Source organism: Hevea brasiliensis, chromosome 3 (assembly GCF_030052815.1).
Source record: "Hevea brasiliensis isolate MT/VB/25A 57/8 chromosome 3, ASM3005281v1, whole genome shotgun sequence".
NCBI lineage: Eukaryota > Viridiplantae > Streptophyta > Magnoliopsida > Malpighiales > Euphorbiaceae > Hevea > Hevea brasiliensis.
This window is the reverse complement of record NC_079495.1, coordinates 99,215,277-99,359,455: the sequence shown is the minus strand read 5'-3', so window position 1 is coordinate 99,359,455 and position 144,179 is coordinate 99,215,277. Positions and strand designations below refer to the sequence as shown.

The window sequence follows — 144,179 nt, the reverse complement described above, 5'->3', positions numbered from 1 at the left end:
GAGGATAATTTATATGAGCACAATTCATCTATATAGGAACCTAATAATAAATGACTAAGATGTCACCTATTGAATTAAATAACGAAGTAACAATTGGAACAGACCTAGAAAATAATAATTACGGCTTAAGGAAATAAAAACATGGAAGTTGGACAGGAATCCAGGCACTTCATGATCAAGCCAACTAGCTTAAGTTGGAACATTTCCGAGAGAAAGGAGTCGAAGGAGTCTCCACACAAAGAAAACCAGTCGAACGCACCACTCGTAAGTCTTGCTTGAATAACTAACCCCTTTTGTCGCAGCAAGAGTCTGTTGGAGTAATCATAATTTATAAAGCCACTTGATCTGACTATGATGTAGTCATAAGTGACTGAGACAACCTACTTGTATACCCTTCACATGTGTTGGGCGCACATTGGATCCTCAATTCAATATAAAAAGGTTGACTTACATAGGGGTAGGGCTGAGCAGAATTCAGTTCAAACCGAAAAATCGAACTGAACCGAGTCAATTCGGTTCAATCGGTTCGGTTTTAAAATTTAATCAGTTCGGTTCGGTTTTAATTTATAAAAATTTGTGTTATTTCGATTTGGTTCGGTTTTGAAGAGGAAAAAAATCAGTTAAACCGAATCGAACTGAATAGTGATTTATATAGTCAAATCGAACCGAATTGATTTTTGAATTAATTTATTTTTATGGAAAATTTATGAATTATATTTAATTTTATATATATTAATTGTTTAATTTCATTGATTAATGGTTATTACGTTCAAATCAAAGTTAAAATTAGATCAAATAACTTGAAAATCAAGTATAAATTAAAAAATCAATCAAAAATCAAACCGATCGGTTTAAACTGAATCGAAATAAAGCGGTTCGGTTCGATTCGATTTTTCATCAATTTCGATTCGATTCGATTTCTAAAATTGACGGTTCGATTTTTATAATTTAATTCGATTCGATTCGATTCGATTTGAACCGATTGCTCCTAATAAGGGGGACCTCTTCAGGCAAGTCCACAAAATACCTCAACAAAAACTACTCACAGCGAAACCCCTCCTAAGTCAGACACCAGCGAGATTGTTAAGTTAGGTCTAAGCTCACCCATCATCCCCATTGACACAAGCACGTGTTATCATCCTGTTTGTCTACCTAACCAGTCATTATCAATTACATATATTTTTTCAAAATTCTATGTGAATTGTTTTTAAAAAAAATGAATTTTTATTTTAATTAACTATTTCTTATAAAATTTTATTTTAAATTAAGTATAAGTTAATAAAGCAGGTTAAAAATTTTAAATTTATAGTAATATTAAAAATAATTTAAATAATAAAAATTATATAATTGTAATTTATAAATAATATAAATAACAAATAGTATTTTAGGCAAACCCAATGTTCTCTTTCCCTCTTTCAACATTTATGAACTTTTGTTTTTTGACAAAAAAAATAATATGTAAAAGTTAAAACTAAAATATTTTCTAAATTTATATAAAGAAATAAATAATAACAAATATCTTTTAGTTATAAGAGAAAATATATTAATTTATTCATATATAATTGTAAGTTTATTATTTACAGTAAATGACATAACTTTTTAATTATATTTATACTTATATTAAATCAATAAATATTAATCTTAAATACCTGTCATGTTTTACTATATTTTGTTTGAATTATATATATATATATTTGATGATAATTCTTTATAATTTTTTAATATATATTTGAATTATAATAATATATAATAATAATAATAATAATAATAATAATAATAATTGAAAATATATTAATATAATTCAAATATATATTAAAAAATTATAAAGAATTATCATCAAATATATATATATATATATAATAATTGAAAATATATTATTATAATTCAAATATATATTAAAAAATTATAAAGAATTATCATCAAATATTTCAACTTTATGTATCATATAAAAATAACTTAATTTTCATATACAATTAATTTTTAATTATAAATAATTATATTTTATATAAAATTTTTAAATGATATTTTATCTAACTTAATCATATAAAAATTTACAATAATTTTAAATAATAAGTGTCAATAATTATTTTATAATAATCATAAACAAAATTAATATATTTATAAAATTATAAAAATATAATAATTAATATAAATAAATTTATAAATAAATCATCTTACAAACCTATTTAATGAGTTTACTAATGAATTTAAAACCTTTAAACGAGAAAACTCACTAATCAATTTAAAGAATATATTCATGAGGGCTAAACTCATTTATTAAATGAATTTAATAATAATAATACTTGAATTTGTTTCATTTAGAGAAAATAATTCAAATAAAATGAAATTTTATCAAGCTAAACCTCAATCATTTTTTCTGATTTATAATTCAGCTAATTATTAAATATATTAAAAAATTAAAAAATTAAAAAATAATATTCTCTTACAAAAGATAAAACAATTTAAAAAGATACGATCGTCGCCACAATAATCTATCTTACAATCCTACGATAGAAGCGGTTTTCTCATAGGTTCCTAAAGAATTGAAAGTTGCAATAACAAGGCTCGTCTCGCCTGGACAGGTTGTTCGATCATACTCACGGGGCATGATATGTAATTACTCTTAACCCCAACTCCAGCTCAACCCTCAGTGCACAATTACACTGTTTTGTAAGAACATAATAGTAATTTAAAGTCCACACCACACGTCATTCAACCCCCAACAAACGACCTCACCGGAACCAAACCTGCCCTTTCCCTATTCTCCTCAAGAAACCAGATCTGCAAAATTCAAACAGTGGATCCCAAGAAAAATAAAAACCCTAATTTTACAATCTCTCTATCGATTCGTCTTCGAATCGAAAATTTAAGCGATGGGCGATTTCAATCTCGCTCTAATTATTGTTGCTATAGTGGTGTGCATTATCGTTTTTATCTTCAATGTGTATCTTCTCGTCAATTACCAACATCCAGATGACAAGAACCAGGCTTATTTCCCCAAATTTGTTGTCGTTTTGGGCCTCTCCGTCGCCCTCATTTCAATATTGATGTTACCGGCCGACGTAGCTAACCGGCAGGCTTGTCGCAACGCGATATACAATGGCGCTTGTAATCTTACTTTGCCAATGAAAGATCTATGGATCGCTGTCTATATTATCGATGCTGTGCTCGTGTTCTTCGTTATACCCTTCGCGATGTTCTACTATGAAGGCGACCAGGACAAGTGGGTATTTTTTTTTGTCCTTCTAATTATAATAATCATAGGTGCCCAACAACACATAAGTGCTATAAGGGAGAGCTCTGTTAATCTCTCTGCGAATTTTTTTGGTCGCAGGAGTATTGGCCAAAGGATAAAAAGTGCATTGTTGTGGGTGATAACGACGGCAATTGTTTGTGGTCTTGTACTTGGCATTCTATATGGTTTGTACTTTATATTTTCGCTCGTTTCATTTTCTATAGCACCTTGTTTTTGCTTTTGTAATTACAGCTGATTAGAGGTTGGATATTTAGCTGAAAATGCCATACAAAAAATTATGCTCATAGTTTTGCTTTTCCAGTTGTTCTTTTGTTCGAATATGCTCTTTATCTTGATTGTCCCATGTGTTTTGTAAGAGAAATTGTCATGTCTGTTGAGCTGTTGCTTAGGATACGCAATTTTATTTGCAAAACGAATTGTTTCAAACTTTTGATGGTAGACTCCACATTAAATGTCACTAATTGATTTTAAAAACTTGCATGTATTTTGTCTATCTTTTTTAAATGATGCTGTGGAGACATCTTTAATTATTTTTTGTCATTTGTCTTGTTGCATTAAACATAATTGCATTGATGTTATGGTATTTGATGGTTATCAGGGCTAGTTGGAAAGGTGGACTTCACTGTTATGCACCTCTCCTCAACCACAACCAACTTTCCTAGTAGTTGGGACTTCTCTAGTAGTCAGCCCTGTATTGGAAGTGGCGCACACCAGGTTATGTTTCCTTTATCATTTTTCTGCATATTAGATTAATGATATCGTAAGGGCATACCGTTTGTTCTGTATTTGCTTTCTATATAGTGGTTTTACAGTACAATGAAGAATTATTGTACTCATTCTTTTTCTTATGTTTTTTCGTCTCTCTCCTTTTTCTTTCCTAACATTTTAACTTAATACAGTGCTCTGCATATCTTGCAAGTCCTTCCTCAGAGAAAACATGGACTATGCGCACCACGTTTCCAGAATATGTTGTTGCTCTGGCTACAATTGTTGGATCTGTACTTTTTGCGGTATAATCAGCTAATCACTTATGCAAAAGTTGAGATTTTTATTTATTTATTTTGAAAAATTTTGGACTTTGAGCTAAAAGCAGAAGTGAACTTTAACAATGACGTATTGTGCTTTTATGATTTCACCATCAAAAGCCACTGGTAGAAAACTGCCAATGAAATATGCTGAAATACTAAAGATTGTATTAGAAAAATATGTAGATGCTGTATATATGCATCTATTCTTATATATTTGAACTATTCAAGTACTTAGGATAAAGATGATTTTAGTGTGGATTCTATCCAGCCTTTTTTTTTTCAAGAGTATATTTCTCACCATTCTTTTCTCAATATTTGTCAGATATTTGGAGGTGTTGGTATTGCTTGTTTGCCATTGGGACTTATATTTTCTTTCATCCGGCGTCCAAAGGCTGTCATCACTCGCTCACAGTATATTAAGGTGATTCTTTGTTTCTCGTTAAGTGGCTGTACAGAAATAGAAAACTAACTACTTGAGGGATTCTACTTGTAATCTCTGATGCTTATTAATATTGTTAATATTCTGTAGGAAGCTACTGAACTTGGTAAAAAAGCAAAAGAATTGAAGAAAGCAGCTGATGCACTCCATCAGGAAGAAAGAAGTGGTTCTAAGGGTAGAAAATGGCGTAAAAATGTGAAGGCAGTAGAGAAGGTATATGAAGCCATACGTATGCATTTTGTTTTCAGTGGGTAGAGTGCACGCATAGCATGATATATAAAAGTATATTTCCTTGGGAATTCAAAACTTCTGTTATGTGGCTTTCTTTTTTTTTTTTTTTTTAAAAAAAAAACGCATGTGCTAGATTTAATATTTTTAGATATTGATGCGGAATTGGTTTCAAAGAGAGCTGAATGGCTAAAGACCCCAGCTAGCTTAGAATTAAGGTTTTGTTGTTGCTATTGTTGTTGCATACTGTCAAGCTTTGAGACTATTTGCTCATAAACTTATGCTTTTTAAATATTTAATAGTTTTCATTTCCTGTTAATCAAAAGATGAGATTGCTTAAGTGATTGTTTTTGTGCTCTAATGTAATAAATTTATTCAACTCAAAAATAATGTTTTTTTCCCAATGAACTTTTTGAAATTCACTTGCCTAGAAGCAAGTTGAAGATACCGACTTGGTTAGTACTTGGTAACTATTTGATCATTCATTTCATCAGCTTCAATTCCTTGTTGTGGTCATTGAAATTTACATTTTTGGATGCTTAAACTTACAGGAGTTGCTTCAGTTAGAAGAAGATGTCAAGCTGTTAGAGGAGATGTATCCTCAAGGAGAAAAGGTGATGATTTTAACTTGTTGAATAAATATGTGGCAGGAGTGTATGTTTTGCTCTTTCTCTTTGCCATTGATGTTTTTGGTCATCCTCTTCAGGCTGAGACTGCTTGGGCTTTGACTGTTCTTGGGTACCTGGCAAAACTTGTGTTGGGGATCTTAGGGTAAGTGCAGACAGTCCAGTATCTAATGAACTTTCTTAAAATTATGTTTTAAAATGCAACTTGATGGTTTTTATCTGGATATTCAGGGTATCTTCCCTCATCTAGTGTTATCACCTATCAAGTATATGTTTTGAATTTATTTATTTCCATGCACCATATAGGAGACAGTAATTCATAAATATGAGTTTGTTACCTAGATCCTGGAGAAGTTTTGATCAGAGAACTTTCATTCTGAAAGCACAGAGTGGTAAATTTTTTAAAATAAATAAAGGAAAATATTATCAATTGAAAGTCAAAGAATAATGGAAGAATAAAAACAATGGTAAAATTTGAAAGAAAGCTATTTCACATGGAGAAAGGCCTACATTGTAGGACATAGGGATGTGTGGTTCTGGTTTCAGTTCGATTCAATGAAAGAACCGGAAATAGAACTAAATTTAGGTTCTTTCATTTTTTGAAATCAAAAGAGGAATCAAATTTCGGCTCCAGTTCCGGTTCGGTTTTAATTGCTTTTGCTTCTGGTTCAGTTCTAGTTTTGGTTATGATTTCGGATTTAGTTCCGGTTTCAATTTGGTTCCTATACTCAAAATTGCAGTGTTATTATATTCTTTCTAAAAGAACAAAAACAATTATATATTTCTATCATCAAAATATCAGTAAAAATAATAGTACTAATATGAAAATAACAATAAAAATATCAAGATAAAATATCAAAAAAATAATATAAATATATTGACTTAAGAAAAATATTAAAATCAAACTAGCAATTCTCACAAAAAAAAAAAAAGGATAACACGAAGTATCTGTAATAAAACACATAATATTTCCATCTAAATTATATAAATAACAGCAAATGAACGGGCATAATATGGGTTAGGATTAATGTAACCTAAGTCAAAAGTACGAAATTACGTAGTTTTGGGCTTTAGAGAAATTTTTATTATATTTTCATTTAACTCTTTAAAGTTAAAATTTTGTTAGACGATATACAATTTTTACTAGTTTAAATTTTGATTCATAATAATAAGTATTAAAAATAAATTTAATGTTAATATAGTAGATGTTTATAAAAATTTTGTAGATTATAATTAAATTTTTTGCAAATTAAAAATAAGATAGTTAATATAATATTAAACTTAGTGAATTCAATTATTAATATTCACTCTTAAATATTGTTTCGGCTCATGCTCTCCATTATTACCATAAACCTTCCAAAATATTTTATTCGGATCCTACTACTAGCATTTTGAATGGACCATATTTCATTCCCATGAAACATTCATAAACTAAGTCACTTTATAATATATATCTTAATAAATATACTCTACTATCTTATACATATTTTTCAATTATATAATTTTTAACTAGAAAGTGTACTACATGCTTCAGAATGGTACTTGTAGTCAAAACAAAGACATGGCTCTTGATTGTTTTTATGGGCTACAATTCTAGTTAAAAAGTACAGCCATTTGCGTGCATGTTTCTGCCTATAATCTTAGAAATGAAAAAGTTGTGTTTTGATTCTTTTGAAATCCATGATTTATGAATATTGTTTTTGCTTTATTTTGATATGCTCATTTATTATTATTATTATTATTATTATTATTATTATTATTATTATTATTATTATTATCTTTTTTCTGGCTGGAAAATACTTTAGAAAAATTTTTTATTTCCTGTCAAAATTATCAAATCAATAAAAATTTATTGTGACAATTTTTTTTTTTTTTTTGCTATTTAAAGTCTTGGTGGATTGGGTCTTACAAGGAAACTTATTTCTTGCACATTTGATACTGACTGCTGCTCTCTGTGGTTATCTTCTCTTATCATGAATTGTTCTGTTGTCCATCCTGTGCATATGGAGATTTTGAAGGTCCAACCAAATTTTGTTGACAACATTTTGTTTGCTTGTTTATTAGGTTGATTGTTTCGGTGGCTTGGGTGGCTCATATTGTTATATATCTATTGATTGATCCTCCTCTTTCTCCTTTTCTGAATGAGGTTTTCATTAAGTTGGATGATATATGGGGTAATTTTGATATTTTTATTTTTGCTTCTTTTTTTTTTTTCACCTATCTTTTCCAAATTTCTTGATGAATTTTATCCCTGGATGTCTTTTCTGCAACCATGCTAGGTCTTCTGGGTACTGTGGCATTTGCATTCTTCTGCTTCTACCTTCTGCTTGCAGTGATAGCTGGGGCAATGATGCTGGGCCTGAGATTAGTTTTCATCACAATTCATCCCATGAAGTAATAAATTTTGTGAAGGCAACTTTTTTTTTATTATTAATTTTACCATGCGTTTGTTTATGTAATCATTTGTTGGCAGATTTTATTTTATTTTATATTTTTGATGGCTCATTTATTGAATGTACTTGTCTTACAGGTGGGGAGCTACATTAATGAACTCCTTTCTTTTCAATGTTGCACTCATTCTTCTTTGCTCCATTAGGTTTGCATCTTTTTCCCTTAAGTTTCATCCATGCCACAATTGGTGTGATAATGTATGATTATGATAATTGCTAAAAGTAGGGCTATGCTTTGATTTATTACCTAATTTGACATTTAAAAGCTTGGACACTCTGATCAAATGATGATTGAACCCCTCTACCCTTTTCTTTTAACCATTCAAATGGTGAACTTAGCAACCGGTACCTTTCTCTTTCCTTGTTCCCCATCTCAACCACTGATTGAACTCAACTCTTGCCTCTTGATTGAGGACTGAATGCTTGAACTCCCCATGAACACTAATGAAGGATGAGGGCAGAGGTAGCACTTGGCCAATATGACCAGTTCCGAACTAATGATCTTTTGAATCCATGTTGAAAACTTCTCCACCTATTATTCAAGCATTTGGACCAATAACATTTTAAATGCATTGCTTTGACACCAGCTATTCATGTTGCAGGTTACTTTTTTTTTTTAAATTCTTTTTGGAATGTTTATTTTTTTGCACATGGCTTCTTTTGTTTGGAATATAAAGTGTGGGAGGAATGGTTGTAATTATAGCAGACTAAGAACTTAATGATGCAAATATTGACTTGGTTTTGCAATTTCAGTGTGATTCAGTTCTGTGCTACAGCATTTGGCTACTATGCTCAAGCAACTGCTGCACAGGAGATTTTTGGCCACACATTGCAGTCTCTCCGGGGAATTAAATATTTGTACAAGTAAGTTGGAACATAAATATTTTCCATACATTGTCTATTCTGATTAGGCATATATACTTTACTGAGTTTGTTGAATAATGTTTATTGGATTACAGGTATAATGTTTTCCAAATCGCATTTATTGTTCTTGCGGCTTTGACTTTTGTGTATTATGCTGCCTTCGTAAGTGTTGATATGTGATTTTACTGTTATAAACATTATTAGCATTGTTTTTTTCCCCCCTATTATCTGTTAGTGTCTAAATGGTGGACTTCACTTTGGTAATTTTTAGGGATGGAGAAGAAAAAGGCCAAGTGGCAGGTTCCAGCTTTCTTCCTAAGGCATGTTTTTGAGCAGAAGTGCATGCACCCACTTGAAGTCCTCAAGAGTTTTCTGTTGTATCAGGGAAGTGTTGTTCATATCTGGATGCATGTCTATGGCCTAGTTTTGTTTATGTTGAAAGTTTTAGAGAGGCAGGCCGAGATCATCTGAGTAAAATTGGGCAGCTATGGAGGCAGTGGCATGGTGAGTGCTGCTGTTGTTTCTGCTTGTTTTCCACCTTTTGTATGTATAATTCTTTGTATGGGTAATGTTTATACAATGGCTTGGGCATGTACGAATTACTCTAGCACAAGTGAGAGATGGGTTTTCATAACTTCTTGATGTAATATAACTTTTGAGAACAAAAAGATCTTACAGTTTACATGATCATGTTTACGTGGTGGTTTGATACATTGATGTACTGGAAGATTTTGAGCTTCATCTGCAAAGAAGATTTATGGAACGATACATTAAAATTGCTTAACGAACCTGATTATGCCTGTCCTTGTTTTCGCACTCTAGTTGGGTGATTCCATTTGTACTTGATCTTTGTTCGAACTGAATTGAATTTATTACTGGTTTCAGAAACAATGCATATCATTGGTTTGGAACTGATGGATTCTAGGATACTATAAATGAACTCAATGGTGATGGAGAAAAAAAAAGCCGAAACACCTCAGGGTTTTGCCAAATTGTTCCTCGTTCATGCATATAAAAAGAGATGTACTATGTGGGTATATGCTCGAAGGCTTGATGCATACATGCCACGCGTTGGGATAAGCATGCAAAGATGACTAAAATCAAATCAATCTTCCTCGTGTTATCGATATGTTTAGGAAGTGTACGTGGGGGCCTGGGTCTGTTGGATGAAGGTGGTTCGAGTCAGTGCCTACAAAATAGACTTATCACCAGAGATGGTTGTACAGCAGCATCCTTAATTAAACATGGCAGAAGCTTAACATTCAATTACATCCAAGGAATCACTACTTGGAGAAATATGCACGCCTATATGTGCCCAAAACAATGAACCAAGTACAGAAATTCACTACCAGGAGGGCACAAGTGAACTTGCGGGTCTTGATTTACTAGGGCACATGAAGCCAAGGTTCAGATTAGAAGTCAGTGTCACAACGCTAGAGTCATCAATTACACGAGAAATTCTTACAAGTTCATTTTGCCACCACTGTCTCTGATTCAAGATCCACCGGAGATCAAATTGATTAGTTTGTAAACTTTTATTTTTTTGGCATATTTAGTTCTAATTGGGGTTTGAGACTTTATAATCCTAAAGCAATTCCATTTCCATTAAGTTAAAACTCATTGTAGCTTTTTAGGTGAGAGTTTTTGAACAAAAACTCTTTATTTATGTAATGTTGATGCTAAATTCAGATATATCCTTTTTTGATGCCAATACACTAAAAAACAAAAAATATTAGCAATGGAATTAATCCGTTGGAAATTATTTCCATTACCAGTGGAATTTATGATAGATTAGCAACAGTTATCAATTTAAGTGACTAGTGATCGGTTGAGTCCGATTAGCGACAGAGCTATTAACTGCATTTCCGTCGAACTAAATTTTATCAAAAATTATTATAATTATTGATGAAATTTATGACGAATTAGCGACGATAGCCATTGTAAGTGAATAGCCACAAGTTCGCCCTAAATCCTCATCTCTCTCCCTCTTGGCAATCTCTCATCTTTATCCACCCCGATGCCTTCTATCATTCGCCACACAGGAACTATAACTGTTGCAGTCACCATCATTTTCAACTATCACCAAACTCAACCCCTCGTTCTCCCTTCCCATTGCCCATTTGCCCAACACAGATACAAATTGAAACTTTATCTTTTATGTTATTGGTTCTTTGGTATGTGGAAATAATTGTGTTGCATATAGAAGTAATTGTGTTGGGCTCTTTATCGAACAAGATTTCTACATAAGATTGCCTTCTCCTTATTTCTTTTTTAACTAGAAGTATAAGAATATTGCATTGATGAACAAAGTATTACAAGGTCATGAGCCCAATACACATAAAATGCTACTATAACTCCAACCTAATCCCATCAAACAAAGAGCACAATGCCCTAAACATGAAACGCTAGGACTAATCGGGTTAACTCGAAAATTGCTCCATCGGCAACCAACCTAGACAACAACACCAGGATGACGCCTCCTGCCAGTAGAACTAACCAACAATCAATTGAAACAACCAAAGGAGATCTGCAGCTTGAGGACAAGAAAACACAAGAGGGGAATCCCAGCTTGTTTAGACTGAAATTATGGGTCGGACCGGCACTAGTACTTGGGTCAGTATAAGATCCCAAAACCCATAGTAAGCCTAACTGATTTTACAACCATAAAGCCCATATTTAGAGCTCATTTTCAAGAAATCAACCGAACAAAGTCCGACTATAAACTAGACTACCCAACGAGGTGTTTTAGCTCACCCGACCTTAAATCACAAAATATATAAATTTAGGGAGCTTTGCTTACTCTCACAATCCTCAACATAACAATTATATCAAATGGGAACTCAGCTCTCTCATCCAAGGTATATATTCATCCCATTCAACCACACATGAATAAATATAGGTTTACAATTTCAAAACAAATAATCTTTTACAGTTTCACGCTAAATATAATATTCCTAGTACATGCGAGTCTAGATTTTTAATCAATACTGTGAAATACTGATATTTACTGATAGTAGACCTGCGAAGAATGAAGCAGGTTAATCACAAAGAAAAAGAACCTCCTTTAACCTGGAAAAAAATAGGGTGAACAGAAGTGAGCATTCGACTCATAAAGTAAGATATTGATTTTAAATATAATTTCTATAACTATCTAGGGCTAATGCATCCCTAAGGATGGAGTGCAACATATATCAACGAATTCAACCAAGTTCAAACAATATTCGCATAAAGAATAATTTGAATCACTTATACACCCGTGTGTCACATCAATCAAACATATATATGAGAGTTGATCCCATACACAACTCTCTTAGTTTCAATCTCTGCCAGTGAGATTAACCCGAGCTGGACTTTTTCTTAATAATCCAAATGCAGGGGTCAGCGAGATCAACTCAAAGTCGTACTCACCTCGACTTATCACAAAAAAGACAGGGCCCCAAGCAAGACTAGCTGAAGCTGATCTACCTATCCTACCTATATCCAGTACCATGCCTCACGCACGCCGACACACGCACATAGCTCCAAATTACCCTAAGGCTACACCCACATCAATTTCATCAAATAATAATGCAATACAAAGCGTGCCTATAATAGCTATATACATATAATTATAAGTGAATGCATGATCATACTTTGTATGTATAATAATATTAAAATTGTAAATAAAATTAATATCTACTCACAAATCTACTAGATATCATTGCGGTGGCTTGGAGGAAGAAGAAGGTTGATTCTGATCACCTGAACAATTATATTAATTAATTCATTAGTATCAACACAATAATTATTTAAAAATTTGGAGTGTTACATTTTTCTCCCCTTATAGACAATTCGTCCTTGAATTTTACATAAGTCAGAATAAAAACACAGAATTACTTATTAAACAAGTACAGATACTTACTACGCATATCCCGCTTTAACTCCCTAGTACATTCCTCTATAGATTGGCTCCTCCATAAGACTTTAGCCATAGGAATCTGTTTTGACTAAAGTTGTCTCATCTGATAGTCCACTATAGCTATTGGCTGCTACTCGAAGGTTAAATCCTCATTTAACTCTACTGTATTTAGTTGCAGCATATGAGAAGGATCAAGAACATACTTCCTGAGCATGGAAACATGGAATATTAGGTGGACATGAGAAAGATTTGATGGCAACTCTAACTGATAGGCAACTGCTCCCACTCTGTCCATGATCTCGAAAGGTTCTATGTAATAGGGTGCCAACTTGCCTTTCTTTCTAAATCTCATAACCCCTTTCATAGGAAAGACCTTTAAGAACACATAGTCACCCACTGCAAATTCTATACCTTTCCTCCTCGGATTAGCATAACTCTTCTGCATGCTGAAAGCTGTATTTAAACGTTCTTTGACTAAAGGAACCATCTCTGAAGTGTACTACACCAAATCTAAATCATGTACTTTCGCCTCTCCTACTTCTGTCCAACATAGAGGGACCTATACTTCCTGCCATATAATGCCTCATTCGGTGTCATTCAATATTGGAATGATAGCTATTATTATAAGCAAACTCCACTAATGATAGTTGATCATCCCATTGACCTCCAAAATCCAAGACACACATGCAAAGTATATCCTCCAATGTCTGAATTGTCCTTTCAGACTGTCCATCTATCTGTGGGTGAAAAGCCATACTAAAATTCAGCTGTGTGCCAAGTACTTCCTAAAGTTTTTTTTAGAATCGAGAAGTAAACTGGGGCCCTCTATCATATATTATGGAAACAGAAATCTCATATAATCTATCTCACGGATGCACAACTTTGCATACTGAGCAACATAATAGGTGGTTCATATAGGCAAAAAGTGAGCTGACTTGGTCAGACAGTCCACAATCACCCATATAGAAACATACCTTCGGGTAGTACAATGCAACCCAATCATGAAGTCTATGTTGATCATTTCACACTTTCACTCTGGGATGGGGATCTCTTGCAACTTCCCTGATGGCCTCTAATGCTCAAACTTTGCTTTCCGACATGTTAAGCACTTGGACATAAAGTTTGTTATATCTCTCTTCATGCCATTCAACCAGTACCTTTCTTTCACATCATGGTACATCTTTGTGGAGCCTGGGTGTACATTATAGGGTGTATAGTGTGCCTCTTGCATGATTTTAGTCCTGAGATTGTCCACATCTGGCACACATATCCTGAAGCCTTGTATAAGGGTACCATCTGCACTAAACCCAAACTCACAGTCTTCTCCCTACTGTACCCTTTCCATAATTCTCAGTAATTGCGGGTCTCTGTGCTAGAAAACCCTGATCTTGTCTTATAGGTCTAGCCTTATCCTAAAATGTGCCAAAAGTGAACCTGCATCTGTTACATCTAAGATCAGTCTCTGATCCATTAATTCATACAACTCTTGGATCAATGGTCTCCTTTCTGTTGATGTATGCGCCAAGCTGCCAGAAGATTTTTTGCTCAAGGCATCTGCTACCACATTATCCTTACCTGGGTTGTATTGAATGGTGCAGTCATAATCTTTTAGAAGCTCCATCCATCTCTTCTGCCTTAGGTTTAATTCTCTCTACTGAAAAATATACTTTAGGCTTTTGTGGTCAGTGTATATCTCACATATTTCACCATACAGATAATGCCTCTAAATCTTTAATGTAAAAACTACAACCGTCACTTCTAGGTCATGAGTGGGGTAGTTCTACTTGTGCCTCCTTAACTGCCTTGAAGCATAAGCCAGTACTTTAATGTGCTGCATTAAAACACACCTCAACCTAACTTTGGAGGCATCGCAGTACACTGTGTATTCTTCTCGACTCACTGGCAATGTCAACACAGGGGCTGTAGTTAGACATTCCTTAAGTTTTTGAAAGCTTTCCTCACACTCGTCTGACCAAAAGAATGAGACATTCTTTCAAGTCAACTTAGTCAGAGGAACCGCTATTTTGGAGAATTTTTGCACAAAGTGCCTGTAGTAACCTTCTAGGCCTAGAAAACTTCACACTTCAGTGACTGTTGTAGGCCTAAGCTAATCAATTACTGCTTTAATTTTCTTAGGATCCACCTAAATACCTTCACTAGAGACCACATGTCCTAAAAATGAGATACTCTCCAGCCAGAACTCACATTTTGAAAATTTTGCATATGACTGATGCTCCCTTAAGGTTTGCAGTACCATCCTTAGGTGCCAAACATGCTCTTCCTCAATGCAGGAATATACCAAAATGTCATCCATGAATACAATGATAAAGCGATCCAGGAACGGCTTAAATACCATATTCATCAAATCCATAAAGACTGCTGGTACATTAGTGAGTCCAAACGACATCACTAGGAACTCATAATGACCGTACCTTATCCTGAATTCTGTTTTTGATACATCCTCATTTCGGATCCTCAGTTAGTGATAACCTGACCGCAGGTCTATTTTGGAAAAGTAACTTGCTCCTTGTAGTTGATCAAACAGGTCATCAATCCGAGGAAGTGGATATTTATTTTTAATTGTCATTTTATTAAGCTATCTATAGTCAATACACAATCTCAAAGATCCATCATTCTTCCTCATGAACAGAACAAGAGTACCCCAAGGTGAAGTGCTTGGTTGAATGAACATTCACAAATTCCCTAACAACAGGAACATCTTCTATATTGACACCTTCAACAGATGTGTCCCTTATTAGTGCCAAATAACCCTGACATCCATGCCTCAATATTTTTCTGGTGCTAATGGCTGACACTAGATTGTACGGAGCCACGCTTCTGTCACCATCAAAATTAAACTCTTCAACTCCAGGAATATGGAAATACACATTTTTATTATTTCTTAATTTTAACTTGATTGCTAACTTCATTACTTTCAAAATTCTAACTCTGCGATTGGTTTCCACTAGCACATGCACCATATAGTATCATACTATAGTACTAACCTACTACACATTTTACAGAACACAGGCCATCCATCATGAATGATTCTTCCTGTATCTCCTTTTTAACATGGCCATCAAAATATTATTATTCCCTACTATCCTTTGTAGAGAATTACTCTTCATAGTTAGATAGATATCTTTGAATCTATAATTTCTACCTGAACTATCATGGTAGTGAGAAATGGGTGTTGTACCACAATTTCAGACAAGATACTTTATGCATTCATTCTTCTTGATATAGCCACATCTATTGCCTATAGCTTTCTAGACTTTAGTCTCAAATTTACCCATATTTCTTGATCCTCCTCTTTAATTTTTATTATCTCTTCGCAATTATTGTGCTTTACCTATAGGATTTTAGTGCACTAACTCCTTATTATACTACTGTTTTGCCTGGCATATAATCTCATAATTTATTAAATTTGTTTATACTCTAGTTAGATAGGTATCCTTGAATCTATAATTTCCACCTGAACTATCATGGTAGTGAGAAATGGGTGTTGTACCACAATCTCAGACAAGATACTTTATGTATTCATTCTTCTTGATATAGCCACATCTATTGTCTACAGCTTTCCAGACTTTAGTCTCAAATTTACCCATATCTCTTGATCCTCCTCTTTAATTTTTATTATCTCTTCACAATTATTGTGCTCTACCTGTAGGATTTTAGTGCACTAACTCCTTATTGTACTATTGCTCTACCTGGCATATAATCTAATACTTTACTAAATCTATTTATACTCTATTTGTACCTCATACTTAGCATCATTATCCTGTGTCCCTATCTTCTACGATATTCTTAAATATACCTCTCACTATCAAATCCTTCAGAACTATCTCTAGTCCTACATTTATTACTTTGATCTTTGTACTTCTTAGTAACTTGTGAGTAACATTTATACTTGTCCTGCCCTCTACTATTGTTCCGTTACCTATTATCAAACTATTACTCATGTTTCCTCACAAAGTTATCCAGTTGGTCACACTAAAAATACTTGCCTAACTCCCAATTACAGACTCTAAGTCTCATCATTATGAATTTTAACATCAAATCTTTGTGCCATTATCCCTCATTCTTTTCTCTCATCAGGCATATTTGAATCTATTAAGTTGAGTTTTATTCAACTTACTATCTACTGACTTTGCTTTTTTGTCTGATAAAACACTTTAAGTTACTATTGTACACCCTCTAGTTACAACCTACTTTGGTTGCATACCTCACCTAACTTTCCTTATACTATTAACAATCTAAAAAGTCCTTATTCCATTGTCCCTTATTCTACCTTAGGAACAGAAATCAGATAAAGTCTATTCCAAATCCCACAACTTTGAGCTCCATGTTCTGGCTCCTAACACTGCACCAACTACGACCTGCTTTGAGTTTTATATTTTTGGATTTTATACCATGGCAAATGTTCTCCTCTTTATCCTGACTCTACTTTTCCTAATCTTATCCTAATTTGGGCCTTTTAATTTGTTCTTTAGCCAACTCCTTTTATCTTACTCAAATCCGAACTTTGACTACTTTATTCTTTAGCTCTGTTTTCTTTCTTGACCTAACTATCATGTCAAAAACTTGTACCTTTTCACTGTCTCTACCAAGTCATTTACACCTCGATGTTACTCAAAATTGGTCATTTGACCACTCTAACTAGTACTTTCACTGGCACTCATGTTATGCTACTTTTATAATCAACTGACAAAATTTTTATTTCTACACTTCCTATGTTTACTTGCATTATATAATTTACCTTTGCTAACTTACTGCCCTTAACATTATTCTGTTTAGAGTATACTTTTTTCTTGAGTAATAAGAAGTTGAAAAGGAACTCAGAGAATTGCAACCATTCTTTACTGTGTGATCTTTGTTTCTATCCTTTAGACTACATACTATCCCCTACTATCTTAAGGAGGGGATCTGTAGGAATTCTATTTTTTCATATCCACTCAATTAGCCAAAACTTAAGATATTAGGCACTGAAACCCATTATTCAATTCAAAGGCTTTACATTCATCATGATCTGGTCACTTATGATTCCTATAATAGAACTTGTACCCTCTTCAGGATACCTGAGCTAATAACTCTCTATCTCACTTTACAGTCCCATTTGGGACACTATTTTATAGGTCACCATCATTAGTAGTTACCTTCTGTCCCTCCTGAAAGGGTAATACCATATCTTACATCACTACTAACTGCAAAGGAGGTATTGCATCTGTCACCTTGCCACAATTATGCCAGGTTATCTACTCTTTTACCATATTACAAACTCCTTAAAACGTCATTTCACAGGCTATGAACACCATTCATAGCATCCGTCTCCTTTTTAGGAGAGCAAAGTCGTTCTCTGTGCCTTGCTGCCACACAAAGAAGATATTATTTTTACTAAACTTTAGGCAAAACATCCATTGCAATGCCAAAATTGTCCAAGACCCCATATTGGAGACCAGATGGTCTCACTCTATATGTACTACCTTTACTTGCGACTATACTGAAACCCCTAATCTTATGGCAACTTCTGATGTAACTCTAGATCATGTTAGGGTAACTGAGTTACTGACTCTAGTTACCGCTCAACTGGGACCTTTGATATTTTAGCTCAAGGGTTTTAACCCTTAACTACAATTCCCAAACTCCTTTACAAAAATAGAACTCTATTCTGGCATAACTGTATCAAAATAGAGGCTATCTGCAACTACCCTCATCATGGTGCACCACGGAGAAGCACGCAGCTATACACAATAATCCCATATTGGTACTATAATCTGTAGCTTATAGCATAAACATTGAGAATATTGCATTACTATAATATGTCCCAACAGACTAGGTTTCCCGATCTCTTATCTCTCTTAAACCCACTAATATCATAAACTTACTCTGAGTGGGCTATCCACTGATGATTGCCAGCAGCGTTACCCTCACCCCTATCTAGGGCAACTATACTGCCATACCTCACCTTTGTGTGCTCATGCCTTGTGCTAGATAGGCACGCCACCTAGCCCCATACTGATAAAAACATAAAACTTCTTAGAGTACGTATTCCCATGGCAGACCTTAACACGTCTGCTAGCCCTAGTTTACATCACTATGTACTTCACGAAAATCGAGACACTAAACTAAAGTACTCTTATACTACCCAAGGAATAACACAGAGTCTAGAAATAAGGAATTACAGAAGAAGACAAAATAGGATCTTACACTTCGCATGTGACAACTCTAGGTATACACTTTCCCATAAATCTAAAGCTTAAGCTTTGATACCAACTTTGTCATTACCCAAATTATGGGCTGGACCGGTTCTAGGACTTAGATCAACATAAGGCCCCCAAAGTCTGTAGTAAGTCTAACTGATTTTAGCCTAACCATAAAGCTCATATCTAGAGCTCATTTTCAAAAAATCAACCGGACAGAATCCGACCATAAATTAAACTACCCAACAGGGAGTTTTAGCTAACCCAACCTGTGATTACAAAATACATAAATTTAGAGAGCTCTGTTTACCCTCACAACTCTCAACATAACAATTATATCAAATGGGAGCTCAGCTCCCTCATCTAAGGTATATATTCATCCCATTCAACCACACATACATAAATATAGGTTTACAATTTCAAAATAAATAATCTTTTATAGTTTCACACCAAATACAATATTCCTAGCACATGCGGAGTCTAGATTTTTAATCAATACTATGAAATACTGATATTTACTGCTAGTAGACCTGCGAGGAAGGAAGCAGGTTAATCACAAAGAAAGAGAACCTCCTATAACCTAGAAAAAAATAAAGTGAAAAGGAGTGAGCATTTGACTCATATAGTAAGATATTGATTTTAAATACAATTTCTATAACTATCTAGGGCTAATGCATCCCTGATGATGAAATGTAGCATATATCAACACATTCAACCAAGTTCAAACAATATTCGCATAAATAATAATTTAGAGCATTCACACACTAGTGTGTCACATTAATCGAGCCAGATCAACTCGAGCGAGATCAATTCGCTAACCTCTGCCAGCGAGATCAACTCGAGCCAGAATTTCTTTTAATAATCCGAATGCAGGAGGTCAACAAGATTAACTCAAAGCCGTACTCACTCCGACTTATCACAAAAAGGACCAGGCCCCAAGCGAGACTAGCTCAAGCCGATCTACCCGTCCTACCCATATCCAGTACCACACCTCACACACGCCGACACACGCACACAGCTCCAAATTACCCTAAGGCAACACGCACATCAATTTTATCAAATAATAATTCAACACAAAGCATGCCTATAATAGCTATGTACATATAATTATAAGTGAATGTATAAGCATGCTTTGTATATATAATAATATTGAAATTATAAATAAAATCAATATCTACTCATAAATTTACCAGATATCACTGTGGCGGCTGGGTGGAAGAAGAAGGCTGATTCTAATCACTAAATAATTATATTAATGAATTCATCAGTATATATGTCACACCTTACCCCTCTGTAAGGCATAACATGATCCCGTAGAATACTTAATGAACTACCGAACTTCACCTACCGATAACTCATTAAGTACCCTACAAGAGATTTTAAAACAATTTTCTTACATTTTGGAAGTGGTGAGCATTTTGGTAGGAATTAAAACCATTTATTCAAAGTTTAAATACTAGTATAAATTTTTGTCCATTTTAATTTTTTCGCAAATTTTATAAAAATTTCGGCAGAATGCCGTCTGTATTTTGAGAAAACAGTTCTTCAAAAACCTGTAAAAAGCACTTCTAATAAATTTTTTATAACTCCCAACCTCCAAATATTCTCAAGTCAATACATCTCAAAATTCTCAAAACAAATTATTTCATATCATTCCATCAATATTGTATGCACAAATTAACTTTACAGATATAAAATCCAAAAATAATATTATTACAATTTATTATACAACTGCTCAACTTTATATTGATACATAAAATATTACAATATTTACATCAAAATTAACTACAAGGGTATAAAATAATATCCGTACAAAAATATCAGTGTAGTCCTCAATATCAGTAACAGCTCACTCTGCTGCTTTCTCCTTGCTCTTATCTACGATAGCAAAATAAGCTATCGCTAAGTATAAAAATACTCAGTGGTGCATAATAACAATTTAAAATACAATACATAAATCATTCATTGCCAAAACACAATTTAAATATTTCTCAATCACATTTCACAAATTATCAAAACTCATAATAACACAATTTAGTCAAATAATTTAATAAACACAGTGTCGCCAAAATCATACACAACTTAAGCCATGACACAAAATTTCCGATCAATACCGTGTTGTACACCACGACAAAGCAATCTACAACCCCACTAATCGAAATCAATGAGGGAGGTGGCTAGATAGCTAATGAGTACTCATCCGATCTACAACCTCAACTGGTAAACCAGAGAGGGAGGAAAATAATTGATCTCACCCCATAAATGGAAGAGGAATAATAAGGCACTGTCATGCTAAGTATGAACACAAAATCAATTCAAAATAATTTAATCAAATAATTTGTGAGAAATCTGATCAATTTCCAAAGTCATATTTGCGATCATAAAATGGCAACACAATACATAATTAACACAGAAGTCAAATTTTCAAGAATAAAATATTTAAACAAGAATTATTGTGCACAGACCTGACGTGAGTCGCTTCTAAGCCTTGACTCAGTCTCTCAGACCTTCTAAGTCTTTTTCAGCTGAAACACACAGTTTCACAGTATTTCAGTACCATAACTTAGCATAAATCCAAAATAAATTTAACTTCACTTTTACCTAGCTCTAATGTGCTAAACTCGACGTTTTATAATTTTTGTATTTCGAGTTACTATTCACTATACTATTCAAGTCAAATTGCTGACTTTCTAAGGCTTAATAGGTATGGGAATTCCGACTTCACCCACATACCACATTTTGGTCACTAAATTTGTTGGTTTTGGTTGTTTTCTCAAAACTTAGGTCTTTTAGGCCAAATTGCCAATTTTCAGTTTTGGTGTTCTAAGTTGCACTGTTCCATTGGTCATTTTACTGTTGAAATTTGGAAAACCTTTCTTCATAGAAAATGTTCCCTATTGTCTTAAGTTTATTGTCATTTTTGAATCACTCCAATTGGAGTTTTGTAGCTCAAGTTATGGCCATTTGAACCATGGCTACCGGATTAGACACAACCCAGAATTCTGGGCAATTTTTGGTGCTGGCAGTTTTGGGTCACCAAATTGGGGTGGCCAAATGACTTGGTTAATGGCATAATTTGGGTTTATGTTCTTCATGAAAGTTTTAGGTCTATGTCTCATCTAACCACTGGTAAAATTTCAAGTCATTTAGACCTGCTTAGCTCAAGTTATGACCAAATGAACAAACACTGTTCATTTGGTCAGTTTGTACAGGGTAGCCTGCAATTTTTCAACTTTGGTCAATTTGTTCACTAGGTTTTAGTCACTTTTTGGGCATGCTTCATAAATAAAAATTGTTTCATTTAGTGCCTATTTTCATCCCCAATTTGTCCCATATCAATTGGACTTGTAAAATTTCATTTTTGGTCCTTCGAAGTTGACTTGGTCATGCTGCAGCAACATGACCACACTCCCTCCGAATTTGACTTTAATTCCAACACTTCTAACACACTTAATTAGATTACAAATGACCATTTCTCACTTCACATTAGGTCAAAGACACCATTTACAAGTTTTTCACATTTTTGGTCTCTAAACCCTAATGTCCAAAACCCTAAGTTTGTCCAATCTTCACAATTCATGTAATCTAAATATACAATTCACATATATAACATCAATTCACCAAGATTTCATGTTTAATCTGACTAAATACCATCAAAACCTTAAGGTTCCATGGCTGCCACATTCTCTCTTCCCTTATTTAGGCATGATTTCCTTTATTTCTAATGCAATTTCATCACACAAACTTAATTTCATGAATTCAATAAGAATCTAACTTGCAATTGCACTTACCTCAATTTGTAGATTTCAATCTTCAATTTTTCTCCTCTTCTCTTCTTTCTTTCTTGCTAAATTTCTTTCTCAAGGGAAAGAAATAAGGTTTTATGGAATAATTATGGGAGAAGTTTGGATTTGGTAAGGGTTTCAAAGCTTGAAGACAAGCTTTAATGGAGTTTGCAATAGTGAGGGAGAGAGAGAGGATGATGCGGCAAGTTTGGGGTAAGAAAGACAATAATTTTTGCTTTTCTTTTCTTTTCTTTTATTTACTTATGGAAGACCCAAAAATTTCAATTAATTAAATTCACAAATTCTTATTTTTATGGCATCATGCATGAGGTCATGCATGATGTCATCACCTTTTGACTTTTCCATTTTCTCTTTTTTTTTCTATTTATTTTTCTATTAGTTCTTTAATTTAATTCTCGATTTCGAAATTTTCTATTCTCCAATTTATTTGACAGTTAGGTCAAGAGTCAGGTCTCGGGGTCAATTGACCAAATTGCCCCTCGCCGATTCATCCTGATTTGCAAATAATTCAGTATTTTTTTCGGCTCCCTGACCTAATTATTTGACTGAATTAACAATTTTTTTTTTTGATTTTCTCTTTTCCACTGTGTTTGTAATGGTCCTAAGGACCGCACAGTCACATTTTACGGTTTGAAATTTGAGTTTAAAATGACTTCGCAATCCTTCCCGAGAAGGTCACCCATTGCTGTGACTCTCGGCTCGTTTAACTTCTTATGTTATGTTTTTCTTATTCATACTTAACTAATTGGCAATTACTAATTATTTGTGTTCATAGCTTATCTAGTTATCTTATGTATGGTTCTAATCTCCTTAATTGTCTGGATCGACTCCGGTCACCGGAATAGTGAAATATACCAGGCTATACAAATAGGGGTGTTACAATTCTCTCCCCCTTAAAATAAATTTTGTCTCAAAATTTTATCTGGTATTAATCTTTGAACAACTGTGGGTATTGTCTCCTTATGTCCTCCTCTCGTTCCCAAGTAGCCTCCTGGCCAGAATGATGGTTCCACAGCACTTTTACCAACGGCATCTGCTTGTTCCGTAGCTGCTTCACCTCATAAGTCAAAATCTCTATGGGTTCTTCCTCATATGTGAGGTCTAGATTCAGTTCAATTTCCTCTACTGGTAGTATATGAGATGGGTCTGATCGATACCTCCTCAACATAGACACATAGAAGACATTATGTATCTTCTCTAACTCTGGAGGTAGTGCCAAACGATATGCCAAAGGACCCACTCTTTCCAGAACCTCATATGGCCCAATGAAGCGAGGACTCAGTTTCCCCTTTCTGCCGAATCTCATAATTCTCTTCCAAGGAGAAACCTTAAGGAATACTTTCTCTCCCACTGCATACTCAATATCCCTTCTCTTTAGATCAATGTAGGACTTCTGACGGTCTGATGCAGTCTTAAGTCGATTTCTGATCACCTTGATATTCTCTTCAGTTTACTGAATAATTTTAGGTCCAATCATCTTTCTTTCACCCACGTCATCCCAACACAATGGGGTTCTACATTTTCTGCCATACAAAGCTTCATATGGAGGCATCCCAATGCTTGATTGGTAGCTATTGTTGTAAGCAAACTCAATTAAAGGCAAGTGTGTATCCCAACTGCCCTCAAACTCAATCACACAAGCCCGTAGCATGTCCTCTAAGATCTAAATTGCCCTCTCTGACTGGCCATCTGTCTGTGGGTAGAATACAATACTGAAGTTCAATCTAGTTCCTAGGGCTCTCTGAAGACTACCCCAGAATCTAGAAGTGAACCTAGGATCTCTATCTGACACAATGGATACTAGCACTCCATCCAGTCTCACAATTTCATTAATGTACAACTTGGCCAATCTTTCTAAATTGTAGTCCACTCGGACTGGCAGGAATGAGCAGACTTAGTCAGTCTGTCAACAATGACCCAAACTGCATCGTGACTCTTCTGTGTCCTTGGAAGTCCCATCACAAAATCCATTGTTATTCTTTCCCATTTCCATTCTGGCACTGGTAGTGGATGTAACAACCCAGTGGATACTTGGTGTTCTGCCTTTACTTGCTGACAAGTTAGGCATTTGGAAACAAACTCTGCCACATCTCTTTTCATACCCATCCACCAGTAATGCTTTTTCAGCCCTCTATACATTTTTGTACCACTAGGGTGCATGGCAAAAGGAGACTCATGTGCTTCCTTTAAAATGATCTGTCTGAAATCAACATTATTAGGAACACATATTCTACCCTGGTGTAGTAGTAGACCATCATCTCTAATTGAAAACTCTGGTTTCTTGCCCTGCTAGACTCCTTCCAACAGTCTCTGATACTTCTGATCATTCTGAGCGGCTATTCTAATCTGATCAATCAACACTGGCTGTACATGCCATGCAACTGCTGTCTGCCCATCATCATTAACCTCTAAGTTGGCATGCAATGATCTTAACTCATGCACCAAAGACAAAGGAGTAACCCGTAGACTTGCCATAGTCTTGCGACTTAAGGCATCAGTCACAACATTAGCTTTCCCTGGCTGATAGTCTATCAGACAATCATAGTCTTTTATCAACTCTAACCATCTCCTCTGTCTCAAATTCAACTCTTTCTGGGTGCCCAAATACTTCAAACTTTTATGATCTGTGTAGATGTAACATTTCTCCCCATACAAATAGTGCCTCCAGATCTTAAGAGCAAACACAATGGCTGCAAGCTCCAAGTCATGTGTCGAATAATTCCTCTCATGCGATTTTAGCTGGCGTGATGCATAGGCAATGATATTCCGATCTTGCATCAACATACAACCTAACCCATTGTGAGAAGCATCGCTGTAAACTGTATATTCTTTACCCGGTGTAGGTAAAGTCAGGACTGGAGCCTCAGTCAAACATCTCTTCAATTCATCAAAACTCTATTGGCATTTGTCCGTCCACTGAAATTTCACATCTTTTCTAAGAAGCTTGGTCAATGGAGATGCTAACATGGAGAATCCCTTTACAAATCGATGGTAGTATCTAGCTAAACCCAGAAAACTGCGAATCTCCGTAATATTTCTGGGTGGCCTCTAATTAAGGACAGCTTCTATCTTACTTGGATCTACCTTAATGCCCTCTTCTGATACTACATGCCCCAAGAAAGATATTTCCTTCAGCCAAAATTCACACTTCGACAATTTGGCATATAGCTGTTTCTCCCTCAAAGTCTGTAGTACAATCCGCAGATGTTTATCATGCTCTTTTGCATTCCTCGAATAGACCAATATATCATCAATAAATACCACAACAAACTGGTCGAGATATGGTCTGAAGATAGTGTTCATCAGATCCATAAAAGCAGTCGGAGCATTAGTCAACCCGAATGGAATGACCAAGAACTCATAATGGCCATAGCGGGTTCTGAAGGCACTTTTAGAAATACTCTGCTCTTGTACTTTCAGCTAATAATAACCTGATCTCAGGTCAATTTTGGAGAACACAGCTGCACCCCTCAATTGATCAAACAAGTCATCAATGCGAGGCAATGGGTATCTGTTCTTTATTGTCACTTTATTCAACTGTCAATAGTCAATGCATAACCGGAGAGTGCCATCCTTCTTTTTTACAAACAATACTGGCACTCCCCAAGGTGACACACTAGGGCGGATGAAGCCCTCGTAAAGCAACTCTTGCAACTGTACTTTCAATTCTTTTAGTTCTGCTGGTGCCATTCTGTATGGCCTTATGGAGATTGGGTCCACACCAGGCATAACATCAATTTCAAAATGCACTTCTCTTTTTGGAGGTAATCCTGGAAATTCATCAGGAAATACATCCGGAAAATCACATACTGTAGGGATGTCCCTCAATGCTGGACTATCCACTTGGGTGTCTATCACATGTGCCAAGTACGCTTCACACCCTTTCCTAATCATTTTTCTGGCCAATGCAGCTGAAATGTTGTTTGAAGGCAATAACTGCCTCTCCCTATGTATTACTACATCACCATACTGAGGAAGACCAAAAGTGACTGTCTTCAGTTTACAGTCAATCATGGCGTGATGCCTGGCTAACCAATCCATGCCCAAGATATGTCATAATCTCTAAAGGGTATTTCAATCAAATTAGACAGAAAAGTGTGTCCTTGGATCACCAAAGGACAGTCCCTATATAGTCTATTTACCCTGACCTCCTGGCCTAATGGACTAGTTACTAGCACATCATAATCCATTGGTACACACTGGATAACAGTAAAACACATCACACTAGCACTAACATACGAATGTGTGGAGCCAGGATCAAATAACACATGTACATCTTGGTCAAGGATGGAGAAAATACCGGCTACTACGTCTGATGTTTCAGCCTCCTCCCTCTGATGCATGGTATACACTCTAACTGGTGCGCCATTGGATACTGGCTGGTTAACAATGTTTTGACTTTTAGGAGAATTACCAGGACCTCTACCTCTGCCTCTACCTCTAGCAGCTGGCTGTGATCCTCTAGGTGCAGAGACTTGGGTTGATCCTTCAGATGTAGCAGAAGGTCCAGACCGGCATGGACTAGTACAATCCTTAGCGAAATGTTTGCTCCCTCCACAGTTAAAACATGCACCAGTAGCCTTAAAACACACCCCACCATGTGTTCTACCACAAGTTTCACACTGTCGTACTGATAGAGCTCCTCGGGGTGCCTGCTGAGTCTGCTGACCAGACCGGGGTAGTCTTTGGCCAGAGAATCTGCCTCTGCCAGATCTACAAGAGCTGGATCCCCCAAACTGTTTCCTCTTCCTAAAACCACTCTCAGGTGCTTGTCCAGTAGTCTTTTCAGTCTTCTCTTTCTCTTGTGTACCCTTCTTCACTGCCCCTTCTGATTCTATCCTATCCAGTTCCAGGGCCTGTGAGATCAACTTAGCGAAATTCTGATGTCGAAAACCCACAACTTGCATTCTCATATTCGGCCTTAACCCGGACTCAAACCTCTTACATCTATCTCTGGGAGTGAAGACTAAGCTTCCAGCGTAGTGGCTCAGTCGAGAGAAGTCTCTCTCATATTCTGCTATGGTTCTGTCCCCTTGTTTCAAACTCAAGAATTCTTGCAATTTCATATCTACATACGCATCAGGAACCCATTTCTGCCTGAATTCCCTCAGGAAGTATGTCCATGTCAGCACAGGTGGCTCAACCAGGCTGTGGGGGATGGTCTTCCACCATTCATATGCATCCCCTTGGAGAAGAGATATTGAATATTCAAATTTTAATTCTTCAGTACATTGCAGCTTCCTGAAAACCCGTTCCATTCTTTCCAACCACTGTTCTGCCTCCAGTGGATCCACAGTGCCCTTAAACTCGTTGGTCCCAAATTTCATTAATTTTTCATATTGTCGAGCTGAGGGCTGTGGTTGTGCTACAGGTGCTTGCATCTGAGCTTGGGGTGGCACAGTTCCCGCCATTTGCTGGAAAAACGCAGCCATCTGCTGTGCAAACTGAGTAGGGAACTGCGGTGCTGGAGTAGGAGCTGGAGTAGCTGACCCACTCATGTTCTGGAGTGTTGGGGCTTCCCTTTCAGCCTCAGTCTCAACAGATTGTTCCACGAAATGATCTCCTTCTTTCATTCCATTTTCCCAAAATTTCTACTTCCTGAGATCAAACACAAGGAGGTTGACCTCCGTTAGTGCATATTCATGATATAAATATGTTATATGTATCAATTAAAGACACTTGAGCAGTTGTACTTGTCAAAGAAATATTCACATGCATAGTCAAAATTTATTGCAAAACCAGGCTCTGATACCACTAAAACATATCACACCTTACCCCTCTGTAAGACATAACATGATCCCATAGAATACTTAATGAACTACCGAACTTCACCTACCGATAACTCATTAAGTACATTTTGGAAGTGGTGAGCATTTTGGTAGGAATTAAAACCATTTATTCAAAGTTTAAATATTAGTATAAATTTTTGTCCATTTTAATTTTTCCGCAAATTTTATAAAAATTTCGGCAGAATGCCGTCTGTATTTTGACAAAACAGTTCTTCAAAAACCTTTAAAAAGCACTTCTAATAAATTTTTCATAACTCCCAACCTCTAAATATTCTCAAGTCAATACATCTCAAAATTTTCAAAAAAAATTATTTCATATCATTCCATCAATATTGTATGCATAAATTAACTTTACAGATATAAAATCCAAAAATAATATTATTAAAATTTATTATACAACTGCTCAACTTTACATTGATACATAAAACATTATAATATTTACATCAAAATTAACTACAAGGGTATAAAACAATATCCGTACAAAAATATCAGTGTAGTCCTCAATATCAGTAACAGCTCACTCTGCTGCTTTCTCTTTGCTCTTATCTGCGACAGCAAAATAAGCTGTCGCTGAGTATAAAAATACTCAGTGGTGCACAATAAAAATTTAAAATATAATACATAAATCATTCATTGCCAAAACACAATTTAAATATTTCTCAATCATATTTCACAAATTATCAAAACTCATAATAACACAATTTAGTCAAATAATTTAATAAACACAGTGTTGCCAAAATCATACACAACTTAAGCCATGACACAAAATTTCCGATCAATGCCGTGTTGTACACCACGACAAAGCAATCTACAACCCCACTAATCAAAATCAATGAGAGAGGTGGCTAGCTAGCTAATGAGTACTCATCCGATCTACAACCTCAACTGGTAAACCAGAGAGGGAGGAAAATAATCGATCTCACCCCATAAATGGAGGAGGAATAATAAGGCACTGTCATGCTAAGTGTGAACATAAAATCAATTCAAAACAATTTAATCAAATAATTTGTGAGAAATCTGATCAATTCCCAAAGTCATATTTGCGATCATAAAATGACACAATTAATTGAATATTTCTGATTAATTTAAATATTTCTCAATCATATTTCACAAATTATCAAAACTCATAATAACACAATTTAGTCAAATAATTTAATAAACACAGTGTTGCCAAAATCATACACAATTAATTAAATATTTAAATCTGATTAATTTAAATATTTCTCAATCATATTTCACAAATTATCAAAACTCATAATAACACAATTTAGTCAAATAATTTAATAAACACAGTGTTGCCAAAATCATACACAACTTAAGCCATGACACAAAATTTCCGATCAATGCCGTGTTGTACACCACGACAAAGCAATCTACAACCCCACTAATCAAAATCAATGAGAGAGGTGGCTAGCTAGCTAATGAGTACTCATCCGATCTACAACCTCAACTGGTAAACCAGAGAGGGAGGAAAATAATCGATCTCACCCCATAAATGGAGGAGGAATAATAAGGCACTGTCATGCTAAGTGTGAACATAAAATCAATTCAAAACAATTTAATCAAATAATTTGTGAGAAATCTGATCAATTCCCAAAGTCATATTTGCGATCATAAAATGACAACACAATACATAATTAACACAGAAGTCAAATTTTCAAGAATAAAATATTTAAACAAGAATTATTGTGTACAGACCTAACGTGAGTCGCCTCTACGCCTTGACTCAGTCTCTCAGACCTTCTAAGTCTTTTTCAGCTGAAACACACAGTTTCACAGTGTTTCAGTACTATAACTTAGCATAAATCCAAAATAAATTTAACTTCACTTTTACCTAGCTCTAATGTGCTAAACTCGACGTTTTATAATTTTTGTATTTCGAGTTACTATTTACTATACTATTCAAGTCAAATTGTTGACTTTCTAAGGCTTAATAGGTATGGGAATTCTGACTTCACCCACATACCACATTTTGGTCACTAAATTTGTTGGTTTTGATTGTTTTCTCAAAACGTAGGTCTTTTAGGCAAAATTGCCAATTTTCAATTTTTGTATCCTAAGTTGCACTGTTCCATTGGTCATTTAACTGTTGAAATTTGGAAAACCTTTCTTCATAGAAAATATTCCCTATTGTCTTAAGTTTATTCTTCTTTTTGAATCACTCCAATTGGAGTTTTGTAGTTCAAGTTATGGCCATTTGAACCATGGCTGCCGAATTGGACACAACCCAGAATTCTGGGCAATTTTTGGTGCTGGCAGTTTTGGGTCACCAACTTGGGGTGGCCAAATGACTTGGTTAATGGCATAATTTGGGTTTGTGTTATTCATGAAAGTTTTAGGTCTATGTCTCATCTAATCACTGGTAAAATTTCAGGTCATTTAAACCTGCCTAGCTGAAGTTACGACCAAATGGTCAGTTTGCATAGGGCAGCCTGCAATTTTTCAACTTTGGTCAATTTGTTCACTAGGCTTTAGTCACTTTTTGGGCATGCTTCCTAAATGAAAATTGTGTCATTTAGTGCCTATTTTCATCCTCAATTGGTCCCATATCAATTGGACTTGTAAAATTTTATTTTTAGTCCTTCGAAGTTGACTTGGTCATGCTGCAGCAGCATGACCACACTCCCTCTGAATTGGACTTTAATTCCAACACTTCTAACACACTTAATTAGGTCACAAATGACCATTTCTCACTTCACATTAGGTCAAAGACACCATTTACAAGTTTTTCACATTTTTGGTCTCTAAACCCTAATGTTCAAAACCCTAAGTTTGTCCAATCTTCACAATTCATGTAATCTAAATATACAATTCACATATATAACATCCAAGATTTCATATTTAACCTAACTAAATACCATCAAAACCTTAAGGTTCCATGGCTGCCACATTCTCTCTTCCCTTATTTAGGCATGATTTCCTTTATTTCTAATGCAATTTCATCACACATAAACTTAATTTCATGAATTCAATAAGAATCTAACTTGCAATTGCACTTACCTCAATTTGTAGATTTTAATCTTCAATTTTTCTCCTCTTCTCTTCTTTCTTTCTTGCTAAATTTCTTTCTCAAGGGAAGAAAATAAGGTTTTATGGAATAATTATGGGAGAAGTTGGGATTTGGTAAGGGTTTCAAAGCTTGAAGACAAGCTTTAATGGAGTTTGCAATGGTGAGGGAGAGAGAGAGGATGAGGCGGCAAGTTTGGGGTAAGAAAGACAATAATTTTTGTTTTTCTTTTCTTTTCTTTTATTTACTTATGGAAGACCCAAAATTTTCAATTAATTAAATTCACAAATTCTTATTTTTATGGCATCATGCATGAGGTCATGCATGATGTCATCACCTTTTGACTTTTCCATTTTCTCTTTTTTTTTTCTATTTATTTTTCTATTAGTTCTTTAATTTAATTCTCGATTTAAAAATTTTTTTTTCTCTGATTTTATTTGACAGTTAGGTCAGGAGTCAGCTCTCGGGGTCAATTGACCAAATTAACCATCACCGGTTCATCCTAGTTTGCAAATAATTTAGTATTTCTTTCGGCTCCCTGACCTAATTATTTGACTGACTTAACAATTTTTTTTCATGATTTTCTCTGTTCCACTGTGTTCGTAATGGTCCTAAGGACCGCAGCGTCACATTTTACGGTTCGAAATTTGAGTTTAAAATGACTTCGCAGTCCTTCCCGAGAAGGTTGCCCAGCGCTGTGACTCTCGGCTCGTTTAACTTCTTATGTTCTGTTTTTCTTATTCATACTTAACTAATTGGCAATTACTAATTATTTGTGTTTATAGCTTATCTAGTTATCTTAAGTGTGGTTCTAATCTCCTTAATCCGACTCCGGTCACTGGAATAGTGAAATATACCAGGCTATACAAATAGGGGTGTTACAATATATATAATTTTTATATCTATTACATATTAATTTTTTTCCCAATTATTTTTCTAATAAAAGAACTTTCTCAAAAAAAATACATTATCATTAAATTCACTCTTACTTGAAAATTTAAATTGTTAATTACATAGATAATCAACGACTTATTAGGTAAGATATATGTGTATGATAGAACGAAAAAAATTAGAAATTCAATCATTTATAAAATATATAAAAATTCTAATTAATAAGCTTTAATATTTTTCTTTTTTATATTTGTTATATTTATTTTTGTTTAATATATGTGTATGGTATCTCGACTTACATATTCTTGTGTGTACTTGACACATTGCCTCCGTTGGCTAAATAATTTGGGTCATTTATATATGTTTAACAAAAAATTGATACTTGGATTCATCATTATTTAACACTTGTCATAATTAAAAAATAAAAATTTCACTTGAATTTATCTTTTTCTAATTATAAATTTAATTATTAGTATTAGATAATGTTTAACTAAATAATTTTATCTTATAAAATAAAATTATTTAAATTTGAAATATAAGATAAAATGAAAGGGAGTATATTTAATATGAATATAGTTTCAGCTTCTTTTATATATATATAAAAAAGTCCAGCAGAAATACTTTACCAAAATAAAATATGACTATTAAATAAACTGAATTACATATATTAAAATTTAAGAATTATATTTTTTAAAAAATAAATTAATAATTTATTTTATAGATTATATAAATAAGGCATAATTAATATGAATAAAAGTTATATTTATTTCATATTACCTTTTAAAATATTAAATTCATCTAATATCTTCAACTTTAATTCCATATGAATATTAAACATAATTTATTAAATATATTAATAAATTACATATATATATATATATATATTATTTTACGGATATTCAATCTTTAATTATATTTTTTACTTAATGCATTCACATTGTTTCATTCTTTCAAAGAATTTTTTTTTACTAATTATTTTTTAAGCTAAGACTTACAATTATATCTTTTAAAAATCTTTGTTTACATGTTAATTCAATTGATTATTTTGTTTTAGATTAAATATTACTAAATCAATATATATATTGGTAGGTAAATTAATATAACAACTAAATTTTTTTGCTAAAATAGGAAATTTAATTTATTAAAATTTACTTGATGTAGATTAAATAAAAATTAAAAATAAAAAATTTAAATTATTACTACGCAACGAACAAGTTGACTAGTTTATACAGCAGCAAATATATGTACGTACGGGCTATTCCTTTGCTGCAAAGTTTCATATTGATGTTCATCTTTTTGAGTATTCTTGTATCGTCCGTAGCTTGCTCATAATCTGAATTGTCTTTCTTATTGTAGATTTCGTGTTGTTGAGCTTTTTCTGTTCATTATTTGGCTCATTTGTTTTCTTGAATATATTTTTCTGAAAAATATTTTTTTATATATTTTTAATATTTAGAATATTAAAAAAATAAATTGATGAAATTATTAAAAAAATTAAATTATTTTTAAAAAATAAGTTATTTTCTATTTTTATATTTTAATAATTTTATTAATATAAAAATATTTATACGTAAATAAAATAGACATCTATAATTAATTTAATTTTAATTAAATAATAAAAAATATTTTCATGAAAAAAAAATATATTTTTTTACGTGTAAATTATTTTTTATAAAATAAACAGATATATTATTTAATGCTGAATAATATTATTAGGCTAATGAATCATCCTAACACATGATAAGGGAAACGAGTTTTCCATTGTATTCTATTTGCATTGCCGTCTCCTGCAACTCAGCGGGGATCACATGATCTGCACGTGGTTCTCCGAATCAAACGGTGTAATTCCCAAAAATTCACTTGGCATTGTCTTCCAGTATACTGATGGCTCCCAGTCTGCCTCTCTAAGCACATTCAAGATCTCCTCCACCACTACTTCGCTCCCCTCTGCTGAAAGATGGATTCCATCCCTGTTGAAGTTCCAGGGCAAGTAAGTTAAACTGGTAAAATTATATAACTGTTTCAGTTCAATTTGTCTTACACGAAGCAAGTTTTCAGCCAGTTTTCCTTTCGTTGTATTGCATTCCAAAGATCAATGCCTGGGATCCTAATCTCTTCCTCTTGGCACACCTCCAAACAAGCTTCTGAATATATCCTGCAGCCCTCATTGGTTCGACCAGTGTCATTACCACTGGTTTAAGAAACCAAATCAAGTGTAGATCATTAATTACTCAAGTGTGATTAATGGATGCCAAGAAAAGAAAGAAAAACTGTGTATATACAAAAATTATCAGGAAAACACCTACAAAAATTCGCGGATCATATCCTCATTGACAGGAGGAACACCGAGAAAGATGACGCGAGTCTTCTCAGAAAGGCTCTGCCAATCCAACAACCAAATGCTAATTTGTAGTTATAACACAAGAATTAACCAATCTAGCAATTGAGTTTGACCTCTGTCTCCCTAGAGCCCACAAAGTTTGCGATACTTCGATCAATACTGCTAGACTAAGTTATGTTTGTTAATTACCTTGAGATGCCGAGCAATTCGCCTCATGTTATCCTTAAACTCATCAAGTGGAACATGAGCAGAAGGCGCCCCAGATGGAGGGAGCATTGAATCGTTGCCACCAAAATAGACAATAACCAGTGAAGGTTGTACAGAAGCATCCTTGATTGACAAACAACAGCAAAATCAATTAGTGTCTAATCACAAAAGCTTAATTAATTAACAGCTTGGGATGGTTTAATTTTAATCCAACAATAATAACCTTTGGGAAAACTTGATGAAGAATCTGTAGAGCATTGCTTGAATTCCAACCTCCATATCCTCTCAGCACAATATCTGCCTGTGAAATGTGATGATTTGGAAACAAGTTTCAGATACAAGGACATGAACACAAGTAAAATTAGTGCATGCGCAATTAATAATAATGATTGAAATATTGATAATATATATTACCTTACGAGCATAGATGTTAGCAAGAGCAGCACCCCAGCCTTGATTGCCATAACTGAACTGAACAATGGATGATCCAAACAACACAAACTGTGGCCTAACTGGTCCTACCATTCTGATCTGATCGATCTTACACAGCCAACCCAAGCTAGCTTTTCTGCAATTAATGCTCCCCCTCTGCCTCTGCTCTTTTCTTTTATATGAATATTTGCTCCTGTTTTTCTCGCTGTCTTTTGTTGAACGGGCTATCGCCTGCATGTGACCTATCGCTTTCTTTCTTTTTTTTTTTAGAAATAGTTTATTATTATTATTATTTTTATTTTCTTATTAAAAATGTTTTAAGAGATATGATCAATCATGTGATATTAATGTGATCAATCGTGTGATAATTTCTTTATTAGCTATGAGATGTTAATGTTTGTTGAAAAGTCTAGCATAAGAATGAAAGAAGAGAATTTCATAACGCCTTTTACCTTGACTAAATAGATTTTTAAAAGAAAAAAGAAAAAAGTTAGTTACAATTTGAATATATATATTTTTTAAGGGATTACGTGTAACACTCCTAATTTTTAAATTTATTATTTTGTGAGTAAATATTAATATTTTATTTTATTTAAATTTTAGAAAATTATTTGAAATTTTTCTGATTTTAGAAATCGGATTCAATTTTTCGAAATTATAAAACTTTAATGATTTTTAAAAATTAATTTAAGGATCACGTGGCAAAACTAAAAATATATTTGGACTCTACGAATTTTTCTGAGTTTTCTAGAATTTTTTCAGAATTTTTGGGCCTCGTTTTTTGTTCCAAGGCAGTGTAAAAATTCAAAATTTTGTATCTTGAATCGGACCGGCCAAATCAAACCGGATCGAATCGAATCGGCCAGCTGCTTTTCTTCTTCCTCCGCATGCGTCCCCGACCCCTCTTCCTCTCTTTCACGTTTTCTCTCTCCTCCCTCCTCCCCACTCTGCCCAGCCCTCCCCACCTCGCCGAAAACGATGCGCGAAGAGATGCGATGCGCAGCACGCTGTTTCGGCTTCCAGATCAAAATTCGACAGATTCGGCCACCAATTGGGGCGGGTCTTATGTCAAACACCATCTACACCTCGAGAGCTTTCCATAGACATCAAGAACACTAAAATCCATTGAGCGGTTTGCCCAATTTTTGTCCGGGAAGTTTTAGCCCATTTTGATTTTTGGGTTAGATTTCTGGCAAACCGTGAACCCCACGAGAAAACCGAGAGTACCAGAGCGCTCTACTAGTCGAGAGCTTCATGGCAATATAAATTTCAAAATTTTTCGACACCGTTTTTTGGTGGGTTCCATGAAACTTCGTAGTGTTTTCTGAGCACTAAATGAGCTTAGAAAATTTTGTAAAAATTTTGTACTAATCTCCGTGTTGTGGGCTTCATGTAAGTACCTTCAATTCGCAGAAATTCGACAGTTGCCTAGATCTGTGAATTTTCAGCCAGACAGACAGGCTACCAAAAAAGTCTGAGAATTGGGTCAAGATTTTAGCTACTCCACCATTGTCAGACGTCCCGAGCGCGTTCCCGAGGTCGAAATTGGCACAGATAAACCCGAACCTTACTTTTTCTTAATTGTCTAGTGCTTGAATTGGATTAGAAATCCATAAAATATTCATGATAGCTCAGAAAATTATGATTCTTTTTGCATTAGCTTAGTAATATTGCTAAGGACCGCGAAGCAAAGTTTTAGAATTTTTAGAGCTCATTTGGGTAATTTTTGCAAAAGGGTTAATTATGAGGACTAAATTGTAATTTTACATGTTGTAATTGATGACTATTTGAATAGGCTTAGGAGGGGCTGTGTGATGTGATTGAGTTGTGGGTATATGGTTTGTAGATAGAGAAGTGCATTTTAAGCCCTTTTGCAGGTTGGGTAAGTCCGAGGTATAGGGGAGACTCTGCCGGATTTTCGGCACGACTTAGGACATCTTTGGTCTTTTTTATTAGTTTGTATTGAGTCAAATTTATTAAATGATTGTAATAAAAATTGTCAAGTGAGCCGGGACAGCTTTCCTCCTCCGCCCAGCCGCCACAGTGACTTCAGTTGAGTCTGTGAGTAAAATATTAATTTTAATTATAATTTCGATATTATTATATGTTCAAGCATGCCCATACATCACTTATATGTATATCTATGTAGTTAAACTCTAGGCATGTTTTATGTTACATTCACAACTGTTAAAGTGCCCTGGATGTGTTTGTGCTAATTTAGAGTAGTGTGCGTGCGTTGGCGTGCGTGTGGTATAGTATTGGATATGGACAGGACGAGTAGACACGGCTTGAGATCTTCGCTGGGACCCGGTCCTTCGGGGTAGACACGGCTTGAGTTCTTCGCTGGGACCCCGTATTGGTTTATTAAGCGAAAGTCTAGCTGGAGTTCTTCGCTGGCAGAGGTTGGATTAAGAGGGCTGTATAGGGGATCAGCTCCCACATATTTATTGTTTGATCTTATCGGGTGTGTGAGTGCTCCAAATTACCTTTTTGCTGTTATGATGTCAAAATATTAACGATGTTGCATTTCACTCTACAGGGTGCATTAGCTTTAGATAGCTTTAGAGATTATGGTGAAAATTGATATTTTACTCTCTGAGTCGAACGCTTACTCCTGTTCATTATTTTTCCAGGCTACAGGAGGATTATTGTTGTGGTTAACCTGGTTTTCTTCTTCGCAGGTCAATTATTAATGTTTGTATAATTCTGTTAACTCCTAGAATTTCCGCATGTATTAGAAATATTTATTTGATTTGGGTCTGTAATATAATTTACCATGTTGGACCTGTAAACTTATTACATGCATATATGTTGGATTGGATGAGGGAACTGAGCTCCCATTTGACTTTATGTTATTATGAGTATGTGGAGGGTGAGCTGAGCTTCTCATTTAATTCTATATTGTGTTTACAGGTCGAGCAAGTCAAAAACTCCCCTTTAAAAGGTCCATTTTATGGCCGGACTCTATTCGATTGAATTCTTAAAATTGGGCCCAAATGGGCCTTAGAGTTGGGTTGAGCAATAGTTAGGCTTACTACGGGCCTCGAGGGCTTTAGGCTAGCCCAGGTCCTAGTGCCGGTTCGGCCCATAGGTTGGGTCGTGACAAATGTGGTATCAGAGCTTAGGCTCTAGATTCATAGGGAAAAATTGTCTAAAGTGTTGGGAAGAGTCTAATAGGAGTCACATGTGGAATATAGGGTCCACATTCGTCTTGCATTGTTATCTTTGCTTCTAGTTTCTGCCTTGTATAATTGTGTGTAAATATGAGTCTATAGAGCTGTGTAACATGTAGTTTTGAATTTTATGGGCTGATGCTGCTGAATTTCAGGAAAATGCGTAGAAGCAAGAGAGTTGCCACTGCACCAGAACCAGATGTGCCTGACGAGGTGTCGTCACAGGATGAGGCACCTACCACGAGGAGGCGGGGTAGGAGGCCTAGAGCTGCTCAAGTAGAAGAGCAGCTGCCACCAGTTTAGGATCAGTCTTTTGTGGCACAAGGTCCCATGGACCCAATGGCAGCTACTCTAGCTGGTTTGCAGAGAACCATCGATATGATGGCACAGTATATGGTCCACCCTCCCCAATAGCAGCAGTCCACCGCACCAAGAGGAGCACCTTAGAAACAGATAATTAATTTCAAGAAATTAGTGCCTGGTACTTATGATGTGTCAGACGATGCCTATCGGTTTTTGGATTCCTGCAAACAGGCAGGGATGGAGTTGCAGTTGACTGATAGGAGGCTTATAGAGTGTGTGCAGCATGTCATGGGGCCTATGCCTAGACAATGGATGAATGACTACATATTACCTCGGATGGAAGGTTTGTCATGGACCCAGTTTATGGAACTGTTTATCAACAGGTTTGTGCCAGAAAGTTTCAGAGATCAAAAGCAGTGGGCCTTTGAGGCCTTAAGGCAGAATGGCAGGTCTGTAGATGAATATGCTACAGAATTTCTGGAACTGAGCAGATATGCCTCTACAGCAGTGGCTACAGAAAGTATGAAGGTAAAAAGGTTCCTAAAGGGGCTGGACAGGAGGTATGCAAACCTGGCCATGATGTTTGATAAGTCTTTTGATGTGGTAGTTGATCGAGCCTGACAGATTGAGATTAGCTACACAGGAGATGACAGTGGAAGAGCAAAGAAAAATAGAGCAGAGGGTTCTTCAGGTGTTCCCCACATGGGTACTACGGATAGCGGAGGCCAAGGTCATTATAGAGGAAGAATTAGGAATAAGAAGAGTGGTTTTAGACATAAATCTCGAGGATTCAGACTAGGGTACAGATCCAGCAGTGGTCACAGTTCGGGATACAGCAGTTCTGGGTCTGGTTCAGGATCCTCCCTTGCACCTTGTGCACAGTGTGGAAGAGGACATTCAAGACCTTGTATGATGGGTTCAGGAGTATGCTTCAGGTGTGGCCAACCAGGTCACTTTGCTAGAGAATGCCCCGTGTTCAGTGAGCCACAGATGAGGTCACAGGGTTCTATTGCAAATGTTCCTCATCAGTTTTATCTTGGTACTTCCAGCATGGCAGGCAGTCAGTTCAGTGGCCAACAGGGCCGAGGACAAGGAGGACGTGGATTTGGAGGCAGATCAGGAGGTAGAAGTCAGTATCAGGGTTCTGCAACGCAGGGTAGGGGTCAAGCTCGGGTTTTCACCCTGACCCACCAGGATGCTCAGGCTTCCAATGCAGTTGTGGCAGGTATTCTTCTAGTCTGTTCCTATGAGGCTCGTGTTTTGATAGATCCGGATGCTACGCACTCATTTGTCTCCCTAGTATTTTCCATGAGATTGGGTAGGAACCCTACAACTTTAGAATGTCCTTTGTCTGTAGCTACCCTGCTTAGTGATAACATAGATGTAGATATGGTTTTTCCGGGTAGCCCAGCAGTAGTGGATAAAAGAATCCTCCCAGCGGACTTGGTTCCTCTACCAGTAATGGATTTCGATGTAATTTTGGGAATGGATTGGTTGGTAACTCATTATGCCACTTTAGACTACAGGAATAAAAAGGTGTATTTCCACATACCTGGTGTGGAAGAGTTTAGCTTTGATGGTGACAGGAGCGTGGCTCCATATAATTTAGTGTCAGCAATTAGTGCTAGAAAAATATTGAGACATAGATGTCAAGGGTATTTGCCATTGGAGAGAGATACATCTGTAGAAGGTGTCAACATGGAAAATGTTCCTGTTGTCAGAGAATTCATGGATGTCTTCTCTGAGGAGTTTCCAGGGTTGCCACCAGGAAGGGAAATAGAGTTCTACATTGATGTTATGCCGGGTACAAACCCCATATCAATGCCACCTTCCAGGATGGTATCAGCAGAATTGAAAGAGCTAAAGGAGCAACTACAGGAGCTTTTGGACAAGGGTTTCATACGTCCGAGCACTTTACCCTGGGGTGCTCCTGTTCTATTTGTGAGAAAGAAAGATGGGTCCTTGAGGTTGTGTATTGATTATAGACAGTTGAACAAGGTGATTGTGAAGAACAAGTATCCACTTCCTCGGATCGATGATTTGTTTGATCAGCTCCAAGGGGCTAGATTCTTTTCCAAGCTAGACCTACGATCAGGCTACCATCAGTTGAGAATCAGGAATGAGGATGTCTCCAAAACAGCATTCAGGACAAGATATGGTCATTATGAGTTCTTGGTGATGTCTTTTGGACTCACTAATGCACCAGCAGCCTTCATGGACTTGATGAACAGGGTGTTTAGGCCATTCTTGGACCGTTTTGTCATCATATTCATAGATGACATTTTGGTATACTCTCGGACCGAGGAAGAACACGTGTGGCAATTGAGGATGGTGTTGCAGACTTTGAGGGAGCACCAGCTATATGCCAAATTTTCAAAATGTGAATTTTGGCTAGAAAGCATCTCATTCTCGGGACACGTGGTTTCTAGTGAAGGCATTCAAGTGGATCCCAAGAAAATTGAGGCTGTAACTGATTGGCTTAGGCCTACAACAGTCACTGAGGTGCGAAGTTTTCTGGGCCTAGCTCGCTGCTATAGGCATTTTGTGCAGGATTTTTCCAGAATAGCAGCTCCCCTAACTAAGTTAACTCGGAAGAATGTTTCATTCATTTGGATAGATGACTGTGAGGAGAGTTTCCAGAAGCTCAAGGAGTGTCTAACCACCGCCTTTGTGTTAACATTACCGACGAGTGGTGAAGGATACACTGTGTACTGTGACGCCTCCAGAGTTGGCTTAGGGTGTGTTTTAATGCAGAATGGAAAAGTGGTGGCTTATGCTTCAAGGCAGCTAAAGAGGCATGAGCAGAATTACCCCACCCATGATTTGGAAATGGCGACTGTAGTCTTTGTACTAAAGATTTGGAGATATAACCTGTATGGTGAAGTGCGCGAGATATACACTAACCACAAGAGTTTAAAGTACATCTTCCAACAGAGGGATTTAAACTTGAGACAGAGGAGATGGATGGAGCTTCTGAAGGACTATGATTGTACCGTCCAATACTACCCTGGGAAGGCCAATGTAGTAGCAGATGCTTTGAGCATAAAATCTTTTGGCAGCTTGGTGCACATATCAGCAGAGAAGAGACCGTTGATTCAGGAAGTACATGAGTTGATGGATCAAGGTCTGATCTTAGATTTTTCAAATGAGGTAGTATTATTGGTTCATTTTTCAGTGAGACCAGACCTATAAGATAGAGTCAGAGTTTCCTAGCACAGAGATCAACAATTGATGAAGATCATAGAAAGAGTACAGTAGGGTGAAGTTGGTGAGTTTGGGTTTGCCAATGATGGAGCCCTTATGCAAGGTTCCAGGATATGTGTGCCCGATGTGGACAATCTCAGAAATGAAATCATGCGAGAGGCACACTATACACTATTCAATGTCCACTCAGGCTCTACCAAGATGTACCACGATGTGAAAGATAGCTATTGGTGGAATGGCATGAAGAGAGAGATAGCTGACTTTGTGTCCAAGTGCTTAACTTATTAGAAGGTGAAGTTTCAACACCAGAGGCCGTCAGGGAAGCTACAAGAGCTCCCTATCCCAGAATGGAAGTGAGAAATGATTACTATGAATTTTATGACTGGGTTGCCTCGTACCACGCGGAGGTATGATTCGATATGGGTAATTGTAAATCACCTAACTAAATCAGCTCATTTCTTGCCTGTGAAGACCACATATTCTATTGCACAGTACGTCCGACTCTATATTCGAGAAATAGTCAGATTACATGGAGTTCCTGCTTCCATAATATCTAACAGAGGGCCCCAGTTCACTTCTCAATTTTGGAGAAAGTTGCAGGAGGCACTTGGCACACAGTTGAACTTTAGTACCACTTTTCACCCTTAGACAAACAGACAGTCCGAAAGGACAATCCAAACACTGGAAGACATGCTTCGCATATGTGTTTTGGATTTTGGAGGTCAATGGGATGATCAGTTACCCTTGTTAGAGTTTGCCTACAAAAACAGTTATCACTCCAGTATAGGGATGGCACCCTATGAGGCACTATATGGTAGAAAGTGTAGGTCTCCTTTGTGTTGGACGAAAATGGGAGAAGTGAAGGTGCATGATGTAGACCTAGTGCAGTACACTTCAGAGATGGTTCCCTTAATCAGGGAACGATTGAAAACAGCTTTCAGTAGGCAAAAAAGTTATGGAGACCCCAGAAGGAGGGATGCAGAGTTTGCAGTAGGCGATTACGTATTTTTGAAGGTTTCTCCGATGAAGGGAGTCATGAGATTTGGAAAGAAGGGCAAGTTGGCACCTCGATATATTAGACCTTTTGAGGTTACTGATAGAGTTGGAGCAGTTGCCTACCGGTTGGAGTTACCACCCAACCTTTCTCATGTTCATCCTGTATTTTACATCTCCATGCTCAGGGAATACATACATGATCATTCTCATGTGCTACAGCCGGATATAGTAGAGCTGAAGGAAGACTTAACTTTTGAGGAGCAACCTGTAGCCATAGTGGACTACCAAGTGAGGATGCTAAGATCAAAACAAATCTCTATGGTTAAGGTTTTGTGGAGGAGCCAGTCAGTGGAAGAGTGCACCTGGGAGTCAGAGAGGAACATGCGTAGCAAGTACCCTTATCTATTCAATATGTAATTCTGTACTTTATTCTGCCTTGTGTAAAATTTGAGAACAAATTTTCTGTAAGGGGGGAAGAATTATTTGAAATTTTTCTGATTTTAGAAATTGGGTTTGATTTTCCGAAACTATAAAACTTTGATGATTTTTAAAAATTAATTTAAAGACCATGTATCAAAATTAAAAATATATTTGGACTCTACGAATTTTTCTCAGTTTTCTAGAATTTTTTCAAAATTTTTGGGCCTCGTTTTCAGTCCCAAGGCAGAGTAAAAATTCAAAATTTTGCTTGAATCGGACCAACTGAATCGAACCGAACCAGATCGGACCAGTCGAATCGAACTGGCCAGCTCCTTTTCTTCTTCCTCTGTGCACGTCCCTGACCCCTCTTCCTCTGCATCACTTATATGTATATATCTATGTAGTTAAACTCTAGGCATGTTTTATGTTGCATTCACAACTGTTAAAGTGCCCTGGATGTGTTTGTGGTAATTTGGAGCAGTGTGCGTGCGTTGGCATGCTTGTGGTATAGTGTTGGATATGGACAGGACGGGTAGACATGGCTTGAGATCTTCGCTGGGACCTGGTCATTCGGGGTAGACATGGTTTGAGTTCTTCGCTGGGACCCCGTATTGGTTTATTAAGCGAAAGTCCAGCTTGAGTTCTTCGCTGGCAGAGGTTAGATTAAGAGGGCTGTATAGGGGATCAGCTCCCATATATTTATGGTTTGACCTTATCGAGTGTGTGAGTGCTCCAAATTACCTTTTTGCTATTATGATGTGAAAATATTGACGATATTGCATTTCACTTTACATGGTGCATTAGCTTTAGATAGCTATAGAGATTATAGTTAAAATTGATATTTTACTCTCTAAGTCGAACGCTCACTCCTGTTCATTATTTTTCTAGGCTACAGGAGGATTATTGTTGTGGTTAACCTGCTTTTCTTCTTCGCAGGTCGTTTATTAATGTTTGTATAATTCTGTTAACTCCTAAAATTTCCGCATGTGTTAGAAATATTTATTTGATTTGGGTCTGTAATATAATTTACCATGTTAGACCTGTAAACTTATTATATGCATGTATGTTGGATTGGATGAGGGAGTTGAGCTCCCATTTGACTTTATGTTATTATGAGTATGTGGCGGGTGAGCTGACCTCCCCAATTGATTATATGTTGTGTTTACAGGTCCGACGAGTCAAAAACTCCCCGTTAAAAGGTCTATTTTATGGCCAGATTCTGTCCGGTTGAATTCTTGAAATTGGGCCCAAATGGGCCTTAGAGTTGGGTTGAGGAATAGTTAGGCTTACTACGAGCCTCGGGGGCTTTAGGCTGGCTCAGGTCCTAGTGTCAGTCCGGCCCATAGGTTGGGTTGTGACATTACGAAAGTCAAGTCTCGAATTTAAATCTATCACGTGAGAGATATACTTTTAATTTGGTAGTTATCTTAGTGATATAGTCTTGTCCCACCTTGATTTGACTCTCCGTACTAACATAATGACTAAATAACCTCTACTTAGAAGTGTAATGGAAAGAAGTGGTAAGTTATTTAATGGTTTGTCTTATTAGGTGTTATCTCGAGTTCGGTGGTAAGTACCTTTTTATGGGGTTGAGTTAAATTGAGAATATCAACCAGTGACCCCAGACCTCGAGTCTAAGGAGGGTTATGACCATCATACACGAAGAACCCTCATTTTTTGGAATTCAAAAAAAAAATTGATATGTCTTTAACTGCTGAATCAAATCAGTCTAGACTACAATTTTATGTGGTATGAAAATTATATTTTTTTTTGTATAAAAAATAAATTATGTTTTGCCCCTATAGAATTAACTAGTAATAAACACAACTTACACTATCTCAAGTTTGAGTTTATGGTAACTTATCTTTCTTTGTAAAATAAATTTTACTTTTTATCAGTAATTACCTTTAAATGAATTATTAAAATCTAATACAATGATGAAATACAAAGTATAAATAAAGTAAGTTCAAATTAAATTAATTATATTCTCAAAAAAATATTATTAAAGTAACTACAAAAAAACAAAATTCTCTAATTTTCTTTTAAGACCTTTATTTTTAGAAAAAAGCATTTTTATCTATATTTTTGAAAAAAAAAATGTTTAAAAATTTTAAAATAAAATTATAAATTTAAATTTTATGTACAAAATTATTACTCATTATTTTTATTAAAAATGTGAAAATTTATAGAAAATATTAAAAAGTGGAAATAGAATTTATAGTTGTATAGAAATAAGATTCAATTTATCATAGGATTTTTAATTTATATTAATTAAATAATTATATTTAATGTGTAATGGTATTTTAGTTGACTGAAAAGTTCACCTCACATTCGTATTTTCATCTATATTATAGATGAATTATATATGATAGTCTTTACATGTATCAAATTAAAAAAAAAAAACTAATTTAAAAAAAAAAAAAAATATATATATATAATCGATATCTGAGATGGCTCGATATAATATAATTCTTGATTTAATTATATTAAAACAATAAAATAAAAAATGTGTCCATTATTAAAAACTTGTTCACAGATAAATTCTTAAATATAGAAAAAAATATTCGAATTATATGACTATTTGATAATTTTTTTTCTTCACACTATGTCTGCTTAATAATTTAAAAAATATTATATATTTAAGTCATAGGGTATTTTGCAATAGACACTTGTTTGATTAAAATCAAACATTAAAAAACCATAATTTTTAATTATAAAAATAATTAATCGATGGATATGAAAAATATTATTATTGTAATAAATAAAAAAATTAAATTTTAAAATTCAAAGATGCATGGAGGAATGAAGAATAATGAATGAGAAAATTAATATTTAATGTAAAAAATAATTATAGCTTAATATAAATATTTTATTATAGTTTAGTATTTATATTATTATTATCACTACTCAATTGAGATTTATATTATTTGTCATTGAATACTAATAATTGATGTTGTTTAACATATTTTAAATAATAAAAATTAAATATTTATTTTTTTACTAAATATTAAATATTTAAATACAATGCATTTATCATATATTTTAAAGCTTGTGTAAATTTTATTAGAGAATTTTTGACTTATTATGTTATTTTAGTTGATGTTGTAATTGGATTATGGGAAATTTAATTTATTCTTACTTTAATTATACTTATCCATTTATCGATATATCAATAAGATCAGTGGTTAAAAATATATCACTCACTTAATAAAATGTCAAGTTCGAGTCTCCACTCTTCTCTATATATAAAAAAATGACTAATGTATAGATAATAAGAAAAAAATTCATCATTAAAGTACTTTCTTTTACATTTATCTCTTTTATCAATTTTTTTTTGTCCTAAAAGTTTTTTATTTTTACATATTTATCTCTTTTATTATTAACCAAATCTTGTAGTATTTAAATGGTATTAAGAGTTTGAATTCTAATAAATTTTTATATCTATTAAATAAAAGAGTCCAAATCTTAATAATAATAGAAATCAAGATAACACTTTTTTACTAAGAAAGAATAAAAAATGGCACATTGTTTTAAGAAGAATTTAATATGCTTTTATGCAAAAATATGTTATAATGTTATACTATTATTTTTTATAATAATTATATCTTATAAAATAGAATAATTAATCAATCTTATTATTATGGTCTTGATTAAATTTGAATTAAAATCAAATACAAAAGAAAATATTAAAAATTAAAGAATGCTTATTAAATTTAAAATGGAATTGTTTTTATAAAGATTTGTTAAATAAAGTTTAGTGGAATATTTATTCAGTAAAATAAGTCTAATATTTCTTAATTTCAAAATAATATTAATATAAAAAATGAGATAATGTATAAGACTTAACAAAATTTGTAATTTAATGAAAGAATTGCAAATACTTTATTTTTGTTAATATATATATATATATATATATTATACTAATTTTATTAAAATTCTTATCCCAATAATTTTTAAGTTTAAATTACAAAATATTGAAGAGAGTTAGGAATGTTATAAATTTTTATTAATAAAATTACTTATGAGTAAGAATATGTATAAGTTCCCTACTCATTTATACTTTTATATGTTACATATTATAAATATTAATGATATATATATAAATTATAATATAATATTATAAATTAATTAAAGAAATAATATATTAGTAAAAAGTTAAATTAGAAATTGTGCTATAATTTCATAAATAATAAATAAAATTAAATATTATTTTATTTATGAATATATGTCCCTTTCATTTATATTTTTTCATATATTATAATAAATTAATAAATTTTAATAATTAAATAAAAAATAGCTTTAGAAAAAAAAAGCCATAAAAAATAAAATTAATACACTTTGAATTTTAATTGGTATTATCAATTTTTTTAAAAAAATGTTATGAATTCATTTTTTTAATAAAAATCAACAATTTTTTTAAACACGGAAGTTATATTTTTTATATATAAAAAAAGATTTTGTCATTTTAATTATTGTTAACAAAATTTATTATCAATTACAATAAAAAAATATTTTTCATGTACTATAATAAAATTATAAATTTTAATAATTAAGTATAAAATGACACTAGAAAAAGAGAATGCCATAAAAAAACAAAACTAAAACACTTTAAATTTTGATTGGTATTCATAATTTTTTTTTAAATGTTATGAATTCCTTTTTTTTAAGTTAATTTTTTATACAAAATTTTATTTTTTGAAAAAAAAATCAAAGTTATAATTAATATTTTGATTTGAATTTTTAAAAAATTTTTATTTTGAATTATATTAAAAAAATATTTTTCATATATTATAATAAAGTAATAAATCTTAATAATAAAGTAAAAAGGCTTTAGAAGAAAAAAAAGCCATAAAAATAATATTGAATATCAAATTTTTTATAAGATATGAATTTTCTTTTTTGATTTTTTTATGGAAATTGATTTTTTTTTCGAAACATGGAAGCTATATATTTTTTAAATGTTTTTTATTTTAATTAATTCTTTTTTATAAATTTTTATTTTGTATAAATAATAAAATTAATTTAAATAATAAAAAATAATATAGTTGCAAATGATATAAGTTATTTTTTTCATTCATAAGTTTACCTCTTTATTCATCTTTATATATATATATATATATTTATAATTATGAAGCTACTATATGTTTAGTCACATCATATATTTATTTGGTGTTTATATTTTTGATATGTATTATATTATTATAGCTAACATTTTTTTTAAAATGTTTTTATAATATTAATTATAATTACATGAGATTATAATTGAAATTTTTTTAAGATTATAATTATTTGTTAACAAAGACACAAAAAACTAAACTAACGAGTCTTATTTTTATTAATTTATTTTTTAATTATTTTAAATATTTATAAAATTATTTTTAAAATTTTTTTAATCTATAACTAAAAAATTTACTATTTAATTAATATAATTATAAAATTATTATTAAAATTAAATATTTAATTAAATAAACTTTTACATTTATATTAAAAAATATAAAATTCTAATTTTATTCAATAATATTTATTTTATTTGTTAGAAATATGTAGCTTTTTATTTAAAAAAAAATTAACCACAGATAAACTTTAATTAAATATTAAAATTAAGAATTAAATTTTTTAATTAAGTTTAATTATAACAATCACTTTATTAATTACAAATTTAATTTTTTTAAATATTATTATTATGAAATATAGCTTTAACCAAACATATAATTTATTTCAATACATAAACAATTTTTCACTTATTTTATATTCATTAAAAATAAGAATACAATATTTTAAAATTCTCAAATTATTTTCAGGTATAATAAATTGAAAAATAATTTTTATTGAAAACATTAAAAAATATTTGAATTATATTTGAATTTTGACTAATTTAGGTAAATAAAATAAAAGTAATACAAATTTTATAATCTTGATAAACTTTATCAAATAAAAAATTTAAATAAAATTGAAAATGTGCTTAGAATTTTCTATTAATTAGCCCAATTATCAAATGAATTTTATTTTTTTGTGTTAATAAGTATTTTAATTTATGAATTTATTAAAATTAAAAAAATGCAATTCATAAAATTATTTAGACTTATTTATGTATTTAATAAATTAAAATAGAAAATAAAATTTTATTTTGTATTAAAAATAATAAAATATCATAATATCAAATTTAAATGTTCATTCATGTTAATTTTTAATCTATTTAAATAAGTTTTATATTATTATCTAATTATTAAATATACAAGTATTTAAAGAATAAAATTAATATATAATATATAATTGTAAAAGTTATCTTTATATTACATAATTTAAGTTTTCATATATTTGTGATATATACTTTTTTTAATAAATATTTCAATTTATTATAATTTTTAATTTATATTATATAGAATTATATATAATAATATATCATAAAGTCCTTCCAATCATTAATCAAACTTTACCCTTATATTATTGTATTTTTTCTAATAATTAATTAATAAATATCAAAATGTAAACGGGAGAATTTATGAATTAATCAAATATTTTATATTTTTTAATTTATAATAAATAATAGTTTTATTTTGGAGAAATACTTTAGAGTAAAAGGGCTTTAAGTTAAGTAGAATGAAAATAGAATACATGCATTACAAGTTCAGTGAAGGCCGAACTTGTAACATCCTCACTTTAGCTAGTCCGTACAGTATACTGTTCTGGCGACCAATGTCTGTCCGGACAGTTAGAATGTTTGAAATTATAATTAGATTAGAGTGGGGAGTTATAAAAAAATCAAATAATGTTCATAAAAATCAAGGAAAAATTTTTAGGAATGAAATACACTAAGGTTAAATGAGCTGAAACCCCAGTGATGAGTAACCCGAAGGAGAAGTGACGGTGAAGGCCTTTAACAACCCTAGACCCGGGGAAAACTTCACAAAATAATTTTTGGGACCTCAGGGAAAGATTATTAGGGTTCCCATGACAACAAAATGTTAAGAAAACACAAGAAAAATTTAATCAATGGGTATACACAGTTTTAGCTCATTAAGCCTAACGGAGAGCATTTTGGTCATTTCGTCTTCAGAGATGATTTTTGACCAACTTGTCCATTTATATAAGTGAATTATATGACATAAAATATTGATGAAAAATTTATTAAAAATTAACAACAAGAGAAAGAAAAGAAAATGAAAGTAAATTGGATTTATTACATAATGCTTATGTAAGCATGAGGTCATTTAAAATTTTTGGCCAATCAAAATGCAAGAAAATTATTTATAATACATAAAAGGGAAAGAAAAGAAGTCAAAAAATCTGGAATAACCATCAGCCATCTTCCTTCCATACAAGCCGTGCCACTTCTCTCTTCCCTCTCCTCTATTGGCAAGCTTACCAAGCTTGAGTTCTTTAGTTCTTCTTCAACTAAAGCCTAAGTTCCCAACACAAAACCTTAATATTTTATCTTAGAGAAGATTTTGGGAGCAAAAAGAAGTGTAAAATAAGAGCTTTTGAAAGCTTGAAAAGTGACTCCATTAGAGGTATGTGACCAAACTTAATCTTTCTCTTTCAATTCATGTTGAAGGAGTGAAATTGAATGCAAATTTACAAGAAATTTGAATAAATATTATGTGTATGCCTTGCTTAATATTTTAGTAGCCTTGGGCTTGGTAGGGTTTTGAAGATTTTTTTGAATTAAAATGGTACCCTAGCTGCCCTTAATACTAACCTATTGTTTAGGATGGTGAAAGGTAAGTGAATGCATGATTTGAGATGGAATGGGTTAGGGTTTGAGTATGAAATTGAGATTTTGATCATGTAATGGTGAAAGTTAGTTTTAATGGTCAATTAGTGACCATTTGGTTATGTGTGAATAAGAAATGAAGTGGTTTGTTTAGTGGGAATTGAAGTTAGTGTTGCTGCCCTTGGTGACCTGCAGGACTGGGTGTGAGTCCAGCAAGTTTGGCCAGCAATAACTGGAGTTGTAGAGGTTCAATTGGTGTAAAGACAATTGGACATGAAATTAGACACATAATGGCACAACTTTAGTGAAGAAACCATACCCAGAAAACCAAACCAAGTTAACCTAAAGATTGCCCTAATCCTGGTGACCTGCATTCTGCCTAGGCAAAATGACCAAATGAACAGTATTTATTCATTTAGTCATAACTCAGTGTAGAAAGGTCCAATTGACCTGAAATTTTACCAACAAATAGCTGAGACATAGACCTACGACTCTCATGAAGAAATCTAGCTTAAATTTTGACCATAACATATTCAAAAAGTGACCTTCGGTCATTACACAAAACACTATAGATTTGGTCAGTCCAGAAAATCTGAAAAGTTTGCAATCCGGCTAGTTATGGTTTTTAGGCCATAACTTGAGTTACAAAACTCCAAATGGAGTGATTCAAAAAAGGAAATATAACTAAACATAATAATGAACAACTTTCATGTTGACAACTTTGCCAAATTCCCACTATAAAAATGACCAATAGAACAGTAAACACAAGGCTTGAAATCTGAAAATTTTGAACAACTAACACTAAGCTTAGAAATGATATTGGCAACCAATAACAACAATTTTAGAATGCAAAATGTGGTATGTTGGGAGTATTAGAATCAATGTACTTATTGCCTATGCAAAAGTTAATATTTTAGTTGACTAATAAAATGAATAGTAACACATAAACTTAAATTTCAAGAATTGTACAATTTAAGAGTGTAACATGCCCTGGTACACCTAGCAAGATTGGTTTGGATAGGTTGGCATGCCAATAGAGTTCTGTTAGCAGTATTGCATATGGCTTCATGCCATTTTATGTTTTATGGCCTCCCGTGCCATTCTGTGATATAATAGCCTTTGGCTATGTTGATTGAGTTGTTATACTTGGGTTTTATCCCTGATAATTATTACAGCTTATTTGCTGTTCTGTTGCACACCGGAAGACACAATGTGACCAATGGTGTGATAGTCCAAGGTACTTGGTACCCAGTGCCAGTTTACCCATTTATCCAATCCAGTTGTCTAGTATAGGTTACTCGGGCAATGAAAATAAATCTTACAAAATTTTAATCGAATAATACTGCAATAAATGCCAGAAATTAAGTCTAACTAAAATGTAAACATACATTATGCATATTTATATTATTTTAGTTATTTTATTTTATATTGTCACCACTAAGCAGAATTACTTAGCGCGTCGCTTTTACCACGCGCAGGTACTGGAGACATAACTGGGGATTCCAGCAGACCTCAGACCAGGTAAACTTTTAGATCTGCACACAGAGTCCAGAGTCACCTCACATTTGCAGTGCATTGGTAGGATATTAGGCTACTTTTAATATTTTGTATTTTGTAAACTTGTGTAATCAGACCTGTATTTTGTCATGTATATTATAAACTCATGTAATTATGTTTTGATGTAATTATCTATAAATCATGTTCAGTAATAAATTTGAATATTTCTTATTGAGTTGAGTATGATATGAAATGAATTGAATTTTGAAATATTGAAGTCATTTGAGAAATTGTTGGAAATATATTGGTGGTTTACTAAGATGGATAATATGATTATATTGGAAGTGTTTTTAACAAATTCAGAAGAACTGTTTTTTCAATTTATAGTCGGCACTCTGCCAAATTTTCTATAAAATTTACGAAAAATTCAGATTAATCAAAATTGTAAATAATGAATTAAAAAGGGTAAATTATAATGGAAAATATGATTTGGTGCTCCGACACACTGTGTAGCATATCTTGCTCTGCTACACTGTAGACGGGTAAGGGGTGTCACAGAACTGATAATAGGGAAGGAGCTAGTTTGGATGGAGTGCTACTGTCCCATAGTAATAACTTTAAATATCTCGGCTTAGTCATTCAAGTAGATAGGAGATGTGAGGAGGATGTTAGTCATAGTATTAAAGCCGGATGGTTGAAATGGAGACGTGCCACGGAAGTTTTATGCGATTGCAAGATTCTCAATAAGTTAAAAGGAAAATTTTACCGTATAACCATACGACCAGCCATGTTATATGGTAGTGAGTATTGGGCACTCAAGGAGTCGCATGTGTTTAAGATAAGAGTTGTAGAGATGAGAATGTTAAGGGGGATGTGTGATCATACTAGACTAGATAAAGTTCGTAATGAGAGTATTAAAGAAAAGGTAGGAGTGGTACCAATTGAGAATAAGTTGAGAAAAGGGAGATTGAGGTGGTTTGGTCATGTGAAGTGTAAATATACGGAGACTCCAGTTAGACAAGTAGAGCACATTAGGTTAGAGAATAAAAAGAAAAGAAGGAGTAGTCCTAAACTAACTTGGAGGAGAGTAGTACAACATGATCTAAAAACATTACACATTTTCGAGGATTTAACCCAAAATCGTTTAGAGTGGAGAAAGAGAATTCATATAGCCGACCTCAAATTTTTGGGATAAAAATTTAGTTGAGTTGAGTTGAGTTGAGTATAGTTAATATTTTTTTTTATTTGACAGTTTTAGCTTGATTTTTAAAAATTTTTTAACTCATAATGAAAATTGATTTAGATTAGCTAACAAGAAAGTAATTTTGACTGTTGATATATCATAACTTGATCATAGATTTATTTTAATTTTTACTTTTCAATAAAAAATAAATATTTAAAATCAAGTTAAAAATTTCTAAGAATTAAAGAATTAGTTGTAATACTAAAAAATTTGAAAAAAATTAAATTTTTGTTATCAAGATTAATTTAAAATTTTTTTAAAAATTATGAATAATAAAAAATTTGAGAGAAAATATTATATCTGATAATATGGGTATTTTGATTCCCTACTTTCAAAATAAAAGATATCATTGACAAATAATAATAATAATAATAATAATAATAATAATAATAATAATAATAATATATAATTTACTTATTAAATGCATATAACTAGAATAGAATAAAAGTTTTTTTTATATAAATATTTAGTTTTATTGTATTATTATACTTGTCTTGTTCTGATAGATGAAACGCAAGAATGAGTCAATAGAAAGCTAGAGCTTTGGAGAAATATTTTAGAGTCAAAGGGCTTTAAGTTAGTAGAACGATGACAGAATACATGCATTGCAAGTTCAGTGAAGGCCAAACTGGTGATAGGAAAGGAGTTAATTTGAACGGAGTGGTACTGTCCCAAAGTATTCACTTTAAATATTTCGGCTCAGTCCTTCTAGTAGATGGGAGATGTGAGGAGGATGTTAGTCATAGGATTAAAGCCGGATGGTTGAAGTGGAGACGTGCCACGGGAGTTTTATGTGATCGCAAAATTCCCAATAAGTTAAAAGGAAAATTTTACTGTACAACCATACGACCGGCTATGTTATATGAAAGTGAGTGTTGGGCACTAAAGGAGTCGTATGCGTTTCAGATAAGAGTTGCAGATATGAGAATGTTAAGGTGGATGAGTGGTCATACTAGACTAGATAAAGTCTAATGAGAGTATTAGAGAAAAGGTAAGAGTGGTGCCAATTGAGGATAAGTTGAAAGAAGGGAGATTGAGTTAGTTTGGTCATGTAAAGCGTAGACATACAGAGACTCCAGTTAGACAAGTAGAGCACATTAAGTTAAAGGATAGAAAGAAAAAAAAAAGGGTAGACCTAAATTGACTTGGAGGAGAGTAGTACAATATGACTTAGAAGTATTACACATTTCTGAGGATTTAATCCAAAATCGTTTAGAGTGGAGAAAGCGAATCCATATAGCTGATCCCAAATTTTTGGGATAAAAACTTAGTTGAGTCGAATTGAGTATTATTATACTTGTTTTGAAAGAAAAATTCTATTAATTTTAAGATTAATTAATTAATTAATAAGATAAATTTTTTCAAATTACATATAAAAAATTAAAAATTAAAAATTATAAATAAAAAAATTAAATTACGAATAAGTGCGATAAGCATGTCTAACGCACTAGTATTTGTAAATTTTTTAGCACATGGGAGCAAAGTTGGACAACAATTTTGGGCTGACCAGCCCATATGCAGGTCTAGAACAACTTACAAAGTGAGCTTCTAGACCTGGCCCAGAGAAATCATCTATTCTCTGATGCTTTTACCCAAAGTCTCAGTGATGCTTGAAAGATGGACATTGCCCTCTTCTCCCCGTCTTCGCTTTTCGCCGACGACGATGACGCCTCTATTGGTAATGCTATTCACAATTACTTAAGTATTCCCTTACATCCCCTGTTGAGGGATAGTTTTCTTGCTGCTTCATTTTTTTTTTCTTTTCTTTTATATGCGTTAAACTTACTGAACATTTTTTATTTTTTTAGTTGAGGAAACGAATAAATCCCAACAAAGCTATGTGGAGAGGAAGCACAGTTTTCCCGGAATGGTAATTAGTCCTTTCCAGGGTCATAGCTAGGAGTAGTTGCCTTTAATTTTTGTTGGTTTCTTAGTTGGTATTGGATATTCAGTATGCTGGTGATACAGACAGCTAGATATTGTTTGTCATTTACTTCTATTGAGAAAGAGAGGGAGAGTTAGTGGCACATACTGTTTAACTGAGTATTTCATATTCAACTTTCAAATGTACTCTTTAAAATGTTGGATTGGTGAATTGGGTAGCATATGTTTGGTTAAGTAACGCAAATTCCTTTTATGAGGTTTCATTTTCACTTTTTTTCCCCCCTTTTTGTTGTGCTTAAGTATTAAATTTGCAATCAAGCCTTAGTCATTTAAGTATGAAGACCATATGAATGAGTCCTTGAATTGGATGCTGTCACCATATAGCACAGTTGTTTCTTGCTATGTGAATCTGAATTTAGGTAAGTAGAAATTGAGAGGGTTTTATTGAATAAAACGTGTTGCTGTTATTGAGTTCAGTTTTTGAGGGCAGCATATGAAAGAGTTAGATTTGGGATTTCAACTATTTGGGTTTTTGTTACTAATTTATGCGGTATTATCATATGAGGATGCAGCTGTTAATGTTTGTGTAATTATTGTCTATATGATAAAGCATCTTGGTCATTCTGTTTCAGGAATGGTTGGGCTCTTATGATCTTCCGTCTTCATGCTATGTCTTTTGGCTTTTATGCAGGAGTTGCTCATCCGAGAATTTTCTTTTCATTGGCTGAATGCTAATTTACTCTGGCCAGGGACATTTGCATTTGCAGAATGGTTAGTTCAGCATAGGTCACATATAGAAAGACGCCGTTGCATTGAATTGGGCAGGTACTGTCCTTGTTTCTTCCCCTCAACTTTGTGATGTATTAGTAGTATTCCTCACATCTAACTCACCTAAGGTGATCTTGGACCATAATTCATCTTTCCATCCTGTTGGTACCCCTTTCTCCTTGCCTATATGCCCTTAGTTTAATAGCTACTCTTCCATTTAGTTTTTAACTTACAGTTGATGCAAATAATTTCACTCGATGGCAGTGGCACAGGAGCTTTAGCTATTTTTCTTAGCAGATCATTTAATCTTGATATCACGACATCAGACTACAATGATCAAGAAATTGAAGAGAACATAGCTTATAACTGTGCTGCAAATGGAATCACACCTGTCCTTGCTCACATAAAGCGTGAGTTCCCTAGTCATCTAATTACCTCTGAGAAGATATTCAGTGTGATTTTGTCACAGCCTTTGTTAACCTAATTTGTTATTAGGGCTTAACTTCTTTATAATCAATGTACATTATAAATAGAATTTCAAGTGATAAGTAACTTCTTCATAGTAATGTTGGGCAGATCATTAACTAGGTGGATTTGCCATATAATAACCTCCTACTCTCTCTATAATGTAATGATCTTGAAAGTGATACAAGCTCACAGTTTCTCTAATGTTTCTAGAAATATTAATCTTAGCATTGGATCATATCATCATAGATTTTATGTTTTCTCTATCTTTTTTCTTTTTATTTTTCTTAATTTATTTTTTATTTTTATTTATTTATTTTGCATTGGATGATGTTAACTAGAGTGTTCATTTGTTTATAGATACATGGGGTGACACGTTTCCAATTGCTGATCCTGACTGGGACTTGGTTATAGCTAGTGATATATTATTGTGTAAGCTTCTATCTATCAACTTCTAGAAACGTAATTATATTCTTCAAAGTGGAAATGGAAGCATTTAAATTTAATAAGTCATTGGTTTGATTTAAGTTTTGCTTTAGGTTAAAAATATCATTCTATTAAAGTGAGGAAATGATGATCCTCGATAATGCGCAAGCATGCATAGGAAGACCCAGTTTGGGCTAGATTGCCTGTTTTGGGAGGCAATGGTGTCTTGCTGTGAAGTTTCTTGTTGCTGTCTATACATCATGAGTGGTCCAAGAAATTTCACATTTTTTCATTGGTGCAAGTGTCAGGTTATTTTTGGGGATAAGTAAAGGATCTCTGGACCTTCATGATCTTTTTGTGGGGTGTTTGATGTGGTTGCTGTCCATTGGACTTCTGGATCTGGAAATCAAGATGTTCTTGTTGGCTATTCTTAAGTTTTATTCCCTGTTAGTGATTTTCTTCTAGCTTTTGTTTTTCCCTTCTTTTTATGTTCTATTGCTTCCTGTACATATTTTTGACGGGTTCCCTCTGCTTGCTTCACTTTTGGCTAACAAGCTAAAATCTTGCAAGAAAAGAGAGAGAGAGAGAGAGAGAGAGAGAGAGAGACTAGTTTCATAGTAACTTGGGTTGGGATGGTGTAGTACAAGGGCACTAATTGTTTCGTGTTGAGAAATATGATATATTGTGTTTGATAGTTGCTAAACATGCTATTCTGATCTACAGGGAACTGCATATTGAAATTTCACAATGAGCTTCCAATTTATTTTCTCACCTGCAAATTTTTTAAGATATTCTTGTTTTTCCCCTTCAATGCTTGTAGATGTGAAACAGTACTCGAACCTGATAGAAACTCTTTCCTTTCTCCTCAAATCTTACAAGCCAAAAAATGACGAAGTAGTCGCAGCTAATGAACAAAATGGAGGTATTATATTAGTGAATCTTTAATTTCTTAAAGGAAAAAATAGAATCTATGATCAACCATTGTGCTGATTTGTCTTACTCATGCTGGCAGGAACATTCATGGGGTTGCCCAGGCCTGCATTTTTAATGAGTTGGAGACGCAGGATTGGAAAGGAGGATGAATCTTTATTTTTCAGTGGTTGTGAGGTTGCTGGGCTTGAAGTTCAGCATCTTGGGTCTCGTGTGTACTGCATCAAACCTAGAGATCTGCATTCAAAAGACCAAAAAGAGTTGGTGGTTGAATCAACAGCATAAATTTAAAAGGACTATTTTGTTATCATAAACATATTTGAAGAACTAAAAAATAGAGAATTTAAATTGTGATTTTTGTCATACCGCAATTGTCTTGCTCTTAGTGCGGCTATATGCGCAATTCTAAAATCTAAAACACACTTCAAGTCTAAGGAATGTGTTCTTCCATTTCACTGCAATGGAGTTTGATCTAACGAGTCCACGAGTTGTAAGCCAATCATTCGATTTACTTTGACTTGACGTTGTTGTGAACAATATCCACAAGATCTAGGGTTATATACTTAACAAAGCTAGGATAATTGTTAATGTATGGTAAGCTATATATATACTTTCACAAGTGAAGCAGGACGTCGAATGATCAATCTTGAAATACCCAAAGGATTTTAAAATTAAAATAAAGAGTGCCAAACCTCAAAAAATGGGCCAGCGCTAAAGGAGGGTGTAAAATCCCCGTTTCTGCAACCATAAGATCACAAGTCCGTGTGAGCGCGGTGCGAAAGATACAGGCGAACGAAGTAAGCATGCCCACATTTTTAGGCTTGCAGACGATCATGCGCCCGCTCTACTTCACATATATCGGTTTCTTTTGTTTGTCCCTTACTAGTAGCTTTGAAGGACGTTTAAAATAAATAAATAAATAAAGCAGTTTGATTGCATGTAATATCTAAGGGCAAATATACTTAGTTATAAAGTATTAAAAAATAATTTAAAATTAAATTTAATAAATTTTAATTATTAAAATATTAAAATAATAAAATAATTTTTTTAAATTATTTCTTTTAATAGTATTTAAGGGTCTATTTAGTATTACTGTTAAAATTATTATTGAAAAAATTAATTTTTTAAATATATTAGTTAAAAAAATATTAAAAAAAATTTAAATTAAATTTAATAAATTTTAGTTATAAAAATATTAAAATAATAAAATAGCTTTTATTTAAAAAACAGTTTCAATCTTCTAAATGCAATACCAAACATGTATTAATCCCAATTGTAGATTGTAAAAATATAATCACACGTAAGCACCAATATATAAACAATTTAGATAACCTTTTTCAATTAATTTATCACACTGTTCATAGTTAATGATGAATTTAAAGGGGTTAGAAGATGCTATTGTTCCTAATTTTTTAATTTTTAATGAGAAATAGATTATATGTAAGCATATTTTTAATAGACTTTTACATTTGACCTCTAAAATAAATTTTTTAGCAAAAGTTTGAAATTATTATATTTATTTATTAACCTAATTAAATAATAATTACATACTTCATATTTGTAAAAATTTTAAAATTTATTTTGTTAATTCAATTAAAATAAAAAAATGCGAATTATATTCTTTAAAATCTTTTAATAATTAAAAAAAAATCAAATCGTGAATAAGCACAAAAAAATGTCAATTATGCTTAATTGTTATGTTTGTCACATATCCTAATTAAGTTTATATACCAAACAGCTTATATCTGTCTTTGACACCCATTAATTTAAATATTACATTCGTCATTACTTATGGTGATTTTCAAAAAAAAAAAAAACAAAAGTGGCCGATCAACAGGGAGAGCAGATTTTGATTTAAATCGAAAAATTAAATTGAACCGAGTTAATTCAGTTCAATCAGTTCAGTTTTAAAATTTAATCAGTTTGTTTGATTTATAATTTTTGATAATTTCAATTAATCGGTTCGATTCGATTATTTTCACAAAAAATAAAAAAAATGAATCGAACTGAAATTATTAATATATATATCAAGGAAAATCAAAGAAAATCGAACTGAACCCTAAGATTTTTGAGTTTTAATTTCTAATTTTTTTTGCTTTTATATTTTTGTTATTTAGATTTAATATTGAAAATATGAGATTTTATAAAATTTGATTTGATCGGTTTAAAATCGAATTGAACCGATATTTATCGATTTGATTCGATTTAATTTTCTCTTATTAATCGATTTAGTTTAATTTTTAAAATTTTTAATTTTATCTATTCGGTTTGATTTAAAATCGAATCAACTGTTTGCACACTCTAAATGTGAGACTTCTTAAGTATTAAATTATTATATATTACTAAAACACGCAACAGTAAAAATACAATTTTATCCTCTTTTATATAACTAAAGCAGGTGGCACTTTTATTGTTCTTGCCATTTTGCCCTCCCTTTACTTTGATTGAATGATCACGTGATGACAACTGATGGACTCTGCGGCCTTATTCAGCTCCGTTGAATAGTTTTCAAGCATATAATGACAGATTTAATCTATGGAATATAACCCATCAACGAGGGTAATCTTGACCTTTTATATATCATTATTATTAAAAGAGCACGTAAAAAAGTAAAATTATCTTTTTCCTTTAACCTAAAATAAACTAGCTCTCTTATTCAAATTTGTTTTTGGCAAGATCTCCACTTGGTTACGTGCCTATTGTATTTTCATGCACAAAAAAACAAAATCTTCTATTTATTAGCCTAAAAAAATATAATCTATTTGTTTAATACATTTATTATATTTTTATCAATTACTTATAAAAAATAAAACTTTTTTATTGACCATACTTTAATTTATTTAAATGTATCATTTTTATTTTATTAATTTAATAAAAAATTTTATTTTATATTATTTATAAATTATGATTTTTTCTAAGCATCATTATAATTTGAAGTGAATTAATATTTTCAACTGAAGCCATTTTACAAGATATGTAGATTATCAAGCACTAATAAAAAGTGTTGACCCATTTAAAATGACTTCATTTTTAAATTAATGAAATGTCAAAGTTTCATCTCATTATAAAGAAAGTATAATAATAAATTATTAATCTTCTTTAATAATATTTCTTGACTTTTTTTTTTTCATTTTACTTTTGTTGTAAATACTGTTTTAAAATAGGACGATTTTGATTATCATTATTATTATCTAAAAATATTAAAAATATTATCTATTGATTTTTTTTTATAATATGTATTTATAGATTAATTTATTAAAGTGTACAAGTAACAAATAATTAAGTTAGTTATACTCTTAAATTTTGATGTAATTAAAATATATTTAATTTATTTTTAATGATTAAAAAATATTTTAAAGCAATGCACATGTACATTAATCTTATATATTAAATCTATTATTACAAGAAAAATATTAATTTTTTTAGATGAGTTAATTGATTTTATTTTTTTAACCGTTATTATTATTTTTTTATGATTAGACTCTATAATTAAATTTCTTTTATTATTAAATTATATTTCAGTGTATTATAATAAGTAAATAATAAATATTATATTGTTTTAAAAAAATATTATACTATTAACATTAGTTGATGTTAAACAAAACTACGTATACATAACTAATATGCAATATAGTTAATAATTAAAATTTTATTTCAATTAAATTGAAGAAATAATTTTAATAATTATTAGCAGATAATAATTTTATTTATAAAATGTAAATATAATATTTCAAATTATTATAAAATAAAATTGAAAATATTTTTTAATTTATTAATTATATCCTCATAATATATATATATATATATATATATATATATATATATATATATAAAAGCTTCTAATGCCCACAAAATAAATAACGTCTTTAACCACTAAATCAAAACAAATCAATCAAAATATTTACAATTCTAAGCCCAATTCTTGTTTAAACTTCAACTATCTCCTTAAAAACAAAATAATAAATTGGCAATCAACCATACTTCCAAAAAAATTCTTTAAATTAAAGTATGATCTATCTTCTTTCCATTACTCTAATAGATAATAATCAAATTTATTTATTTTGTATTTTATTAGCAAATTAATAACAATGATTGTAAAAAACATTTTCAGAGCTAAAATTTAGTAATTTTACAAATTCCTTTTCAAAAATATCAATACAAAAACTCATTTTAAACATTAGAAAAAGACCAGAGATTGAGAGTTCAAACCCAACAGGAACTAGTCCACTATAAAAAAGGAGTATATCGTTTTTTATTTTGCATGTCATAATTAATATTTAAATCACTATTTTTAAAAAATATATGAACAACTCTTTTAAGTTTTTATTCCAAAGTATATTTTCATCCTATATTATTTTTTATTTTTTTCAATTTTTACGTGAAAATATCTTAATACTCTTTTGAATAAATTATTATTTCATTCTTGAATTTTATCATTATAAACACTTAGATATCTAAATTTTTATCATTATTCATATTTTAGTCTCTCGTTAACTATTTTATATTCTGTTAACTAATTAATTGCTAAATTGATAAAAATGAAAAAAAAAGGATGAAATTAGAATTTAAATACTTTTTTATTTATTTTTAAAACATTAAATTAAAATATTATAAATGGAAAAGTAATTTATCCTAAAAAAAAAAAAAGTTTCGAGGAAGATGCATGCAATCCCAGAACCAAGAAAATGTAGCTGCTATTTATAACAGTAATCGGCAAGTTCTTCATGCCATCCCAAGATGACTATACGTCTATCATCCTTCAGGAGTAACACTACTATAGCAGTCGTAACATTTTGGCCTAACCAACCAATCATCTATCCATAATGGCTTTGTTGCAGGAACCATGGCCTCTTGAGCATGGCAACGTTAAAGGTCTAAGCAAGGAGATGAGACACGGCCACAGTGCTCACAACATTTCCTCCTCGTCTCTGCGCAAAAAATCTGACCCCACTCTCGTTTCCAAGCTTAGATATGGATTGCTTAGAAACTTGTTAGCCAATCTTCAGGAACTCATTTTAGGGACTAAACTTTCTATTCTTTTTCCTGCAATCCCACTCGCCATTCTCGCTGAGTGTTATGGCTTCGGAAGAGTGAGTGCTTTTGCTTGAATTTTTCCCGTTAGTTTTTAGGGTTCTGTGGAGATTATGATCAGGCTTAGATTTGAATTATTGATTAAAATTGAAGATTGGGAAAACGATTAATTTGATTGAATTATGTGGGTTAATTCCTTTATCGGGTTAATAGTTTTTTTATGATTCTTGTGCATACAGCCGTGGGTTTTCGCTATGAGCTTACTGGGTCTTACTCCTCTTGCCGAACGAGTCAGCTTTTTGACAGAGTAAGGCGGTTTCTATTTGTGCATTTTTGTTGTTTATTATTGAGTTGAACTTGATAATGATCTCATTTTCATCTTTCTTGATTGTGTTTTGCAGGCAAATTGCTTACTACACTGGCCCAACAGGTACAAATTGATTTCTCAAGGAGAGCAATTTGATGGAACTTCATTATACATAGGCTGACAAAATAATTTTTCTTTCTTTATTTAAAAGAGACTGCACTAAATTAATTTAAATGGTCATTGGAACCTTGCACGTTGGTTTGAAGACCTTTCTCGTGACAGGAAAAATCCAAGAAAAACTGAAATGTTTGGAGGAATGATTTATATTTTCATGCAGAGTACAATACAACCTAAAAGCTGAAATATTTTTCTGGCCTGTATGCAACTGCTTTGATGTCATTAGCTGAACCTGAGTGGCCAGTGACCACTTAACAAGATGAGAATGTGCATGCATTAATCTTTTATAATTCCATTCCCATTCTTTTCTCTTATAATGCTATCAATTTCAAATGAAAGAGGAAAAAAAATTCAAATGAAATTCCGGCTTTTGCAGTGGGAGGCCTCCTGAATGCAACATGTGGCAATGCTACAGAGCTCATAATAGCTATCCTCGCACTAAGGCAACGCAAAATAGAGGTGGTGAAATATTCCCTCTTGGGTTCCGTAATATCGAATCTGCTTCTTGTTCTTGGGACCTCTCTCTTCTGTGGCGGGATTGCAAATATCAGTAAAGAACAAAAATATGATAGAGTGAGTTGTTCTTTTTATTAATCTTATTCTTCTAATAGCAGTCAAGAAATTACGGTATCAAATAAATTCATATAACTAATTAACATTTAATGGCATTGATTAATTAATGAATGAACAGAAACAAGCTGATGTAAATATACTGCTTCTGCTTATGGCATTGTTGTGCTACATGCTACCATTGTTGCTCCGAATTTCCAGCAGCTCCACTGCTCTCACTGCCGTCCCAACACTTCAGTTGTCAAGATCAAGTAGTCTTGTGATGCTTCTTGCATACATTGCATACATTGTCTTCCAATTGGTGACACACAGACGATTGTTTGAAGCGCCGGAGGTGACTATATATTCTCCCTAAAATTAATCATTCCTTTATATTATTGACAAGAGCTATTATATATTGTGGCAATTGATGAGCAGGAATCAGTGGATGGTGATGATGATGATGATGTGATCTCAGAAGAAGCGCCTGTTATAGGATTCTGGAGTGGAATTGCTTGGCTGGTGGGGATGACTGCTATTATAGCTTTGTTATCAGAATATCTTGCGAGAACAATTGAGGTAACTATAAGTATTCAACTTCTTATCAGTCCTAGGAAACACTAATTAAAATAGCGTCACATAATTAAAAATATAACCCTTATCTTTTCAGGATGCTTCTGATTCTTGGGGCCTTTCTGTCAGCTTCATTAGCGTTATCCTCCTACCAGTTGTTGGAAATGCAACAGAACATGCTGGAGCAGTCATATTTGCTTTTAAAAACAAGTTGGTGAGTACTGAGTAGAAATAATGATTTCCCTGCCATTTTTCTTATATATTATGTCCTTATTTTCAAGCATTTTTGGATTTTCTCTTTCACCTCCATGAAAGATTACCCAATGAATTTGAATGTTTCTGGCCATGAAATGCAGGATATATCTTTAGGTATTGCTTTGGGTTCCGCAACTCAAATATCTATGTTTGTGGTAAGAACTAAGAATAGTCACAGTAGAAATTAAACAATATATCCTTTCCACCAAAGCTTTTTTAATTCAAAATTTTGAAAATTCTAACATTTAAATCTGAATTTCAGGTTCCATTATGCGTGATTGTTGCTTGGATAATAGGTATTAAGATGGATCTTAATTTCAATCTCCTTGAGACTGGCACTCTTGCTCTAGCAATCACCACCACAGCCTTCACTTTACAGGCAAGACTAAATTTATACCAACCTATATATATAGAAATTAATGTGCCTTTTTCATAGTCTGTTGTTAGTGAAACTGAATTTATTTTTTCCACTGCAGGATGGTACTTCTCATTACTTGAAAGGATTGGCTTTGCTGCTGTGCTACATTGTCATCGGAGTATGCTTTTTCTTATTCAAAGCACCACTTAGTAAGGACCTGCAACCATTTTTAAGCTTGCTTAGAACTTAGAAGAGCAAAATTCATCAATCCCATTACTTATTAACATGATCTTCATTTTCTCACTCCAGACCAAGGAAATGTTATCAATTTCGGAGTCAAGCCAGCAACTGGAGCAGTACTCACATCTCAGTACACAGGTGATTCCTGATTCATTAGTAAATCCAAGCATTTTCTTGCATTTCAGATCTACCCATGTAACTTAATTTAATTGCAGGCTAGAGGGTGTGGAGTTGAGTCCCTAGATGAGGATAGTGGTATTCAAATATCTCTGGCCATTTTGGATGCATTTGTTATTCTTTAATTTTCGTTCTGATGGACAGACTGCCGGAAAGCAATTAAGCAAGCAATCTTTGTTTTGTTTGAGATTATAGTTGTCATGGTTTCAGAACTAAAATGGAAGATTTTACAAAGAGTCACAGTACCGTTGTTGCTTTTTGAAGACAGGCTACCTACATTATGTCATATTGTATTGATATGATCTCCTGAGTGTTTTTGTGACCGGGTTTGATTTCCTATGCCAATTATATTGAGAGGATTGGCATATGGCACAAGGGTTTTTCTTTCCTCTTGTATTCAAATTATTAATTAATTTAATTAATTTTTTATAAGTATTTAAAATTTAAATCACTGCATGTTTTATTAAATTATTTATAAGTGGCCGATAAATAAATGAGTTAATTTATTTTTAAAATTTATATACTAATTTAATCGATTTATAAGTTAAAACAAATACCTTTAAAAAATTATTTTAAGTGACATATTCATAGAATTCTTCATTGAAAAGTGAATATGGGAATACTTGTATGCTCCCATTTTTTGGCTCTTGCTCATTCCTCTCCATTGTGAGATTCTATTCTCCAAAAGATCTTCTTGTTTCTATGTTTGTGTCATGTGATGCTAACAATTTTTTTTTTTTAATCTTTGAACGTTGGATGAAAAATCTAATTCCTTCATAAATTGACATTTGATTCTCTAATTGAGCAGCTAATTATACTCTTATCTACGTTTACATCTTTAAGGCTTTCTTAAATTTATTTCAAAGTAAATATAAAACATTTTAATATAATTTAACTTAAATTTTATGTAAATATTTGAAATTTATAATTTATTAAAGGAAAATTTATATAAATATGTAATATAAATATAAATTATGTTAGAAAGAAAAAATAAATAATACATGAATTAAATAAATTTCAGATATCTTATAATATCCATAATTTTTTTAATTAATGTCAATAACTAAATAATGCTAATATTTTTTTTCTTGTAATCACATTTATCGTCTACATAACTTAAAGTTTTATATATTTATTTTTTAATTTCAATAACTAAGAAAAAAAGAAAAAATTGAGAATCTTTTTTGAATCTTTTTCGTATCTATTTGGTATCGAGTTTGAAGGGTCGAATTTATTTTTCTGAATAAAAGTATTAGATGTTGTTAAAAAAATAATTAAAATTTTTTTTTTATTATTTTTATAATTAAAATTTATTAAAATTAATTATAAATTATTTTTTAATACTATCTAATTAATATATTTAAAAAAATAATTCTTTCACTAATAATTTTAATAGTAATGTGAAATATTAATTTTATTCATTTCTCTATTATAAATGTAACATTAAAATGATAGCCTAACTAGATTAATTATTATTAAGTCTTTATATAATATTAAAATTAATTAATTAATTTTTAAAAAAATTTAATTAAAATGTTTATTTTATATGTTTTATTTAATTTTGTTAAGAATCCAATAATAATTTACCCAAAAAATATTTGATGAACTGAACAATCAGAAAGGAGAAGTGGACCATAAAATATTTTTAGCCAATCTGTATGGTAATCTTCAATTTCCTTATATAGACCAGCACACAGGGGATCGAAACAGGTACATAAGACATATAAACAACGGATCGTCCTCCTCGCTGGTTCGTTGTTCTTCTCTCCCTCCCAGTAAGCACCTGTAAATGCCTTATCTTTCCTCTAATCCTAACCCCTTAAAAAAAAAATTCCAATCTAACCATGGCAGAACAAAGTGCCGTCTTGTCGTTTCGAAGCAGACCAAACCTGAAAACCTCACTGTGTACTCTCACTGAGCCCACGGACCATGAGCCGCTGTGGAAGAGCGCGCATCTCAGCTTCAGTGTCGATGGTGGTGTTGGTAGTTATGGAAGTTTTGGTAATTTTGCCTCCATTTCAATGGCGGAAAAGGGAGATAAGTTTGAGTTCGCTCCCAGTTCGGCTCAGCTGTTGAAGCATCCGTTGGCTGTTCTTAGTTACGTGCCGAGAGACGCCGCGATTTTTGTTGCCGGCGCAATCGCTGGTACTGCGGCCAAGACTGCCACGGCTCCACTTGACCGTATTAAGCTTCTTATGCAGGTATTGCTTCATTAACCACCTTCAATTTCGTTACGTTTCTTCTATTGGTGAATTAAATCTGGTGTAGATGTTGTCGTTTGAAGTTTAGAGGTGTACTTGTTCTTGATTTCTTTCGTGATAAGTTACAGCTTTCTTAATTTTTTGTTTGTTTACTGAGAAAATGTAGGTACCGTTTGTGTATCAAATTTAAAAATCTTCGTATTCTGTAGAAATTCAACAGGGTTTTTTCCTAGTTCAATTAATTTGATGTGTTCACAGACTCATGGTGTGCGGGCTGGGCGAGAAAGTGCTAAGAAGGCAATTGGTTTCATTGAGGTAATTGACAGCTCACCATGTGTGAATAGTTTGCTGAAATGGAAAATTTTTTTGTCCTTTCAATTTTATGCTATATTTGGATGTAAGAATTTTATTTAAAATTCTTTGACCTTGTGTTTGGATGGGAAATGTATATTTTTTGAAATATGAAATTTGAATTTGATAAAATTACAGGGTTTAGACTCATAAATATGGAGGCATCGATGTTATTTGAAATCTACTCTAAATTAGTGCTTAATAAGTAAAATGGTATTATTTGAAATCCCTAATTTATCAATAATTTAAATTAAAATTAAATTCAAATCCCTTATTTCAAATTTTGGTATCCAAACATAGCACCATTCTTTAAAATGATTATTTTCATAAACATGAGAACTTATTAATAGATATTTTAAATCCACACAAATGAAATTTTTATTTACGTTCATGAACCTAGCCTAGTTTCATGTATCTAATTAATAAAAGAAAAACTATGAATTATCAATTTCAGTTCCCTACATTGAAATGCAAGTTTAGTGTTTTTATGGTGGTGTTTGTTCATACAATGAATTGCAGGCCATAACATTGATAGGGAAAGAAGAAGGAATAAAAGGGTACTGGAAAGGAAACCTCCCTCAGGTCCTTTTGCATTCTTCTGTTTCTTTCTGTATTTCAGAAATTTCCTTTTTTACAATTAGATGCTGTCGGGAGGCATTTATGAATTTACAATATCTTCTCAATATTTCAGGTGATTCGGATCATACCTTATAGTGCTGTCCAACTCTTTGCTTATGAAACTTACAAGGTAACATTGAAAATTTCTTTAAGCAACTATGTATTTGGATTGACTATTATTGAGACATTTGATTGATGATATTGGTTTTGTAGAAACTGTTTGTGGGAAAGGATGGTAAGCTCTCTGTTGTTGGAAGACTTGCGGCAGGTGCTTGTGCAGGCATGACTTCCACTTTCGTAAGTTAGTAATGGGCATGCAAATTTCTGTTCTTGAAATTGCTACCTGTTGGGCTTCAGTTGACTTACCTCAAAAATAATTTGTTAATGATCAATATAATGTGTGAATTCTGTTCTGCTTTGAAAATTTACTTTATGAATAGTCATCTCAAATTTCCCCTCCTTTTGCCAGCTCATTTTCATACCAGTGTTACATGGACTATGTGTGCATTTGAATCTTAGATGTCTTTCTTTCTTTTTGCTTCCCCCCCTCTTTTATTTGTCTAGGTTACATACCCTTTGGATGTTCTGAGACTACGCCTAGCAGTTGAACCAGGGCATCGAACTATGTCTGAGGTATGGTTGACCACTTGAATTTTTTATTTTGTTTATGACTAGATGCTCTGTTTATACAATGGTGGGTTTAAATGATTTATCCAGATTGCCTTAAGCATGTTACGTGAGGAAGGAATTGCAGCATTTTATTATGGTCTCAGGCCTTCTCTTATTGGCATTGCTCCATATATTGCTGTGAACTTTTGCATTTTTGACTTGTGAGTTCCTGTTGCCTCGAGCATTTTATTGAAGAGAAGATTGGTTTCTTTCTTTAAATTTGATGCTCTTTGGTTGACAGGGTTAAGAAGTCTTTGCCAGAGAAGTATCGACAGACAGCTCAGTCATCTTTGCTGACAGCTGTGGCATCTGCTGGTGTTGCAACACTCACGTGTTATCCTTTGGACACAATTAGAAGACAAATGCAAATGAAGGGAACACCTTACAAGACAGTTTTGGATGCCTTTCAAGGTAATTGACATTAACAAGTTGTATAGATATGCATGGAGAGTTCCTTTTTTTTTTTTTGGTTGGAAATTACTACAAAGGTTTCTAGAGTAATAGCTTCTGTCATCATATATTGGAGAACAAATTAACTTATTGGTTATAAGGAATCGATATGTCAGTGAACAAGCCTAATTCTCAAAGAAAAGTGCTAATAAGGAGTATAGGCATTGAAAATTAATTACAATTGTGCCCAAAATGGTCTAAAATGTTGTAGTTAATATTAATAATTTGCATGAGAAAAAGACCATCACTATTAACGTTCAGATTATGTGCCTTGCTTCTTCTATTAATGCACATTTGTTGATTACCATCAATCATAACATTCAGATTATCTGCCTGGCTTTGTCCTGTTAATGCACATTTCTTGGCTTTTAAGAAGTCAACCTATGATCCACACCACTACACCCAGACCTTCATCACTTGAGCTCATACCCAAGGGTGATGTTGGGTCACGTTGAAAGAGCTATAGATCTGGTCATTGCTCACAATCTACTTGATGAAGCCTAGTTAGTGTATGATAGACGATGCAGTATAGGAAGATTAGAATTAGGAGTTATATTCAATGTAAAATTAGGAAATTTAAGAGTTTTATTATTTAAGAATTTTATTATTATTAGGTAGGGGTGGTCACATTCTGGTTTCGAACCGGAAATGGCTCGGTCAAAATTGGACCGAAATCAAAACCAGCTTCAAACCTGATCGAAACTGCCCTTTTGCTATTTAGTTCAGATTTATATTTTTTAGGAACTCTGAATTAGTGATTCTGAACCGGATTGAACTGATGATTTCGAACGAAACCAAACTTGTGGTTTTAATAAAAAAAACTCAATAAATACCTCACATCGCTCGTAATTCATTTACATAAATCTCAAATTTACTGCATGATTATTTTTTATATTCTCTTTAATTTTTAATACTCTTTCAATTTATCTCAAATTCTTTGGATAATTATTTTCTATACTCTTTTTAATTCTTAATACTCTCTCAATTTCTCTAATTTATTATTTTATTCGCTCATTAAAATTTTCAATAATATCTTAATTACTCTATTATTATTTTATATACTCAATAAAATTTTTAATACTCTCTATTTTAATTTTTTTTTTCTCTTTTATACTTTTTTTTTAATTATCAAATTTTATCATACGATTTTTAGAAAAAGGCAAATAATAGAATTAGAAACTTTGATTCCATTAAATTCCGAGGATACGTAAGCAAAATTAAGTCATGCATTTTTTTTATTTCTTTAAGAAAAAATTAATTTCATCTCTAATTTTTAATCAAGTCTAAGTTTTTTCTTATTAAAATTTTCTTAAAGATAAATTAATTTCATTCTCTTTTTTCTTATTTTATTTTAATTGAAAGATTTCTAAGAAAATTAATTTTTACAAGTATAACTTAATTTCAAATCAATAAAATTTTTCACCAACTTTTTTGTCCAAACTACCCTTAAACCGCCCTATAAACCGTTTTGAACCGTTTTTCTTCTAATTGCTCTTCAAACCATTTTAAACCAAAACTTGAATTGGAACCAGTGGTTCTAGAACCATCTTTCAAATCATCCCATGGCGGTTTGGTTCAGATTTATAATTTCATTAAACTTGAATCGACAGTTCTTGAACTGTAGCTACCCCTATTGTTAGGCATTTCATTGTTTATCTTATTTCTAATTAGAATTGAATTTGAATTCTAAAATCCTAATGTGAATGGGATTCTTAATTTTATAGATAGGACCTAGTTATTTACATAGTTTTCAGACCTTGATATGATAATTATTTGAGAATTAATACAACTGAGAAATAATTTCGCTTTTCCTTAAGGATTTGGTCCTTGTTTGCTTTTATTCTTTTCGGTGCTTCGTCAATTTGGTATTAAAGCATCTTTGTACAACATCAATAGGCTCCTTATCAATTTCTAGTTAAATATTTTAATAGAAGGAACTTATTACTAGGACTGTTTGCAGTACATATTCCTATATGTATAATTTAAAATACCAATTAGTATCTATCCTCCAATGTGATTACTCTTTCTCTCTCTCTCTCTCTCTCTCTCTCTCTCTCTCTCTCTCTCTCTCTCTCTCTATTCTTAATTAATGATGCATTTTATTATATGTTTGCTTATCAACTTGATATTGGACTCCCCGTTGTATTACCCTTTCATTTTTATGGGACTTAAGCCATTTTGTGTTGTATATCTTACATAACTCAGTATGTCATTAGAATTTCATTTTGCAACTTTTCTTTCTCTGGGTGATCTTTGAAGGGAAGTTGAGACTTTTTGATCCTGAATGAATTGCTGTATCTAATTTTGATCATATTGAGACAGGAATCATTAAAAGCGATGGAGTTATTGGCTTATATAGGGGTTTCGTGCCAAATGCATTAAAAAACCTACCAAATAGCAGGTTTAGTTCCCTTACCATTTTATTTATTTGATGTATGTACATATAAAGATTCTTCAATATGTTGTACCGTTTGGTTTGAAATCAATCAGCTTTAGGCCTGTCCTTCTAATCCTTGATTTGACAACACCTTGTTTGAATTTTCCTGCATAAGGTATATAGTTATCTGAGGCTAATATAAATTGAATTATTTCAAGTATAACATCTGAAAAGCGAGGATTGTTGCAGAGAAATATGGACTTCATTTTAAGAATAGTGAGGACATGACTGGAAGTACAACCCTTTCATGCTGTGTGTTATCGCATGTGCGTCCATCTTGAAGAGTTCATACTCATTCTTGTGAAAACTATGGTGCTTTTCAGTTTACTATCATTTATACTTGTACCATCCAAATTATGCAAAATATTTTCATGGATATCCTAACCTGTCCAAGGGGCATTGGCTTAATGGGATTACTAATTCACTACACTTAAAAGAGCACTAGCATACTTCAAAAATGAGTTGATATCCTCTCAATAGTTTCTGCTTTAACAGATATTCTCTCTTAATGCCTGACAAGTCTTTCCTCCTTTTTCTACTGCAGCATTAGGCTTACTGCCTTTGACATGGTGAAACGTCTGATTGCAACTAGTGGGATAGAGTTTCAGAAAATTGTGGAGGAAAACCGTGAGAAACAAAGCCAAAATGCCAATATTTGAACAATCATGATATGTGGTACGTTTAGAATATATGCTACCATTGTTATCTCGCCCCATTTTTCTTCTGTTCATAATCTTCCCTAAGGAGTTGATGTTTTGTGTAGGAATTATGCTTTGTTGCGTTGTTGCCATGAGTTTACGCATGACCGACATTCTTTAGCTGCGGGTGAATATATATCCTGGGGCTATTCTTTTGCTAAAACTATCATTTGTGCAAGTCAGGCAACCATTTCTGTTCATTCCTTTTTATCTTTTTCTATAAATTCACGGTCCACCAAATAACTGTTATTGTCAATTTTTTTAAAAGTAATGTCTGCAAGATAACGAAAGAGAATATTTAAAAGAAGAAAGTCAATTAGTTTAGTGGAAAATAAACCTATGAGCTTGTGATCTTTCATGGGCACCACTAAGGATTGAAGACTGGGAGAAGTATCCCCTCTGCCATTTAAGATGGTAAGTACACTCATGTTGTCACATTCAACAAGAAGCTGACGAATGCCTAAATTCCATGCAAGCTTTAAACCTTCCCAAATATCCATAATTCAGCCTTTATCACTAGGCATTTACAGAGAGCAGCCGCGTAGCCTTCACGCCATCTCCCTTAACATCACGAATCAGCGACCATGGTAGGCTAAGTACCTGCTACTTTTCAACGCCCCATCTCTGTTAAGTTTATGCCAATTGATGGGCGAGGGTCTCCAGTGAATCCAGTGAAATACGCTATGAACAAGAGTGTGCAGGTTACAAGTTACAGTGACGAAAAATGGTCATCCTCTTGGGGTGGATGATAGCCGGAAAATAGCGCTTTTTCTAGTCTTCTTGAACTGTCCATTATAGCCCGTTTCGCATTGCGGGAAGAATTTAAAAAAAAAAAAAAAAAAAAAAAAGAGTTTAGGAGGTTTCTAATTTAAGTGCCCAAATTGAGTGCCGATTATTGGGTCTCCATTAAAACGAAAAATAGTTTATTAAATTTAAATGATATTCAATAGTTCGATTTTGACATTCATTAAATAATTAAGCCTATCCGTTGATTTATTCAGCACTGTTTATTTTTTAGATAACTTATAAGTTAATTTCTGAGATATGTCAAAAAAAATTGAAAGTCAATTCTTTTTTTTATAAAAAATAATTTAATATTTAATTTTTAATACCATCGAAAAAATAATCTCTATTTAAATTTATCCTTAATTTTCTTACTTTCTTCTCAATTTGAAATAATTATATTACTCAAATTTTTTTTTATTAATAAAATAATTCATCCATTCAAATTTTATATTTAAATAATTAAATAATTATTTATCTTATGTTTAAATAATTATATATTTTAATAATAATTATAATAATTATTTCGTATTTAAAGAGATATATTGAATAACTATTTATATTTTTTTTATGTAATTTAATATTGATAATAATAATTTTAAATTTAGATAAATACGTATTATAATGAACTATAATTGTTAGATATATAATTACTTAATAAAAGAGAATTAACCGTTAATTAATTAAATTTTAAAATTAAATTATTTTTCATAAGAAATAAATATATTGATTTATATTTTAATATATTTAATAATTAATTTATATATACAAAAAGAATGAAAGTTTTTCCCTACTGCTATCGCATGGCATTCTAAATTTTAGTACTGTCATGTTACATTATAAAATAAAAAGATTTTATATATATAAAGTGAGGAAGTTTTCCTTTGTTGCTAACACGTATCATTCTAAATTTTGGTGTTGCCACATAGCATTATAAAGTAATAAGATTTTTTTCTTATTACTGAAACATAACATTCTAAATTTTAATGTTGTTATGTGATACTTAACATATAAAAATTATTATATTTAATAATTATAGTAATTAATATAAGTAATTATTACTATTATTATTGCTATTAAATATCTTTATTATTACCATTATTACCATAATTTTTATGGCTAAATAATTAAAAATATTATATATTTTTAAATTATTTTATAAAATTTTCATTTAAAGTGGATGAGTGACCATACTAGACTAGATAAAGTTCATAATGAGAGTATTAGAGAAAAGGTAGGAGTGGTGCCAATTGAAGATAAGTTGAGAGAAGGGAGATTGAGTTGGTTTGGTCATGTAAAGCGTAGACATACGGAGTCTCCAGTTAGACAAATTGAACATATTAGGTTAGATGATAGAAAGAAAAAAAGGGGTAGACCTAAATTGACTTGGAGGAGAGTAGTACAACATGACCTAGAAGCATTATACATTTATGAGGATTTAACTCAAAATCATTCAGAGTGAAGAAAGCGAATCCATATAGCTGACCCCAAATTTTTGGGATAAAGGCTTAGTTGAGTTGAGTTGTATAAAAATTTAAGAATTATGTATCTTAAAGTTAATAAAATAATTTAAAATTATATTATAAAAATAGTCATATAGAGTTAAATAATTTGTCTTCTCTCTATTTTTTATATATTTAATAAATTTTAATTTCCTTTAATGTTATTTTATTTTTATTTATCTTATTTTTATATGCATTTAATAAAGACATATTTTCAATTATGTATTGAATGCTATATATATATATATATATATATATATATATATAAAATGAATTATAAATAAATAAAATTTTATTTTTATAATTATGTTAAACAATAAATTTATATTAATATTCAATTTCATTATTTTGATATTTTTTATAGTATAATTAATATTATTATTTTAGTTAACATTAATCATGTCATATTGTTTTATTATCATTTAGAAAATTTTTTATATTATATATGTGTGTCAAGTAATTTTATTAAATTATTTTTATTTTTTATTAATTAATTAAATAATTTTTTTAAATTATAATAAAATTATTTGTCACGACCCAACCTATGGGCCGGACCGGCACTAGGACCTGGGCCAGCCTAAAGCCCCCGAGGCTCGTAGTAAGCCTAACTGTTCATTTACCCAATTCTAAGGCCCATTTGGGCCCAATTTCAAGAAAACAAACGGACAGAGTCCGGCCATAAAATGGACTTTCCAACGGGGAGTTTTTGACTCACCCGACCTGTAAACACAATATATAGTCATTTGGGGAGCTCAGCTCACCCTCCACATACTCATCAACATAAAAATAAATGGGAGCTCAGCTCCTTCATCCAATCCATCAAACATGCATAGCATATTAAGTTTACAGGTCCCAAAATAATAATTTAGTTTACAGACCCAAATCAAATAAACATTTCTAACACATGCGGAAATTCTAGGAGTAAATAAAATTACAAAACTATTGATAAACAACCTGCAAAGGAGAAAAGCAGGTTAACCACAATAAAATCCTCCTGTAGCCTGAAAAAAAATATTGAACAGGAGTGAGCGTTCGACTCAGAGAGTAAAATATCAATTTTAACCATAATCTCTATAACTATCTAGTACTAATGCAACCTGTGGAGTGAAATGCAACAGCAACAATATTTTCACATCATAATATCAAGAAGGTAATTTGGAGCACTCACACACCCTGTAGTATCAATCATAACATATGGGAGCTGATCCCCTATCTGACTCTCTTAAATCCAACTTGGTGCCATAGAATTACTCAAGCTCGGACTTCCACTTAATAACCAAATCGAGGGTCCCAGCGAATTACTCAAGCCGTGACTACCCCTCGAAGGATCGGGTCCCAGCGAATTACTCAAGCCGTGACTACCCCGTCCTGTCCATAGTCCACACCACATCACACACACGCCAACGCACACACACTGCTCCAAATTACCACAACAACATCCATGGCACATCAACAGTTATGAATGCAACATAAATCGTGCCTAGAGTTTAACTACATAAATATATGCATATAAGTGATGCATGGGCATGCTTGAACATATAATAATAGTGAAATTACAATTAAAATTAATATTTTACTCACAGACTTGACGATGGTCACTGAGGCGGCTGGGCGGAGGAAGAAAGGTCATCGGCTCACTGACAATTTTATTACAATCATTTAATAAATTTGACTCAATACAAACAAAGAAAAAGACCAATACGTCCTAAGTCGTGCCGAAAATCCGGCAGAGTCTCCCCTATACCTAGGACCTACCCAACCTGCAAAAGGGCTTAAAACACACTTCTATACTCACAATCAATATATCCACAACTCAATCACATCACACAGCCCCTCCTGGGCCCATCAAATCAATCATCCATCACAATATGTAAAATTTCAATTTAGTCGTTTTAATTGACCATTTTTGCAAAACGCCCAAATAAGCTCTAAAATTCTAAAACTTTGCCCGCTGTCCTTAGCAATATTACTACGCTATTGCAAAAAGAATCAGAATTTTCTAAGCTACCACGAATATTTTACGGATTTTTAATCCTATTTAAGCACTAGAAAATTACGTAAAAATAAGGTTCGGGTTTACCTTTGTCGATTCCGACTTCAGGAACGCGCTCGGGACGTCTGACAATGGGGGGCTAGCCAAAACCTCGGTCCAATTCAAGACTTTTCTGGGGAATTTCTGCACTTGGTCAATCGTCGAATTTCCGCGAATTGAGGATACCTACACGAAGCCCAATAATAATATATAAAATCAGGGGTGTTACATTCTTCCCCCCTTACAGAAAATTCGTCCTCGAATTTTTACACAAGGCAGAATAAAGCACATGATTATACATTGAACAGATAGGGGTACTTGCTACGCATGTCCCGTTCTGACTCCCAGGTGCACTCTTTCACTGAATGACTCCTCCACAAAACCGTAACCATAGGGACTGCTTTTGATCTCAGCTGTCTCACTTGGTAGTCCACTATGGCTACAGGCTGCTCCTCAAATGTCAAATTCTCTTTTAGCTCTATCACATCCGGCTGCAGTACATAAGAAGGATCGGGAATGTATTTCCTGAGCATGGAGATGTGAAATACAGGATGAACGTGAGAAAGGTTGGGTGGTAGCTCCAACCGGTAGGCAACTGCTCCAACTCTATCAGTAACCTCAAAAGGTCCAATATATACCGAGGTGCCAACTTGCCCTTCTTTCCAAATCTCATGACTCCCTTCATTGGAGAAACCTTCAGGAATACATAGTCGCCCACTGCAAACTCCACATCCCTCCGTCTGGGGTCTGCATAACTCTTACGCCATCGAAAGTGTTACTGCCTCGATTAAAGGAACTATCTCTGAAGTGTACTGCACTAGGTCTACATCATGCACCTTCTCTTCCCCCATTTTCATCCAACACAGAGGAGACCTACACTTTCTTCCATATAGTGCCTCATAGGGTGGCATCCCTATGCTGGAGTGATAACTGTTGTTGTAGGCAAACTCCACCAAAGCTAGCTGCTCATCCCATTGACCTCCAAAATCCAAAACACTCATGCGAAGCATGTCTTCCAGTGTTTGGATTGTCCTTTCGGATTGTCCGTGCATGCGAGGGTGGAAAGCCGCATCGAAGTTCAACTGTGTGCCAAGTGCCTCCTGCAACTTTCTCCAAAACTGAGAAGTGAACTGGGGCCCTCTGTCAGATATTATGGAAGCCGGAACTCCATGCAATCTGACTATTTCTCGAATGTAGAGCCGGGCGTACTGTGCCACAGAATATGTAGTCTTCACAGGCAAGAAGTGAGCTGATTTAGTTAGGCGATCTATAATTACCCATATCGAATCATATCCTCGCGTGGTATGAGGCAACCTAGTCACAAAATCCATAGTAATCATTTCCTACTTCCATTCTGGGATAGGGAGCTCTTGCAGCTTCCCTGACGGTCTCTGGTGTTCAAACTTCACCTTCTGACAAGTCAAGCACTTGGACACAAAGTCTGCTATGCCTCTCTTCATGCCATTCCACCAATAGCTATCTCTCACATCATGGTACATCTTGGTGGAACCTGGGTGGACACTGTACAGTGTATAGTGTGCCTCTCGCATGATTTCATTTCTCAGGTTGTCCACATTGGGCACACATATCCTAGAACCTTGCACTAGGGCGCCATCATTGGCAAATCCAAACTCACCACCTTCACCTTGCTATACTCTTTCTATGATCTTCATTAATTATTGGTCTCTGCGTTGGGAAACTCTAACTCTATCTCGCAAGTCTGGCCTCACTGAAAAATGAGCCAACAAAACCCCCTCATCTAAAAGATCTAGGATTAAACCTTGATCCATCAACTCATGTACTTCCTGAATCAACGGTCTCTTCTCTGCTGAAATGTGCGCCAAACCGCTGTAAGATTTTCTCGCTTAAAGCATCTGCTACTACATTGGCCTTCCTGTGGTGGTACTGGATGGTGCAATCATAGTCTTCCAGAAGCTCCATCCATCTCCTATGTCTCAAGTTTAAATCCCTCTGTTGGAAGATGTACTTCAAACTCTTATAGTCGGTGTATATCTCGCACACTTCACCATACAGGTAGTGTCTCCAGATTTTTAGTGCAAAGACTACAGCCGCCATTTCCAAATCATGGGTGGAATAGTTCTGCTCATGCCTCTTCAGCTGCCTTGAAGCATAAGCCACTACTTTTCCATTCCGCATCAAAACACACCTTAGGCCAACTCTGAAGGCGTCACAGTACACGGTGTATCCTTCACCGCTCATAGGTAGTGTTAACACAGGGGCAGTGGTTAGACACTCCTTATCCTCATTATTATAACTGACTTTATCGAGCTCTTTTCCTGTCCTTTGCATCTTATCCACTTCCCTTTTCCTATTTTTGGTATTGTTGGTATCTTTTCAACCTGCTGTACTTATTCCTTAATTTTAGTCCTATCTCATCCTTACACCTTTTCCTTCGAAGATGTCTATCCCATCATCAACTTTAACTTTCTTTTTATTTCTTAGTCTTATCTTGATTACTAGTTCCATTACTTCGGGAATTCTAACCTTACGATTTTCTCCTACCGGCACATTCTTCACCTTATGTAACACTTATAATTAACCATAGAAAATTCGTTTTTGTAACCCCTTTCCCAACTTAACTATCAGAACATTATCATTCCCTACCAGCCTTAGTAGGAAATTGCTCATCCTGGATGGATAGGAGCTTCAGAAACTATAAGTTCCATCTGAACTAACACGGCTGTGGGAAATGTGTGTCATGCCTTAATTCTAAATAAGATACTTCACGTGTTTATTCTCCTTAATATAATCACATATACTGCCCACAACTTTCCAAACTTCAACCTCAAATTACCCATTAGCAATAATTTCATCTATTGAAACTCATCCACAATTAGTATTTCCTCCAGCTCATAGTTTAAAACAGTTGCAAGCCTTAGTAGCTAACTCAATTTAACTCATGTCATTACTCTGTTCGTCCTTTCATACTTAATACTAGGTATGCACTTACTGTCATTCTCATATCAGGAAATTATGTATGAATTTGTGCCTACCAAACTCTCAATAACTAGGTCTCCTTGACTCAGTTTCTGTTCCTTATATAACCTTCTAAAACCAAAAGCACAAGCTAAACTTGAAAAGAAAGAAAAATATCCTCTTATATTCAACTACGCCAATTGTCCATATAATAACGTTTAACCTATGTTTCTTGGTATTTCTCTTCAAATTTCATCATCTCTTAGCACAATTGTGCTCTACCTATAAGATATCATCTGCATGAACACTTTACCGTACCATTGTCCTTCCTGACATAATATTTTATAATTTATTAACTTTACTTATACTCGACCAATGATTCATATCTATCATCGTTTATATTGTGCCATTAACTTTTGTTGATTCCTGAAAGATTTCTCTCACTAATAAATTCTTCCAACACCAATTCCACCCTTATCTATGGTCATTAATTTGATCCTTGAACTTTCTAGTGATTTATAACCACCCAGACTTGTCACTTTTCGTTCTACTCCTACTGTTGTTCTGTCGTTATTGCTTCACTGCAAAGTGATTCGGTTGATCACACTAAAAATGTTTGCCTAACATTCATAACGAACCTCTAACTACCTTCTCACTATCTCAAAAGTCTAACCTAAAGCTTATGTGTCATTATCTATAATTCTTTCCACTCATCATACCTATTTGATCCCTTAGATTAACTTTTATTCAACTTACTATTTACTAACTTCTTTTTCTCTACCTAATTAGGTAGTCCGCAATACCATCGCACACCTTCAAGCATTTACTCATTATTATGTATTCCATACCTCCATCACTGTTCTCACTAATATGGTCCCATTTTGGGTCCTCCATCATTGTCATTCACCTTGCCAATAATAACACTTAGCCTACTCTATATCTTAACTTGTTCCTTTTATTACGCGTCCTTCAGGTTGTCCTTTCATTTATTTCCTTTGTCTTACCCAAAATAGAACTTGACTATTCTATCCCTGGTTCCATTCTTCTTCCTAACATGACAGCTGTACCTGCAAACTATATCTTTCAGAGTTTCTACCACGTTATCACATGTCTATGCTACTCAGATTTGGTCCTTTGACCACTCTAGCTAGTACTTCCACTGGCATTTAGATTATATTGCATCTGCAATTGTCCAAACTTTCATTCTGCACTTTCTCTATCCATTGGCCTTCTATAATTTATCTTTGCTAATTTATTACTCTTGACACTATTATAATTAGATTATACTATTGTTTTGAACGATATGAAGTTAGAAAGGAACTCAGGAAATTACAGTCATACTTTTTTTTTGTATGATTTATATTCTTAGCTTACATAATACCCTTACTACCTCGAGAACTGATTCTGCAGTAATTTTATTTATTTGTTATTATTATTATTATTTTCCATGTTTACTCAACTAGCCAAAACTTAAGATTCCGGGTACCCAAACCCGTCATCCAATTCAAAGGATTTACATCCATCATGATCTGATTATATATGATTCCTATAATGGAACTTGTATCATCTGCAGGATACCCCAGCCAACTACTCTCTACCACACTCTACAGTCCCATCTGGGACACTATTCCATAAGTCATCATTATCAGTAATAACCTTCGATCCATTCTGAAAAGATAGGACTATATCCTAACTTGCTGCAACAAAGGTACTACATTTACTACCTTGCCAAAACCGCGTCAAATTAATGACTCTCTTATCATATCATAGCTTGTAAATCATCAATTCATAGTTCCAACCTTTCCTAGGTAGTAGGGTTGTACTTTACGCCTTACTAATACACACAAGATATCCTATTCTCACTAAGCTCTAAGCAAAACGTCTGTCGTTCTGCAAAAACCATCCAAAATTCCATACCGAAGACTAGATGGTCTCACTCTATAGGTATCAACTTTACTTTGCAACTAGTCCGAAACCTCTGGTCTGATGGCAACTCTTACTGTAACTCTAGCTCATGCTAGGGTAACTGAGTCACTAACTCTAGTTACCACCCAACTGTGACCTTTCGATATTCTAGCTCTAGACTCTTAACCAGGAGTTCCCAACTCCTCTGCAGATATAGAACTCTGTTCTGGCATAATTGTACCAAAACAGAAGCCACCCGCAAACACCCTCATTATGGAGCACCACGGGGATGCACGCAGCTCTATACAATAATCTCATGTCGGTACTGTAATCTGCAGCTTACAGAGCAGACATCGAGAACATTGTATAGTTACTACGATACGTCCGGACCGACTAGGCCTCTTAATTTCTTATCTCTCTCGAATCTTCTATTATCATAAACTTATTCTGACGGGGTCATCCACTGATGACTGCCTGCAGTGGTATCCTCATCCTTATCTAGGGCAACTGTACTTTCAAGACTCACGTTTATGTACTCGTGCCTTGCACGAAATGGGCACACCATTTAAACCCATACAGACAGAAACATAGCATTTCTTGGAGTACGTATCCTCATGATGGACCTCACATGTCTACTAACTCTATTTCACATTTCTGTGTACTCCACAAAAATCAAGACACTAACTGAGGTAATCTTATACTTCCCGAGGTATAACGTAGAATCTAGAAACAAAGAATTATAGGAAAAGACGAAACAGAATCCTATACTCCGCATGTGACTCCTAGTAGACTCTTCCCAACACTTAGATAATTTTTCCCTATGAATCTGGAGCCTAAGCTCTGATACCACATCTGTCACGACCCAACCTATGGGCCGGACCGGCACTAGGACCTGGGCCAGCTTAAAGCCCCCGAGGCCCGTAGTAAGCCTAACTATTCCTCAAATCCATAACCAGACCCACAATTTAGGCCCAATATGCAAATAAAATAATTTAAATTAAACTGTTATAATTATATTTCGGGCCAACTTAGCCCAGAAATTATCAGAAATAAAAATTTGGGGAGCCCAGCTCAACCCTGTTACCTCATTCATAACCATTTAAAATTACGTAATTTTCTAGTGCTTAAATAGGATTAAAAATCCGTAAAATATTCGTGGTAGCTTAGAAAATTATGATTATTTTTGCAATAGCTTAGTAATATTGCTAAGGACCGCGGGGCAAAGTTTTAGAATTTTTAGAGCTTATTTGGGCAGTTTTTGCAAAAATGGTCAATTATAAGGACTAAATTGAAATTTTACATATTGTGATGGATGATTGATTTGATGGGCCCAGGAGGGGCTGTGTGATGTGATTGAGTTGTGGATATATGGATTGTGAGTATAGAAGTGTGTTTTAAGCCCTTTTGCAGGTTGGGTAGGTCCTAGGTATAGGGAGACTCACGGATTTTCGCACGACTTAGGACGTATTGGTCTTTTTCTTTGTTGGTATTGAGTCAAATTTATTAAATGATTGTAATAAAATTGTCAGTGAGCAGATGCCTTTCTTCCTCCGCCCACCGCCTCGGTGACCATCACAAGTCTGTGAGTAAAATATTAATTTTAATTGTAATTTCACTATTATTATATGTTTAAGCATGCCCATGCATCACTTATATGCATATATTTATGTAGTTAAACTCTAGGCACGATTTATGTTGCATTTATAACTGTTAAAGTGCCATGGATGTTGTTGTGGTAATTTGGAGCAGTGTGTGCGTTGGCGTGTGTGTGATGTGGTGTGGACTATGGACAGACGGGTAGTCACGGCTTGAGTAATTCTGGGACCCGATCCTTCGAGGGGTAGTCACGGCTTGAGTAATTCTGGGACCTCGATTTGGTTATTAAGTGGAAGTCCGAGCTTGAGTAATTGGCACCAAAGTTGGATTTAAGAGAGTCGTATAGGGGATCGGCTCCCATATGTTATGATTGATACTACAGGTGTGTGAGTGCTCCAAATTACCTTCTTGATATTATGATGTGAAAATATTGTTCTTTGTTGCATTTCACTCCACAAAGTTGCATTAGTACTAGATAGTTATAGAGATTATGGTTAAAATTGATATTTTACTCTCGAGTCGAACGCTCACTCCTGTTCAATATTTTTTCAAAGCAGGAGGATTTTATTGTGGTTAACCCGCTTTTCTCCTTTGCAGTTGTTTATCAATAGTTTTGTAATTTTATTTACTCCGAGAATTTCCGCATGTGTTAGAAATTGTTATTTGATTTGGGTCTGTAAACTAAATTATTATTTTGGGACTCAGAACTTAATATGCTATGCATGTTTGATGGATTGGATGAAGGAGCCGAGCTCCCATTTATTTTATGTTGATGAGTATGTGGAGGGTGAGCCGAGCTCCCAAATGACTATATATTGTGTTTCTGGTCGGGTGAGTCAAAACTCCCGTTGGAAAGTCCATTTTATGGGGACTCTGTCCGTTTGTTTTCTTGAAATTGGGCCCAAATGGGCCTTAGAATTGGGTAAATGAGCAGTTAGGCTTACTACGGGCCTCGGGGCTTTAGGTGGCCTGTGTCCTAGTCTTGGTCCGGCCCATAGGTTGGGTCGTGACAGATGTGGTATCAGAGCAACCTGTTTTCTTTCTCGCAGGTTTAACGTCGATTATTTAATTGTATTATTATTCTCTAAATTTGTAATTTAGAACTCCGCATGTGCTAGTAGTAGCATTAAGTCTGTCAGGGACTGTATGAATTCAAGTTTGCGTATTAATAAATGAAAAGAAAAAAAAATTTTATGAGTTTTAAATGGTTATGAATGAGGTAACAGGGTTGAGCTGGGCTCCCCAAATTTTTATTTCTGATAATTTAGGCTAAGTTGGCAGAAATATAATTATAACAGTTTAATTTAAATTATTTTATTTGCATATTGGGCCTAAATTGTGGGTCTGGTTATGGATTTGAGGAATAGTTAGGCTTACTACGGGCCTCGGGGGCTTTAAGCTGGCCCAGGTCCTAGTGCCGGTCCGGCCCATAGGTTGGGTCGTGACATTATTAATTTTTTAATTATGTATATATATGTTACAAAATATTTAATTATTACACTTTTTTTTTATTATTATTATTATTATTATTATTATTATTATTATTATAAATGCCTAGACAAGTTCAATTTAATTAAAGATATAAAAAATTAAGAGTTAATTAGATTAATTTATTAATTATAGTCAATAAATATATATTCAAATTTTATATATATTTTATTTTCACTTTTTATGAAAAGGTGGTCCAGAATTTTGTAAAACAATTTTAAGAGGAGATAAGATTTTAAACCTATCATATTTATCTAAGTGATAATTTTTAATTAAATTTATTGATAATAATTTTTTTTGTATTTTTTAAATAGTTATAATATACAATTATTATATAATTTAATTTTATAAATACAATCCTTAATTATTTTAATCTTTTAATTTTAAATAATAGAAAAATATTGATTATTAAATACAATTGTCATTCATTACGAAATTTTTCAATTTTTAATTTAAAATCATTAATGACAATTACTTTAAAAGAAATTAAAATATTTTTAAATACATTTATCGCAATTAAATTTAGTGTCTAATTACTGATCATTTGACAATTCAAGATATTTAATTTTAAAATTTAATAAATATTATCATAACTATCCAATTATTACCAGAATTGAACATTTAATTTGTTTTAAAATATTTGATTCAAATTAGAACCAAGTGTATTTAAATTTTTTTGAGAAATTAATACTAAACTTTTTTAAACATGTCTAATTATTAAAGGTAATACCTTTCCATTAATTTTTATATTTTTAAAAGAGAAAAATTAATATTAAGTTTTTTTTCCTTATACCTTCTAAATAACTGTAATATATAATTGCTAAATATAATTATCACGCATTATTATATTTCTTAATTTTTAATTTAAAAATATTAATATCAATAAAATTAAAATTAAAAAAATTAATATTTAAATTTTTTTTTTCTCTTTTATATATTTAATAAATTTTAATTTAGCTTAATATTATTTTATTTTTATTATTTTAAAATAATTTTATTATTATTATTGTTATTATTATTATATAAAAAAATAATTTATAATCATTAAAAAAAAACTTAAAACTATTAAAGTTATTGATTTGAAAATTGTTAATTTTTTATTGTTAATATTTTAGGGTTTTAATATTTTAAATAGTAATATTAAATTTTTTTAATGAAAAGATAATATATATATATATATATATATATAAAGCACTGGTGCTAGTTTATTTTTATTTTTTTAATAAATAAAGTAAATAATAAGGGAGATGATGGAAGAAGGAACAGATGGGGAGGATAGGCAATCTTAGCGTCGTCTTTTCTTCCGATATATAATTTGCCGCGTAACCAACATTTAGCGAGAAATGTCTCACTCTCTGCATTTGTGCATCCCCGCTACACCAGCTCTTGAATCTTTCACGAGAAAGAGAGCACGGCGTTTTCAAACTCTCTCTTCTTCTCTACAATCCAATCTTCAAAGCGGAGAAGATGAGCCTGACAACTGCAGGTACTAGCTTTATCCCTAACCTTACATTTCTTATTAGCGTCGCTGAGAAAGTGGTAGAGAATATCAGAAACTGAAAACTTTCGATTTTATGATCTTTTGGTTTCTGTTAATTATGGATTCTATCAGAGTCAGTTGAACCATTTGGCTAGGAAATGTCCAGGATTATTTTGTACTACTCGTTCTGACACAGCAAAAATCCTGGATTCGCTACATGGATTGTATTTTGTTCTTGCATTTTCTTAGCAGCTAAGAAGAATAACGTATGTTGTATTTGTTTCAACAGCTGTATATTGTTGGGAATCTCACATTGGAAATCTATGAGATGAAAGGGTAAATATAAATGATTGGGTTGTGACATATTTTGAGGTGTAGAGCAACTCAATCACTTGTATAAGCCCATATTATTAATGGATTTAAGTGTAATATGCTTAGCACTCCCTCCAAAATTTAACATGTATGATTTTTTTTTTTTGTGCTTCTACAGGGGTCGGTGCGAAGCCAATGTGATTTTGGTGGAGAGATATGCCAATGGATCTTCTAGAAGGTCATTTATCGAATAATCTAATTCTTCTCTTCCATTCTTGTTTTCATTTCATTTATCTTTATCTAAGTTTTCTTAATCATTTATTGAAATTTTGTTATGTTTTTCTTCCCTGCAAGTAGTTGGTTAAGATTAAGAACACTGATAGGATATTAGGTTTCTGATTTTTCTTTGTAGGGGTTTTTATTTGCCTTAATTGGTCGAGCTTCAATGTATCCCTAATAACAAATTGCATTCAGAAAGGGAAGATTTGAAACGTAGTTTTCTTTTCTTTTTTCTTTTTTCTTTTCAATATTCATTAACATAATTCTAGTTTATAAATTAACATTTGTTTTTCGTTGGCTAGATTCGTAATTGGAGATTAGATTCAGAAACATAATAGTATTTGCCATGCTCAATGAACATTTTACATTGACTGGTTTATATAAGAGTTATGGAGAAAATGCAGGCTTAACTTTGAGTTCCAGATGAGAAATATAGGCTTAACTCTAGGCTCAAGAAAAGGAAAGTCTAGTGATGTTTATCTCTACTGAGTATACTTACTTGCCTATAATACATGCCAGAATTACACCTCAACAGTAAGTATGAATGAAATTTTACTTGATGATGAATTTGAAATACCAATAAAGATGGTGGGATTTCAAATTCCGTCTCTAACATGTGGTTGAATGGTGTTTTCTTTCTATTCCTTAACAAGTCGGAATCTTATTTACTTATTATGGGAGATTAATAGTGGTTTCCTTTAAATAATGGATTCAATGTGTCAAAAGTCATGATGTTTTCTTTGAAGCAAATTGTGTCATTTGTATCTTTTTTCTTGCGTCTGAGTTGTTTCTTTTGAACCATGGTTTAACAAGCAGGTATATACTAGACGATGACTCGCAATTAAAAAGTTTTCTTGAGGAACATGGTGCCAAAAATAGTAGGTTCCAAGAATCACATTCGTTGGACACAAAACTGTCATGGCTTCCATATTCAATCAAAGATTTTGTTCTACCTGTAGGCTTCCCAGGTGACTTGTGTTTTTTCATTTCTTATCATCCGTTTCTTTTTGTAATTTTCATATAAGCTTGTTCTAGATATTTTAACTTTGACTTGCCATTGGTATTTGTCTTTCCACTGCGTACTACAGTTCATAACATATGAAAATGTCTTATAATTTGTTTATTATCTGTTAAAATGTATTTTTGAGTTTGAAACATCCCTTTCATCAGAAGATGCAGTCCATTTTTTTTTTACCCCCTTTTTCTTGGGAAATCTTTATTGTGAATTGACTATTTTAGCTATTGATGTTAGATAATTGGAAGCTATTAAAAATCTTCATCTTGATCCATAATGGTCCTTAAGAAGCCTCCCTTTCGATGTATTAAATGAATATTTCTTGAATCCGTTAAAAAGTGCTGCGTGAAATATCATTTTTAAAGTATAATCATGTGATGACTGTTAATTGTCGAAAGATGTTATCATTTATCCACTCATTTTCAAATTTCAAATATCAGCTCTGATATGCTACAATGGCGATTCCATGCTTTTATAAGTGCTATTGTATAATAATGCCTTGCTGTCATTTGGTGGTTGTAAACTGTTATCAAACTTCTTACTTGCCTGTTATTTGTATCAAGATGTATTTTCAAGTTTTAAAAGTCGCATTCGACTTATTATGACGGATTTTCTTTCCCCTCATTTTTTGGAAGTTTTTTTGTAGGGTAATGCTTTTAAATATAAAAACTAATTATGAAAAAATTTAAATATTACTAGGCCTGCAAATGAACCAAGCCATCTATGAATAGCTCAGAGGCTCAACTTTGTAAAGGGTCATTCAAGTTTGTCTGTTTACATTTATGAGTGATACCTACGCCTACTTTTGGAACTCAACTGGTTTAATAAATAAGTCAAACTTGAATTTTTTGGATAGTTTAGTCTTGTGAGAAGCACATTTATGATTGGTTACTTTTCAGTTGGTCAATACACTAATCTATGCTTGTGGCTTGCCCATGTCTTGATTAAAAGGGTGTATAAATACTAATTTTGAACATTTTAGGGTTTGATTTTTAAAGTGAATTTGCTTTTAAAGTACAATTGTGTGTGAATATCATGAAAATGTGGGTGATAAGAATGCAATTAGACTCATTCACTAAGGCTTATTTAATAAATAAGCTGAGCTTGGGCAAGACTGAGATCAGTTTAGGCTCACTTATTAAACAAGCCAAACTCAAGCTTGATTTTCAAGGTCATTTAAAAAAATGATTAAGGCTAAACTTGTCAAACCTCAGCTTGTTTAAAGCCCTCAATATTGCTTCTAAAATGCTTGGAAAGAGGTTTCTTGGTTTCTTTGGAAAATGCTGTCGTTCAATGGCAGATTTAGGTATGATTATGAGATTTCATAAATTTCATGTGGATCCTTCCTGTTTATCCTGCATATCTCAAAATTCTTGTTCAAGCAATAACTTATAACATGCTAAGTTGGATTTTCTTTCTCCCCCTTAATTCTTCTTATAATTATGATCTATGATTTTAATTTTTAAATGGTCCTGACATGATGAACTATTGACAGATCTTTCAAGTTTGAATGATCAATTGTAATATGTTGTGGTGGAGTTCCTTTGATACTTTTAAAAGTGTTGTTAACTTGTTATGGAACAGCGCTTTAGTATTTCATTAAAGTTTATGAATTATTGAAAGATCTTGTTATTTGTTCATTGTGTCTCAAACTCAATGCAATTTAAGTAGCAATGAAAGATCACTTTTGACATGTTGCGGTTTCTTTGGAGTTTTAAACCATTGTTGTATAGTTGCCTTATTTCAGTTAGATGTTTGTAATTATATTTAGATTATTTTCATTTATGTTCATTATATGTCTCAAAATGTGAGCTGTGGTTTTTATATTTCCTAGCATTATCTGCTTTCTTACCTTTCTTTGCTCTAAATTGCAGGATCAGTTTCAGATGACTACTTGCAGTACATGTTGTTACAGTTCCCTACCAATGTTACTGGATGGATCTGTCACACTTTAGTAACATCAAGTCTCCTCAAGGCATGTCAATCTAACTCAGGCCGTTAATTTTGCTTGGGTATGTTTTCTAGGTATAAAACTCCTTAACTAGTTAATTTTGCTAGAATTTCACATCTTATGGTATAGTAAAATGCAATGTGCTACTTCATGGTCTTTTTTAAATTATTTGCAAATATTTCTCAATATCTCAAATACAATATTCAATATGAAAATATGCATGAAGTTATTTTGTTGATTTCTGTGCGCTACTGTTGCAGGCTATTGGTGTTGGCTCTTTCACAGGTACTACAGCTGCTGCTTCTGCTGCTGCTATCAGGTGAATCATTGTCTTGGTCGGCTAGTTGTATATTCTATACATCAAATTAGTCTCTATTTTAAAGTATTTCTAATTATTCTTTTATTAGATTAAGCTTTATGTTTTGCAATCGTTTGTGCAGATGGGTGTCGTATTTCTAATTAGTCTTTTATTAGATTAAGCTTTATGTTTTGCAATCGTTTGTGCAGATGGGTGTCAAAGGATGGCATTGGAGCTCTAGGGCGCCTATTCGTTGGTCTGAAATTTTTTTTAAAAGAAAAGCCACAGACCAAACAAAAAAAAAGTCCCATTGCCAAATTTTATTAATAACTATTTTGCTTTTCTTCAGGTGGACGATTTGGAAATCTTTTTGATGATGATCCAAAACAATGGCGCATGTATGCAGACTTCATTGGCAGTGCAGGAAGGTGTGTTACGAGCTTTTTATATTAATTGAAGAAGATCAAAATTAAATTGAAAAGCCCATGATAAGTATGTTTTATTGAGACCCCATATTTCTTTATTTGTGACTATTAAGTCCAAATTTCAAGGCTCTTAAACACGTGTTCTACACTCAACGTTAAATGCATTTAATGTTACTTGAGTTTGTTTAACTAGGAGATAAATTCATGATACCAAGTATTAGGGTATTCTATTTCTTTAATAAAAATATGATGTTGGAAAAGAATGTGAATTTCCATCAGTGATGCTGTTCACTGGACACATGAGTCCCCCATTCCCACAGCCCAATTGTGACTCAGCAACCTTCACACTAACAACAAAAGTTGCTACATTTGGCTCGACATGCATGCTCAATAACACAATTAAAGGCTCACCATTTAACCTTGTCCTCACATGCCACATCTGGAAATAATAATGGTTTGAGAGATTCATCTCTCATGAGCATGTAATTTTGCTAATAAAGCAAGATCTTTCTTGACAACCGCCCTGTGAAACTTCCCCTCGTCTTGATTCCTCATAAACCTGGCACATGATTTACAAACCATAAGGAAATTATACATGGCAAGAGAAATTCCATTTCTCACTATCTGTCCTTATTCCCTGTAAAGTTTAGACTCATCAAGCTTATTAAACTAGTCGACTAGTTCAGGTCAAGATAGGTAATGTAAGTGTGTAACGATGAAATGTGGTGGAGTAGCTGCGTGTAGACATGGGCCCATTCTGGGTTTGGACTGTAATCAAGTCAAGCCCGGATTTGATGAGAACTGTCTTGACTCTTGAATTGGACCGGACCAATTTTATATGATTTAGTTTGGATCTGCGTCAAAACAGGATTTTTAACTTTTTAAAAAAATTTTAAAGAATTTAAATTTTTTATTTTTGAATTTGATCAAACTGGATGAACTGAATCGAAATTGAACCGGAACTAGGACCGGAATCGAGGAGTACCCTTCAGTCTAGCCTAGGATCCCCATCCCTTCGAATGGGAACTGCTGGTCTGGTTGTGGTTCCAGCTCTAACCGAGACGGTGCCCATGTCTAGCTACAGCCTGCAGGGAAAGGAGCTAGAGGTGGGAATGACTAGGTGAATGAGGGAAAGAGAATGGGAAGAGAATTCGAATAGTAGCTGGAGAGAGGCCATCTTGAAAGTTGGCTAGGGTAGATTTTCATTGTTGGCGATGATTTATGGATATCTTTTAATTTTTGTGGGATTCATAAGACATGGTAAAGAAGATGAGTGGGAAATAGAGGGGTTCCAAGTAACTTCCTGGATAAATTATGAAATTTTTTGATATTTTTAAAGTTAGATGGATTTTTCAATACACACACTCATATATATATTGAAATTTCCGTTGCTAAATTTGTAACTAAAAGACTTAAATTTAAAAAACTAATAGGGGGTTCAGTAGAATGCACCATAAGTTTGGATCAATAATCAAAAATCAAAAAGTTGGGAGACTTACTGTTCAGGTTTTCCAAATTAATCTGAAAAAAAAAGGGGATAATAAGAGTTTCTTATTCCATTATGCAGCATCTTTGATCTAGTGACGCAAGTGTATCCTGCCTATTTCCTGCCATTGGCTTCTCTTGGAAATCTTGCAAAGGTATTGTTTTCTGAAGCTCTTTAAAATTGTTTCACCTCACTTAAATTTATGTATATTTGCTATGCATCCTCCATTATATATATTCAAGAGTTTACTTGATTTGTTGGAGATTGACACTTAAACAGGCTGTAGCAAGAGGCCTAAAAGACCCTTCCTTCCGTGTGATTCAAAACCATTTTGCAATCTCAGGAAATTTGGGAGAGGTAGCTGCAAAGGTACATTGCCATGTACTCCATGTTTACTGTTCTTCGGTTGATTAGTAGGTTGATAATGTTATGTTGACAGATAAATAGCAATTGACCTTTCATAATTATTGAAGAACCACTGAACTTAGAAATTCATACTTGTAGGTGAGGGCCCAAGAATAGGTTTATATCTCTAGTAGACTCCCCTTGTGTAAAAACTAACCAAGCTTGAATGCATGAACAATTGCAAGCTGGCCTCTACCTTTGTGCTAAAATTTAAGTCCAAGAATGATACCCAGAGATCTGACCTTGGAGTGTGGACCATGTGGTATAAGCAGCTCTTCTACCTCCTAACTAAAAGTTTAATCTTCTGGGTGATGGCCTGAATAGAGGTTTTATATCTCTAACATAATGATTGAACTTTGACTTTGGATTCTCAAAAGCAATATTTAACTGTAAATTTCTGTTAAATTTACTTTATTATGGAAAGTTAATGTGAGTTTCATGTTCTGAAGTACTTGCTTGACTTGTGAAGTTATGATATCTTGTGATTCTTTATTTGTACATTTATTCACTCTAAATTTAATTATTTTTTGTACATTTAATAACTTGGGTATCTTTCTGTGTAACAAACTATAAGCCTTGCCTTGATGGTTGAAAGAAAAAAAAAAACTTTTTCTTATGATTTGCTTATCAATTTTTTCAGGAGGAAGTTTGGGAAGTAGGTGCTCAATTGTTTGGCCTTGCATTGGGCATACTGATGCTGGTATGTCTTATAATTTCTTGAGATGGTTTACTTTATTCTCTTGAATAGTAATGTTATTGAATTAAAAAAAATATAATATTGAGTTGCGTTGAAAATAATTGTGAGTTCATTGTGCAGGATACACCTGGCCTTGTAAAATCTTTTCCAGTGTTGGCATCGACTTGGATGAGCATTCGGGTTCTGCACCTTTGGTTGCGTTATCTCTCACTCTCAGTTCTACAGTTTGACACAGTAAGAATGTCATACATACCTTCCTTCTTCCCTTGAGCCTTTAGTTGGAGAACCTCTTGTCAGAAGATAGACTGTTAGATATTCATAAATTAGCTATTGTTGAAAAGGAAAGGGGAGGCAAGCTCAGATGGGGTTGGAAGTCATTTTTGTTTGATTCACTGATGAGAATTCATTATGTTGAACTTTTCTACAGATAAATCTCAAGCGTGCCCGTTCGCTGGTGAAATCACATGTTTCGCACTCTGCTGTTTTGGGTAACTTCATACCCTTTCTAAGTCCCTTTGTCTTACAAGTTATGCCATTTACAGCATTCAGTTTGAGTATTTGTTCAGGATGTGCTGATTGCAATCGAGAAGAAAATATTTTATCATGGGAAACATTCATGAAGCCACGAATTATTTTCAGTGCGCCCTTAGAGGAGATGGTTGGCAGTGAGAGATCTGTTGCCAAGGTATATTTTAATTACTGCATACTTAGCAGCTTTCTAATAGTTTTATTTGCAAGTATCATTTATCTTTGACTGGAGTCAGCTAGTTTTAATTTATAATCAGTATTATTGCTTAATCTTGTATTCAAATTTTGCCTCTGGTACCAGAGACCTTAAAGCTTCCCCAAATCAAATTATAACTACTATAGCTATGATTGAGATAAAACACCAACTAATCACAAATCTATATTGACAAGATTAAGAAAAGTAACCTAGAAGTCATATTTTTTGGGTAAGAGGCTTATAGGTTACTCTACGGAACTATTATTGCATTTCTTGAGATCTAGTTCTGCTTAGGTGGTAAGGTTTTTTTGTATCATGTAAGTTTCCCATTTGTCATTTGTGCTCTTCTGTAGTGTGACTGTGAATGCATAAATATTATAATTATTTGCTCATTGGGATATGATGTCAAGGACAAATGAACTTTATATGTTAAGATGACAATATAATATAAATATGAAATTTTATTAATGAAGAATGTTTGGTAAATATCCAGCAGAATAGAGAAGACTTTTCTCTTCTTTTGGGAAGTTGGGGAAACATTTAAACTGTAACCTTAGGTTGCTAATTTCTATGATTCTCATTTTCCTTTTTTCCCCCTTTTTTCTATTTGAAACAGGTGAAGACACTTCTAAAACTGTATACAAAGGAGAAATATTTGCTTATGGTAAACCAACAAAAAAGAGACTTTGAGGTGTTTGTCTCATTCAAGGTGCAAAAAAATAAATGGTAACTTGGGATGATTTAACTGAACAGTGATTAACGTCTTCAACTTGATTAAACTTAAAAATTCCACTGTAGGTTGGAGCTACAAGTATCTCTGTCTTGCGAAGTGTGTGGCAGACTTACTGGCTACATGACAACTGGGAAAGCTCTGTTAACGTCTTTGATCAGCTTGCACAAAGTCTACGAGAGATGGAAAATAGGTTTGAAGACTTCATGCAACAGTTAGACGTAGCTGGATGGCATACTCATGAAATAAATCTGAAGGTCCCTAGGGAAATCTGCATTGATGAACTGGGCACTATTTAATGTGCAAATATCAGTAATCCAAATGCCATTGTCATTGCAACCATCTCAAGCTACCTTCTGCACTTGAAATTATATGGCCTGTCAGAAAAAACCAACATGCTTTGGGCATTGTCCTCGTCCATCGGGCAGCTCTTTGAAGAAGGTCGAGCTTCATGTTCCAAGTGTGAACCTAGTTAAAAATGAAGAAGCTGAGCTTTGCATGCCATGCTTGATAGAGGAAAGGGCTAGAGGTAAGTTTTTATTTTACTGAAATGCCCTGACAGCCATTGCAAATCTCAGAGTTGTGTCTCGGCCTGAACTGATGAGATATTGTCAATTATTAGCCAATTTTATTGTCTTAACTTTAATTAATTATTTCATAATTTCATCAGTCGCACCTTTGTTCTCAAAGAGAAGTGTATTACATATACTCAAATTATGATTTTTCTTATATAGATCAGGTTTACTATGGATACAAGATGTATGGTGGAACCTATTTATTAAACATATGAATCTCACATGTTTGTATCTTGAACCCATATTGAATTATACATAGGTAAGAATTTTCTTCAAAGATGATGATGGCATTATAACAAAGTACCTCTTTTGACTTTAGATCGGAGGGTTGTTTTGTAATTTTGTTTCATTGGAACTTTTTCCTCTCATTACATTATTATGATTTTATGAATAAATTTTGTTACTCTAGTCCCATGCAATTGAATAGATAATTTATCCATTTGAAAGAGAAAAAGAAAAAAATAATAATTTTTAATTAAAAATTATAGATAAAGAATCCGTGTGCTGGAGAAGTCTTTACATCAACCTAATTTATCATTATAGCATAACCCACTCTTCCACCTTGGCCGATTTTGAATAGCTCAACAGGAGACCCATTGATAATCCTCACAAGCTTCAGTTATAAAATCTCCAAAGGACACTTGTCGAAAAATATAATTAAATATTAATTCATTTTTAGCTTTCTAAATATGCCAAATAAAATATGTAAATTGCAAATACATAGAAACAATATATATCAACTGCTCCTAGCAAGACAAAGATAGAAGAAAAACTGTATTCTTGAGTGAGGTAACCAAGTATATGCACATAACTTAATTCTCGTACAATTATATTATTTTTTATATAATTTTTATTTTTTAAAATAAAATTTTAAATTAAATAAATATTTTTAAAAAAAAATTAATTAAATTAAATTTTCATAAAATTATAATTTATAGTGTGTAATATAATAATTATATTAATGATTATTGAAAAAAAATGCTGGTCCTGCTGGGGAATGTATATCTGATTTTTGCTTTCCTAATGTGGCTGTAGATTTTGGATTGACATTATACTTGGGCCTAAGGCTGGCCCATCTCATTCACCAATAGGAAAACGTCGCGCTTTAACAGTTGCAGGACCCGTATTTAACGGTTGGATCAATCACACATGGATTCCACGCGTCACTCGATGCTACGGTGCATTTTGTTTCAGTGATGCTAAAAGGGGAAAACAAATGCGGTACTATGCTATCGTCACCTCAGAAAGCACTGATTTTTCAATACAACCAAGCAATGATGAGGAATCGGTCTCTAAAGCATATCCATTAGGGGTCCACTGTGAGATTGGAAAATCAATGACAAGTGAGAAGCAGAAACATCGGGAAGTATGGGTAGTATGGTAAATTAAAGAATGATTTCTTCAGTCTTCTAATCTTCTGGGCAGTAGTATTAAACTCAACCAATGAGAAAGAAAGAGAGAGAAAATAGATATACACGATTACGTGTGTTCCAAGCGAAAAGCCGAAGTAGTGAAGCCTACACTTTTGCTCTGCTTATCCCTTTCACCTTCTCTATCCCTCTTTCTCTCTCTCAACTATTTTCTGTTGGGTTTTCTATTTTCAAGGGTTTTTTTTTTTTCTTTGGAGTTTTGTTCTGTTTTTCTATCTTCTGTTTCCTGGAAAATTTATTTTCTTCAGGGGTGGTTGAATGAGTGGTCGTTTTTGAGAGAGTTATTTGGTTGGTTGTTTGGTGGAAGTGGAAAATTGGGGAAATGAGGAAATCGTTCAAGGATTCCCTTAAGGCTCTTGAAGCTGATATCCAGTTTGCCAATACTCTGTAAATTCCTCTCTTTTTGGCTTTTTCCAATTTTTGTGTATCTCTTCTCTTTTGTTGAATACCTGTTTCTGGTTCTTAATCAATTTCAAATTTTTAGTAATGATCTTTAAGATTTTGAGTCGTAGTTTTGATCTTATTGTTTAGGAGAAGGGCCATCTTTCTCTGTATTTTAGCTGATCAAACTTTACTAATTCGTCTAACAGAGCTGAATTGCCAGAAAGAATTCATAGAGTCCAACTCAACTAATTTGGGAGTAAGACTTGTTTGTTGTTTTTTTAACTAATTCAGGAATTTTATAGCTATAGAGTGGATTTCCTATGCTCTTGTTGATGAGATACTAATAAATATCTCTAATGCAAAAAAAATTAGGTTCAATATAGAATTCACTGATTTTCTGGGCTGCTAACTGCACACAGTAAATCATATGTAAATGTAAAAACTTGGCAATGGGTTTTGATATTTTGTAAATTCAGATACAACTGGAAGTATCTGGTGTGCTAGTAATTCTTATTTATTGCAGGGGCATTTAATGCTGATCATTCCAAATGTTTGTGGCTCTGAGATTTTATTTTATTGTGATTTCTGCTTTATATAATTTGTTCCTCAAGACTCAAGAGTCAAAGGAAGGTTTGTGTGCTTGGATGGAGTTGTGCATAATCCTAGGAAATCTGATAGTGGCTTCAGTTCAGCTTACTTGGTTCTACTTTTTTTTTTTCCCCCCGACACAGGGCTTCTGATTATCCTATGGAATATGATGGTGCCTGTCTCCAGATGAGATTATCCTACAGTCCAGCTGCTCAGTTTTTTCTGTTTCTTGTTCAATGGACTGATTGCCACCTTGCCGGTGCCTTGGGGCTGCTTAGAATTCTCATTTACAAGGTGATTTGCATTTTATTCTGTAGCACCTATGATTTTGTTTTCGTTCAATAGAAATCAGTACCTAATTGTTCAAGTCTCCTCTGCCTGTGCTGACTTAATGCTGCCTGTCCTTAAAGTCAAGGGTGTAACAATATGATGTTGTATCACAGGCTTATGAGGATGGAAAGACGACCATGTCTATTCAAGAAAGAAAAGCTAGTATAAGAGAGTTCTATGGTGAGTATCGAGTACATTCAAGGCAGTTACTCTGATCTCTGTAATTTCTATGAATTCTGTAAGAAATGTATTTTATCATTTAGTATTAGTTGATGTTTATGTTTTCTTGTAAGAAAATTGTCAGTAGTAAAGCTATCTATTCATCCATTTAGATCTTTGTTGACAGGTGTGATATTTCCCTGTCTATTGCAACTTCAAAGAGGGATCAACGATGTAGAAGAGAGGAAACAAAAAGAGATTTGTGCAAAGTACAAAAGGAAAGATGAGATGGATAGAGGGAAGCTCTCTGAAATTGATCTAGAGAGAGATGAAGAATGTGGAATTTGCATGGAGATGAACACCAAAGTTGTGTTGCCCAAATGCAGTCATTCAATGTGTTTGAAGTGCTATCGGAATTGGTAAGCTAACTATTACATGATATTTTGTTTGAATGTATGTGGTGGTGCAAGTGTCCTTGCTTTTGCTATGATATTGGAACTGGCAAGGCAGGTGAATGTGCAGGAAAGGAAAAAGTACAGTACATGAGAGAAAACTCAATTCATGGCCTTCCATACCCAAATTGTCACAAATTCAGGGAATTCTGTGAATTTCTACATGATCATAGTAGTCTCTTTCCAGTGTCCCAATAAAAATGAAACAGTGGCTACTAAATTCCCTTAATCAACATATTTTCAATTGATAGGCGCATGAAACTAGGGCCGTTTTTTATGAAAATTGATGAGTAATGAGATCTCATATTGAAGCCACATACACTTGATCACAGCTGGGAGGTTTGGCCTGTTTTTTAGGTAGTTGTTTAAATACTGCATGTTTTCCTCCATTATGCTGTTGAGACTATATAAATGGAAATCAATTTTGAATGTGCTTTGTTTGGAACTTTACCATATATCACTTAGTTGCTTGGTTTTTGGTAATTTTTTTCATTCCCACCAGTGTTTAGAAATAACATCTCTTGCTTATGTGTCATGTCATTTAAGAAATCTCTCCTTCCAAAATAATCCTCTGAATCAGTCATCTTAGAGAAGCATCCATGGAAGATATTGAATTTCTGGTAATAAGATCAATTAAGCTTTGTGGGGCTCTAAAGTTAGAGGTAGAAATTATGTAGAAATTCAATAGAAAAGAATATGCAATGGAAAATTCAAGATTTTGTTAAGAGGTAGAAGTTTGTTCAATTAATTTCAAAGCGTAAAAAAGAGATTTGAGAGTTGGAACTAGCTCATGACAAAAATATTGGGAATTCCTTTGGTGGTGCATGATAGCCTACCCCCTTTTCTCTTTTCAAGGGAAATAATACCAGGGCTTGGTAGACCAAGAACATCTGGATCAGGTTGTTCTGTTATCAGAGTGCTTAGTCATATTTTATTTGGTTACTTCTAAAATAAATGCCTTTTATTTATTTATTTGTTTCTAAGTCCCTCCATCCTATAAAAATAAACCTACTGTTTTGGACATAGTTTAAAGAAATAAATTTTATTTAATCTCTCCTTAATATACTTGTCTTTCATATTGTTTCACTAAAAATTAAATGACTCGTATACTTGATTGTTCTTGAAATTAATGATTTTAATTTTTCAATGCATAGTAAATAAGGACGTAGTAATAGATTAATAAATAACTATCATTTCAAAGTGATATATAATTTAAAAAAAGAAAGTAAATTTATCTTTATAAAATGGAAGAAGTATGCTTTACTTCAATTGGATACTCTGATATCTTGTTAGGCGAGCAAGGTCTCAGTCTTGCCCTTTCTGCCGGGACAGCATTAAGAGAGTTAACTCAGGCGACCTGTGGATCTATACCTGCAAAAATGAGATTGTTGACTTGTCATCAATAACAAGGGAAAATTTGAAGAGATTGTTCATGTACATTGACAAGTTGCCTCTCATCATTCCAGACCCAATATATGCCTCCTATGATCACCGTTACAGGTGAGGACTATCTTGTGCAGAACTGGAATTTTTTGTATATAATATCTAGTTGATTGTATATGATTATTGTTTCTCCTTCGTTTGGAAGACATTTTAGAATTGTAAATACAAATTCATGATTGCATGAATTATTCATCTGTTTAGATTTTCATTTGTATTCTATGTTGCAACTCAAAGAACTCAATGCGTTGGTTGTGTTCAGAAACTACTTGCCTGCAGGCACTTACTTAAGAAGGATCATGCTAGAAAATAGGAACAGTTCTTTAGTTGAATGCTAAAGCCTAAACATAATACTGGAGACAGGCCTGAGCCGAAAGAGGACAGCAGAGTCACAATTGTTTTGGGTCTGATAATTTGAGTTAGCTCAAGTACAGCAAAGAACAAAAGTACAATTTTTAACTTTAAATCTCTCTGAAACATAAACAGGTAGCCACCACAGACAGGCACCGGTTCATTTGTATGCTACTAAGCGAGACGACACTACAACGCATCTCCATTGAGGGAGGATTATGCCATGTTTAAAAGACCATTGCATAACCAATAAGAGGAAGCAGCTTGCAACAATAAAATTAAAATTTAGAACCATACAGACACATAAGAATCCAACTAACAATAAAATAGACTGAAAAATAAGAGGGAATTTAAGGATCTTCCACTGGCAGCAAAGATAAGAGGGTAACAAATGCGCGGGTTAGGGGTTAGAAATTCTAGACAGGAGAGTAAAGGAAGAGACGTGTTTGTGGTGCTCTCATCAAGAAATGCATCATTTTCAAGCCTTAAAACCCTGGTATTTAAGATAACATACAAAAAATCTCTCATGATTTTCTTTTTATCTTTCTATACGCATCTTAAACACCTTTTCAGTTGTTATTTTCTATTTTATTTATTGAAATTTATGTGCATAAGCACTACAGCCCTACAAGTCTCTCAAATGATAGAGGTGGTATCCCACATTATCTCATTAACGTGATCATTCATAAATATAATCAAAGAAGAAATACAGAAATCATGAGAAGCATCTGAAATGCTAATGTATTAAAGATTGACAGCTTAATTTCATCTACCGTATTTCAACCTTAAAAATTATTTCATCATCAATCTTTAATTTCAATTTGTACCACAAAAATACTCGAAAATTCAATTTAATATTACTCAATCTCTCTAGTCGGATCAAACGGTAATGAAATAACATCAAAGTTGAAAAAATGAGAACATCGTGCACACAAAAGGTGACTTTTAACTATAGATATTGCATTTAGCTAAACTGAGATAGCTTATGTTTAGTGTCCAAGTAACTTGCAAGGCATCATAGCAACGGTACAAGGCACATAATTTTCCTGATTCAAATTTTTGGTTATATATATATATATATATATATATATATATATATATATATATATATATATATATATATATATATCCCTTCCTGCTTGAACTTCAACAAGACCAAATATAACCTAACAATCCACATCTACAAGATCCAAAAATCTTTCCCCCTAAATCACGATGCCCACAATCAAAACCATCCAATTTCAATCATCATCATCATCATCTTCTTCCTCTTCCTCTTCAACTTCCTGTTCCTCTTCTCCTTCCTGACATGAAACATGTGATAAGTATTAGTGCTGACAATGACATCACAATTACACACAAAAAAGAAGACTAGATTTTTTAGTGGAGAGGAAAACATCTTGTTAAAGTGTTAACTTTGTAATATCCTCCTCTTTTCCTCTTTTAAATGAAATAGCAAGAGATATAGCCACAAAATTCTCCCCCATTCTATTGAAACCTCTAACTGTGCTATGACAGAAGTGGAGGAAATTTCCTTGTTGACTTGACTGATTGCAAAATTTAGTTGATCCAAGCTGTGTTTTGATGTCCTATCCAACTTGACACGCTCAACTAAGAAATTTTAAAATCCACAATTCACAAGATGAAACATCTATTTAACATTTCTTAATTTGGTAAATGAATTACTGAAGCAAAGCAATTTATGAAGACTGCAACTAGATCCCAACAAAACTGACTGTGTGCTTGAAAGTTACAAGTGATAGTTCAACAGCAAGTAAGCGCGCTTTCAAAATCAATATTTAAATCAAAATTATGCAACTCAGCAATGTGAAGTATCGTGCGTATGACAACCCATGCATTGTTAAAAGAATTAAACAAATTGGTAAGCCAACCTCTCCAGTAGCCTCATCATCTTCATCATTCACTTCAGATTTTGACCTGTCTGACTCTGCATCACCATCATCAGCTGTACTCTCCTGTCAACACAAAACAGATCAGTTGACATGTAACAAGCAATCACAACATCTTTTGAATGAAGAATGGCTAATACAATATGTTCACCTGCTTCCTGTTGTATGCGTTCATAAGTTTCCCATACTCATCCTTCTTTTTGGCAGCTATGGCTTCATATGGAGCTTTTTCCTGCCAAACCAAGAAGTAATCAATCACCATTTCACAGCATTAGAAAAAGTCGAGTTTTACAACAGTGCCCAAATACATATATCTCAAAGATCAAAGCTTATACCAACTCCCCCCAGCCCACCTCCCACACCACTAAACCGACACCTCCCCCCCCTCCTTGAAAAAAAAAAAAAAGAAAAGAAAAACGTTCCAAAGGTCAATTCAAGTAAATCCCACCAAAATGGTTTATGTGCTTCAATCCAAGAAGAATTTGACAAACATTTTTTTATCTGTTGTCATGCTTGCTAACAATTACAAGTCACAGAAACATATTTTCCATCTTCACAAAATTGTACTCCTCTTAGCAAGTTGAAAATCATGAGATACTCCACTAACTAATGAGCAAAGGAAAGGATATATTGGAATAGCAAGTGCAAAATCAAGAGATACTCCACTAACAAGCAAAGGAAAGGATAACATGGAATAGCAAGCTCAAAATCAAGAGATAATCCACTAACTAATGAGCAAAGGAAAGGATATATTGGAACACATTGCAATACTTACAGCAGAAGACATCGATTTCCACTTCTCTCCTCCAGCTTTCCCAACCTTCAATTGTAGTATCATGCCAATGAATCAATGTCTACTTCAAAGAGCTTGGATCATGAAATGGAAATTTAAATAAAATCTAATACAACACATGGTCAAAATTTGTTGATTGCTTACAATAGCTACAGATGTAACATTAGGATTCTCTTTCTTGAAAGTCTTTCGAAACTCCTCACTGCAACATAGACATAGAATAAATTCAAAAAGCAATACTAAAAATGCAAGTCAAAACAGCCGATTAACTTCCACTGACACACATACAGGAAGACAAAGAAAGCACTAGGAGGCCTCTTTGGTTTGTTTGGGTCTTTCTTTGCCTTTTTCTCCTTCTTAGCTTTTTGTTTGATACTCTTATCAGCAACAGCTACAGCTTTCCTCTTTCCAACCTTTCTGAAAAGGATAGAGATAGATCCATCACAATAACAATCCGCTAATCGCTGTATCCACCATCAAATATACAACATCAGATATCAATAGAACTCACATGGCAACAACCAGCAAACCAATAACCTTCTATATAAGAACACCTTTCTAAGTGATCATGGCACCCCCAAATAAAACATAGAATACATCTAATTTGATAATTATACAAAACAAGAAAATACACGCTAATTAAACTGACCTGTCATCAGCAGGCTTCAAAGCTTCCTTTGAGGCCTTCGCTGCTCCTTTACCCTTGGCAGTCTTCATTTTTGCTACCTGTATCATCAAAGTTTTAGATCAAATTGAGGAATTCAGTACTTAGTTGCAGTATAATATTCGCCAAAAGAATTGCCAAATTTCCGCGAAAGGCAAGCTTTTCCAAGGAGCCAAGGCAATACCACAATCACACAAAGTCAAAGCACCAATTTTTTTACATTCATGGGCAGAAATCAACACACACACACACACACACACACACACACACGCGCGAGACGCAAGGTATGGCATAATTTAGAAAACTATTGATACATAGAATAATTTATACTTGTGGCCACAAGAAGCAGAGGCAACATATGCAAACCTTCGGGGGAAGGAAAGTCCTTACAAATCAGAAGTAATATAACAAAAGCTTCAATCCGAAACTCGATTGGCTAAACTCTAAAAAGCAAAGAAAATTAATCATCAACAGCACTGAACAACAAAATTCATATGATATCACATCTAAAAATAAAATTCAACGCCTGTTTGAATATGATGAAAATAAACTAAAATTAACAGCGAAGTTGTAATACTCTCTAATTCAAAATCACCAGAAAAAATAATTCAAAGCCTAATAAAAAGGAAAAGAAAATAAAAAGGAGAGAAAAACAGAGCTCCAGCGACAAGGAAAATTCATCCGAGTCCACTAACTCAATTTTCCAAGAAACCAAACAAATGAGACGAGCTGAAGAACAAAAAATAAAATAAAAAATAAGATAGCAGATCCAAAGAACAAAAGCTACCTTAGAGGAACAGAGCGAAACGGCGATGCCTCTACGAGAAACAGAGTTGAACAAAACAGAGAATCTATGCCAAGAGAGAATTACGAAGCAAAACAAAGCGAAGGGTACGACTGACCGAGAGTTTTGTGACTAGTGAACTTGAGGGAGTGACTGGAACAGCCGGTAAACTTAAGGGCCAGCTGCAACATGACTCAGCTTGGGTTTACGGGCTATAGCCGGTTCTCTATTATCCAAGCGCGATGGCAGGGTGTCTTTCACCCTTTTTATTTTTGAGGAGAAGAAATTATTATTTATTTTTTTATATTTTAATGATATTATTATTTAATTTTTATATTTTAATAAAATTAATTTTTTAATTTTTAAAAATATTTTATTTAATATTTATAAAAAAAAAATTATTTAATTATTTAACATCTTTATTAATTTTTTTATTAGTTAATATTATTTATTTTTTATTTTAATAAAATTAATTTTTTAATTTTATTAAAATTAATTATTTAACCTCTATATTTTTAAAAAAATATATTAATTATTTTTTATAATTTTACTTTATTAACTATTTGGTTTCATAATTATTTTTTATACTTAAACTAGTCTAATTTCCTCCTTTTTATTTTTTTATTACCTTTTCTTTTTTTTTCTCTCTATATGTTTCTTTTCCTTTACACTTACATATTTCTCTCTCTTATTCTCTCTTTATTTTCATTTGTCAATAAAAATAGTGTAAATTATTTATATAAAAAAGTCAATCAATTTTTTTAAATTTCTAAATAATTAAGAAAAAATATTTTTAAATAGAGAAAATATAAAAATGATGTTTAAAAAATTAAGAATTTTAAAAAATATAAATTGAGATTTAATCTGTACATAGTAAAATTTTTATTTTTATTTAGGAATATATTTTTTAAAATATATAAATCAAACTAATTTATTTCACTTAATAATAGTATTTTTTAAAATATATAATCAATTAATTAATTTCTTTAAATTGAAGACACTAAACAATAGTGTAAATAATAAAAATAATGAAAAATTTAATAAAAAAATATATAATTTAATAAAAGTTTTTATAGAATCTTAAAAATATATTTTTAAAAATATAAAAATTAAATAATTAATTTTACTAACATATATAAATTAAATAGTAATTTTACCTTTAAAGAATTGGTTTATATTTTAGCCGAATTTTACACATCGAAAATTTCGTGGTTAGTAAATAAAATGATGTGTTGATAAATTAGGCATGCCATTGCCATAGGATGAAGGCAACTGTTGAGTGGTGGCGATGGCTGGGGCCAAATTGTTATATCTCACGCAGACAATGACAAGGAAGATATTTGTGTGAGGTTGACTTAGCAACATTTTGACCTCGAACTCTTCCAGATTTGACACTTATTATGATTTTACGCTGGGCTGTGCTAAATTAGCCCACGTCCTATATCATGATGTAACTTCATTGGGCCTTTCTAGCACATCTAAATTTGGGTTCCATAAACAACTTCGAAGTACCAAAGCTTCAAAGTTTTGGGAGTTTTGTGAAACACAACGCTTTAAAGTTTGAAACAAAAATTTATTAAATATAAAAATATATTTATATTTTTTTTTCTCTCTCACTTTAAAAAATAAAAGTGAATAAAAAAATTATTTTTCTCTAAATTTTTTTTTTTTTTGCTCTTCTCCCTTCTAGAAGAGTCATCATGTCAATCAGTTGAATGACTGCTGAGTTTTTTTTTTTTTTTTTTTCTGTCAAATATTGACTGCTGGGGTTTGAGCCGGTGTCCAGAATTCTCTTCATCTAGATTCTCCACCCACTCCCACTGTGCTCGTAATGAATGATTATAAGTGGAATCGTGATTACACATAATCAATCAATTTAGGTGAAATGATAAATCATTTTAAATTAATATATAATTAAAATTAATCTAAAATATTATTATTAAATATCTACATTTTAATAAAATTAATTATCTCATTTCTATATTTTAAAAAATATATATTATTTATTTTTTATATTTTATTTTCAGTAAATATTTAATTATTTTATCAAATTTCCTATTAATTAAATAATTATAATATAAGTTAAATTATTATTTAATTTTTTATTTTAATTAAATTAATTAATTAATTTCTATATTTTAAAAAATATATTAATTAATTATTATAATTTAGTATCATTGACTTTTTATTCACTCATTTATTTTCTATATTTAAATTATTTTAACCTTTTTTTTATTTTCCTCTTGCTCTTTCTTATTTCTTTCTTTTCGTATTTCTTTCTCTCTATATCTATATCTTTCTCCTCTCACTCTCTCCCTTTTTTTTTCCCTTTTTTGATAAAAAATTAGTATAAGCTGCATATATATAAAAAAAATTAATCAATTCCCTTATATTCCAATTTACTATCTAAAATAATTATCTTTCAATAAAGAAAATATAAAAATTATATTAAGAGAATTGAGTGAAAATATTTAAATAATTTAAAAAAATATAAATTCATATTTGGTATTCACATAGTAAAATTTTATTTTTTTAAATATTATATTTTTAAAATATATAAATTAACTAATAAGTTTCACTAAATATTAATGATTTTGAAAATATAAAAATCAACTAACTACTTTTATCAAAATAAAAAGATTAAATAATAGTTTGACAAACATTATTAATAGAACTAAAAATATAGATTAAATAGTAGTTTAATAAGCATTAATTAATAAAAATATTGACAAAGGGATTAAGTTGTTTAATGAAAGTAAATTATAAAGGCTAACCAATATATTTTTTAAAATATAGAGACTAAATAATTAATTTCGTTAAAATATATAAATTATATGATGATTAAATTTTTAAGTATATGTTTGTGATTTTTATTAGCTTACTATTACATGTAAATTAATTTATATAAAATAATCGTTTTATAATAATTAATTATTTATTTATTTATCCTTTGCTATCTCGCTCGACTTTTTTATTTATTTTTAAGGAAGGTAATGAATAAAATATTTATAAAAATTATATTATTTAAACCCAAACTTAATTAATATTTCTAAAACTCGAATCTGTTCCTAATCCGATTAAAATTTATTATCAATTACTCGAATATGTTTCAAATCCAATTATTATTATCCAAAAAATACTCGAATTCATTTAAATTTATATATTTTAAATAATAATTTACATAATTTTTTTTATAAATAATTTATATTTTAAAACTTTAATAATTTCATAAAATTTTTAAATTCTATTTTACTTAAAATAAAAATATAAAATTTATAAATATTATTATAAAAAACATAATTTATATTTAATTAAATATTTATATAAATGATATTTAATATGTAAAAAAATTTTACCCAAACTCATCAAGTGTACTAATTTTTAAACCCAAATCTAATTTATACTAACAAAATTCATACTGCTAGAATTTGATAAACCCAAACTCTATTATATATTAATAAAATTCGTAGAATTTGATCAAATTAAATAACCGTAAAGCTTGACTCATTGCCATAACTGTCCACTTCTTCCCCCTTTGGAAAATTCTAGTGCATGCGCATTGTTTTGGTGATACATATATATTTTTTAAGCTTAATTAATTTTAAATTATTCAATTTATTTTTAAAAGTAAATGATTATAAGAAATTTTTAAAATATCAAATAATGATACAAATTTCAAGTATTTAAATATAATATTACATATTTAATAAACTTGATGATGAATGTATTTTTTTAATTTAAATAAAATCTTAAATTTAAATTTAAAAGAAATGATCAAATGTCCATAATAATAAAAAAAATGCATACTACACATGCGTTTGAAAAATGATATGAATTTATGAACTGTGAAAATCATAAAAATTGTTACACCCCTTACCCGTTTATAGCATAATCGAGTAAGATATGCCACACGATGTACCGGAATACCATATTTTATCTCAATTATTTTTATCATTCCTTAATTTATTTCTTTATGATAATGAAATGCAATTTGGGAGATTTGACTCATTTAAGTCATTTAAGAAATTATAAATTCATTTGAAATTCTAAAAATTTTTATAGAAAATTCGGCAGAGTACCGGCTAAAAATGGAGAAAATAGTTCTTCAGAACCTGTGAAAAACACTTCCAATAATCATTTTATTCCACCACTCTCAATTTATCACATCAATTTTCAACAATTTCTCATCAATTTCTCAAACTTTCCAATCATTCAATTTATATCATATTTGTACTCAAATCATAAATAAATACTCAACTTTCATTTATGAACACCATTTACAGATAATTTCATTAATACATAATCACATAAGTTTCAATATACATGACAAAATAAAGGTTTAATTATAAAATTTATAAAAATACAAAACACAAAATACAAAATGTAGCCTAGCATCCTATCAATGCACTATAACTGAGAGGTGACACAGGACACTAGCAGATCTGACTCTCACCATGACTGGGGTCTACTGGGATCGCGCTTCGTATCTCCAGTACCTACGCATAGCAAAAAGCAACGCGGTAAGTAATAATGCTTAGTGGTGCCAATAATAAAATAAAAAGAACTAAAAGAAAATAAATATGAAGTGTGTATATTGATGTCTCATGCAGATAAATTTTTGATAATTATTTGTAGTCTTATTTATTTGGTACTTATTATATCCATTATTTCATTAAATTTATCAACTTTCATTTTTGGTTGCCCAAGTAACCTATACTGGATGACTGGACTGGATAAACGGGTAAATTGGCACTAGGTACCAAGTACCTTGGGCCGTCACATCATCGGTCACATAGTGTCTCCCGGTGTGCAACAGAACAGTTGATAAGCTGTAATAACATTAGGCACAAGGCCAAGTATCACCATAATATCAGAATGACTAAAAGCTATAAAATCACATATTGGCATAATGACATGTGCAGTACTACTAACTGAACCCTATTGGCATGCCAACTTATCCAAACTAATCTTACTAGGTGTACTAGGGCACATTACCAAGTTATTGATTGAATTTTCATGCTTTACATGTAAAGTTACTATTTATTTTACTATTTAAGTCAAATTATTGACTTTCCAATGCATAATAGCTATATAAGTCCTAATCACATAAATTTACCACATTTTGGTTTCCAAAAGTGTTGGCATTAGTTGTCAATCCATACTTCTAACCAATGGTGAATAAATCATAAATTTCAGTTTTGGGTGCTAGAGTTCACTGTTTCATTAGGCCATTCTACAGTGAGAATTTAGCCAAATGTTATTCATCAAAGTTGTTCCTTGTTGTGTCTAGTTACATTTCTTTTTTTTTAAATCACTCCATTTGGAGTTTTGTAACTTAAGTTATGGCCTAAATACCATAACTGGCTGGATTGCAATTTTTCCAGAAATTCTAGGTAGAATCAATTCTGCAGTTTTTGTACACTGATTGCAGGTCAGTTTTTGGACATGTTATGGTCAAAATTTGGATTTATTTTCTTCATGAAAGTTGTAGGGCTATGTCTCAACTTTCTATTGGTAAAAATTCAGGTCAATTGAACATTTCTATACTGAGTTCTGACCAAATGAATGAACACTGTTCATTTGGTCATTTTCCAGGGACAGCTTGTGTGTTACCCAAATTGAAGTAATTTTTAGGTCGACTTAGGTGGATTTTCTGAGCAGGGTTTCTCCACAAAAAATATTGCATTATGTGTCCAATATCACCTCCAATTGGCCTTGTACCAATTGGGGCAACATAGCTTAAGATATAACCCTATGAACACACTGGACTCACAAAGTCCAGAATTGATCACAAAGGGCAGCATACCAATTCCTAATCCAATGCCACATTTCAATCTAAATCAAAGTCAATTCATCTCAAATGGTCACTAATTGACCATTAGAACACTGATTTACCATCAATTGAGCAAAACTCTAATTACGCCTAACCCTAATTCTCCAATTCTCTTAATCTTATAACACATGCTACTCCCATTAAAAATTCATACATGTACATGTTAAATAGCATTAGGAGGTAAGTTTAAACTAAATAAAACATAGAAATTCCCCTTGCTTCCAAGCTGGCTGAATTTTCTTTTTAGCCATTACCCATGATTTCTTTAATTTTTCTTCATATTTACATCTCCATTCAACTAATCCACACAATTTAAACTCTAAATCTTGAAGTTAAGAGCACTTACTTCTTGTAGTAGTTTTCAAGAGCTCCAAATCTTCTCTTTTTCCCTTTTTTTTTCCTACCAAGTTCTTCTCCTTGATGAAATATTAAGGTTTAATGTTGGGGGTTAGGAATTTGATAGTGAGAATCTAAAGAAAATTGAGCTTAAAAAGGAGTTAAAAATGGTGGAGTGGATGAGGAGAGGAGTTCGGCCAAGGAAGAAGAAGAAGAGCAGATTTTGCTTTTCAATTTTGACTTCTTTTTTCCTTTTTATGTATTATAAATATGCTTGTTAAGTTCTAATTGGCTAATACAAATTTTATTGCATCATCCTATGTCATAAATCTAATTTAATTCCATTTTCTTTTTACTTTGTTTTCTTATTTTCATTTCTCATTTTTAATTATACTTCTAGTAATATTTATTCATATTTTATGTGATATAAATGATTTATTTAACTGGACAAGTCGGCCAAAAATCATCTCTGAAGATGAAATGACCAAAATGCCCTCCGTTTGGCTTATTGAGCTAAAATTGTCTGTACCGATCTCAAAAATTTTCTAAGTATTTTCTTGGTATTCTAATGCCATTGAAACCTCAATGACTCTTCTCTGGAATCCCAAAAATTATTTCATGAATTTTCCCCTAGGTTTAGGGCTTCTAGCTGCAAAGACCGTAACTTTCCATTGGGTTACCCATCGCTAGGGCACCGGCTCATTTAACTTGATTGTATTTTATTTCTAAAATTTTTTCTAAATTTTTTTTATTAATATTTGAGTTAATTATGACTCCTCACTTTAGTTTAAATGTTTTTCTAGACGTTCTAGCTGTCCGAACCGACACCAGTCACCGAAACAGTAGAATGTACTGAATTGCTACAGTGAGGATGTTACAACTCTTCCCCTCTAATTTAAATTTCATCCTCGAAATTTACTTGATACAAATAGTTGAGGGAACTGTTGCCTCATCGTCTCTTCACTTTCCCAAGTTGCCTCTTCGGTGTTGTGGTGCCTCCAAAGCACTTTCACCAGTGGAATCTGCTTGTTCCTTAACTCCTTCACTTCCCAAGCCAGGATCCGTAAGGGTTCTTCTTCATATGTCAAATCCGGTTATACTTTAATTTCTTTCATGGAGATGACATGTGAAGGATCTGAACGGTGTCTTCTTAGCATAGATACGTGGAACACATTATGGATCTTGTCCAGCTCTGGTGGTAAAGCTAGCCTGTAGGCCATTGGTCCCACACGTTCAATGACTTCATATGGGCCAATGAACCTAGGGCTCAACTTACCCTTTCTTCTAAACCTCAATACCTTTTTCCATGGTGAGACTTTGAGGAACACTTTGTCGCCAACTGCATATTCTATTTCTTTTCTCTTCAGGTCGACATAGGATTTTTATCTATCTGATGCAATTTTCATATTGGCTTTGATTATCATTATCTTCTCCTCAGTCTGTTTTACTAGGTCTAGCCCTACTAGTTTATCTTCGCCCAATTCAGTCCAACACACTGGAGTTCTATATTTCCTCCCATACAATGCTTCATACGGGGCTATTTGGATGCTAGCTTGGTAGCTATTGTTGTATGTAAATTCTGCTAGTGGGAGGTATCTATCCCAACTTCCCTCAAACTCAATGACACAACTCCTCAGCATATCCTCAAGGACCTGACATATATTTCATGTTATTATTATCATTTTCAGTTCAATATTTGTATTAGTTCAATTGGTTTAAATTGTTTACCTAGATTACTCTTTCTGATTGCCCATCTGTCTGAGGATGGAAAGTTATGCTGAAGTGGAGTTGTGCACCCAAGGATTCATGCAACTTCTTCCAAAATCTCGATGTAAACCTTGGGTCTCGATCAGATATGGTGGAAAGTGGAATTTCATGCAGTCTAACTATCTCATTGATATATAATTCTGCTAACTTCTCCAGTGAGTAGTCAATCCTAACTGGCAGAAAGTGTGCTGACTTTGTCAATCTATCCACTATCACCCATACTGCGTCATGCTTCTTCTGAGTGAGAGGTAGACTACTTACAAAATCCATGGTGACCCGATCCCATTTCCATTCAGGTATGAGTATGGGCCGTAGCAAACCTAATGGAACTTGATGTTCTGCCTTGACTTGCTGACATGTCAAGCATTTAGTCACATAGTCAGCTATATCCTTCTTCATACCAGGCCACCAATATTGAATCTTCAGATCATGATATATTTTTGTACTTCCTGGGTGCATAGCATAAATACTAGTGTGTGCCTCTTTTAGAATACTGGCTTTCAATTCCCCATCATCTGGTACACATACTTTTCCTTTGTAGTACAGACACCCACCTGCTTTTACCTCATAATCAGTTGCCTTCCCTTCTAAGATTCTGCTCATAGTAGCCATTAACTTCTCATCTACCTTCTGCCCATCTAAAATCTGCTGTAGCAGGTTTGGCCTCACTTGCAACTCAGCCAAAATAGCTCCATCTCAAGCCAAGGATAGACGAGCATTCAATGATCTCAAAGTTGCGATAGATTTTCTGCTCAAGCCTCAGCAACTACATTTGCCTTCCTATTATGGTAGTCAATCACACAATCATAGTCCTTCAGGAACTCAATCCATCGTCTCTGTCTAAGGTTGAGCTCCTTCTGGATTGGCAAATACTTTAGATTTTTATGGTTTGTGTAAATGTAGCACTTTTCACCATACAAGTAGTGCCTCCATATCTTCAGTGCGAAGATAATTGCTGTAAGTTCTAGATCATGGATAGGGTAGTTCTGTTCATGTGGCTTTAGCTGCCTGGAAGCATAGGCGATCACTTTTGTCACACCCTACTCCTCCGTAAGATGTAACATGATCTCGTAGTACACCTAGTGAATTACCGTACTTCGCCTACCGGTAACCTATTAAATATACTACAAAGGATTTTAAATAAATTTTCGTGAAATTTAAATCATCGATTAAAATCTGGTGTTATAAAAATTTCTCAAAATTTCGGCAGAGTGCCGACTGTATTTTGAGAAAATAATTCTTCAAAACCTGCAAAGAAACACACTTCCAATATGATTTCTCAAATACAACTCCAATAAACTTCATTTCATCTCACAAATCAATCTCAATAATCAAATCAATTTATTTTCAAACCAACCTCATCATAAAAGAAACATTTAATTGATTACAAGACTAAAAAATTAATATTACAAAACTATACAGGTAAATGAAATCTCAAATTTACATTACAATAATTTACATTTAATTACATACCAAAATATTTTACAAGAGTTTTTATACAACTGCTTAAATAATTTATATACATATTATTACATGTATACATCAAAACCTATGTACATGGGTATACCTATGATATACCTAGAGCTTATCTGAATGTATCTTCAAAGAAGCTTACTCAACTGCTCTATGCTCTTTTCACCTGCGACAGCATACAAAGTTATCGCTGAGTGGTGAACTCAGTGGTGCACAACTATAATTTAAAACATAGTATAATATACATTGACAAAATTATAACAATTAATTTGAAAGTCTTGAAATTCAACAAAATTCCAAAAGTCAAAATCTTCATTGCCAATAATATAAATCATTAGTTAAAATGACTTTGAGCAAAAAATTCAATTTATCAAATCACAACTGGACATTTAAAGTAATTCCAGCAATCATGGAAATAAAGATTAATTTCAACAAAATCAATTATGCATAAATCCCATTTGAAATCGAAATTCTTTACTATTCAAAAACCATTCTTTATCTCACTATCTATGCAAGACTAATCCGAAAGGGTCATCTTCAGGGTGATTCTAACTCCCTATAGTCGGGGAGCTCGAATTGGATTCTAACTCCTTATGGTCGGGGAGGTCGAATCATCGTGCACAGTACACATCACAATAATGAAACTTCCAAAAGGGCTATAACATAAAAACTTAGATCTAACATCTAATAAGAGAAGAATCTAAGCCCGTGCACGTACCATGGCAATCAAAACAAAGTTAAGTCTATTGTCTCCTCAACAAATGAGAGAGACGGGTAATAACCTAGTTAAGCATCTATAGTGAGATATAAAATAATATCATCAATCTCTTTGTCCTTTTTTTGAGCATAAATCACAACACAATTCAATTCATAGTCAATTTCAATATCAAATAATTTTTTATGCTCATCACAATTCAAAATATAAATTTATATTTTTCCATGCAAATTGCTCATCACAATTTAAAACATATTCTATCACAATTTTCCAAAACATAATTTATTCAATCCACAACAATGTTTAATACTTATTGAAATACCATTTCACAAATCTAAATTCATACATACTATAATAATTTCAATAATCATTGAATTAAATCCAATACTTGATAAACATAATACATAAGGGAAAATAACTTCATTTAATCATATGAAATATTCAGAACAAAATCAATTAAAAACTAGTTGTGTATAAACCTTTGATGAGTTTCCTCTTGGCCTTGACTCAGTGGGTCTTTTCCTTTCCCAGTGTCTTTTCTAACTAAAACACACAATTTAAAGTGTTTTAGTACTCATTTAAATTGTTTCTAATAACAAGGTTCAATAATTAAATTTTATTAATACTATTCCTTTCATTAATCAACCTATAATATTGACCTTTAATACACACTAGGTGAATTAGTTTTAATGTCACTAATAGGTTCCATTTTTCATTCCTCACATGTTGACATATGTTGCCAATTTCATTTCAAAGCTTATTACATTTTTTTGTAATTATTTAGATTTCATGGCCAATGTTTACTGTCTATTGGACCAAGCTACAGTGTAAATTTAATAGATTTCTCTTCATTAAATTGTTTCTCATTGTGTCTTCTTAAATTTCCTCTTTGAATCATGTCATTTGGATTTGTATAACTCATGTTATGGTCAATTGACCATAACTAGGTCAATTCTGAATTTTGGTTCCCTTGCTTGGCAGTTTTAGTATTACACTTTGCCAATTTTATTTGAGTAGGTTGCTGCCATTTTTAGGTCTGTTACTCTTCATAGGATATGTTACCCTATGTCTTATGGCCACTAAGAATTTTTTATTGTTATTTTTCAAGTCCTGTAAAGTTACTTATGGTCAAGTTATTGGACTGGACTCAATGGTCTTGTAGTGACAGGATGTTCAACTAGGGCAGTAGCTTTGACCCAACATTTGAGCTTCTTACATTCATAAGGTGAGGGAGAGGTCTAAAACAAAGTTAAAGGTCTATTTTTTAGCTTTCCAAAATGGTATGGCTCATTTTGTTTGAAGACTTCTAGTGGGAGTTATACTTAAAACACTTTGCTGGAGTTAATGGTCATTTGAACCATTTCCAGATTTGATATGCCAAATTAATCAAGTTAATTGACCTAGTTCCCTAAGTTTTTGGGTTTTGGTCAAAATACCATTATTGTAGGCCTATGTTTTAGTGAAAATTTAGCACTAGTTTCAGGGAATTTGGAGTTATATGGACCAAGTTATGGACATTTCACTATTGCTGATCAAGTTGCACTTATATTGCAAAGTTTAGGTCATTTTTATGTCAAAGTCAATTCGGCCAGTTTTTGTAACCCAACTTGTGCAAGCATTTTGACTTGGTTCTGGTTATTTATGGGCTTTGGTGTCTTCATAAGAGTTGTAGCTCTATGTCTAAGCTTTTCATGGTATAAATTTCAGATCATTTGGACCTGTTTTGAGTGAGTTATGGCCAAAATACTGACTACTGTTCATATGGTCAAAATTCTGGGTTTTCATGTCATGCAATTCCAGATTTGGTCATTTTTTTAGATAACTTCTAAGCAGAATTTGGACAAGCTCTCTACATGAAAGTTGGCCTATTTTATGTCTAGTTTTGCCTTCAATTGGCCTCATACCAATTGGGGTCACACAAATTCAATTATGGCTTAAAATATATACTACCCTTAACACAATTCTCAAACACCAACCAATGCACATTCAACTTGCTATAACTTCACTTCCTATATCTAATTCTGGATTTGTATTATACCATATCCATTCATCACATCACATTGTGGTCAATTTGGGCAAAATATACACATTTTCAATATACCAAATACAACTCAAAATTACAAAGTACAAATTCAACAATATATACACATAACACACCTAATTAACACATATAATTCCCACTAATGATTTACATACACATTCTTCAATCCTTGGTACCATAATTCATCAAATAATTCCATGACATTAAACACTTTTCCTTGAACCAAAAGGCTACCAAATTGCCCAATTCACAAAAGTCTTCATACTTCCTTTCAAACCCCCAAATTCAATTGTTCAAATACACATTCACATGGAATTACCTCACCAACACAACAAATTACTTTAATCAAGCTTAATTCCCATTAAATATCATCAATTACATGTAAGAATATTTTACTTACCTTCCCTTTTCATGGCTGCCAAAAATGGTACACTTAAATAAGTCCTCAAAACTTTAAAATTTCTTCACCAAACTACTTATCTCAAGCTTAATAACAACTTTAATTAAGAAAGAAAAAGAATTGGACACTTACCTCTTTTTAGAGCTTGCTCAAACTTCATCAAAACTCCTTCTTTTTACTCCTAATATGTTGCCCAAGGTATGTAGACAAGAATTAGTAAAGGAACTTGTGTAGAATCAAGGCTTGATCATGGAGAGAGAGAGCTTGAAAAGTGGCCGGCCATGGAGGTTTCTTTAGAAATGAATTTAGCAATGAGGAAGAATGAGGAAAATGAAGTTGAATCTGTCCATATTGGGTTTATATACGTCCACCTATGTCCACTTAGTGCTCCACTAATGTTGATTAAAAGTTAAATTAATCCAAGGTTCCTTTAATTGCAATTATGCCCTCATTCTTTCACTATTTATTTCATATATATACCCATTTTTTATTTTTCATGACATTTTATAAGTTTAATACCACTTATTTTTAATGGACATTTAGGTCAAAAGTCAACTCTAGGTGTCAAATGACCAAAATGCCCCTATTCGGGTTATATTCCTGATTTTTTGGTAACACCGATTTTTGTCGGTTTCTTGATTTTTTATTTTTCTTTGTACTAATTCATTAATTTTTTCTTTGACATTTCTAATATTAATTACACCTCAATAGGCCTTTAATTATGTCTTAAAAATTATTTTTGAGGGTTCTCCGCGGTCTTGGGGTTCGCAATTGCCTTCGCCGTAACTTCCCGATGCGGTCACCCATCGCTACGGTATTGGCTCATTTAACCTAGTTTCATTTTCTCTCTTTGATTTTTTCTTAATTTTTCTTGTATTTTTTTTTATTTCATCATTTTATGCCTGTTTATTATCACTGAAGTATAGTTCCAGACATCCTGACTTATCCGGACCGACATTAGGTCACCGGAGTAGTCGAATGTACGGACTATGTAAAATGAGGGCGTTACAACTTTTCCCTCTTACATCAATACAACTCCTAACCCATTATGCGAGGCATCACTATAAACCACAAAGTTCTTTCCCGACACTGGTTGTGTTAACACTAGTGCCTCTGTCAACATAGCCTTTAACTTCTCAAAATTGGTCCTGACACTTGTCATTCTAGTCAAATCTGTCATTCTTGTGTAACAACTTGGTCATTGGAGTAGCTATTAAAGAGAACCCCTTGACAAATCTTCTGTAATACCCTGCTAGCCCCAAGAAACTTCTGACCTCAGTTATATTTCTAGGAGGCTTCCATTCCATCACTGCTTCTATTTTCTGGGGATCCACCCTAATCCTATCAGGTGACACTATGTGTCTAAGAAATGCAATCTCATTCAACCAGAAGTCACACTTGGATAACTTAGCATACAACTTCTTTTCTCTCAGGGTTTGCAGAATAATCCTCAAATGTTTATCATGTTCTTCCCTGGTCTTGGAATACACCAAAATATCATCAATAAAGACCACTACGAATCGATCTAGGTATGGATGGAAGATAAGGTTCATAAGGTCCATGAATGCTGCTGGTGCATTTGTTAGGCCAAAGGCCATCACCAGGAACTCATAATACCCATACCGGGTCCTGAATGCAGTCTTTGGCACATCTGCATCCTTCACCCTTAATTGATGGTACCCTGATCTGAGATTAATTTTGGAAAATACTCCTACTCCCTTCAACTGATCAAACAGATCATCAATTCTAGGCAACAGATACTTGTTCTTCATTGTCACTTTATTCAACTGCCAGTAATCGATGCATAACCTCAAATTCCCATCTTTCTTTTTCACAAACAGCACTGGAGCTCCCTATGGTGACATACTAGAGCGTATCAACCTCTTATCCAGTAACTTCTGCAACTGGATTTTCAGCTCCTTTAACTCAGTAGGTGCCATCCTATAAGGAGCAATAGAGATTGGTGCTATACTCGGCAGTACTTCAATAGTAAATTCAACTTCCCTTTCTTTAGGGAACACATCTAGGAAGTCTCTTACTGTGGGTATGTCACACAGATCTGGCTTAGCCTGTCACATGTGCTAGGTAGGCTTCACAGCCTTTTCTCATCAATTTTCTTGCAACTGTGGTTGATATGATATTGGATAAGAAATCTATCCTTTCTCCCACAATTTTAATCTCATTACACTTAGGAGTTTTCAAGGAAATCCTTTTCAATTTACATCAACCATTGACTGATGACGTGACAACCAGTCCATTCCCAAAATCACGTCAAACTCATAGAAAGGCAATTCAATCAGGTCTGCCAAGAATTCATACCCCTGAATCCTTAACGGGCAACTTTTGTACAACTTGTTCATCACTACACTGTGGCCTAATGGATTAGTGACCAGAATATCTTGGTTACTCTCCCCTACTAGTATCCCCCTTTCTACGGGTAGGTTGATACAGATGTATGAATGAGTGGATCCTGGATCCACCAATGCATGCACAAATGTGTTGTAGAGGGAGAACGTACCCCTGGTAACCTCCGGGGCATTTTGCTCCTCCTAAGCTCTCATGGCATAAGCTCTGGCAGGTGCTCTTGCCTCTGGCCTCTCGGCTGGCTCAGATGCAGGTCTCTGTGATGGACCAACTGCCTCAGATTTATCGGACTTCCCACCCTTTTGAGGTGCAGGGGCAGGTCTATCTGCTTATGTTGGAGCAGCTGTGGCAGTTCTACGTGGACAGTTCTTTAACTGATGCTCTGTCGACCCACACTTTAAGCAGGCACCCGTCACTCTCCAACACTCCCCCTTATGCCACTTCAGGTAGTGTGGACATGCAGAAGATGTTGGGGCTAGTCCCCTGAACACCGACCCTGGAGAGCTGCCGCCACGATGGTGTGGGTGGCCTCTCACAGGTGTGAACTATGGCACAGGCCTCAGGACTAACCCTGACCTTGAGGTTGACCTGAACTCTGAGCAGGTAGACCGCTGAACTTCTTTCCAGGTGCAAGAGATGAGCTAGACTGACCTGGACCCCTCTTCTACTGTCTCTCTTTTGGTCTGCTCACTTATTCTGACTTTCTCAGCTTTTATTGCAGCTTCGACTAACTTGGTGAAGTCTGTGATTCCAAAGGCAGTGATCATTATCTTTATGTTGTCATTTACCCCCTCTTCAAATCTTTTACACCTCTTAGCATCATTAGGGACTATCTCCCTTCCATAACGGCTTAATCTAACAAATTCTTTTTCATACTCTGCCACTGTCAACTGTCTCTGCCTCAAGTTAATGAATTCTCTTCTTCTCTCTTTCAGGTATACACTACCCACATGCTTCTTTTTAAACTCTGAGAGAAAGAAGTCCTAGGTTATTTGTTTTGGCTGCACTTCACTGGACACTGTATCCCACCATTGATAGGCATCATCTTACAGTAGAGATACAGCAGCTTCTAGGTTTTGCTATGGGGTGCAGTGGAGTTGTTTTAAAACTCTCCCTGTTCTGTTCAACCAGTTCTCAGCTACAACAGAATCATCTTCTCTCTTACCAAAAAAATCCACTGCTTCAAATTTTCTCAATTTTTCCAGATGGGATTTCTGTTGTGGAGGTGGTGGTAGTGGCATTACCCCTACCATTTGTCTGAAAAACTAGGCCACTTGCTGGAACATGGCCTGTGGAGGCTGAGCATGCTCTGTTGGAGCTGGTGGAGCAGGTTCTCCCCTACCCCCAGTCTCAGCTGCTGTAGGTGGAGCATGACTTTCCACTTCCTCCTCAACTGCCTTCTGTGACGTGGGGTCCATATCCTAATCAAAATAAGAAAATCAAACAGATCTGCATTAGTGTCACCTCGACTCTTACAAATACAATGCATGATATGGACTCGATCTAGACCCAGAAACGCTTAAACCATGCTCTGATACCACTAAATGTGACACCCCTTATCCTTTTACAGCATAGCCGAGCAAGATATGCCACACGATGTACTGGAACACCATATTTTATCTCAATTATTTTTATCCTTCCTTAATTTATTTCTTTATGATAATGAAATGCAATTTGGGAGATTTGACTCATTTAAGTCATTTATAGAAATTATAAATTCATTTGAGGTTCCAAAAATTTTTATAGAAAATCCAGTAGAGTACCGACTAAAAATGGAGAAAACAGTTCTTCGGAACTTGTGAAAAACACTTTCAATAATCATTTTATTCCACAACTTTCAATTTATCACATCAATTTTCAACAATTTCTCATCAATTTCTCAAACTTTCCAATCATTCAATTCATATCATATTTATACTCAAATCATAAATAAATACTCAACTTTCATTTATGAACACTATTTATAGATAATTTCATTAATGCATAATCACATAAGTTTCAATATACATGACAAAATAAAAGTTTAATTACAAAATTTATAAAAATACAAAATACAAAATAAAAAATGTAGCCTAGCATCCTATCAATGCACTGTAGCTGAGAGGTGACACAGGACACTAGCAGATCTGACTCTCACCCTGACTGGGGTCTACTGGGATCGCGCTCCGTATCTCCAGTACCTACGCGTAGCAAAAAGTAACGCGCTAAGCAATAATGCTTAGTGGCGCCAATAATAAAATAAAAAAAAAACTAAAAGAAAATAAATATGCAGTGTGTATATTGATATCTCATACAGACAAATTTTTTGTAATTATTTGTAGTCTTATTTATTCGGTACTTGTTATATCTATTATTTCATTAAATTTATCAACTTTTATTTTTGGTTGTCCAAGTAACCTATACTGGATGACTGGACTAGATAAACGGGTAAACTGGCACTAGGTACCAAGTACCTCTGGCCGTCACACCATCGGTCACATAGTGTCTTCCGGTGTGCAACAGAACAGCTGATAAGCTGTAATAACATTAGGCACAAGGCCAAGTATCACCATAATATCAGAATGACTAAAAGTCATAAAATCACAGATGGCATAATGTCATATGCAGTACTGCTAATTGAACCCTATTAGCATGCCAACCTATCCAAACCAATCTTACTAGGTGTATTGGGGCACATTACAAAATTATTGATTGAATTTTCATGCTTTACATGTAAGGTTACTATTTATTTTACTATTTAGGTTAAATTATTGACTTTCCAATGCATAATAGCTACATAAGTCCTAATCACATAAATTTACCACATTTTGGTTCCCAAAAGTATTAGCATTAGTTGCCAATCCATACTTCTAACCAATGGTGAATAAATCAGAAATTTCAGTTTTGGGTGCTAGAGTTCACTGTTCCATTAGGCCATTCTACAGTGAGAATTTGGCCAAATGTTCCATTAGGCCATTCTACAGTGAGAATTTGGTCAAATGTTCTTCATCAAAGTTATTCCTTATTGTCTCTAGTTACATTTCTTTTTTTGAATCACTCTATTTGGAGTTTTTTAGCTCAAGTTATGGCCTAAATACCATAACTATTCGGATTGCAATTTTTTCAGAAATTCTGGGCAGAATCAATTCTGTAGTTTTTGTACACTGATTGCAGGTCAGTTTTTGGACATATTATGGTCAAAATTTGGGTTTGTTTTCTTCATAAAAGTTGTAGGGCTATGTCTCAGATTTATATTGGTAAAAATTCAGGTCAATTGGACCTTTCTACATTGAGTTATGACCAAATGAATGAACACTGTTCATTTGGTCATTTTCCAGGGACAATTTGTGTTACCCAGATTGAAGCAATTTTTAGGTCAACTTAGGTGGGTTTTTTGGGCAGAGTTTCTCCACCAAAAATGTTGCATTATGTGTCCAATATCACCTCCAATTGACCTTGTACCAATTGGGGCAACATAGCTCAAGATATAAGCCCATGAACACACTAGACTCACAGAGTCCAGAATTGATCACAAAGGGTAGCATACCAATTCCTAATCCAATGCCACATTTCAGTCTAAATCAAAGTCAATTCATCTCAAATGATCACTAATTGACCATTAGAACACTGATTCACCATCAATTGAGCAAAACTCTAATTACCCCTAACCCTAATTCTCCAATTCTCTTAATCTTACAACACATGCTACTCCCATTAAAAATTCATACATGTACATGTTAAATAGCATTATAAGGTAAGTTTAAACTAAATAAAACATAGAAATTCCCCTTGCTTCCAGGCTAGCCGAATTTCCTTTTCAGCCATTACCCATGATTTCTTCAATTTTTCTTCATATTTACAACTCAATTCAACTAATTCACACAATTTAAACACTAAATCTTAAAGTTAAGAGCACTTACTTCTTGTAGTAGTTTTCAAGAGCTCCAAATCTTCTCTTTTTCCCTTTCTTTTTCCCACCAAGTTCTTCTCCTTGATGAAATATTAAGGTTTAATGTTGGGGTTAGGAATTTGATAGTGAGAATCTAAAGAAAATTGAGCTTAAAAAGGAGTTAAAAATGGTGGAGTAGATGAGAAGAGGAGTTCGGCCAAAAAAAGAAGAAGAAGAGCAGATTTTGCTTTTCAATTTTGACTTCTTTTTCCCTTTTATGTATTATAAATATGCTTGTTAAGTTCTAATTGGCTAATACAAATTTTGTTGCATCATCCTATGTCATAAATCTAATTTAATTCCATTTTCTTTTTACTTTGTTTTCTTATTTTCATTTCTCATTTTTAATTACACTTCTAGCAATATTTATTTCTATTTTATGTGATATAAATTATTTATTTAACTAGACAAGTCGGCCAAAAATCATCTCTAAAGACGAAATGACCAAAATGCCCTCCGTTTGGCTTATTGAGCCAAAATTGTCTGTACCGATCTCAAAAAAATTTTAAGTATTTTCTTGGTCTTCTAATGCCATCGAAACCTCAAGGACTCTTCTCTGGAGTCCCAAAAATTATTTTATGAATTTTTCCCTGGGTTTAGGGCTAGCTGCGAAGATCGCAACTTCTCACTGGGTTACCTATCGCTAGGAGGGCACCGGTTCATTTAATTTGATTGTATTTTATTTCTAAAATTTTTCCTAAATTTTTCTTATTAATATTTGAGTTAATTATGACTCCTCACTTTAGTTTAAATATTCTTCCAGACGTTCTAGCTGTCTGGACCAACACCGATCACCAGAATAGTAGAATGTACGGAATTGCTATAGTGAGGGTGTTACAACTTAAAGGTCCCTTAGGCAAATCCCACATCGGCAAAGCACGGAGATGGTATTGGGTTCAAAAAATAATGATATATAAAATGAGGGAACTAATCACTAGAAGCACCTTTTGGTGGAATGGCTTGGAGAGTTGGAAGAACTCTAGGGTTAAGCGTGCTCGCTTGAGAGAAATCTTAGGATGGGTGACCTCCTGGGAAGTTCTCCATTCCACCTATGGGATAAAACCGTGAGGCTTATGGCCAAAACGGATAATTCCTCTAGTGGTTGGAGTACGATCGTTACAATTGGTATCAGAGCCACTCGCGTGTCCTCTTAGGCGATGGTGGGGCAAACCTCAACGAGGACGCTGAGTCCCGAAAGGGGGGGAGAAAGGTCCCTTAGGCAAATCCCACATCGACAAAGCACGCAGATGGTCTTGGGTTCAAAAAGTAATGATATATAAAATGGGGAAACTAGTCATTAGAGGCGCTTTTTGGTGGAATGGCCTGAAGAGTTGGAAGAACTCTAGGGTTAAGCGTGCTCGCTTGAGAAAAATCCTAAGATGGGTGACTTCCTAGGAAGTTCTCCATTCCACCTATGGGACAAAACCGTGAGGCTTATGGCCAAAGCAGACAATTTCTCTAGTGATTGGAGCCCGATCGTTACAAAAATGTAGGGCAACAATACAACTCAACTCAACTAAGTTTTTATCCCAAAAATTTGAGGTCGGCTATATAGATTCGCTTTCTCCACTCTAAACGATTTTTAGTTAAATCCTTAGAAATGTGTAATGCTTCTAGATCATATTGTACTACTCTTCTCCAAGTCAATTTAAGTCTATCTATTTTTTTCTTTATATTCTCTAACCTAATGTACTTTATTTGTCTAATTTGAACCTCCGTATTTCTACGCTTCACATGATCAAATCACCTCAATTCTAAAAAATATAGGGCAACAATATAGTTTAATAACGAGAGAAAACTGTAAAAGTCCCAACTAACTTCAAAAAGGTCAATATGATGATAATTTTAAATTTATAACCTTTCATATCACTATTCACTTAAGAAAAAAGGGAATTTCATATCTTTAGCACTTTCAACAACATCATTCTTAAATTTTAATTTATAATATTAATTTTTTTTAACATTAATTGAGTGAATATAAAAGTTCTTTTATCCTATTATAATTGATTTCTAATTGTAAATTAATATTTTTTTTCTTCAATTATAATGGACCTGTTGCACAGAAATTCAATTTAGAAAGATTCAATTAAAATGTAGACCTTTTAGTAAATTGTACAGACTTTATCTCTCGTGTTAAGTGGATAGCTCATAATTAAGTGGATAGCTCATCATGATATGTTACACTCCTAATCAAAAGTAAGGTTTTCTATATTAACCTCAAATTTCTCAACAACCATTTTATTTAGTTGTTGATTGAATTGATTGATTGAGTCATGATGATAATTTTGAAATTGTTAATATTTTTTCTTATTAGAATGATTTTATAATTATAAAATAAAAATATTTAATGAATATAATAATAAAAATAAATATTTTAATTTTTTATTAAAATTAATTTGATAAAAATTAAATGAAATTGTTATTAATTTAAAAATACAATAAACATTCAATGAACTTAAAATATAATGGTCTAAAATTAAAAATTTGTTAAATTTATCTTGAATCTATTTTATTTTAAAAAATAACTATGAAAAATAAATTTAATTAAAATTATACATTATATAAAATAAATAATATATTTCTAACTTCTAATATTACGAAAGAAAAAATCTTTTTTATAATCTAAGAAAGAAGAATTCCAATAAAGGGGTATTTCCAATAATACTAATGAGAGGTTATAAATTTAAATTGATGAAAAAATGAAGGAATTGTGCTAGAAAAGAATAAAAATCGGTGATCATGAATTTTTTGGAAGAAGAAAACAATAAAATAGAATTGATAAAGAATAAAATACCAAAATAAAACGATGGTTTGTTTTTTTTTTTATAAAAAATTTATATTATTTCTTTTAATATGACAATAAAGAATTTATGATTTTTTTTTTTATATAAAATTACTAATAAATTTATAAAATTTTTTAAGAAAATATTAATTTTTTTTACGAAACTGCCAAAATGTGATAGTCTAGCGTCTTATCAAAATGTGGTAAACGGTAATAGAAATCTGGAGGTTACCAGCATTTTTTAGGTAGCTATTAATATTTTTAATATATAAATAATTCTTAAATTTAATATATAAAAATAAAATAATATTTTAAATTTATTGTGGATTACTCTATAGTTTATTTTTTTATTTTATATTTTAAATGAATAGCTCATAATATTATAAAAATATATATTTTTAATAAAAATAATAATAATACATATTAAAAATAAAAATGCACTTAAATTTTGAGACTTTAAGTCATGGATCTTATAAATTTTTGAGATGAAATTTATATATGATAGGAGTGATAGAATGTGTTAAATTATAAAAGAAATGAAAATTGATATAAGAATGATACTAATAATATTTTGCAACACAATAATAATTATATAGAAAGAATTATTATTTAACAAGAAATAATTATTAATTAACATATTAATCTCTTCATTAATTAAAAATTAACAAAAATATAAATTAATATAAGAATGGCATTAATATTGTTGTGTAAGGTAATAATAATTATATAAAAAATATAATTCTTTAATAAGAAATAATAATAATAAAAAAATATTTTTATGTAAATTTAACAAAATTAAAATTATTAATTAATTGAATACACATATTCCAATGCAGATAAGAATTACTATGTTATAGATGTCAAACATTTATTTTAAATGAATTAAATTAAAATAAAAAATACTTTCATTAAATAAAAATATTTGGTCCATTTTGGGTGCATTTCAATTGAAGGACGAGTCTTGTACTTCACCGTTTATAATCGGCGTGCCTGGTAAGAAATGAATTTGACGGGTCCAACGACTTCTGTAGCAGTCATCGCAACTTCACTCCACCGATTAATGAATGAAACAAGAAACTTGATAGGTTCTCAGGCGACGCTGCATTTACTTTACTTTCCTCATATGCCTGTCGCTATCGCTTACGTTTCTCACCCCTTCATTTTTTTTTTCTGATTTTCTCTCCTCTTTATCACAACGTCCTTTAAAGCGGGAAACAAGTAAAAGCAATGAATACTCTGATTTCTTCGTCTTCTCCATTGGATTTCTGTTGTTTTCTTCTCTCTATTCACTTTCGCCATTGGGCATCTTCACTGCCCTTCTTCTTTGCTTTCCTTTATTTCCAGCCATACGTTCACACCCTGCTCAGGTTAGGGGTTGTGTCTTGCACTTTACTGTAGTTAGTGGTAATATTAACACTACAACTACAACTTTTGTCTCTGTTATTGATTTGTATTATTAATTTATTATTTTGTTGGGTTTTTGAGTTGTCTTGTTCTTCACCTTGATTTTCAATTATATACGTGTTTTATACATTATAATGACAAACGAAAGTCTTGTCATGTTGGTTTGAGTATCGTTTAACCTTTGAAATGATTTTCTGGGATAATTCAGGATTGAAGAAGAGATATGGTTTAAGGGTTTTGCTGAGTAGATCAGGAACCTTGAATTGGATTAGAATGAGCTTTAACTGCTTCGGTGTTTCAAATTGCTTCAAAGGGAAAGAAAGTCACAGCCAACAACAGCCAGAAGGTAAGAAAATTCACTATGCTTCAATTTTGTCCTGAAATTTGTTATTCCAGTATTTAGATCAGTTGATTCCATTACGTGATTGCCTTTAGTTATGCTTTCTAAGGTTTGGTCTGGTGTTGCTTTGTTTTTTATTTTTTGTTATGGTATCAGCTTTTTACCTTTTTTTATTTATTTATTTTTTAAATAGAAAGGAGACAATTGAATGTCTCTGGTGTAATGCAATACCTGGAAATTATTAAGGTGTTGTCCTTAGTTACCTGAATTCCTTATTACTTTTTTAATGAAAATTACAAGGACTTGGAGGTAACATGCATTTGGTGTTGCTGGAAGTGGTCAAACCAGGTCTTCCTTATCAAGCTAACTGGTTCAAGAAAATCTTGTGCCATTATAGATATGGGTGGATTGACCTGCTTATGGGTTAAAGTTACTAACAAACACTATGAACTAAAGCAGTGAACAGAGTCTAGCTGTGCTGGGTTCTGGGTCATAGTCTCTCCTCAAGTGAAGTGAGCATTAATGGGCTTGTTCTCGGTACTCAGTAGAGTTTCACAATGCAATGAGCTTTATTGGTTTGGAATCAAATTTTAGGGCTTATTGCTCTCAAACCATGATCCAAGGCATGTTTCCAGCTGACCATGGTCAAACTTTCTACGGATTGTGATTGTGATTGTGATTTATGGGCAAATGATTGTTAGTTCAGTCCCTTCTACACAGCAGCTGTTGAACTTATCTAATTTTGTCAGACAAACTTTGGCTTGACTCTAGGCGTGTCAAATTTTTTTTTAGCTGACGTAAAATTATGGATCCATACCGTACTACATTAAGTCCTCAAGATAAATGGAAAATTGTATGTAATTTAATGAGCGTTTGACTACTCAAGATTTGTCTTTCTGTTAAACATCTGTATATTTTCTATCACACCTTTTATTTAAAATTCAGGAGCTGTTAGTTTCTTTTTAATTTGATATTGAATATCTCCCTATTGGCATTGTTTACTTCAAATGGCGCTTACTTGCTTTTCTGTTTCATTTGTGTATGGCTAGAGATTGCCACCAGTAATGTGAGGATCTTCTCTTATAATACGTTGACATCAGCAACAGGAAATTTCCATCCATCAAACAGAATTGGTGGAGGTGGTTTTGGAGTTGTCCATAGGGTGAGTCAAATGCATATTGTTTTATTTTAGTTGTGTTTACAGTCTCTGCAGTGTTTATGGGGAAGTGGAGGATGAAGGAGGAAGTTAGAAAGAGAGTAAATATTAATTGATTCCTCTAGCATGAAACTGTGCATAGAATCATTTTTTTGAGTTCTTATACAGATTTGTGTTCATCTTTGCAGGGAGTGTTAAGGGATGGTACTCAAGTGGCAGTCAAGTGTCTTTCTGCTGAATCTGGACAGGGAAAGCATGAGTTCATGACAGAGATTAATTTAATATCAAATATACGACATCCAAATCTTGTTGAGCTCATTGGCTGCTGTATTGAAGGAAGTAACCGGATACTGGTCTATGAATATATGGAGAACAACAGCCTGGCAACTTCTTTACTTGGTAAATACCTGAATTTTGAAGCATCTTGGCTGTTATGCGTTTTTACTAACTAATTGGGCTTTTCTATTTTGGAGAAAGAGCCTCAGGGCGGCGCGCGGGGGTGGGGCTGTGGGGGGTGTGGGGTGGGGTTATTGACATTGTTGGGATTTGACTAGTAGAATAGTATATTGTGCCCAATCATTGAATTTAAGAGAATAAATAATTTTTTATGTATTGTTATTGAAATATCTGTGAATGCAGAAACATTTTTTTTTTAAGTTATACATTAAGTTTGAATATGTAATTTTAACATGTGGAAAAGATTTTTAAAATTCTTCTTAATCAGTTATCTACAGTAGTAATTTTGAGTATCAACGTGGGATTTGTCCCTCAAGTATTAAAAGAAATGTTTAAAATTTCACTTTTGACATGCTTGGATGAACCATTCTGTTATTTCATTGAAATGTATATTAGTCTGTCTATTGTTGTTAGATGTTTCTGAATCACACAAAAATATATTTTTGGGTAAATATATTGTGGTGGACATTATCTGAATTCTTCTAAGCGCACCAATATGCAATAGTGCATTTTAGGTATTGTTATAAGACATCTATGAATTTTATTATGTTCTATGTGTTAAAATGGAATTTTCATTTTTTGAACTATATATTTTAACATGTGTTGAGTTATATCAATTCTTTCAAAATCTAACATATAATAGTGCTTTCAAGTTTTTGCATGATATGTTTACAATTTTAAGATATTTCTGTTTATGTTTTATATGCAAAAAAAATGTTTTTAGAAGTATGAAATATTGCACTAAAATGTTACTGCAGTTTTCTCCAATTTTCTGAGACACTATGTAGAATAACCCTTTTTAAATGAGTACCTAAAAATATTCATGAACGCGAAAAAATCTTTTCATCTGTTGTGAGTTGATCAAGATTGTGGCAAATTCCCCCGTGAAAGAAAAAGAAGGGGAAAGAAATATTGTGGCAAGCACCTCAGAATAAGTACTATCTCAAAGCTAGCCACTAGGAGAAAATCTAAGGCTTTATCCATCTACACCAATCTCATACAAGTGTATTGTGGCAAGCACCTCAGAATAAGTACTATCTCAAAGCTAGCCACTAGGAGAAAATCTAAGGCTTTATCCATCTACACCAATCTCATACAAGTGCAGGACATTCAGCCCACAATTTTCCACTATGCTTCTGTAGCCGACATTCACATATGCTTTTTCTTTATCAGCTCTAGCTTAAAATATGCTTCTTTCATGAACTCATTAGTAACTTTGGTCTAGCATATGGCCTGACAACATGTTCTCCAGCCCTTCTACGAGCCTACTAAGTACTTAATAAGGCCTATAAATAGCCCTTTCTAAGTGTCAAGCTGCAGGCTTGGAGTTGGAACTTAATAAGTGCCTTGCAAGAATTCGCCCATAAAAGTTCACTGTTAGAGGAAGAAAGTCCAAAACTTTATTTGTTTTCAAATGACCAATTCAAGACATTGGAGCCACAAATTGAAACATCAGTGTTAACTTACTAGGGTGCAGTTGTCAACACACAGTAGCAATTTGTGATGCAATGTTTAGGAAATTGTTGAGAAAAGTGTTCCATGTACAAATCTCCAAATGTGTTTCAAAACTTGAAATATTACTTTTACATGATGTGAATTGAGTTCTCTAACATTAATGTATTTTTCCATTATGACTCAAAATGTTCTGTTAAATTTCAAGTATTGCTAGTAGCATGCTATGATGGAGTCTTCTTGAATCTATTTTGGGGCAGAACTGCATACTGCACTTGGTTTTGCATTAATGATGAGGTTCTTTACTCTGTCTGTGTGTGTGTGTGTGTGTGTGTGTTTGTTGTTTGTTGGTTTTCAAGTATGCTGATGTCCAGAAATAATTGCTTCAGGTACAAAAGGTAAACACATTGTTATGGACTGGTCTAAGAGAGCTGCTATTTGCGTTGGTACAGCGACTGGTCTTGCATTTCTTCATGAGGAAGTTGAGCCACCTATTGTCCATAGGGATATTAAGGCTAGTAACATACTTCTTGATGGAAACTTACAGCCAAAAATAGGGGACTTTGGGCTGGCTAAACTTTTTCCAGACAATGTCACTCATGTTACTACTCGAGTGGCTGGAACAGTGTAAGCATACATTTTTTTAGCATTTCAATTATTTATCAGCAGCCTTTACCTTTAGCCATCTCCAAAGTTGGTGAGAGGAAAATTACTAAGATAAGGTCTGAAATGTTCTTGGCTTGTTAGCTTACATACTGAACCTATTTTTTAGGCTTCATGACTAGCTCTTAGCCTATTACTATATAAAGAAGGAAAGTGAGTGTGAAATGTAATTAGCAGCATGAATTTGTTGAGCTATTAGCTATCGTGTTGCACAAGCATGGAGTCTTCTTTGTGAAATTAATTCTTGCTACATAATTGACTTTTTCTGTAAAGATTTGTTGTGTTCCTCCTATCAACTCAACATTGTCCTTGCCTATCTCTGATAATTTTTATGTTTCTGCAGGGGATATCTGGCCCCAGAGTATGCCCTACTGGGACAGCTTACCAAAAAGGCTGATGTATATAGTTTTGGTGTGCTCATACTTGAAATAATTAGTGGGAGAAGTAGCAGTAAGGCAGCATTTGGGGAAGATATGTTGGTTCTGGTTGAATGGGTATCTTTCTAAACTTGATTCATCAGTTGGGCTAAATGATGTTATTGCTATTTTTGTTTTCCATAATCCATATTCATTGAAGAACAAGAAAATGATTGCACAGAAAAAAAAATTTTGTGCAGGTTGTGTTCAGTTACTTTCTGAGATGTATCATCCTCCTTTGTATTTTACTGCTATCCTTTTCTTTTTTTTCTTTTGAAAGGGAGTGGGGGGAAAATAGTGTTCAGTTTTTGTGGTCTAACATTTTATTTAGAAGTTTAGTATTCAATAAAATGCAGTGTTGTCACAAGGGGCGAGGCGAAATGTAGGCACCTCGCCTGGGAAGCCTCCGGGCGAGGCGACTTCATCCAGGCGCTGCCTGCCTAGGCGTTCAGGCGAGGCCCAAGCAAGGCGAGGCGAGAAAAGGCAAGAAAAAGCAAGAATTTTTTTTTCGAAAAAAAAAAAAAATCTGAGAGAGAAAAGCTGATCAGCTTTTCTTTTCACTTTTTGGCACCACATGTGTCCCCATGCAGTCAGCCACCTAATTCCAAGAAAGTAAAAAGCTAGAAAAAGTTAAAAGTTGCCTTTTAGTTTTCCCAAGACTCTAATCAGGTCAGTTCTTTTCCCATTCTCCTTCTCCCATGCTACTGCTCCTCTCTCTTCTTTTTTTTGTTTTTTTTTTTCTCATGCGGCGGGCTGTCACTCCTCTGCTTCTTCTTCTTCTTCTCCTCTAAATCCTAAGGTTGCTGCTGCCATGGAAGAACATAATTAAAAAAAAAAAAAAGAAATAATATTCAGGAGTTAGAACCCTGTCCTGTGAACCAACGTGGCAGGTGTTAGAGGAATGCTTTTGATCTTGAACTTTAAAACATATAATATATTATGAAATTTGACAATTTATTGATTGTGTAATATGTTAGACTTTTTATATTTGTATATTTAATTATTTATTATCTTAGAATAAATTAGCGCCTCACTTCGCTCAGGTGAGTGCCTAGTGCCTTGGGCGATGAAGGACCTTCTCGCATTAAGGGCGCCTAGCACTTTTGACAACACTGATAAAATGGTCAAATCAATGAAATTATACAAATTTAACATCATAAAATAGTTTAGCATTCAACAATGAGCTAAGCTGTTCATTCAGTTTGTATTTTTTTTCGTCTTGTCATTTTTATCTCTATTTATCATGGTCTTCCCATATGAAGATAGAGGGTTTTATTCTATTGGAGGCAAGAAATGAACATGTTTAACTTAATTCGCTTCTATAACTATCCTTGCTCTACTATTAGTATGGTGTCATTATGGATCAACAAGGGCAATGAAACCTTAGTTTCATTTTTGTGATACAGAGATTGGTCTGATGCTTTTTCATGCCTTATTTTTCACCTTTTTAAGGCACTTAGATTTGAATGTTGTTGTAGGCGTGGAAACTGAGGAAGGAAGAAAGGCTTACTGATCTTATTGATCCAGAACTGACTGAATATCCAGAGGATGAAATGATGCGCTTCATTAAGGTTGCACTCTTTTGTACCCAAGCAGCTGCACACCAAAGACCCACTATGAAGCAAGTACTGGAGATGCTTTCCAGGAATGTCAACCTTAATGAGAAGGCACTAACAGAACCAGGGGTATACAGGAGTCATACCTCCTCTCAGCACTTTGGAGGCAGTTCAGATGAGACATCATCTTCCCAAAAGAAAAAAGGCAAGCAATCAGAATATTTTTCTGTAACATCTACTCAGTTTGATAGTGATCAGAGTGTGACACAGATGCTTCCCAGGTGATGCATTGGCTTAGTTCTTTGTACTCACCAGTGTTCTTTGCTTAATCTTGCTGACCAGAATGAAGGAAGCCTGTAAAGTCCTAGCTCCTTGTCAATTCTTCCCCACTAGGCCTGGCAATCTTTTTACTCAACGAAGTTCTTTAAGTGATAAATTAAACTTTTGATAAGAGAATGGTTTGGGGGGTCAAATGAGAATAATGGTAGTAGTAGTAGTAGTGGTAGTATCTACTATTTATACCACATGCAAATACAGATGTAACAAGTTGATAAAGCTATTCAGCTAATATGAAATTTGTTATGTAATTTCTTATGTCAAATTTATGTATTGTTTGCCTTCTTGTTGATACGGATCTGGTGTGTAACATAGCTGAATAACGAAAAAAGATATATCAACTAATTTGGAATTAAAACTTAGTTGTTGTTATCATCGTCATCGTTATCTTCTTGTCCTATTGATTCCTTCCTAATTTCTATTGGTTATCTGTTTAATTTTCCTCCTTTGCCACTTGCTTATTGGTCCTGTATTTGGTTGGTTGGTTGTGTGCTTTATTCTTTGTTGATAAAATCCAAAAGCTGTCACATTATTGCTTTATCTTCTTTTCTGGAATGATTATTGGTGTGAACTCGTTTATTATGTACAATAAATTTTTAGCCACTTGATGCATCAACTACAAATTCATGCATATGAGCACGTTCACACTGAATCCTTTTTCTTTTTCTTAATTCTTTCGAGTAGCTGCATCATGCTTAGTGCTTGCACTCCATGACTTAATTCTTCCATTGTTTATAAATGGTGAATTACAAATTTGTCCTACCAACCTAAGGTCAGCTACTTTCGTGAGAAATGAGTTAATCCTAAAATTTAATTTCATTAATAGAGTCCACATCGTTCTATTACTTTCTTTTCAATTTAAATTAATTTAGTTTTTAAAATTTTATTTTATTAACAAAATAATTTTTACATTTAAATTTTATATTTAAGTAATTATTTATTTTATATCAAATAATATATATTATATAAAATATAAAATATAATTATAATTATTTAAATATAAAATATTAAAAATAGTTAATTAGATAACAATACGTATTTTAAATAGTTAAAAATAGCTAATACTAAATAATAATTTTTACTTAATTCTTAAAATTTTTTTATTATGATATATAAGTTTTGTAAAAAAAAAATTTACAGTAATACTTTTCAATACTTAACTCAACTAAGTCTTTATCCCAAAAATTTAGGGTCGGCTATATGGATTCGTTTTCTTCACTCTAAACGATTTTGGGTTAAATCCTCAGAAATTTATAATGCTTCTAGGTCATGTTGTACTACTTTTTTCCAAGTCAATTTAGGTCTACCCCTTTTTTTCTTCCTATCCTCTAACTTAATGTGCTTTACTTGTCTAACTGGAGCCTCCGTATGTCTATGCTTTACATGACCAAACCACTCCAATCTTCCTTCTCTCAACTTATCCTCAATTGGTACCACTCCTACCTTTTCTCTAATACTCTCATTACGGACTTTATCTAGTCTAATATGACAACTCATCCACCTTAACATTCTCATCTTTGCAACTCTTATCTTAGACGCTTACGACTCCTTCAATGCCCAACACTTAATACCATATAACATAGCCGGTCGTATGGCTGTACGGTACAATTTTTCTTTCAACTTATTGGAAATTTTGCGATCATATAAAACTCCCATGGCACGTTTCCACTTCAACCATCTGGCTTTAATCCTATGGTTAACATTCTCTTCACATCCCCCATCTATTTGAAGGATTGAGCCGAGATATTTAAAGTAATTACTTTGGGATAGTACCACTCCATTCAAACTAACTCTTTCCCTGTCACCAGTTTGGCCTTCACTGAACTTGCAATGTATGTATTCTGTATTCGTTCTACTTAACTTAAAACCCTTTGACTCTAGAGTACTTCTCCAAAATTCTAGCTTTCTATTGATTCCTTCTCGCGTTTCATCTATTAGAACAATATCATCCGCAAACATCATGTACCAAGGAATACTCTCTTGTATATGTTTTGTCAATTCATCTAAAACTAATGTAAAAAGATAAGGGCTTATAGCTGATTCTTAGTGTAATCCAATTGATATCGGAAAATCTCTTGTATCCCCTCCCATTGTGCGCACAATAGTAGTTGCTCCTTTATACATATCTTTAAACACTTGTATGTACCTAATAGATACCCTCTTTTGTTCTAACACGTTTCATAGGACTTCTCTTGGAACACGCCTTCTCCAAATCAATAAAAACATAGTAATACTTTTCAATAAATAAATAAATTATTAAAATTCTTTTAACATGATATTCAAGAAAAGAATTATAAAAAATTTTTAAATAATCTATTATAATCTATTTTAACAATACAAAATCATACATAAATAATTTATAGTTACAATTTATAAAAGTCATGCTTTAATTAAATTTTATTATTTGAAAAATTAAACCAAATTTTATTTTAAATGAAAAATTAATTTAAAATGAAAAATAGAAAATAAACTTTCTTGTATAATTTTTTAGAATTAATTTAAAATTTGGATGTATAATTAGAAGAAAATATTTGAATACGTTAAAATAATTTATATTAAATAATTATAAGCTTATTTTATATTTAAATAATTATAATTATAATTATAAAAAATATAAAATAAATAATTACTTAAATATAAAATTTGATTATAAAAACTATTTTATTAATAAAATAAAATTTAAGAAATTAGCTTATTTTAAATTATTACAATTTGACGGCTGAAATTAATCTATTCGTAGAATCAAATGTTATGAAATAAATTGTTTCTCATAAAAATCACAAAAATTGACTTGTGGTTTAAGCAAATTGCAAGTTAACACAAAATATCGCACCCAACCTAAAGCCAAAAAAATTGGTACAACATTATCAATCATGTGACAGCTTTCTACCAACTGCTAGATGCCTTTCTATGCATAATCGCACAAAACCTTTCTACACAATAATTGCTTTATGCCTAATATACATGCTCAAAACAGGTGCCAGCTTCCAATATTTTAGTCCCAACTACATAATTCAACATTCTCAAGCAGCTGCTACAGCCTCAGGAGCTGCTGCAGCCTTAGTGGAAATAGCATTATTAAGAGTAGCTGTGGCTATAGGAGCTGCAGCCTTGGCATCTGTTTCTCGTTCTGCTGATGGTGGTGGTTTGGGCTTCATGGAAGGAGGGGGATTATGTTTAAGCTTAAGAAGTATTTGACGCATCCTTCACAGATCATTTGGCTTTCCAGGCTTGGGCCCTTGGATCACAACAATGGAGGGTTTCTTTTCTCTTGATCTTTCTTTCCTTTTTCAGGAATGAGCTGCTTCCAGTAATTCTTCTCAGCTTCAGCATGGAACTTTTCTTGATTTGCCAAAATAGCTGATATGTAAAATTAGAAATCAGAAAATTTTGAAAGCAGGATAAACTAATACCATTCTTCACAGAACTTAATGCAACATTCAATTGTCACTCGTTTCTCCTATTTCCCTCGTTTCATTTGCCTTTGAGGGATAGGTTTGGCCATAAAACATTGTTCTCCCACATTCATTTAACAACTTCTATTAATAATACAACCACAATTAAGTAGTCTCTGCATGGTTATTACTCAAAGATCACCCTAGCCCTCTCCTTAAATCAAAGAAAATCTCCAATAAATCAGAACACTTCAGACATTATTACCCCTTTTTTTTTTCGAAATGTGTTGATCAATTATGAACACTAGTAATTTTTTTTTAATGATCAGTTACTTCGATGGAATTTATTTATATAATATAAATTAATGCTTGTATGAATGCGCTCTTCATCAAAACAATTTTAGCGACAGTGCAGGTTTCCAGTATTCCTTTGATAGTATAAGACAAGACTTAGTCAAATGACTTAAGGTGTCACCCTACACCCCTCTTCCCAGCATTCAATAGATAGTGGATGTAATAAAAGATGTCAAATTGTCAAAATATTTCGCACTTCCCAACTTCATTTATAGCATAAGCCCTTTAATTCTTTCTAGGGACAGAACAGCAAAGACATTTGACCAAGTCCAATTTCAGATATGGTTCTAAGTTGCAGTCGAGAACTCTGATTCGAGCTAACACAGGATTGATTCAGTTCATGAATGAATATAAAGTTATGAACTTGTAACATACCCATAAACCAAAGCTGGTGTGGAATAGAATGGAGAGAGTGATCCAATTTGATAAGGAAATATAATTATATTAGATTAGTATCAAGAAGAAAGCTTAAAATAGAATATACATATTTGTCTCTCTCCTTCTCCGTATTAGACGCTTTGTTCTTCTTAATAGTCAATTGGCGCTTTCTATAGAATTCCCCCTTGTACTCCTCTGCCTCCTCTGTCATCTGCTGCAACATCTCTTCATCTTTCTCCTCCTCTTCAAGCCTAATCGCATACTGCCTGCAGTTTTAATTCATAGTTCCATGCATCATATCACCGTTGTCAGATCACCATTTTTAGAGCTCAAGTTAAAGTTCAAAACTCACCTCATGATTTATTTTAGAAATCGCGAGATAATCTAATTAAGCAATTAATAATCGCTGATTAGAAACTCACGGAGAGACCAAAACGCTATCATATACTATACCAGTAGGAGAGAACAGTCAAGAGCGCACCTTCGCCACTCTCTCTACGCAAAACCGTTCTCTGGCTGCATCTGTGCTGGAGGCCGCGAGATCGGACAGTCAGACGCGCCAAAACCTCCGTTAAATTCCTGGAAGGGGCGAGTAGAGATGGTGAGTCGCGACTGATCATCGAATGAGCCGGTGAACGAAGACAAGATTCTCTACTTCTTTCTTCCCAACCACAGCGGTTGGCGTGGGTGAGAATCTCACCGGTCGTCTTCGGGTGGACTTCAAACATTCTCTCCATTAAAATATGAAAACGACAAGGCGTGTTAATTTGCTTTTATTTTACCTTAACGTCTATTTTTTTATAAACTAGTCGTTTCAAAATAATACAGTCGATTAATACAAATAATGATATTTTAAAAATGTATATGAGCATAATATTTTGTAAATATATTTAAAAATTTAAAATTTATATATTTTACCCTATAAATTTATTTAAAGTAATATATATTTTTTCGTTAAAATCATTATCTTACAAAAAAAAATTAAATTATCAGAAAATAATAACACTTTACAAAAATATAAATATATAGCTTTGTTTATAATAAAATATAATAAAATATTATTCAAATTTATATTAAATGAGTTAAATTTTTTATGGAAATTAAATTTTTATTATTAAAACTAAATAATTTATTTCATTATTATTAGTTAAAAGATTAATGTCTTATTATGTTAATTTACAAAATATATATATATATATATATATATTTATATAATTTTGAAATATCATTATTTTCCAAGTTAATCTAATATGTTTTCTCTAAAGTGGTTACTTTAAAAGAATAAATACCACTTTACGAAAATGTACGAGACAAAACATAAAAATTTTGTAAAGTTTAAATTATTTTTTTAAGCAAAATAATTCTTCTTTGTTTTGAACACACTAGTCGTAGAAACTACCTTTACATTAAATCTTATTAATACATTCAATAGTATATACAATGATAGGATGTGATATAATCTAGCCCTAAAATCTGATGTTCCTGTATTGGACTCACCAAATTTGTATCCTATTTCATATGGATTAGACCCAATCATGGATCGACTCAAGTGTAGCGTATGGCAGATCAAATCATCTCCAATCTCATAGAGATTCGACAGATTGTTTCACCACGTGTGTGGATCAGACAATGTCAAGTCTACGAGTTAAGAGATCGATGCTATAGAATTAAGATTGGAATGAGGTGGACACGGTACGATTCAGTAACTTACGGTTAAAAGGAATCATGTTGATGTAGGCACATTTTTATTATGTACAAGTACATAAAAGCATAGGATTGGTCGACAAAATCTCTATGATCAGCTGTCACATCTTGCTCCTCTGTAAGGTATAATATGATTCCGTAGAATACCTAATAAATTATCGAATTTCACCTACCGATAACTCATTAAGTACCCTATAAAGAATTTTAAAATCATTTTCTTACTTTTAGAAGCGGTGAGCATTTTCTAATAGGTATTAAAACATTTAATTAGAGCTTGAAAACTAGTTAAAAAAATTTTTTGTCCCTTTTTATTTTTCCATAAATTTTAAGAAAATTTTGACAGAGTGTCATCTGTATTTTGATAAAACAGTTCTTCAAATACGTGAGAAAAACACTTACAATGATTTATCTCATCAACTCAACCTCCATCACAACAAAGTTCAATATCATTTCTCAACTTTCAAAATTCAAATCCATAATTTCCAATTCAAAGATCATCTAAAATAATACTAAGTAATTTCATTCAAATTAAAACAAAATACTTTCATTCACATTTCATTAAAGATAAAACAATTTACATACATCAATCCAAAATTTACATTAGAAAAATCCAACTAATATTATTACAAACTTTATACAACTGCTCATGACCAGTTCTACTTGTACATACATTTACATACATCAAAATAGTTATTACAATTAAGGTATAAAATATACCCGATAAAACTTCAAGGAAGGTGGCTCCACAATCCTCAGTAGCTCACTCTGCTGCTCCTCTAGTCTTTATATCTGTGACAGCAATAATAGCAATCGCTGAGTACTATGAATTATTGGTGCACAACATACTAAAATAATATTTGTACAGAATTTAAATCATACTTATTCAAAAATTGAACTGAACATGAGAAATAAATACAAAACATGATATATATATGCATTTAATCCAAACAATTTCATTTTAAAAGTCTCAAAATAAATTTCATAAAAACACACAGTTATATCATGCCATTCGAAACAATAATCATCTCAATAGCCAGAGGCTTATGAGAAGTCACATCACAAGGCTAGCTAGCTCAAATATATGGATATCCATTCAATTTCTTCTTCTACTGGCACACACCTTAACACTTCAGCCAGAGAAAGAATCAAAATTCGAAATTGATTTCCCCCACTAGTCGTGCTAGTGAGGCATTCAAATATATAGTTATGACACTATAGTTTCAAAACTGTCTTAACAATTTACTAAACATTTATTGCCATTTCAAACACAAATAAGTAACCTTTCAACAATTTAAGTCAAAAACATAATAAACATTTCAATTCATTCAAAACAATGTGCAGAAGAAAATTTACAGAAATTCTATGTTGTGCACAAACCTTATACGAGTCGCCTCTTGGCCTTGACTCGATGTCTTGAGTTCTTTCCCGGTATTCTTTTCCACTGAAACACACAGTTTCACAGTGTTTCAGTATCACAATTTATCATAACTCCAAAAATAAATTCAAATCTACTTATACCTAGCTGTAATAGGCTAAACTTGACGTTCTTTAAAATTTGTATTTCAGGGTTACTATTCACGATACTATTCAAGTCAATTTGTTGACTTTCTAATGCTTAATAGGTATGGAAATTTTAATTTCACCCACATATCACATTTTGGTTACCTAATTTGTTGGTTTTGGTTCTTTTCTCAAATTTTAAGTCTTTTAGGAAAAATTTCAAATTTTCAGTTTTGGTGTCTTGTGTTGTATTATTCCATTGGTCATGTTACTGTTAGAATTTGGCTAATTTTTTTCATAAAAGTTGTTCCTTATTGTCTTAACTTTATTTTCCTTTTTGAATCACTCCATTTGGAGTTTTGTAGCTCAAGTTATAGCCATTTGAACATGGCTTGCCGGATTGGTCTAACCCAGATTTTCTGGGCACCAACTTGGTTCTGGCAGTTTTAGGTTACTAAATTTGGGTAGCTAAATGACTTGGTTAAGGGCATAATTTTGACTTGTGTTCTTCATGAAAGTTGTAGGGCTATGTCTCAGCTTTCTACTGGTAAAATTTCAGGTCATTTGGACCTGCCTAGCCCAAGTTATGGCCAAATAAATAAACACTGTTCATTTGGTTATTTTGTATAGGTAAGTTTGCCTAATCCGGATTTGGCCAATTTGTTCACTAAGTTATGGTCACTTTCTGAGCGTGATTCCTAAATAAAAAATGTGTCATTTTGTGTCTAGTTTCATTCTCAATTGGCCTCACACCAATTGGGTTGGTAAATTTTCAGTTTTGGTCCCTGAAAAGGACCTTGGTCATGCTGCCTGCAGAATTACCATATCCAATCCAAATTTTAATTTGGTTCTAACACTTCTTACACACCACAATTGGTTATACATGACCATTTTTCAACTTAGGTAAGGTCAAACACATCATTGGCTAATTCTCACATTTTTCCTCCCAAAACTCTGGGTGCCAAAACCCTAATTTTCATGCTTAGCTCAATTCATGCAATTTAAACATACAAATCACCTATACAACATTAATTCACCAAGATTTCATGTTTAACCTAACTAAACACCATCAAACTCTAGATAGTCACATGTTGATTGAATTTTATAGGGTTCTAGATAGTCATAATTTTTCATGTTTTCATGTAATTCTAACTACTTTAATCTTAATTCTACACTTATAATTCAATTAAAGTTAACAGTGAGAGAGCTTACCTCTTATGAAGTTTTCCTATCTTCTTGCTTCCTCAATTTTTCCTCCAATTCTTTCTTCTAAACTTCTTACCAAGGCTCAATTACTAATTTTCCTCAAGAAAAGTAGGGAATTTAAGGGTGAAATTAGGATTTAGAAAAGCTTATCATAAGCTTTCATGGAGGAAAATGAAGAAATGAGAGAGAAAGATGAGAGGGATGGGCGGCCAAGGAAAAAAAAATGAAGACTTAATTAATTTTTTTTTCTTTTAATTATCGTTTAAGTCAAAAATTATCTCAACTTTTCTTAATTTAAAAATTATCATTTATTGTGTCATCCATGATGTCATGGAAGGTGATGTCATAAACTTTTTTTTTCTTTTTTTTTTGCATTTATTTTTCTATTAGTTCTTTAATTTAATTTCCGATTTCAAAATTTTCTTTTCTCTGATTTTATTGGACAGTTAGATCAGGAATCAGTTTTAGGGTAAATTGACCAAATTGCCCTTCGCTGATTCGATCCGGTTTGCTAGTTATTCAATATTTCTTCCGGATCCCTGACCTAATTATTTGACCTGTTTAACAATTCTTTTTCATGATTTTATCTTTTCCACTGTGTTCACAATAGTCCTAAGGACCGCGGCGTTACATTTTACGATTCGAAATTCGAGTTTAAATCGACCTCGCAGTCCTTTCCGAGAAGGTCACCCATCGCTGTGACTCTCGGCTTATTTAAATTCTTATGTACTTCTTATGTTCTG

The 144,179-nt window shown here is 32.9% G+C and overlaps 10 protein-coding genes and 1 pseudogene across 20 annotated transcripts; 7 read left to right on the top strand and 4 right to left on the bottom strand.

Moving 5' to 3' along the window:
- The first annotated feature begins 2,483 nt into the window (after positions 1–2,483).
- Positions 2,484–9,602, top strand: LOC110634813 (LIMR family protein At5g01460). The gene is made up of 14 exons (XM_058144152.1): positions 2,484–3,223; positions 3,335–3,420; positions 3,855–3,970; positions 4,156–4,266; positions 4,607–4,705; positions 4,814–4,936; positions 5,503–5,565; positions 5,658–5,722; positions 7,642–7,751; positions 7,857–7,971; positions 8,108–8,173; positions 8,781–8,891; positions 8,987–9,053; positions 9,163–9,602. The coding sequence occupies exons 1-14, from the start codon at positions 2,874–2,876 to the stop codon at positions 9,208–9,210; spliced, it is 1,530 nt and encodes a 509-aa protein (XP_058000135.1). The 5' UTR covers positions 2,484–2,873; the 3' UTR covers positions 9,211–9,602.
- Positions 9,603–34,169: 24,567 nt separating this feature from the next.
- LOC110634801 (GDSL esterase/lipase WDL1) lies at positions 34,170–35,633 on the bottom strand. The gene is made up of 6 exons (XM_021783940.2): positions 35,445–35,633; positions 35,254–35,331; positions 35,013–35,153; positions 34,789–34,862; positions 34,524–34,673; positions 34,170–34,452 (listed from the first exon to the last, which is right to left on the bottom strand). The coding sequence occupies exons 1-6, from the start codon at positions 35,553–35,555 to the stop codon at positions 34,287–34,289; spliced, it is 720 nt and encodes a 239-aa protein (XP_021639632.2). The 5' UTR covers positions 35,556–35,633; the 3' UTR covers positions 34,170–34,286.
- A 19,940-nt stretch (positions 35,634–55,573) lies between these two features.
- On the top strand, positions 55,574–58,919 carry LOC110634783 (protein N-terminal and lysine N-methyltransferase EFM7). Of its 2 annotated transcripts, none has more exons than XM_021783922.2 (7): positions 55,574–55,690; positions 55,821–55,882; positions 56,588–56,721; positions 56,929–57,074; positions 57,490–57,561; positions 58,376–58,477; positions 58,568–58,919. In XM_021783922.2, the coding sequence occupies exons 1-7, from the start codon at positions 55,630–55,632 to the stop codon at positions 58,768–58,770; spliced, it is 780 nt and encodes a 259-aa protein (XP_021639614.2). In that variant the 5' UTR covers positions 55,574–55,629; the 3' UTR covers positions 58,771–58,919. The 2 variants fall into 2 exon arrangements, with proteins under 2 accessions (XP_021639614.2, XP_021639616.2); XM_021783924.2 differs by having other exon boundaries at positions 55,593–55,690; positions 56,962–57,074.
- Positions 58,920–63,095: 4,176 nt separating this feature from the next.
- LOC110634784 (vacuolar cation/proton exchanger 3) lies at positions 63,096–66,600 on the top strand. The gene is made up of 12 exons (XM_058144151.1): positions 63,096–63,575; positions 63,756–63,823; positions 63,918–63,946; positions 64,377–64,573; positions 64,692–64,904; positions 64,988–65,128; positions 65,220–65,336; positions 65,479–65,532; positions 65,640–65,756; positions 65,854–65,944; positions 66,045–66,113; positions 66,191–66,600. Exons 1-12 carry the CDS (start codon positions 63,309–63,311, stop codon positions 66,193–66,195), a joined length of 1,368 nt encoding a protein of 455 aa, XP_058000134.1. The 5' UTR covers positions 63,096–63,308; the 3' UTR covers positions 66,196–66,600.
- Positions 66,601–67,876: 1,276 nt separating this feature from the next.
- On the top strand, positions 67,877–73,819 carry LOC110634829 (probable envelope ADP,ATP carrier protein, chloroplastic). Its single transcript, XM_021783976.2, has 11 exons — positions 67,877–68,353; positions 68,612–68,668; positions 69,224–69,286; positions 69,396–69,452; positions 69,536–69,619; positions 69,887–69,955; positions 70,040–70,152; positions 70,233–70,402; positions 72,764–72,842; positions 73,423–73,553; positions 73,642–73,819. Exons 1-10 carry the CDS (start codon positions 67,997–67,999, stop codon positions 73,535–73,537), a joined length of 1,164 nt encoding a protein of 387 aa, XP_021639668.2. The 5' UTR covers positions 67,877–67,996; the 3' UTR covers positions 73,538–73,553; positions 73,642–73,819.
- Positions 73,820–87,039: 13,220 nt separating this feature from the next.
- On the top strand, positions 87,040–96,591 carry LOC110634827 (protein root UVB sensitive 5). Of its 3 annotated transcripts, XM_021783971.2 has the most exons (15): positions 87,044–87,305; positions 87,790–87,849; positions 88,707–88,858; positions 90,780–90,880; positions 91,117–91,175; positions 91,364–91,410; positions 91,504–91,582; positions 93,147–93,219; positions 93,345–93,434; positions 94,111–94,170; positions 94,288–94,401; positions 94,595–94,655; positions 94,734–94,852; positions 95,508–95,600; positions 95,690–96,591. In XM_021783971.2, the coding sequence occupies exons 1-15, from the start codon at positions 87,163–87,165 to the stop codon at positions 95,918–95,920; spliced, it is 1,482 nt and encodes a 493-aa protein (XP_021639663.2). In that variant the 5' UTR covers positions 87,044–87,162; the 3' UTR covers positions 95,921–96,591. The 3 variants fall into 3 exon arrangements, with proteins under 3 accessions (XP_058000133.1, XP_058000132.1, XP_021639663.2); XM_058144150.1 differs by having other exon boundaries at positions 87,040–87,305; positions 94,595–94,852; positions 95,508–95,617; XM_058144149.1 differs by having other exon boundaries at positions 87,043–87,305; positions 94,595–94,852.
- Positions 96,592–97,520: 929 nt separating this feature from the next.
- Positions 97,521–101,167, top strand: LOC110652800 (E3 ubiquitin-protein ligase AIRP2). Its single transcript, XM_021808418.2, has 5 exons — positions 97,521–98,013; positions 98,742–98,892; positions 99,042–99,108; positions 99,275–99,506; positions 100,833–101,167. Exons 1-5 carry the CDS (start codon positions 97,949–97,951, stop codon positions 101,041–101,043), a joined length of 726 nt encoding a protein of 241 aa, XP_021664110.1. The 5' UTR covers positions 97,521–97,948; the 3' UTR covers positions 101,044–101,167.
- A 1,102-nt stretch (positions 101,168–102,269) lies between these two features.
- Positions 102,270–105,628, bottom strand: LOC110634786 (high mobility group B protein 1). 5 transcript variants are annotated; one of them, XM_021783929.2, is made up of 10 exons: positions 105,485–105,602; positions 105,088–105,140; positions 104,683–104,759; positions 104,322–104,450; positions 104,178–104,235; positions 104,016–104,060; positions 103,392–103,472; positions 103,223–103,306; positions 102,460–102,634; positions 102,270–102,409 (listed from the first exon to the last, which is right to left on the bottom strand). In XM_021783929.2, the coding sequence occupies exons 3-9, from the start codon at positions 104,748–104,750 to the stop codon at positions 102,572–102,574; spliced, it is 528 nt and encodes a 175-aa protein (XP_021639621.2). In that variant the 5' UTR covers positions 104,751–104,759; positions 105,088–105,140; positions 105,485–105,602; the 3' UTR covers positions 102,270–102,409; positions 102,460–102,571. The 5 variants fall into 5 exon arrangements, with proteins under 5 accessions (XP_021639621.2, XP_021639620.2, XP_058000129.1 ...); XM_021783928.2 differs by having other exon boundaries at positions 105,064–105,140; positions 105,485–105,601; XM_058144146.1 differs by lacking the exon at positions 105,088–105,140 and having other exon boundaries at positions 102,270–102,419; positions 105,485–105,628.
- A 22,400-nt stretch (positions 105,629–128,028) lies between these two features.
- On the top strand, positions 128,029–135,280 carry LOC110634828 (putative serine/threonine-protein kinase). 4 transcript variants are annotated; one of them, XM_021783974.2, is made up of 7 exons: positions 128,029–128,113; positions 128,733–128,870; positions 129,914–130,026; positions 130,209–130,419; positions 132,318–132,555; positions 132,935–133,085; positions 134,486–135,280. In XM_021783974.2, exons 2-7 carry the CDS (start codon positions 128,798–128,800, stop codon positions 134,846–134,848), a joined length of 1,149 nt encoding a protein of 382 aa, XP_021639666.2. In that variant the 5' UTR covers positions 128,029–128,113; positions 128,733–128,797; the 3' UTR covers positions 134,849–135,280. The 4 variants fall into 4 exon arrangements, with proteins under 4 accessions (XP_021639666.2, XP_021639664.2, XP_021639665.2 ...); XM_021783972.2 differs by having other exon boundaries at positions 128,076–128,205; XM_021783973.2 differs by lacking the exon at positions 128,029–128,113 and adding an exon at positions 128,125–128,487.
- A 2,433-nt stretch (positions 135,281–137,713) lies between these two features.
- LOC131178420 (clathrin light chain 2-like) lies at positions 137,714–139,027 on the bottom strand (annotated as a pseudogene).
- Positions 137,714–139,765, bottom strand: LOC110634831 (uncharacterized). The gene is made up of 2 exons (XM_058144145.1): positions 139,480–139,765; positions 137,714–139,292 (listed from the first exon to the last, which is right to left on the bottom strand). Exons 1-2 carry the CDS (start codon positions 139,761–139,763, stop codon positions 139,088–139,090), a joined length of 489 nt encoding a protein of 162 aa, XP_058000128.1. The 5' UTR covers positions 139,764–139,765; the 3' UTR covers positions 137,714–139,087.
- Between the last annotated feature and the right edge of the window lie 4,414 nt (positions 139,766–144,179).

Bases quoted from the DNA above. Each gene is read 5' to 3' on its own strand.
- LOC110634828 (XM_021783972.2), top strand. From the start codon at position 128,121: ATGAATTTGACGGGTCCAACGACTTCTGTAGCAGTCATCGCAACTTCA. The intron at 128,206-128,732 runs GTTCTCAGGCGA...GGGATAATTCAG, and splicing joins TGAAACAAGAAACTTGATAG to GATTGAAGAAGAGATATGGT. The intron at 133,086-134,485 runs GTATCTTTCTAA...ATGTTGTTGTAG, and splicing joins TGTTGGTTCTGGTTGAATGG to GCGTGGAAACTGAGGAAGGA.
- LOC110634831 (XM_058144145.1), bottom strand. From the start codon at position 139,763: ATGGAGAGAATGTTTGAAGTCCACCCGAAGACGACCGGTGAGATTCTC. The intron at 139,293-139,479 runs GTATAGTATATG...TTAAAACTGCAG, and splicing joins TTGACTGTTCTCTCCTACTG to GCAGTATGCGATTAGGCTTG.
- LOC110634786 (XM_058144146.1), bottom strand. From the start codon at position 104,750: ATGAAGACTGCCAAGGGTAAAGGAGCAGCGAAGGCCTCAAAGGAAGCT. The intron at 104,236-104,321 runs GTATGTGTGTCA...TCTATGTTGCAG, and splicing joins AGTGCTTTCTTTGTCTTCCT to TGAGGAGTTTCGAAAGACTT. The intron at 104,061-104,177 runs GTAAGCAATCAA...CTACAATTGAAG, and splicing joins ATGTTACATCTGTAGCTATT to GTTGGGAAAGCTGGAGGAGA.
- LOC110634783 (XM_021783922.2), top strand. From the start codon at position 55,630: ATGGACATTGCCCTCTTCTCCCCGTCTTCGCTTTTCGCCGACGACGAT. The intron at 56,722-56,928 runs GTACTGTCCTTG...ACTCGATGGCAG, and splicing joins CGTTGCATTGAATTGGGCAG to TGGCACAGGAGCTTTAGCTA. The intron at 58,478-58,567 runs GTATTATATTAG...TCATGCTGGCAG, and splicing joins AGCTAATGAACAAAATGGAG to GAACATTCATGGGGTTGCCC.
- LOC110634784 (XM_058144151.1), top strand. From the start codon at position 63,309: ATGGCTTTGTTGCAGGAACCATGGCCTCTTGAGCATGGCAACGTTAAA. The intron at 64,574-64,691 runs GTGAGTTGTTCT...ATGAATGAACAG, and splicing joins AAGAACAAAAATATGATAGA to AAACAAGCTGATGTAAATAT. The intron at 65,533-65,639 runs GTAAGAACTAAG...TCTGAATTTCAG, and splicing joins CTCAAATATCTATGTTTGTG to GTTCCATTATGCGTGATTGT.
- LOC110634813 (XM_058144152.1), top strand. From the start codon at position 2,874: ATGGGCGATTTCAATCTCGCTCTAATTATTGTTGCTATAGTGGTGTGC. The intron at 3,421-3,854 runs GTTTGTACTTTA...GATGGTTATCAG, and splicing joins TGTACTTGGCATTCTATATG to GGCTAGTTGGAAAGGTGGAC. The intron at 4,267-4,606 runs GTATAATCAGCT...AATATTTGTCAG, and splicing joins TTGGATCTGTACTTTTTGCG to ATATTTGGAGGTGTTGGTAT.
- LOC110634801 (XM_021783940.2), bottom strand. From the start codon at position 35,555: ATGGTAGGACCAGTTAGGCCACAGTTTGTGTTGTTTGGATCATCCATT. The intron at 34,863-35,012 runs GTAATTAACAAA...TTGGATTGGCAG, and splicing joins GAATTGCTCGGCATCTCAAG to AGCCTTTCTGAGAAGACTCG. The intron at 34,453-34,523 runs GTAAGACAAATT...GAACTTCAACAG, and splicing joins TGGCTGAAAACTTGCTTCGT to GGATGGAATCCATCTTTCAG.
- LOC110634827 (XM_058144149.1), top strand. From the start codon at position 87,163: ATGTCTCACTCTCTGCATTTGTGCATCCCCGCTACACCAGCTCTTGAA. The intron at 88,859-90,779 runs GTGACTTGTGTT...TCTAAATTGCAG, and splicing joins TCTACCTGTAGGCTTCCCAG to GATCAGTTTCAGATGACTAC. The intron at 94,853-95,507 runs GTATATTTTAAT...TATTTGAAACAG, and splicing joins GTGAGAGATCTGTTGCCAAG to GTGAAGACACTTCTAAAACT.
- LOC110652800 (XM_021808418.2), top strand. From the start codon at position 97,949: ATGAGGAAATCGTTCAAGGATTCCCTTAAGGCTCTTGAAGCTGATATC. The intron at 98,893-99,041 runs GTGATTTGCATT...GTTGTATCACAG, and splicing joins TTAGAATTCTCATTTACAAG to GCTTATGAGGATGGAAAGAC. The intron at 99,109-99,274 runs GTGAGTATCGAG...CTTTGTTGACAG, and splicing joins TAGTATAAGAGAGTTCTATG to GTGTGATATTTCCCTGTCTA.
- LOC110634829 (XM_021783976.2), top strand. From the start codon at position 67,997: ATGGCAGAACAAAGTGCCGTCTTGTCGTTTCGAAGCAGACCAAACCTG. The intron at 68,354-68,611 runs GTATTGCTTCAT...ATGTGTTCACAG, and splicing joins GTATTAAGCTTCTTATGCAG to ACTCATGGTGTGCGGGCTGG. The intron at 69,620-69,886 runs GTAAGTTAGTAA...TTATTTGTCTAG, and splicing joins CAGGCATGACTTCCACTTTC to GTTACATACCCTTTGGATGT.